The 144,179-nt window shown below is 38.1% G+C and overlaps 2 protein-coding genes across 4 annotated transcripts in view; both read right to left on the bottom strand.

Moving 5' to 3' along the window:
• The window catches only part of Fbxo30 (F-box protein 30), a 14,697-nt gene extending 2,621 nt beyond the window's left edge, over positions 1 to 12,076 (bottom strand). Inside the window, exons 1-2 of the mRNA XM_076926854.1 lie at positions 11,836 to 12,076; positions 2,618 to 4,670 (exon numbers count right to left, since the gene is read on the bottom strand). Coding sequence (XP_076782969.1) covers positions 2,618 to 4,654 — 2,037 coding nt within the window. The 5' untranslated portion in view covers positions 4,655 to 4,670; positions 11,836 to 12,076. The remainder of the gene's footprint in view (positions 1 to 2,617; positions 4,671 to 11,835) is intronic.
• A 52,946-nt stretch (positions 12,077 to 65,022) lies between these two features.
• Shprh (SNF2 histone linker PHD RING helicase) lies at positions 65,023 to 135,516 on the bottom strand. Of its 3 annotated transcripts, none has more exons than XM_076926851.1 (30): positions 135,355 to 135,478; positions 132,496 to 133,148; positions 129,663 to 129,792; positions 127,322 to 127,540; positions 124,949 to 125,027; positions 123,851 to 124,001; positions 122,373 to 122,481; positions 121,555 to 121,808; positions 119,498 to 120,151; positions 117,948 to 118,199; positions 116,890 to 116,968; positions 114,775 to 114,938; positions 114,415 to 114,671; positions 112,874 to 112,995; positions 105,039 to 105,127; positions 102,396 to 102,488; positions 100,511 to 100,618; positions 99,155 to 99,297; positions 97,486 to 97,659; positions 97,131 to 97,193; positions 95,935 to 96,160; positions 94,286 to 94,429; positions 92,978 to 93,079; positions 91,508 to 91,579; positions 89,148 to 89,336; positions 74,889 to 74,981; positions 74,148 to 74,234; positions 73,242 to 73,420; positions 67,930 to 68,010; positions 65,023 to 66,871 (listed from the first exon to the last, which is right to left on the bottom strand). In XM_076926851.1, exons 2-30 carry the CDS (start codon positions 133,108 to 133,110, stop codon positions 66,775 to 66,777), a joined length of 5,025 nt encoding a protein of 1,674 aa, XP_076782966.1. In that variant the 5' UTR covers positions 133,111 to 133,148; positions 135,355 to 135,478; the 3' UTR covers positions 65,023 to 66,774. The 3 variants fall into 3 exon arrangements, with proteins under 3 accessions (XP_076782966.1, XP_076782967.1, XP_076782968.1); XM_076926852.1 differs by having other exon boundaries at positions 66,620 to 66,871; positions 135,345 to 135,516; XM_076926853.1 differs by lacking the exons at positions 65,023 to 66,871; positions 67,930 to 68,010; positions 73,242 to 73,420; positions 74,148 to 74,234; positions 74,889 to 74,981 and adding an exon at positions 75,636 to 75,791.
• Between the last annotated feature and the right edge of the window lie 8,663 nt (positions 135,517 to 144,179).

Raw genomic sequence — 144,179 nt, 5'->3', positions numbered from 1 at the left:
TGGTTCAATAATGCTGTGGCCTCTCCTCATTTTTATACCTAATACTTCCTGGACGTAAGAGGATAAACATGAATGCAGAGTAAGAGAAAAGTACATAAAAAGCATGTTTGAAGCAGGAGCTATTGAAGCATTCTACTGTATACAAATATCTAATTAATTAAAGAACACTGTAAATACTCCTTTGATATCCATGGGAGTTGGTTCTGGGACCTTCACAAATATCAAAAATCTGTGATGCTCAAGTCCATTATATAAAATGGTATATCCATTTCCTCTTATAAACTTTACACCATGTCTAGGCTACTTATATCTAATACAATGTAAGTGATGTATAGTTACGGTACATTGTTTAGAGAACAATGGAATAAGGAAAGTCTGTGCATGGTCAGTACATTTTTTTTCCCAAAGTATTTTTTTATCTGCAGTTAGTTTAATCTATATGACAGGAAAGCTACGAGGGCAGAAGGCCAGCTCCACATGCTACGGTGGAGCACTAGGGTGACGACAGCATTCACAACTATTTCACAAAAAAAAGTACGGTAATAAGGGCTTCCAAAGTAGCCAGATGCCTTAAAATTCTGTGAGAACAGAACAATTTTTCAGCTGACAACAACCCTCATTGCTGCCAAGCCTGGTAGCACAGGTCTATAATTCCAACCATCTAGGGGGTGAGGCAGGAGGATTACAAATTCAAGTCCTGTCTAGATTCCTGGGCCTTGTTAATTTAGTGCACTTCTCCATTAGAGTACAAAGGAAAGAGAGAGTTGGGAATCAGCTAAGGAAGGGTATTTGCATAGCACAAGGAACCCCCCAGGCTCAACCTCCACTATTACAAGAAATCACTATGTGACAGGTTACTGTTGCTGCTTTTGCAAAGTGGAGGCAGTACTAGGTTAATGAAAGTAATGTAGAAATGCTGACCTAGCACACTGCAGGCACTGAAGGGTGGAGATCAGGGAAACATATCCAAAAGCTTTAAGGCAAGACATGAAACATCAAAACTCTAAGTTAATGTAACTATAGTATGAAGTCACAGGAGGAAACTGAAGAGGTAAAGATAAGATTACAAGACATTTTAAATGTTCATTAAGGGGTTGGCCTCTGTCTCTGAGGCAATGGATACATATTAAGATTTAAGCATATACTTAAAGTATATATATACTTGTACCTTTTATTCCAAGTCTATATTGGAGAAGAACCTAAATGAAGTAGAAACTAAAGGAAACTGTGGTAGCAATCCAGAAAGAAGCAGAGGGGAAATGGTGAGGGGGGCCTGAGGGGTATGAAAGGATCAACCAACTAGAATTTGGGAATAAAGAGGACACAAGAAAGCCAACCCTAACTCCCAAATCTTATTTAATTAGACAGGTTAATAAACAAAGATGCTACTTCCTGAGATTAGGTGGATGGACGGGAGGAGTAAGCTGGACATGTTGAGCTTGAGGAAACTGTGGATAATTCAGCAGAGATGCTCAGCGGATGCTTGTGTATTACGGTTTAGGCTCAAGAGAGAAAACATGAGCATACTGATATGGACTCTGTATAAATTATACTAATTTCATCTTCAAGACCAGGTCTCTGTAGAAATTTACACTACCAGAAAATAATTCATTCCTTATATAAATACTAGTGACTAAGGACAAAAGCAATTACGCTATCTTATTCCAAAGGACAAGAGACACATCCAATCATCTAAAAAATTAAAATACTTACATATACCTAGATGAAGAAACTGTCACCAGAATTCATTCTTGGGGGAAAAAAATTGATCAAAGTCTCAAGAAAACAGAAAAGCAGACACTGATTTTTTTTTTTTTTTTAAAGACTGGAGCCCTGATTAAGACAAAACCTATGGGCCAAAAATAAAGTTCCATGATCCTGAGTGCTGTGCAGCCAAATATTGTTTATGTAAGTTGTTATATAAAGATTAGTATGATGGGTCTTTAGTCCCAGATACCTGTGATGTCTTGGATAGTGCTTCAAATAGAAGAAACTAAGCAAAGCAGAATGTAGTTAAGATTTAAGTCTGCTTAAATTTCCCTATCAATTTTCTAAATAATATGCATGCTTCTTTTGCCATTAAACCAGAGTCCCCATAAACAGTAACAAAGTCTCTAAGCTGTTCATCTCTCACTTCAGCCTTACCCACAAAGTTTGTTGGTTACTTATTTACTAGGGTGACTGTGATAAGTTACATTTTTTTTTCTTCATCCTGAAAAAGACAACATTAAAAAATAGAGACAACTATTTTAAGGCCCAAGAAAATCCTTTTCTAGGTCCCTCAACTGTCTTATGCTGAAAATGTATCAGTCAAAGTTAGAAGAAAGGTAGTGACAGGGTCACAAAGTTGTTAGGGAAGAATGGAAGGAAAACTGCTCATTTGAAGACACAGAAATAAAAACAGAATTTAGATTCAAGAAGCCTATAAATACCAACGACTGTGACTAAGAATTCTAATAACTTTAGTGTCTTATCACTTTTAAAGTATGTCATCATAATGACTTAGTACACTCTAGGATACATCACTGCCAAAACTTATTAGATATGTTATATCATAGCATTAGTAAGTGCCTACTTTACGTTAAGAAAGAGGTTTATAAGTCAAAATTAAACTGACCTTTTCTTTTATTTGCCATGATGAATTTCCTTCTGGATACTTCTTTTTCCCCCACTGCAATATTACCATTCCACGAGACTGAAGTAAACTGCCACAAACGTCCCTCATTAGCCGGGATACACATGCAAGCTGGCATAAACTGAAGCCATCAAGGAAGCCTGCAATATGCTGGAGTACCTCAAAAGGGAGACTACTTAGATGGTCACTTCGTAATGCCAACCCACAGTTTCTAGAAGGCTCCTCTAACACTGTGGATACACACGGTTGAACTCCAAATGACCTTAAGTGGCGATCATGTATGATCTTTGCTCCCTGTGTTGATGGGCAAAATCTGCGCTGAGAATAGGTACAGCCATAATAAGCTAAAGGACACCTCTGCTCCATCCATCCATTGAGTCCAGCATGAATGTCACCATGCACATTCTTAAAATGGGAAGAAAATTCTTTCCTTCTAAATAACTGTCCGCATACAAACGTAAACATTGAACGCTGCTTAGGCTGGTACCTAGCAACACATTCCAAAACTAAGTCTAGCCCAAGTGTCTGAAAAGGGCTTGGATTTGAAAGCTGTGGATTGGCATGATCACAAGCTGAAGCCGAAGCTATTTCTCCAACCATTGTATTTGTGGCTAATATTGCAGATGGAAGTGAAAAAGTCTGCGTGCCAAAGTCAACATGATAAACATCAACCATGCGGCTATCAGATATTCCCCTCCCGCCTGGGGAATCTCCCAGACAAAACAGTAATGCTGCTGTAATCAGGTCTATTCCTTGGAGGCCCATGGGATCTTCTGCAACTTCTAAATCTGATGTATCAATTGCTTTGTCTTCTTTTGGTATATACCAGGAATTAGAAAGAAACTTGAATGCAGGTGCATGACTGAAAGGTGAGCCATTAACATCCTTCAAGTCCCCTAAGTCTACTTTTTTCCAGCACAAATTGTCCTTATCATCTTCATCGGGCATGAGGATACGTTGAAATGTACTATCTGGCAAAGCATTGAAAGGACTTATTTCCCTAAGTTGTCCTACTACTGAAAGTGAACCAGAAGGTTCTGAAGTACCATCTGCTTCCACACATTCTCCATTTGTTATGTTACTTTCTGTAGAATCACCGTGAAACTTTTGATCCTGGTCTTCGATCTGTATACACATCTTTTCCGAAGGAAAGCCATTACAAAGGGCAGAAGTACCGTAAGAACTTGTATTTAAATCACATAATAAATCACTTGAGCCATTTTGTTCAGCCTGAGCATTCTGACTTGTGCCATTATAATCAACTCCACCTACTGCCCCAATCTCACCCTCATCAAGGTGGTCCTGGTCTTTCAAGTTTCTGTCCTGGGGGCTTTCTCTGTTAATCTCCTCCTCCATTTCATTTGTGGTAGCATGGAGACTTGTATTTAACATGCCAATGTCTTTTGTGGCAGAATTTAGGATATCTAAAGCAGCAGCCAAACTTCTGGTGGTTTCTACAGTAGCTTGATAGAGTGCACCATATGATTCTTCATCAACGGATACCAACCCGTTAGTACGTGGTATTTCCTGAACACTTGATTTCACCGAAATTTGTTCTCTAGGTTCAGGTATTTTATCAGTTGCTTTTGACATCATGGTGGCTACTTTGAGAGATTCCAAAAGCATTCTTTGATCTTGAAGAGCCAACGCCATGTCTAATTGTGCCACTTCATCAACATCTCTGCTTAGACTTTCATATGATTTCCGGTCTGAATAACTAACAGGCCATCGGTTCCATTCCATAGTACAGCACACCACACTTGCAGGACACATTTCTAGATGTTCAGCAACTTTATTTCGTGCCAGGGTAAACGGACATCCAAAGTTACTATTTAAGCAAGGTACTCGTTCAAAGGGACACAAGAGTCGATGCTCATCAGTTTTACAAGAATGGAAAACTGCTCCACAAACCAATGGGCAACCAATCAAGTCACAGGAAACCCCAGGCTCTGGTCTGGTCATACACCTTCTACTGACACAATTCACACAGTGTGAGTGCTGCTGTACCTCTTCCTCCATAATGGCCAGTCCAGCTCTAGTTTTTGAAACAGAAAAAGGTAAAGATATTAGTCAAATAGATAAAATTAAAAACTGCATAATAAATCAAAACACTGATATACTTTATTATTATTGAGAATGAAATGTACAAAGTATATAAAACATTTAATTGGTTAATTTGACATGAGTAAAGGAACTTAAGCACTTAGAATACTCAAAATATAGTAAGTACTCTATGCTAAATAAATTAATTCTAACAACAGTGCTATTTTTAGCTCCTGGCTTTCAGAGAATACTAGACTTTGGCTTTTCAATTTCAATGAGCCTGACTTCGGTACGCCTCATTGCAGGCCCCTCATCGTGTTGCTGAGAACAGTCTGCATTTCATTATTATATTTAGCCAAAATTTTATCAGTTTCTTTCCTCCCTCTAAACATATGAATTCATGTTTATCTGCTGACCTCTTCTATATGGTCATACAAATTCTACTAATCATCCAAGGATTAACTAAAATATAAAGCAACTTTATTAGGAAAATACTGGATCATGTCATATTATGGGATCAATACAATAGAAGGAAAGTGGTAGCAAAGAGAAGATAATTCACATAGGAAAGGGCTAGGACAGGTAAATTAGGGGAGAAAGAGAGCGAGAGATAGAGAGAGATTGATTTAGTTTGATTCATTCATTTCTAAAGTAACAGCATATGAATTGACAAAACATGTTCAAAATTCCTAATATTAAGAGATTGTGATGAAAAGTTATAAAGTTCTGAGAAACGAGGACAAATGGGAATTGGTCCAATCATGAGTGGTATGTGCTCATCAATGAAATTCAATCATTTAGAAAATTTAGGAAGTGAACATCACTGATAACTTTAAGGGTAGAGAAGCAGTATCTATCAAATAAGAAGACGGATTACAGACACACTCTCATCTTAAAACTGATTAACATTTCATCAAGCAAAGTTTATACCAAAAATAAGAGAAAGCAAAACCAAAATATGCAAATTTAATTATAACTGGACATTTCCCCCTTAAATCTTTAACTGCTTTCTTTGTTTCTATTAGCTGTGAGAAGTTAAATAATCTCTGTCTTTCACAGGTATCACCAAAATGGCTGTTGTACTCTTTCCTCCTCCTCGCCTTTGCTGTGTCGTTAGAATTACTGACTCCTGTGGGACTGTTAGTCCTTTCCTGTCTTCCATGTTATCACACTTAAACAATTTCCCTTCTACCTCTCTTCATAGTCTTTTCTTTAAATAGTACTTTTCTTCAGCATTTCATGTCATTTCTTGTTCACACTATGCATTCTTTCTTGGTATGTCAGGTTTTTCCAACTCTCATTTACCATCTATAAGGTAAAAACTCATCTATACATCTTGCCTAAAAATCTTCCAACCTCCAGACCTCTAGCGCTACTTCCAGATGCAGAACGCTCGAGTTTCAAAATAAATAGCCTTTTCCACTGTAGACTGAAAAGGCAATACAACTCAGTGTTTTTCAAACTTAGATGGTAGTATATAATACTCTAAATTTAAAAATTGTAACCTATTTTCTTCATTGGGTGCATATGGCTGCTAAATCTCTGGCATGTATTTGATAAATTCTAGCTTGGTTTCAGGTAATCATTCCACAAATTGTTACAACTTTTTTCTCTGGTTGAAGACTAACATTCCTCAAATAAGAAGAATAAAACCTAAGCTGTTATTAACAGAGCTCTTCTTTATTAGTAGAAAAGTCTTGAATTGCTAATGAGATGTTTGTTCAATGATGCCATGGAAAATGGTACATACATTCAACATCAATTTAGGTTTAATTGTGCTTATAAGCAACAATGAGTTGAATACTTTTAATGTTATTTTCTCACGAAATCCATAGGCAAGTGTTTACTCTAAATTTAAACTGGTTATACTAAAAGAACCACAAAAGGAAATAATAGATTAATTATAACAAATATTTATAATTGAAGCAGTGAAAATGCTTAGTAGGAATGAAGACAAACCTTACTGAGACCGGATTAGAGTGTGAAAACAGCTGGAGCTTTCTTATTTTGCAGCAAGGCTGAATTTATCTCACATGCAAGAGGTTACTGTTACTAAGAGATAAATCTAAACACACAGCAGTATTTTGGATGTGGTGGGGACACTTTATGTTATTATCTATGCAATCACACCAGGCAGAGCTTGATAATATTATTTAATTCAAAGGTGTTTAAAATAATAACCACTGCAGTTCTGACTCACATGCAAACGGCTCATGAGTTTCAAAATAAATAGCCTCTTCCACATTACTCCCATCTCAATAAAAATGTTAGAAAAATGTAGCCATAGCAACATGGCTATAGTACTTTATTGCTTTTTGAAGTAGACTTAGAAAAAGGATTAATATCAAATGCACATCTTTTCATCCTTAATAAATACCAAGTCAATTTCTTACAACTCAGAGAAAAGCTGTGTTCAATAGTAGTAAGTGGCTGCTCAAAGTCATGTATCTAGTAAAGTGACAGAGGTGGGGATTTAAATGTACATCTTATCACTATTTATGTGGACCAGCAGACATGTTTACTTATAAAAATTTAAGAACATGAGCTAGTTCTTCAACAACTGATGATTCAATTCTAAGATGTTCTTTGACAAATGAAGATTACACAATTTTGCTTGTAGTTTATTCTAACACTTAATCACCCTGTGATTAGAGCTAGTAAGAGCTAAACTCTTTTAGCTCTTTATAATTATTAAATCACATTACATTGCTTTGACCATATGTTTTAAATATGAATACATGAATTTAACCATTCTCAACATATCTATACAAAGTAGGAATCTAGGTCAAGTCCATTTTATAGTTAAATATACAAAGAAATAAGAAAGTTAGTAATGGGCTGGAGAGATGGTTGTTAGAACTATGGCTTCAACTTTGAAATGAGCTTCATTACACTCAATAGCGGGTTTTAAACCCAAATCATTTCTATTAAGCTACACTTAAAATTACTAAAAAAGTTATTGGACAAAAAATTATTTGTATATGATGGAATTTCTTACAAACATTTCAATTTTCTCTAAGAGAAGTTGGTTGCCAACTTACACTCTGTGGCTGGCTAGCAATCCTTAGTCATGGCATTTTCCCATACCATTAAACAACAGCTTCTTCTCATTTAAGGCACAAAGACAATGCCTGCTAATAGTTCTCAAAATTGACTAAATGTTGATTTAATCGTAAGCTAGCACAATTTTAAAATATGCTAAGAAAAGCAGTTGTTTAATACAACTGACGGTGTTTCTAATGTCTACCTGTCTCAAGACACACACACACAGATACATATCTCTCCCTCATCATATGCCATGTATGTCAACTCCAGCTTCATCTTGTACCCTTCCCCTAGATCCCAAGGCAAGGCATGGATCCCTTACAAAACACATGCTATCATGTCTTATACTTTCTATGTACTAGGAACAACTAAAAATAAATCTTTTTTTGTTTTGTTTTGTTTTTTAATAACCAGCTCAATAGGGAAACTGTAATCTCCAAGAACACCCAAACTACGCCTGCCCATACACTCCTAAGTTCCCTGAGTTCACAACTGTGCTTCCATTTCATATGTACTTGTGTAAATACACAAATGAAAGGATACAAGAAAATAAATTCCCAGACTCTCTTGATTTCATGGAAAATACATTATGACATGATTAAAAAACATACATATTTAGCATTAGAAAATTAGTTTAAACAAAATACTTCAATTAGCCATACAGAGTTAATGGTGGTTAAACACTAAGCATTCAGTTAACATGTCCCAGACATCTTATATAAAGTTAAAATCTAACATTTTATAAAAGTAAATCAAAGAAAAAGGTAAATCAAACAGTAACTTCAATTTTGACCTAAAAAAAAAAAAAAAAAAAAAAACCTTAAAAAACTGACTATATATAGAAAAGCTCTAGTTTAAAAAGAAAGGTATTGGTTGTTGCCTGTAAATGTACAGGTGCCTGAGCAGGGTTGAAGAAAAACAACCTCAAAATCAGCGTGGCCTTGACGCAGCCTACTGCTTAGCAGGACATTCTATTTTCTTAGAGGAAATAATTCCACTAAACATGTTCTAATGGAAGACTGATGTGGGACCAGTCTTGTCTAATTCATTAATTATGACAAGGACATTTATTACCAAAAGTCAACAATTTATCAGTTATGTGTCTCTAGGAGAATCTTATCTTTTGTATAGGCAGAGGTACTAGTCTGTAATAAACAGAAATACTTGCTGACTCACTAATCAAATAGCTCCATTTAGTTTTGAAGTTAACAAATCTCTATCTCAGTCATTTTATGTGCTTTTGAAGAAAGGATGGTGGTGGTGGCCAGCTAGGGAGCTCAGCAGTAGAGCACTAGCCTACCAGATGCAAGGGCTTGGGTTCTGTTTTGACCACAGTAAAAACATAACACAACCAAGAAACAGTCAAAGCAGTGGTGGTGGAGGTGGTGGTCATGGCTCCATATGATGAAAATTAAGATTCGCACTAAATTCCCAACTCATAGCACATATAGTATCTCCAATCCACTGATTTTCTAGTTTCATTATACTGCTGAGGTAACACATAAAACACCCGGACCAAAAGCAACTACAAGGAGCAAAAGGTTTGTTTCAGCTAATACTGCCAAGTCACAGATTATCCAGGGAAGTCAGGGTAGGAACTCAAGCAGAAGCCATGATGGAATGCTGCTTTTTTTGCTTGCTCACTGTCTGATGTTTAGCTAGCTTTCGTATATATAATCCAAGATCATCTACCTAGGGATGGTAATGTCCACAGAGGGCTAGGTCCTCTTACATCAATTAAAGACAGTCCAGCACCGACAGCCTCACAGGCCAGTGACCTAGGTAATTCTTCAATTGAGGCTGCTTCTCTCAGACTCAAGGTTTTGTCAGGTTGACAACTGAGACTAGCCAGGGCAAATGGCTAAATGAGTTATACTTTAATTAATTTATTAAACTTGGTTTCTGGTTTTATAGAAAATGAGCTAATGATATGGAAATTTATTTTCATGTTCTTATCCCTCCAGATATAATCAAAACATACAACTGTCATTTCTAAACCTGTTCATGGCTAAAGTTTTTAAAATAAAAGTTCTAACTACTCACAATTTTCTCCCCTAAATACACAAATGAAAAAAAAAATCATGAACTTGGATCAGAAATTTAATTTGATACTCTGATGAGAACTTGTTTAAGTCTACTCAAGGGGCAGAAGGGCTCAGTCTACGATGGCGAGAAGGCTTCTAGGAAGCCTCAGCTTTGGACCTTAAGACAATTATTGTACCTTGAGAGCAATCCTGAACTTCTGAAAAGCTGACTACTGTTACTTCTGTGTCCAATAGTATATAGTTACTCACAAATGGAATTACTCTGCTTGACACAATAGTCAGATTTATATACAACTACATTTATATACAAATGTTACTTAAATTTATAAAGTTTACTAAACACAGTTATGAGAAACCACTCTACCCAGTGCTAACATTAACCTGCTGTAAAAAAAGAAAAAAAAAAAAAAGACACCTTTTTGTTTAAAAAACAAAACAAAAGCAGGTTTTAATTTAGGTATATCCAGATGTATATTCAAGTACTTCAAGTTGAATGTCACCTATCTCATCACAATTAATATGAAATGTTTATATTTACTCAGTCTTTTTAACTTAAAATTTTTATCATTGAATATAATGCATAAATGCAATGATATTCTCCAAGAAAAGGCCCAGCAAGAATAAGTCCTTTTATTAAATAAATAGCAGTCTTAAAAACGTATTTAGAAGATTATCCAACAGTTATATTTCAGAAACATGCTATATCAAATAGTAAACACATAACTAAAACCTGTTTGTCTGACCTTAAAGCACCTCTCCAACCATATGGGAAGTGTTAGCAATTATTTTATGCAACATTACTTTTTAAAGTATATTTTATTTAAGTACTTTATATTTTAAAACAAAAAATATACAAAAAAAAAAACCCTCTTAGGCCTAAATCTAAACATTCAGTAACATTGGATTGAAATTAAACACATGGAATACAGAGGTTTCAGTTTCTTATATCATTCATAAAATACCTACTATTTCTAGAAACACACACACACACACACACACACACACACACACACAAAGCTTATGTCCCTATGTTAAGTATCAGGTACAAACTAGTGATCTAAGAAGTTAGCAAAACATGTTGTCCCCAACTAAACTCCTACAGCAAGAAACAGTGACTAAGCATAAAGAAGAGTGATTCAACGAAACTGTATGCTTTAGAAAACTCGAACAGAGATAATCATGGAATCCTTTGTCTCCTGGTCAGTCAACATTAGATTGTTTGGGAAAACTAACATAAAATAGTGCAAAACATGCTCATGTAACTTATTATGCCTGAAATTTAGCAGGGAGCAAATAAAAAAAAAAAAAAACCCTCAGAAACTTTTGGAGACTTCGTTTTAAAAACGTTAACCCTCTTTGATACCAGAATACCCATAAATAACTTCATCTTGGACCACAGTCAACAGAGCAATCATGGAAGAAAAAGGTCAATTCCTTCCCAAGCATCTTTTTATCCGGGATTTACCACGGGGCTCAAAGAAGGGAGAGGGGAGCAGGGGCACCACGGTAAACACAGGCCTCCGTCGAGTGACTTTGAATCCGCCGTGCGTTCCTTGTCCTGCTTCCAATCCGGGACTCCACGAGCCGGACCCAGTAACTCGGAGGGTGATTCCTAAGTCTCCCTTTAACAAGGGCCACGGCTAAGCCTCCGCGCCTCTCACTTCCAAGAATGGAAAAGTTACCAACTTCGCTTATCCCGCGGAGACACTTGGAGATGCCTCGCGGTCCTTTAACCCGTTTGCGCCCAAACTACTCAAGTCCCTATGAGCCCCAGAGGGTGCGAGCCACGCTTTCCGCGGTCCCCCGGGGCTCCTCCGCGCTCATAGTGCGGGTGGGGGGGTCTCACCCGGGTCGGCGTCCCCGGGGGTCGGGGCGCCATTTGCCGGGATCCTCAAGGGCGGGCCACACAGGCGGTCGGGTGCGATCCGCGGCCGGGGCGAGCCGGACCGGAGCTTCGGAACTGAGCCGACTCCACCCGGCCCCGCCGGCCCCCTGGGCCCGCGCCGTCCCGGTCGCTGACCGCCCGCGTCCCCGCGCCAAGCCTCCCCGCGGCCTCGCCACACTCACCGGCCCGCGCGGGCCGAAGCGCCGCTCAAACCCTGGCTGCTCTAGCCGTCGCGCTCGGCGGCTCCGCAGCGTCCCCGCACCGCACCGCACCGCACCGCACCGGACCGGGCCGGACCGCACACGGAGCCCGTCCCGTCCCAATCCTCAAGCGCCTCTGCCCGGGCCAGACCGCCGCCTTTTCTCCTCGGCCTCCAACCGCCACCGCCCTCCTCGCGCGCCCCGCCCCGCCCCGCTGCGCCCCGCCCCCCGGCCCGGCCGCGGGCACGCGGGCACGCGCACGTACGGCCGGCGAGGATGCGCACGTTGCCCTCTGCCCGTGAGGCCGGCCTCGGCCGACTCGTGGGGCGTCCCTGCTGGCGCGTCCCAGCGTCTCCCTGCGGTGCTTCCGCTAGGCTCCCACTGTGCCCCCAGCCCGGTTCGGCTTTCGAACGTTTGCTTTTTTTTTTTTTTGTTTGTTTGTTTGTTTGTTTTGTTTCCTTTTTGGAAGGACTCCCAGGGCCCCGGTGGCACTGTGGAGGACACAGGCCTCAGGGGCGCGACCCGTCCTCCTAGCTCGCCCGCAGCTCGCACCCGCAGGAAATAGGTCAGCCCCGGTTGTCTGTGGTAACTGCCGCCGCCTCACGTGCCCGAGCCCTGTGACTCGGTGACCGCGCTGCTCTGTGACCCGTTTCCCCTTGTAAGGGCTCGTCAGCCCGCGGACGGCGGCTTCGCTGGGGCGACCCGCGCGGCCTGCAGAGGGCGCGGCGCGGCCTCTGGGAAAATGTCTTAGGGCCCGAGCGTTGCCGCAGCCGCCCAGGGCTACGCACACCGCGTGTAGGCGGCCCCGTTACTCCCGCCAGGCCCGGGTGTGAGGCTGAGGGACGCTGATGTCACCGACGCCCACCCTGTGTGGAGGGGCAGAGGTGAGAAACCCCCCTTGGGTGGCCCGTCCGGTGACTGCATTTTTATCCCCAGCCGTTGGAAACGGTGCCTCACGGGATTCACGGTCTTGAAGGGACTGAGTCTCTCGGACTTTTTTTCACCTTAAAGACCAGGACATTCAAACAACAGCTACACCAAACCCTGAGGAACTTAGGACGGAGCACACTGTATAGGTCCGAGTTTTCGTTCTGGTTGGTTGGTTGGTTTGGTTTGGTTTAATGAAGACATCCGGATTTTGAAATATTCGGTGGGTGTGTGTGGACTGCATAGGAAACTGTGTATTATTATTATTATTATTATTATTGTTATTATTATTATTTTTGGCCTGCTTTGGCTGTAGGAGGTAGGCTCTTGTCCTCAGCTCAGAGTGTGAGAATCAAAGGGGCCAGAAAAGTGAAGCAGACAGATGAGATGGTGGGAGACTTGCGTGTACTCTACAGGTGGTTGTGACTGGGTCACACATCCTTCCATTCCATCCCCTTCAATGAAATAAGGGGACAGCAGCAGGTAATCTCAAAGGCTCTCTGCACCTTCAACATTCCCATTGATTGTATTTGGGGGCTTTCTGCTTTTCTAAATCACCTAGTTGACGCTAGGGCATCTCCCACCGCAAGCTGAGTGGAGTCAGTGCAAACCAGAAACCTCTGCCCTTCCATAAATGACAACCAGAGACGACCAGAAATCAAATTTCTTCAAGTATGTCCTCAGAAGTGTATGTGGACTTTGGTCTAGACTTGTGGAACAAAGCTACCATTTATGTGGCTTAGCCACCCAGAAAAGCAACAGGTACTTTGGCTGTTAAAACAAACAAATAAGCAGTAGCAGGTTTGACCTGTCTACTCTCGTTAAAGAGAGGAGCATCTCCCCGACCTCCCCCACACACCTGTTCTTAAATTACTCCTGCATCGACTTAGGAGAAGTACATTCCCCCCCCCCCCCCCAAGAGGTCAATTTCATGGTGAGATGCTATAAGAACTATGGGAAGGTAACTCCGTTGGTAAAGTTTTTGCTGAGCAAGCAAGAGAACCTGATTTCATCCCCAGCACCTATGTAAAAAGCCAGGTGTAGTGGTGGCATGAGTATTTAATCCCAGGGCTGGGGAGGCAGACCCATCTAGTCTCAGGAAGAGGCCCTTTCTCAAAAAGTAGGGTAGATGGATCCTGAGGAATGGCACCTAGGGTTGGTCCTTGGCGCTACATACATACCCAAAAACTAGTTAAAATAAGACCACAGTCATAAAGCCTGCAGGCAAGGCTGGATCATAAGAGATAGGCGTTTTCAGAGAAAATTGAATTGGCTAAAGAAATCCTGACAAATAGTTCTTCCATTTGTTCAGTGTCAAGGCGAACAGCAGCTTTAATTTAAACAAAGTTTTCTTGCCCTATTAGACCACCAGCCTGTATTTGGATAGCCTAAGGCCAAAGCAATCAAAAACTCAAGACTAAAATTTAAGTCATGTGCTAATTATGAAAACATCATTGACCAGAGACAAGTGTGAAGGCAGATTTGCAGCTGTGAAGCCATGAGACAATTGGAATTACTAACTGGGAAAGTAATACTAACAGGGATTAGTATTAGATACTAATACCCAGTATCTAATATTTACCAGCTGTAATTATATTTCTAATGCACATTCATTTGAAGTACAAAAAATATGATAGAATCAAATTGCAATTTAGAAGAAACCTCCCACAGACAAACTTTATAGCCCCAAGTCAACCGTGTAGTTTTAAATAAGTAATCAAAGGAATTTGAATCCTTTGGAAAATAGAAGATCCAGGTTTTGTCCATATGTACCACAGACCTCTTAAACCGTATTGTAAAAAAGAATGTGTAGATCAATGCTCCATGTTTTGAGTTAATAAGATTAAACTTCTCTATACAGTGTCTAGCATACAGAATATGTATTCACTCAGTAAGTGAATGATTCTGCTCTGCCCCCACTCCCAAGCTAAGCCTGCAAAGTACTGCATGTCAGGTGACTAGCATTTGATGGTCTTCATGTATGGGGTTGAGGATATAAACAGGTAGACTTGGGTGGAAAAGATAGTCATTCTTGCTCTCATCTGTCTAAAAATAATGTGTAACTTTATGCTAACTGTGCTTAGTAGGGAGGTAGTAAATTTTTCATTCAGAAACAAATTAATATACATTAAACAGGAGAAACCAATTTTAACAGCCCATAAATGAAAATTCCATTTTCATCCTTACTGTACTCTGCTGGAGTGGTATCGAAGGAAATGCCATAGTATAACAAGTAGACTCGGAGGGAGCTATCGACAGCAGAAGGTCCTAGTCAACCTCTGTTGCACATGGCAGTAAGGGAAATAGTAGCTCCATATCATCTGGGATTTCTCTTATTATTAGAGCTTCTGAAAATCCAGCTAGTTACATGAACACCATATGATGTTTTTGAATTTTCAAAAGCCCCATGTGTGCATAGCTGGGGCTGGGAGGGAATCAAGCACCACAACAAAGCTGCATCTTTTTAGTGAGTCATGCAAAAGATGATAAAATAGAAGTTTGTGCTTATTTCTAGGAATAGCCTGGTTTTTAAACTATTAGAGTGTCACTTTCCTCTTGGATATCTGTGCTGAATGGCTGACTTGTTAATTAGTGCTCAGCTCCTTGAGAAATTCCCTTCAGTATGACAGACTCTAAGACTGCTGTGACCCATGCCTCCTAGTAGCCACATTAAGGATGAAATGTGTAACATCACCTTGGCATTCATATAGAGAAATACTATAAACAACACGTGGCCCCATTTCTTCTCTTCCTTAATGAAGTCATACATCTTTTTTTCTTTTGAAAAATAAAACACACTGAGGCCTTTGCACTAGTATAAGTTCAGTTTCTCTCCATGTACCAACAGAGGGAAAGTCCTAGGCATTGCCTTGGAGCTCTGAAGCCTGGGAGCGATGGAAGTATCTGCAATACCTTTCCAGCCTCAACCTCCTGCTTTAGGAGTCACACGCACACTGAGCCAGGAAAGCTATATTTGGACCACAAAGCAGGTTTCTGTTGCTCACTGTCTGAGTCTGATCTCTGCCTTTGAGTTCTGGTATGGACATTTTTCTTTTTCTTTGCTGTTTTCATGAGAAAACAAGTTGTTTGCCAAAAGAGTCATATGAATTCATCTGGATAAGTAGTTAGATAGCTCAGATATTTAGAGAGTGTTTTAGGGTTTTACTGCTTTGGTAGACACTATGACTAAGATAACTCTTATAAAGATAACATTTATTTGGGGGAGGCTTACAGATTCAGAAGTTTAGTCCATTATCAAGGCAGGAGCATGGCAGCTTCTAGGCAGGCGTGGTGCTGGAAGAGCTGAGCATCTACATCTTGTTCTGAAGTCAAACAGAATATTGGCATCCCAGCAGCTAGGAGGAGGGTCTCAAAGCCCACTTCCACATGACACATTTCCTCCTATATGGCAACACCTACTCCAACAAGGCCACACCTCCATGGTGCTACTCCCTGGGCCAAACATATTCAAGTCACTACAGAGGGAGGAGCCCTGAGAAAGAGCCAGACAGATAAGGGAGGGACACACACACAGAGTCATGCACACACACTGGGGTTCAGGCCCAGGCCCAGGCCCATGTACATACTGGGAAAATACCATTGAACTAAACCTATCCCAAGAATCCATTAAAGTTTTTAATATGTTTAAAATTATGTTAAAGTTTATATAACCATATATAACCAAATTAGAACATGTCATGAACTTTGTACATCAATTATTTTCATTTCACATTCAAGCAAGTAGAGAGAAATAGGATATTGAGATCTTGTGATTCTATGTGCATTCTTTCCAGAAAGACCTCAGTTTTCAAGAAAAAAAAAAAATTCTAGCAAATAAGTTGGACCTTAGAGATGATTAGCCCCACCAGACATTCTACAAAGGCAGACAAGGCATGTCTATTCAAGTCCTAATGTTAATCACTGGCTGCCACAGAACAGCTAAGACGTAGTTACCTGTGCTTTGACACAGAACCTTTTTCTCAAAGGTATGAACCACTAGATAGCTGATAACTCTGTTTTCAGTGTTTATAGTATTTTCCTTCAGGAACTCTGTAGATTACAACCTAAGTCTTTATAGGATCTACTTCTGTAATTGTTCCACTTGATATGGAGGCTGGTAAAAGATCAACCTTAACCTTCTCAAGACGCCAATTTTCTTTATTGCTTTCAAGGCTTCATTTTTAATGTAATTTATTCTTTGAGGATTTTATACAATGTATCTTGACAATATTCATTCCCCATTCTCCTTTCCAAAGTGTCTCATATCCATCCTACCCACTTATGTTCACCTAACAACTTGTTCTTTTTTTTTTTTTTTTTTTTTTTTACCCGAGACAGGGTTTCTCTGTGTAGCCCTGGCTGTCCTGGAACTCACTCTGTAGACCAGGCTGGCCTCGAACTCAGAAATCCGCCTGCCTCTGCCTCCCAAGTGCTGGGATTAAAGGCGTGCGCCACCACCGGCTCTTTTTTTTTTTTTTTTAACAACAACAACAAAAAAGTTTAACTACATCTGTATGTATGGAAAGAAGAAGGGGGATGCATAATTAAAGGAGAGCTTGGTAATGAAAAGATTAAATATTTGATTCAGAATCCATCTACTGGCATATGGGATTTGTGGGCCAAGGACAAGAAGTTCTGTAGAATAGGAGAGACACCACTGATGACAGTGGGGACAAATAGATCCTATATGAGGAAAACAAAAAACAGAGACACTTTCTTCACAGTGGTGCAGATGGGTGAAATAAGAAGACAGTTTTTAATGTTACTAATAATTACCTCTGAAAGTCATCTATTGGTCCAGAGAGATGGTTAAGCTGTTGAGAGCCCTTCCTGCACTCTAGGAAGACCTGAGTTCAGGTCTCAGTACTCACATTGGGTAGCTCTTTATCCCCAATTCTAGGAATTGTAGGATTGTCTTTTGGCTTCTTCTTGCACTTCATTTACATGCACAACCCCAGCCCCACCACACAGATACACACCTATACACATAATTAAGAATATAGTCTTAGTTAACAATTATCTGTATTCTGATAGTATTTTGCTGTATTTGTGATTTAGGGAATATTAACTTTATTTGTTCCATCTTATACACAAATTCTTTTTAATAACCATGCTATAGTAGTAGGGTTCTACAATAAACCTCATAAGAAGAAAATTATTTTCCACCACAGGAAGTCCTTGAGAATATTTTTGAAGAAACCATTTAAGATTTACATTTTTCCTTGTTTCCTATAAAAGTCAGTCAGTATATATTTACTGATAAAATACCCAAATTTCCTTTAATGAGTATTCATTACCTCTTTATTAATATTAATTAAATATTATACACCTACTGATGAGGCAAAAGGCTATGGATTATACTGTAACTCAGAATTACTGGGGAATGAAAATTTAGTGCAGTCAGGATCAGCCACTGGAATACAAGTAGGTTGAGAGTGTACTGTCACAAGGGTTGACACAGTTTTGTGCTGCCTGGAGAGTCCACACATTACTCTAACCCCCCTCAACCTGTTTGCCTCTGGCTGTGTGACCCATGTTCTTGGCATAGCTCCCTTTGGCATGACTACTGCTGGCCTCCTGCAGTGGTCCGAGCTGCTCTCTTCTTCTTCGTTACTTTTGATCCTTTGTCCAACAGCCCTGCTCTTATTCAGCCTCTTGTCCTTCCTGTCTGTTGTCACTGAAGAAGAGAGGTGGCGTGTTGAAAGACTGCATCTGGTGGCTCATGCTTGTAATTCTAATATTCCAAAAGCAGAAGTACTGTTGGGTCTCTAAAGCTAGTCTGCATTACAAAATGAATTCTAGTATGTCTCTAGCACACCTCAAACTAATAATTAAAAGAAACATATTTGGAGAATTTAAAAGGTTAAGTGGAACATAAAATTGAGATATCAAATGAAAAGATCTTACATACATATATACTGGTTTCCCCTTTGAATACAATTGTATTTTCAAAATTTTGAACCAAGAGTGCATAAAATAAAATTCATATACTAGAAGCTGGAAAGATGGATCAGGAGTTAAGACTACTTGCTGCTTTCCTGCATGACAACAGTAATTACAGTTCCAGGCATCTGTTACCCTCTTTTGGCCTCCATAAGCATCAGGCACATACATTGTGCAAATTCAGAAACTCAGACAAAATATACACAAAAGAGTTACTGAAAAAATACTAGATATTATAATATCAAATATAAGGGGAAAGAAATGAAAGAGATGATATCTCATATCAAAGTTTATACCAACCTACATTTTTAAGGTTGGCATTGGATTCTTCAGTGAACTTCAGTTAGTAATAATTCAGTTTCTCAGGATCCAATACTACCAGGCTAGAAGCTGCTTAGTGGTCAGATGTCTTGATGAATTCCCAACCAAGCTGCCCACAAATGGACTCACCTCCTTTTGTGCTATGAATATCCATATTTACCTTCTCTACCTTGTCATAGATATTCTTCTTTGTACTTTTAAAATTTTTTATAGAGTAAATGAAAGAAGTCCATTTTTAAAACATACGTGTGTGTGTGTGTGTGTGTGTGTGTGTGTGTGTGTTTATGTGAGGCCAGATGTCAACTCTGTTCATTCTTCAGGCACTGACAATTGCCCTCTCCCCTCTTTTCTGAGACAAAAGTCTCTCATTGGCCTGGAACTTGCCATGTGGGCTAGGCTGGCTGCTTTCTGAACCACAGGGATCATGTCTCTGCCTCCCTATCACTTTGATTACAAAGCCTCAAACCTGGCTCTCTATTTATTTTTTAATTAATTAATTTTTAAACCATGGAATCTGGAGATTAAATTCAGGTCTTCATTCTCCACTTACATTGCTTAGAAGCCGAATCCAAGCATGGTGTTATTTTCTCATGTATATCTAAAAGTTGACTTTTGGTTTGTTTCCATATCACAGTATTTTTTTTTATAATAATGGATCATACAAATCATCAGGTCAGTATTTACATATTCCAAATTTTCTATGTAATATTCACCATTTTGAAAAAGCAGAAACAAAATTAAACCCCTGTGTTATAAGTAGTTGATTTGTGCACCAATATTTTTAAAATGTGGAACTATAATTTTCATAGAGCTACACCTACCATTTAAACATCTTAAGTTTCAAGCAAGACATATGTTCTCGCATTTACCATCACAATCAAGACAATATTTCTGTCACCCCTAAATTCTTGCACCTCTTGTTGTTAGTCCTCCGCATCCTCAAGCTCTGGCAAGCACTAAACTCTTGTTACCACTGTAGTTTTGCTTTTTCCTGTCAAGCCAATAAAGCCATACCACAGAGTTCCTTTGAGTTACAGGAAACTAGCACAAAGGAGCTTGCTCTGTGCATTAGTGATTTCTTCCTTTCTATTGCTAGGTAGTGCTACATTGTATGGATGTGCACTCACTTGTCTCATCAACCTTTTGAAACTTTTGATGGCTTTATTTTTGGGAAGTTATGTGTAATGGCTCTTCCAAGGATCCATGTATAAATTTTCATTAACTTAGGGAAATTAAGGATATGACTTCTGGATTATATGGTAAGTATGTATTTAACATTAGCAGAAGTAACTAAAGTGTCATTCTACAGTGTAATATTTTGTGTTCTCACAGAAACATTAAAGTATCAGTAGTTTTCCACTGCCAGGATATTTTCATATTGTCAATATCAGATATTGTCAGATGTTTCCTCTTTTAACAGTAAACATTATAAAAGATAGGTAAAGCTATCTCAACTTTAAGTTAAATTATTTTAGTAAGTAATGATGATTTATTTCATTAATTATTTGGTCTTTTTTTTTTTTTTTTTTTTTGGTTGAGTCTATTTGCTTGCCCATGTTTTGTGGGAGAGTTTTGAGAATTCATATATTCTGAATAAAATTTATTACATGTTTTGAAATTTTACTTCTGTCCAGTCTATAATGCCTTTCATTCTCTTAATAATGACTTTTGAGAAGCAAAAGTCTTTAGTTTTGATGAAGTTAAATTTAATCTATAGGTTTTCTTTGAAAATAATTACTTAAAATATATTTGCTGGAGAAACAAAATTGCATAGCACACACTGCAATTGGTTGATGTATCTCTCAAGTTTCTAGAACCTCGCAGATTGCACTTCTCTGTTCCTTTAAGAATGGTTATTAAAATAACTAGACGAGCTGTGGTGGTTGCCTACCTAGTAAAGATCTTGCTGCATAAGCATGAAGACCTAAGTCTCAGTCTCAGCCCTATCGTCCATGTAAAAAGATAATTTTGGAGGCACATACTTGTAATCCCAGAACTGGGGAGACAGAGAGAAGGAGATCCTTGAATTCAGTAGCCAGTCAGCTGAGCTTAATCATTGAGCCCCAAGTCTTATTGCTTGGAAAACAAACATCAGTACCTTAGACCAAACCCTAGTATCCATATAGAGAAGATGCAAGAGTACATGTCTGTGATTACAGTACTCATATGGAAAGCTGGGAGGTGAGACAGGAAAATCCCTGGAAGCTCATGGACCAGCTAAATCAATACACATAGGGGAGAACAGGCATCAAGGTAGAAATAGAAGAGCAGTGAGAAGCCATAATGTATGATAATTAGACTTTGGAGAATATTTGCAGCCATTGAGGACAATGGCTATTAAGATTTTAAATTAAGGGGGGGGGATGGGGAAAGGGGATGGCATCTGAAGTGTAAATAAAATATGTAATAAAAAAGATTTTAAATTAAGCAACATTCTATAGTCAAATATTATTAATTCTTGACATCTTAATTTATTATGTTTTAAATGATCACCTAAACACCATATTAGGCAGAGTAGTCTTATCTCTATTTTTCTGTTTTTCTCATGAAGTCACTAAAGTTCTGAGATAGGATATGACTTATTTAAAGTCATAAGCAGTCAAGAAGTGAAGGACTTGTATAATGTTGAATCTCTTGTCCTTTACATTAGGAAATGGTGCATCCCTACCAACTATGGTCATAAATAGAATAATTTGAAAAAGTTATAATTGGTAAAAATGACATTGTTCTTAAATGTACAAGTTTACAGCACAGAACAATGGGCATGAAGGACATAATAATATAAGCATGTAGGAATCACTACCTATAATAAATGCTCTCTTATTTTGTTTTATATAAACACTTTATAACATTTTATGAAATACTCAAATTTATTTAGCTTAGTTCTCTATCTTTCCATCACCATTTCATGAGACTTAGACTGGCACAAAATTGAATAAATCTTCCATCCTTTGAAACACATTCCCCAACACATATATAACCACTATTTAACACTGAGAAAAATGCAGAATATCATTAAATATATTTATTGCTAGAATTATTACTAGTCTTCTGTATGTACCCATTCTTTATTTCAAAGAACTGAGTTTATCCTTAAAACTTAACTAGTCAGAATATATCAACATCCCAGAAATCAGAAAAGAATGAAAATATATGTTTGATAAGTAGCTGAAGTGTGGAACAGTGCTCAAAGCACATATACATATTTTTTTCCAAAAAAGGGTACAGTTGAAGTACTTAAAACCTACATTCTCTTGCTTTATACATAGTACTTTTGAATGTAGCTTCTAATATCTTAACCAACTACAGGTGAGCCTAGACATTGATAACAGAATTGAAATAAGACCATACACCAAAGGAAGGGAGAAGTAACTGTCTGATGGAAGAGGAACCAGTTGGATATTTTCAACAGAAATTCTGAAAACTACAACTATTAGGTATCTGTATGATTTTGTTGTTCCTGGTAGAAGTGCTATCTTGGATGTTTACAACACTGCAGTTTGAAGAGAAGGTTATATGATTAGTACAGTCTGTTAGATAAGAAGCATGCACACTTAATGAAAATTGTATTCAAAACCATTGGAATTGTTCAGTGTTTAAAATCACTGTCTCGTAAGCCTAACGACTTGAGTTAGACCCTGGAATTGACATAAAGGTAGAAGGAGGGAATAAAAGTTGTCTCTGACCATGGCATGTGCACAAACACATACCATATATACATATTAATAAATAAAATGAAATAAAATTTTGAGTGGGAAAGATAATTCAGTGGTTAAGAGCACTTGCTGCTCTTCCAGAAGAACTGAGTTCAATTCTCAGCACTAATGTCAGGCAGATTCTAACTTCCTGTCATTTCAGCTTTAGGGAATCTGACACACTTTTCTGGTCTCCTTGAGCACCCAATACAACTGGTGCCTATGCAGCCACATACACACATAAAAATAATTTTTTAAAAATAAGGAGGAACAGGGACAATTGTCCCAATTAAAAGAACAAAACTTTAATTTTCAGAGATTTTTGTATAGCCAAGTTTTTATTAGAAACTTACAATTGAATCAACAATAATTCTCAGAGTCCCAATTAATCCATTTCTATTGACATAGATCCTTATGAACTCTCAATTCAAAGTAGTAATCACCTTTGATGACTCATTATTTCTCCAACAAGGGTATAGAATATGGAGTATCTATTTACAGGCAGGGAGGGAGTCCTTCACTCTCCTACTGAGTAGTCCATTTAAGAGCTGTTGACTGAGTCACTACTACTGTAATCCAGACAATGGCTCCATCCTTTTATAAGAAATAGGTTAGCATTAAATAAAACTAGCTTACTTCTGGATTCTTTTTTTTATTCTCTCTCATACATCTCAATAACAAATAAGAGGGTAAAAACATGAAGAATATTTACATAATTGTTAATCTCTTGCTATTTTTGATTTAATAAGGATATATGGCCCAAAGTAAATTATCTCAATATAAATAATAAGCTTCCTATGTGAATTGAGACACTTCAGTCACAAAAATACCAACAGACATAAAAATGTATTGGAAATAGTAAACTAATTTCCATTCTTAAGTGAAATCAGTAAATTATTAGTAAAAAGTATAGTAATTATACTATTTATATACATGATGCCTTGACATAACAATCAGTAAGGGAAGCATCTTTCTTATAGAATAGGTTAAATTATTGACTTACGACTAAGCTAATAGTAATATCTCTTGATCAATACCAATAATCCTCAAATTCAAATTCATTTTGATGCACAATCAATGCCATAGAGCTTTAGTTTGATGAATGAATTATTTTAAAATAAAAACATAGGCTCTAGGCATTTCTTTTGGGACTTATTGGCCATTGCTTATTGGACGCAGGCTTCTCCAAAGTAAGCTATGATAAATTAAGATGAGCTTGTGTTTATATGTGTCCACTAGTATATTTTCTTTGTTAAGTATCTCTTCACATCATTTGTATAACATGAACTAGATTGTTCTTGGGCTTTTCTTTTTGTCATTTAGTTTGAGGCTTTCTATCTCCAGGGTTGTCTCCTTTTGTGATTTCTTTATTGTTTCTATTTTCATTTTTAGATCCTGAATGGTTTTGTTCAATTCCTTCACCAGTTTGGTGGTGTTTTCATGAAATTCTTTTAAGGGATTTTTGTGTTTCCTCTTTAAGAGCTTCTATCTGTTTACCTGTGTTCTCCTGCATTTCTTTAAGGGAGTTATTTATGTCCTCCTTAAAATCCTCTATCCTCATCATGACTTACTGTAGTGGAAGAACTGGGTTCTGATGATGCCAAGTAGCCTTGGTTTCTGTTGCTTATGTTCTTCTGATTGCCTCTTGCCATCTGGTTATCTCTAGTGCTACCTGCCCTTGCTGTCTCTGACTTGAGCCATTCCCTCCTGTGATCCTGGTTGTGTCAGAACTCCTCAGAGTCCAGCTGTCTCTGGGATCCTGGGATTCTGGGATTCTGGGATCCTGGGTGTGTCAGAGCTTGTGGGAGTCAAGCTACCTTTGGGATCTTGGAATCCTGGTGTGACTAAGCTGAGATACTGTTGTCAGATCTCCAGGTAGTCAAGCTTTCTCTGGGTGTTCCAGGAGTAGGTGGGGAGACAGAGGCCTGGCTCTGCCCTGGGCACAGGTGCAAGCTGGAAGGAACCCATGTCTATGGCTGGGCAGGGGTTTGTGTTTCCCTGGTTCCTGTGGGGGTCCCTTTTTATATATTCTTTTTATATATTCTACGATGTCTACCCCTTCTCTTAAGGTCACAATAATGAACTGAAACAAGATTTCACCAAAGTTTACTCTGGGGATCCAATACCTTTATTGGGCTTACATACAAAGCACAGGTAAGGGATTACTTACAGGCATATGAGTCATCTCCCACGAAAAACCACACAGGAAAATTTTTACACAGAAGGGACCATGGCTTTCTCATAGATGTATATATGAATACCACCACCCAACATTCCCTGAACTCTAATCTAATCTAATCTAATCTCTCCCTGAGGGCATATGAAATTAAGGAAGAATTACATGCAACAAGTAGTATGGAATGGCTGGATGTTCTTGTGAGGGTTCTATGATCCTTCATGCCTCTCCTTCTATGAGGAAGTGTCAGCAGTCAAGAAGTGCAGTTAGGATATAGGGCACAGCTGAACTCACAAAGATGGCTGTTTGGTCTGGAACATGGTCATGTGCAAAAACAGGAAAAATGGATTTCTGGCAATAACTTACATAAATATGCATTAAATAATTTTATCATATTGTAGCATCTTAACTAAATTTGTTACATTAATTATTAACTTCCCTTGAATTAATAATTCTGTTGGGCCCCATTTTAGCCCTTGAGGACAAACCTGAGCCTGGCTACAGTTTTGAGACCTGTCTTAGTCACTTCCGTATCAGGGTGACTCAGCAAGACCTGTTTGGCCCTGCCTCTGCCCCACCATTGCTGATGTAAAGCTTTGCCATTGGCCCTGTCAGTCACCCCATATCCTCTGTCACCCTTCCCCACCTTGTCTCTCATCTTACCCCACTAAAAGTCCTCCTCCCTATGCTCCAAACTTATATAAGCAAGAGGCTGATGCAATAAAGTTGAGTTCCTGCTTTGACAAGACTCTCAGCTCTGTATAGTTGACACTCACCATCCTGCTCAGCCCCAGAGAGAGACAACGAGACCTAGTGGGGCTTGGGCTTCTTTCCTCACAGCTACCTGCCAGCAAAGAGCCAACAAAATTCAAAATCAAAATTCAGTGTGTTATGTCACCTTGTTCACTGATACTGATGTGTATATGAAAAATAGCTTCTTTTGATGGAGGCTGGGTGTTCTTGTGTATTTGGGGAAACATTTCTCTGTTGATACAGGCATTCAGGCACATTGCCTTGTAATATTTTATCAACTGAAATTATTGATAGTTTTTTAATATGAAAATATCGAGGGCTTTTTGGCCATTATGTTTTAAGGATGGAAACTCTTTCACTCATTTCTACATGGGAGTAGAATGGTTCCATTCTTTGCATTTCACATAGTATTCTATTCCTAGCACTTCTCTAAAAGAGTCATATAATTATTTCCTTAGTGGGCATAGTAGGTAGTTGCTTACCAGTGAGTACATTCTTAACTTCTTTGTCATTTAAATATGTCATTAAGCTTATATGATGACTAGCTTTCTGCTCTCCTATGCATCATCCTATGGATTTCACATCCCTGTGATGCGATATGAAATATGTTCTATGAAATATAACAACTTTAATGAAATATGTCACCCTTTTTCTTTTGATGCTAGTTTAAATAGAATTATTTGAAATGCTGGTTTGTTTTTATTTTTATGGATACCATGAATTGTGTTACCCACATTGCAGTGTCACAGAGAAAAATATAATACAAGCTATGATATGATCTTGCAGTTTCCATTTTAGCTCATTTCTATGTTTAGTTTTTACCATGTGTTTTGTTTCTCTGCTTTCCTATGAGGTAATCTATAGTTAAAGTTCTGTTGGTACTTTTCTGGTAGCTTGTTGGTATGTTTTATAAATCCCTTTAATTATCTTTAAAGGTCTCTTTCAATCAGATGTTAATAAGTAAATATTTTAATTAATCAATGTGGTGATTTCAATATGCTTGGCCAAGGGAATGGCACTATTAGGTGGTGTGGCCTTGTTGGAGTAATTGTGGCTTTATTGGAGGAAGCATGTCACTGTAGAGATAGGCTTTGAAACCTTCTTCCTAGCTGATTGGAGGTAATTGTCTCCTGTTTGCCTTTGGAACAAGATATAGAACTCTCAGCTCCTCTAGTGCTATTCCTGCCCGAATACTGCCATGCTTCCCACCATGATGATCATGAACTGAACCTCAGAATCAATAAGCCAGCCCCAACTAAATATTGTCTTTTATAAGTGTTGCCTTGGTCATGGTGTATCTTCACAGCAATGTGAACCCTAACTAAAACAGTCAGTTAGCAAAATGTTCAATCCATTGTGTATAGAATTTAACTGTTGTCATTTCTGCTTTTGAAAGACACTGAACCAAAACAATGTTGTGGAGAATTAGTTACTGGTTGTTCTTCCAACTAGTTATTTTTTTATTCTGAAGAAAGAAATTTTTTTCATGGAGACTGTTCCTTTATCCATGTATTGTCTATCTCTGGAACATATGGAGTACTGCAGGGATGAACAACCAAACCCAGGTGTTCTGATCACTGTTCCTGGAGGCACTGCTTGAGTTGTGCCTTGGTTTGAGAAGGGCATAGTGGAGGGTAGTCCTCCTATGATGGAACTGAGAACGATCTGCCTGTGGTCATATTTCTGCCACATGGAAAGAGTCTGGCTCAGGGACAGAAAAAGCTGGCACAGAGCAGAAACAGCATGGAAGGAAGAAAAAACAATGAGAAAGAGACCTGGCATTACTCAAGTTCCTGGGGATAGTTTATGCAATACTTTGCCTGCCTGTGTTTTGACTCTGCTCAATCACATGAAATAAGGTGTGAAATTTTCTACTTATGGAATCGTGTCACACTGGAAAGTTTCAAGTTTGGAGAATTTTAGTGTTGGAAGTTAGAGACACTCAGACCAAACAAAGTCACACACCATTCCTAGTTAGTTCTTTGCTTGTGGTTCAAAAAGTGAACTTTTACTTTCTGCTCTTGCTTCCATGCCTTCACTCTGTCGTTATGTGTAATGACAATTTTGGAATTTTGATTTTTTAAAAGTATTATAAGAATATATTTTCATTTTAATCCCAGGTGTGGGCTATAGGGATGCTTCAGATTATCCACAACATCTGACTGTGATTTGCCCCGTGCTCAGGTGGACAGTGTGATTTTGCGAGCTGCAGATAGCTCCTGTAGTTGTATGATATTTGGAATTCTGGGGACTTTTCAGAGGGTATATAAATGCTAGGGCCCTGAGTGGTGGCAGTGGTGGGGCAAGTATTCAAATTTATGAGACATATGAAGACAGCTCATGAAAATCACCACAATGTCTGTATCAAATAAACAAAAACACCCTGAGTGTGTGGAGTGAAAAAAAAAAAAAAACAACATAATTTTAAGCCTAGCAGCTTCAAATCCTCTTGGTTTATAACTGGACCAAGTTCCTCCATCTCTTTCAGTTCTACCCTAGGTATCTTGTAACAACAGTAGCATCCACTTCACAGTGCTGCTGTAGAAAATATGTGTAAAGCCTGAGGCAGTGGTCTGAGTGTCTCTAACTTCCAACACCAAAATGCTCCAAACTTTTAACTTTCCAGTGTGACATGATTCCAGAAGTGGAAAATTTCACACCTTCATATGATTGAGCAGAGTAAAACACAGGCAAGCTAAAAGTATTGCATAAAGTTATCCTCAGGCTGTGCTTGATAGCACACACTATAATCTTAGCACTTGGGATGCAAGGGCAGGAAAAATAGTAAGAAATTGAAGGAACTTGGTTTATGTAGAAATTTAAACCCCAATCAGGGCTACATACCAAGATGGTCTCTCAGAAACCAAAAATCAAACAAATACCTTAGGCCATTTATACAAGGTATAGATGAAACTCATCATGTTTAAATTTGGGTTTCATTCTCAGGATATATTACTATATATGTGTAAATATTCCAAGATCTGAAAAATAATAATAAATACAAACACTTGTGGGCTTAAATAAAGAAAACTCAACATGTCATAACTGGGAGCCATTGTTACTATGTGGCTCCATATGAAAGACCATTACAAAAAATCAGAAAATTGCTTTTAGCTTTTGTTCAGATTCCATATTCCCTCAAAATATGCATACACATGAGCTGTATCTATGTCTTTTGTATAGCCATTGATTAGTTCATCACTCTAAAAAAATACCCTTACAATATATTCTTTGGGATTTGTTCAAGAGGAAGAATAAAAAAAGATATTTCTGGATTGTTTTTCAATCTAATGTAAACTCATCTTGTTCCCTGTGCTGTCTCTTCCTCACTCTGATTTCCTTCTCTTCCCTTCTTCCTTTTCTGCTTTCTCTCTATTTAAGTCTTTGATCATTAGTGGAAATAGAATTATGCATCTATGTTAATTATTTACTCAGTGCTTACCTATTCTTTCAGTGGTTGTTGTACATGTAGAATTAAGAAATCATTCCCAAAATTATTTCTAAGTATGCAGTAGGGTGTGAGTAATACCTACAATTAAATGTCAGCACCATTTCATAAACTGTCAAATGAAGAATGCTTGATCCAGAGGCACAGGGTGCCACTTCCTTAGTCTAATAGTTTTGAGACAGTCTGCTACAGTTTTATGGAAACACCTTTCAGTGATTCTAGGTCAACTACAAGCAAATGTTTGAGAAAAAATAAAGTTAAAAAAGGATGGGCTTATTTTAGCTCACAGTTTAGAGGGATATAGTCCACCATAGTAGCAGGAGTGGCTCTTGGTCTGTTGGTCAATAGGCCTTCTCTTTTTTTGCTGCCCTGTTTTCACATCTGGTTAGGCTTGTGAGAAGAACCATGTCTTTCATATCCCACAGTTCATACTATAAATAACAAAGAACAACAATGGCATATTCCTTTAGTTTTATTCAAGGTATCTAATGCAAAGAACAAGTAAGTAGGCAGAGGAAGGCCATTCCTGTGGCTGGGTGCATGGTACAATTTAGAAAACTTACATCTCCTTCCTCTCTCTGAAGAAAGCTTTCCACTTTCCACTCTGTTATTATTCTTTTATTTACCCAATACCTGTATTTCTTGTTTACCCATCAATCTGAGTTAATATGTAATGCAGAATATCACAAAAGGGGTAATTTGCTAAAAAGAGATGAACTCATCATAGTCTAGAGGCTGGAAAACTTTAGATCAAGGCATCAGCAGGATTGATGGTGAGGGCTGGTAAGAGCTGCTCTCTGCTGCTGAGGCAATGCCTTGTTACAATGCTGTCTAGAAGGCTGTATGTTTACATGGTGGAACCGATAGAATAGGTACAAGAAACAAATTTCCTCGATGAAGCTCATTTATATGCCCACCAATGTGGGAGGACAGAGGCCTGGTGACTCAGCCATCACCTTCAGAACTCTTTAAAAATTAACGGATTAAGTTTCCACTTGAGTTTAAAGGTAGAAAAAACAGCACTATCCTCTTCCCCAGCTAGGACAGAAAGTCATTGAATTAGAAGCTCTGTCTTCCTCCTCTTAGACTCTGCAGTGTATCTTACAAAGTGTACATAGTTTTCAGTGTATTGAAGGAATAAAAAAAAAATCACTGGTTCTTATTTAGAGAACATTTTTCAGGATAGCAAGATGAAATGATCATTAAGTAATTGTACAATGCCTTTTAATGATGTAAAGGTTAACAGACAAAACAAATAGACATAATTATTTGCTCCCAGGAATGAGATACAAATAGAAATAATTTATCACAATAGTATGTTGTTCTCAGTTCTAGAAACCAGAGTTAATTCTTTTGTAAAGAATGTTCAGTCTCCATGCAAAGTATTGCAATTAAAAACGTACATAATGTATATCATTTTTTGCATAGTAAATAAATGTCCTGACAAACCTCAAAATGCCTTTGGAAGAGAAATCTGGGAAGGTTTTCTGTGGCAGTAGGTTTTAATTTGCCCTACAAAATATTCTGTTAGCTTGTCAGACTATATGTCAGAGCAAGAGTTTCTATTTGGGGTTAAGATATGCCAGCTTCCAGAGATTCTCCTCATATGATTGCTATCTGGTATCTATCACACACTCAGGCTACCTTCTGAGTTGTATACTGTAATGTCACTGGTCATTGGGCACTCTGTACAAAAATGAAAAGGTGATTATAAAGGTGATACATATTTATGAAAGTAAGATTTTCAAAGAAGTTACATTTCAGATTGCAATGACTACTTTCTGAAACAAACCACCTGTTTTCTTATTTAAGTCATAATCTGCAAGTTTGAGTTAGTTTGTGGAATCTTTGCCTACATTATGTTTCCACCTTATCATTTTAAGTCTTTTTGTTTTGTTTTATTGGATATTTTCTTTATTTACACTTCAAATGTTATCCCCTTTCCCAGTTTACCCCCAGGAAACCCCCATCACATCTCCCCGCCCCCTGCTTCTATGAGGGTATCTACCCACACACCCGCCCACCCACTCCCTCCTCCCCACCCTCGAATTCCCCTACACTGGGACATTGAGCCTTCACAGGACCAAGGGCCTCCCCTCCCATTGGTGCCCGACAAGGCCATCCTCTGCTACATATGCAGCTGGGTCCCCATTTTAAATCTTACTGACAAGGAGTGGGCATGCAGTGCTGTTCTCAACAGCATAAGTCAGGGAAATAATGAGAAAAAGTAAGAAAATAATGAGAAATTAATTTACAGCAATTAATTACTTCCTGTTATTTTAGGATAGAGCCCTTCAGACTTCAGATAACACTTCTAAGATGTTTTGCTTTGAAATACGTTACAAATGTATTTTTCTAACTTCAAGTATTTCATGGTTTCTCAGTATTTTAATTGAGTTTCAAAGGTAGAAACAAGAATAAAGTAACATTATACTGTGTACTTGATATGTGTTCAACATGGAGGATGGAAGAGAAAAGGAGACACTGTCATTACATGATATAAGCACTAAAAGGAAAAAAATAAACATTAAAGTGTTCTTGTCAGTCCCTTTTAGAGCAAGAGTCAGTTTCTGAGGGTAGAGTCTTTTTTGGACTAATCATCTTCCCAGGACTCAAACTCAACACTATCACATTGACAGTTAAGTTTCAGCATGAATTTTAGAAGTAAAACATATATTTCCAAACCATTGCATCCAGGAATTATTTTCATTTATGTCTAAAATAGGGCATCTCTTGTGTCCAAGGAAATTCACCTACACCCCTGTACTGCAGTTACTGATCTGCTCCAAGAAGAGCAGAAGTAGATGGAAAACTGATCCTGCATCATTGATGTGATGTCAGGACTACACATTTTAGATACCAGAAAGCCATACAAACACTTAACTTCCCCTCCCACTTGGGAGGGATCTGGCGAAGCAGGCAGTAGAGTCTGCAAAGAGGGTTTCTGATTTTCTTTTACCTCTTTGCCAGCCATGAACTGGCATTCATAACTATTTACATGTACAAAAAGCCGAGTTCCTTCCTAGAAGCTGATATTTTTTCAATCCTCTGGTTGGTATAAACCATTGCTAAAAAGACAATGGTTCATCAATTAATTAATAGTTTTCAGGCATTTGATGAGTTGCCATTCTGTTGATCCCTTCTTTTCTATATATGCAATGGTACCTGCAGAAATACAGGTTATTTGTAGAATGAGCAGATATTTTATCATTTATACCAGTACAACAAGGGAAAAGAGACACAATAATTAACATATTGGCCCTGTGTACAGATACCTACCTAGTCATTAGGCATGTCTTCCTCTACTGTTGGCCTAGTTTCTCCTTAGTGGTCCTATGAGTAAGAAGGTCCTGTGCTGTTTCACATCTAAGTATCTGTCTTTTGTTCAGAATCAAGAATGTAATAATGCCATGCCTACATATACAGCACGCTCTAAGGAGGAAGGAGTGAAATGCACAGGCCAGTCTGTATTTCTGATCCAGGAGGCAGACTTCAGTTAATTAAATTCAAATAGAAGAAACTAATACTTCAACAAAATTATGTCTACATCGGGGAGGGGTGGTGGGGAAACCCACCATACAGGAGTTGGCTTTTCTCCAAGCATCTGTCTAACATCCAGCCCCATGAAATTACTTTCTGTAAAGAGATAGCCCAGTACAGAAATGAAGTCAAAGGGGGCACCATGGTATGTTTAAAAAAGAAAACAAATTACTTTAATTTCCTCAGAAATTAATGGTATATTATGCTTCCAAAAGTAATGGGGCCAATAGAGGAGAGGATTCTGGGAGATGCTGGGAGTCTTTGTCATCAGTGGAGGAACAAGGGGAAGAAAAAGGACTGTTCCCTTTTTCAATCTTTGCTCTCCTTCATGAAGACTGGGGGGTGGGGATAGGGTTATTTAACTTGCAAGCTGCCCTTTATACAATCTGCTTGGAAACAGTTTTGTTTATAACCTGTAACTGTGCCAGCTTCCATGAATTCCTTTCCTTTCCTTTCCTTTCCTTTCCTTTCCTTTCCTTTCCTTTCCTTTCCTTTCCTTTCCTTTCCTTTTTCTTTCCTTTCCTTTTTCTTTCCCTTCCCCTTTCCCTTTTTCCCTTTCCCTTTTTCCCTTTCCCCCTTTCCCTTTCCTTTTTCCCTTTTCCCCCTTTTTCCCCTTTTTCCCTTTTTTTTCTCTTTTTTCCCCTTTTTTCCCTTTTCCTTTTTCCCCTTTTTTCCCTTTCCCTCCCTCCCTCCCTCCCTCCCTCCCTCCCTCCCTCCCTCCCTCCCTTCTTTCTTTCTTTCTTTCTTTCTTTCTTTCTTTTTCTTTATTTTTTAAAGGCCTGACATGAAATACTGTCTGTTCCTCATCTCAATAGCCTCTGCTCACTCCTCCAACTTCTGCTTTTTCCTGGCTTAGATTCTCACAGTCAACTACAAGTAAAACAGATCAAACATCTGTTTGTATAACAGTAATGAGATAAAGCTCTTATCCTCTGTATTGGGTATAAGGACAAGTTTTTTCAGCACTTTGTTAAAAATATCTGTTGAGCAGAAAGTTCTGAAAGATTCTGGGAATTTTGAGCAATAAACTCCAGAGTTTGGGGTAATATGATTTTTATTACAAAATAGGAATCTGCTACTTAATTTAATTAGTTCTCAATGTTAGTCTTTCTCTTACTGATTATTATTGTCTTTGTGAGCTGTGTCAGTCAACTAAGCTGAGTAGATGCTTTTGTTCCTACAGCTAATATGTGTATCCATAGTCCTTTGTGTTTAGAGCAACTTCACTAAAAATGTATTTTAATTCTTATGGTTGTAAGGAAAATCTTTTGTGATTGTAAAAATGAAACAGATAAGCCATCTCCTTCTAATAGGATCAGAACACATTCCAGAAATATGTTAAAAGTATTAAAAACTTTTTTAGTATTCAATTTTTTGAGAATTTTATACATATTTTTCCTGTATTTACATAATTTCTATTCTTCCCAACTATCCTTATTTATGACCCCTTTTGCATAATTATTATTATTACCTATACACATATATGCATGTATTCATACATACACACATACACACACAGAATCCACTAAGTCCATTTAGTGTTTGTATATACATGGTTTTAGAGCTGAATACTTGGGTTTAAAAAACTGTTCTGTCTCTCTCTCTCTGTCTCTCTGTCTCTCTCTGTCTCTGTCTCTCTGTCTCTGTCTCTCTCTGTCTCTCTCTCTCTCTGTGTGTGTGTGTGTGTGTGTTTGCTTGCTTGCTTGCCTTCCTGTTCATGCTCACATCTGGGAATGTGCATGTAGACTGTGCCAGAGGTTAAGAATGAATGTCTTCATTATTGCCTTCCACCTTATTTTATCATCTTGTCTTTTAAATTTAAATTTACTTTTTGGTGTTTTTAGTTGAAGTAGAATTACATTATTTCTTCCTTCTTTCCTTTCTTCTTCCCAACTACTTCCTGTTACCTTCCATCAAACCCCTCAATGTCTCAAGTTGATAGCCTCTTAAAAAATATTTAGACTTTCAAAAAGGACTTTCTTTAGACAAATATGGTATGTACGTACTTATAAGTGGATATTAGCCGTAAAGTACAGGATAACCATGCTACAGTCCACAGACCCAAAGAAGCTAAGTAACAATAACAAGGAAGGCCCAAAGGAGGATTTGTGAATTACACTCAAAGGGGGAAATAAAAAATAGACATGGGGCTGGAGAGATGGCTCAGCTGTTAAGAGCACTGGGTGTTCTTTCTAGAGGTCCTGCGTTCAATTCCCAGCACCCACATGGTGGATCACAACCATCTGTAATGGGATCAGTTGCCCTTTTCTGGTATGTCTGAAGACAGCTACAGTGTACTCATATACATAAAAAGAATAAATCTTTTTAAAAAAAAATAGACTTGGCGGTTAGAGGGAGGGAGGGAACTGCATAAGAGAGTGAAGTGGAAACTTAAGGGTTTTTTGGAAAGTCAGTTGTGTTAGATGATGTTTTGCTGGGGCAAACACAGGAAGAATGTTCTAATGAGGCAGACACGGGTGAAAGACTAAGACAGACTCATGAAAGAATGTTTCATTTCACTGAAGCAGACATAGATGAAAGGATGTTCTGCTAAAGCAAGCATGTGAAAGGACACATGCTGGAGGATTCTTTGCTAAGGATACACATGTTTTGATCTGCTTTATATTTTGTAGTTGAGCTCCATTTGTTGGGATTCCATAGAGAGATATGCACCAAAAATCTTCTGGTGGTGTGCTGGGGCTTTTCTCTTCTACAGACTCAGGCTGACAGAGTGATGTTAACTGAGACCAACACACATGCTGAGACAAGACATGTGACCATTGGAGGAGTATAAAAAGGGCTCATGAACAGCAATGGACAGCAATGGGAGATTAGGTGGCTTGCTTGTATAGCTAAGCTCTTCTTGGTCTCAAGTCTTTGCTGATCTTCACTTCGCCAAGAGAGACTCTGGTGTTCTTGTTGGGCCTGGTCCCTCCTGTTGACTCAGGGTGATTGAGGTTAAGTCGTGACTGTTTCTGGTAGGTTGTACCACTGCTACTACTACCCCAACACTCCTGAACTGTGTGCTATGTGTTTATAAGTGTTTACAAATAGATCCAGCTGCCACTGCTGACCTGCTGATTTCCTGAAAATACAGATGGGATTTGCTCCAAAGAACCATTTCTAAGCAGGTCCACTTCCCCAGGATCCTTTCCTTTCCATTACCTCTGGTGGGTGATGGGCTAGAAGGGAAATTAAAACATTTAAGAACCATCATTAAAAATAGGTTTTTTAAAAAATAAGTTATAGGAGAGAGGAGGGAAGGGAAACAGGAGGGATCAAGTGTGGGCAGGACAGGGAGGGAGGGAGGGAGGGAGGGAGGAAGGGAGGGAGGGAGGACTAGAATTGGTGGTGGTGGTCATCTCTGGGAAAAGCTAGGAATTTAGGACAATGGAAACTCCCAGGAATCTCTAAGAGTGATCCTAAGACTTCTAGCAATAGGGGATATGGAACCTGAAATGGTCACCTCTTGTAACCAGGCAAGGCTTCCCATGAAGAGAGAGGGACATGACCATAACCACAAAACTTTCAACCCACAATTTTCCTGCCTACAAGATGTACAGGATAAAGAGGAAGAAGTTGAGGGAATGGCCAGTCAATGACTAACCCAACTTGAGACCCATCCCATGAGAGAACCCAACCTTGATACCATTAATGATCGTCTGTTATGTTTGTAGACAGGATCCTAGCATAACTGTCATCTGAGAGGCTTTACCCAGCACAGCTCATAGAAACAGATGCAGAGACCCAGAGCCAAACATTAGGTGGGTCTTGGAGAGTCTTGTGAAATAGGGGGAGGAAGAACTGAAGGAGCCAGAAAGGTCAAGGAAAACCTACAGAATCAACTAACTTGGGCCCATAGGGGCTCACTGAAACTGAACCACCAACCACAACACATGTATGGGCTAGACCAAGGTCCCTTACTCATCTGTAACAGATATGAAGCTTGGTCCTCATGTGGGATCCCTCACAGCAGGAGCAGGGGCTGTCTCTGATTCTGTTGCCTGCCTCTGAATCCCTTTCCCTTAACTGAGCTGCCTAGTTTGGCCTCAGTAGAAGATGCACCTAATTCTTCTGCATCTTGATATGCCAAGGCAAGCTGATATCCATGGGAAGCCTCCCCTTCTCTGAGGAGAAAGGGAGTAGTATGGAAGAAGTGGAGGGGAGTGGGGGACTGGGAAGATACCATGGAGGGAAAGCTTCGATCAGGGTGCAAAGTAAATAAATACATTAATGAAAATAAATTTCTTTTTTTATTTTTCTGTAAAGATGTTATCTTTAATTGATTAGCTATCAATTCAATAAAACTCATGATTACTTGATTACCTTTTTCTTTTGGAATATCACATCACTTTTTTTCCACAGGTCAACCAAGTTCAGGATAATTTTATCCTCTGCCTTATGCTAACTTGAGTAACAAAATACTCATGAGAGCAAATATGAAGACAAAGCATGAGACAGAAACTGAAAGAGGGGTTGTCTGGAGACAGTTCCACCTGGGTATCCATCCCATGCAGTCATCAAAGGTAGACGCTGATGTGGATGCGAGGAAGTGCATGCTGACAGGAGCCTGATATAGCTGTCTCCTTAGAGGTCTGCCAGAGTCTGACATATACAGAGGTGGATGCTCAGAGCTAACCATTGAACTGATCAGAGGGTTCCCAATGGAGGAGTGAGAGAGAAGACTGAAGGAGCTGAAAGGGTTTGCAGCCCCATGTGGATAGCAACAATACCAACCAACCAGAGCTCCCAGGGTCTAAACCACCAGCCTGGGAGCACATAGGGAGGGACCCATGGCTCCAGCTGTAGATGTAGGGGAGGATGGCCTTGTCAGGCATAGGTGTGAGAAGAGATCCTTGGTCCCATGAAGGCTGGACACTGAGTGTGAGGGAATTCGAGGGTTGGGAGGTGGGAGTGGGGGAATAGGTGGGGGCACATCCTCATAGAAGCAGGAGGAGGGGGAATGGGATAGGAGGTTCCTGGGTGGGAAAGAAATGGGGAAAGAGGATCACATCTGAAATGTAAATAAAATATCCAATAAAAATATTATTAAAGCAAAAAGAGACAGAGACAGAGAACAAGCAAGCAGGTTGAGCAAGTGATGGAGACTAAGGCAGAAACCAGCATTGCTCCATGGCCTCTCTATCAGCTCCTGCCTCTAGCTTCCTGATCTGCTTAACTCCCTTCACTCACGGCTATTATTTGGAAGTGTGAGTGAAATAAGTCCTTTCTTCTCCAAGTTGTTTTTTGCCATGGTGTTTGTTCATGGCCATAGTGACTAAGACAACCTCTAAGGCAGACAGATACCTTTGGGGGAATTTTTTTTATACTAAATACCACAGAGTACCCTTTCCTTTTTCTAGCCAAAAATGTGTGATGGAAGCATTTCTGTGTACTCTGCCTTCTACATCAACCTTTCAATCCTATACTCCCATCATCTTGAACTCAACATACCCAAAAGTGCCTGTCATCTTTCTCTTAAAAACTACAACCTTGAGTTGAGCATGCTCAGAGATGACTGAGCATGCTCAGGGATGTCCCCACCCCTGAAATAGTTTCCTATATATGTGTAGGCTGCCAGAATCAGCACCCATGCTTTCTTTGCTTAATGAGGATATTGTTTGGAAACATCTTCTGTGCTTTCCTAACCTGTCTGTGTTTATTTAGGCTTTGCTGGCACCAAGATGCAAGCCCATTATGTTTGGTTACAGTGGGTGTGTATATTATGTCAGGTGAGTTGAAAGAAGTCTTACTTTTCTACCAGAGTGATCAAAGATGGGCAACAGTTTAAGCCAAGTTGTTGAATATCATTCAGATCTATTTGCTTTTACTAAAATCTGCAACTAGAAGATGCTGGAGCTTTGAGAAATATATCATGAACAAGCAAAGGCAAACAGACCTGGACATAGAGACAAGAGCGTAATGACAGTGCATGCTGTCCTCCATCCATTCCTAGCTGACCGTCAACACACTAGGTATTTAAGATGATGCACTCATTTACATTTGCTTGCTTAAGGTGATTTAAAAGACTTTTAGATACACTTTGAGAAAGTTCTAAAATGTTTATTCCTCTTGCACTGAAATGTATTGCCACAGTCTTATTTTTCCTAAGGTAGAATCTGATTCCATTTCCTTTTGCACCCCAACCTCAACTTTATGCCTAAATAGAAAGCTTACCAATTGGTATACATTTGAACCACACTGTGGAGTTCTGATCACTACAGAAAGTCAACAATGGCTGAATACTGTGTTTGTTTTGTAGATTTTTTTTTCCTCCCTCATTTTTTCTGTAGAACTTTCTCAACATAAAGGCAATGTCTTAGGGTTTCATTGCTGTGAAGAAACACTATGACCAAGGCAACTCTTATAAAGGCAAACATTTCATTGGTTCTGGCTTACAGTTTTAGTCCATTGTCATCATGGCAGGAAGCATGGCAGCAGACATGGTAGTGGAGGAATCAAAAGTTCAACATCTTGATCTGAAGGTAGCCGTAGCCAGGAAACTGTTGAGTCGGCAGCTGGGAGGAGGCTCTGATTCCACACTATGTAGAGCTTGAGCTAAAGAATGACACACTTCCTCCACGGCCAGACCTACTCCAATAAAGCAGAACCTCCTAATCGTGTCACCTATGGCCCAGCATTGAAACACTTAAATCTATGGGGGCCAAACCTATTCAAACCACCACAGGCAACAAGAAAAACTTTTGAAGACCTAAAATCATTGGCTGTATTTGATTAAAAAAAAAAAAAAATGGATAGACTCCCACTGTCTCTGCATGCTGGCTTTCAGTGTCTAAGACACAGTTTTATCTATCTGCAACAAGGCTCCCTTGAAAAAGGATCAAATTACAATGTGGATTTGTGCTTCTTAAAATCTTTAACTTGGAGATAGCCTGGCACATGCCGTATTGCATGATCAGTCTTTACATGGAGAGGATTGCTAGGTCACTAACCCTACTCAACTGTTACACACACTTTGCACCTAACCTAACCAAGCTTTTGTGCAATTTATACTCCAGAGAAACTGTGGTTTGGCATTCTTACTGTGTTAACTTACCCAGAAGTTTGTCATTAATAACTTAAATACTCTGGATCTAATATCATTAAAAATAGAAGCAAAAATCCCAGGATGCTAATTCTGTCAAATGAGTCACTTCTTATTTTTGCCAGCGACCCCTGAGGAACAAGGCTAAGGCTTATATCCTATAAGAGCCAGGGTTGAATTTCCTAGTGGGTTATGCAGAAGGGTGTGGAAATCTGTGGCTTAGGAGCAGCTTGTGAGGGGTTTCTTGCTGTGGCCATTCCCCGCCAACCATCAAAGCATTTCAGTCATAACAAGACAGTCTTAAGAGCACAGTTAAGAAATACTAGCAAATCCCTTTATCTTATGCCTCTGTTCCCTTTTCACAAAAATGACAATATGCTTCTAAGCATGTTTTTATAACTTATAAATTCATTCTTTGATGGTGTCACACATTGTCTTAGGGTTTCATTGCTGTGAAGGGACAACATGACCGAGGCAACACTTATAAAGGCAAACATTTAATTGGGACTGGCTTATAGTTTCACAGGTTCAGTCCATTATCATCATGGCAGGAAGCATAGCAACGTGCAGACAGACATAGTGCTAAAGGAGCCAAGAGTTCTACTTCTTGATTCACAGGAAACAGAAGGGGACTGTCTTCCTCAGCCAGGAGGAGGCTATCTTTCCTACTGGGAGGAACCTGAACATAGGAGACCTCAAAGTCCACCTACACAGTGACACACCTCCTCCAATAAGGCCACATCTCCTAATAATGCTACTCCCCATGGGCTAACATTCAAACACATGAGTGTATAGAGGCCAAACCTACTCAAGCCACCACATACATGTATGTAATCCATTGTGATTACTCTCATCTCCACAACATCTCTGATCTCCCTTAAACCTCTATCAATTTCTCTTCCCCTACAAGCCCATTTCCTATCCATGTCTTTTTGCTTGGTTCTTGTGACCCACTGAGTTTACCCAGAGGCATCTAGTGACTATGGGGTTTGAGTGCAACCTGGTGAGCTCATACAACTGAAGACAACAACTGCTCTAGCCCCAGGATCTACCAGTTACCAGTAGTTCAGGTGAGTGGTAGGTCCATGGGATACCCTCCATTTATGGTTGACTGCTCTCAGATCATCTTGTGCAGGCTTGATTCAGACAACCACACCTGTTGTGAGATCATGACTGCAATGGCTGTGTCATGCCCAGGAAATGCTTTTTTGAAGTTCCCTTTTCTATCTTTCGACCCCCTTTCCTTCAGTGTTCCATGAGCCTTAGAAGTACTGATATGAATGTTCTGTTTAGGACTGAGTACTTAGCTGTATTTATTGTCATCACCATAAACAGCTCTGATTCTCTACCGTCACCACAGTTCAATGTAAAAATGAGCTTCTCTAATTAAGGCTGAGATTATCAGCTCTCTATGGACACATATCTGTCTTGGTTAGAATTACTATACCATCACCAAAAGAAAGTTGGGGAGGGACAGATTTACTTGTTTTTGGCTTCCACATCACTGTTCATCATCGAAGGAAGTCAGGACAGGAGCTTAAAACAGGGCAGAACCAGGAGGCAGAAGCCGAGGCAGAGGCCATAGAGGGGTGTTGCATACTGCCTTGCTCATCATAGCCTGCTCAACCTGCTTTCTTATAGAACCCAGAACCTTGAGCCCAGGGATGCCTCTCCCGACAATAGGCTTGGCCTTCCCCTCATCAATCAGTAATTTTAAAAATGCCATACAGGCTTGCATACAGCCTGATCTTATGGAAGTGGTTTCTCAATTGAGTCTCTTTCCTTTCTGAAGACACTAGTTTGTGTCAAATTGACATAAAACCAGCTAGTTTAGTATCTATGGAGGTAAAATCAAGATTTGGAATATAAATGAACAGAGTTTGGAAATTAAGGTTCAGTGAATACATCTTTACCTCATGCCGTGGTCCCACTTACCTGTCAACTTATGCCTTTTTCTGTAATCTGTTCTCATTCACCCAAACTTTATACGTAACCTTAATACTATCTGTTTTATTTTTGTATTTGTTTTTGCCTCAGAGCTTTTCGAAGGCTCTTTCCTCAGACTCAGTTTCCCCTTTCTTCCACATCTGGCTAATTCCTGCTCTTTGTCGGGTTCCAGTTCATAGTCTGCTGTCTTAATCACCTGTAACTAGATGTGGTACTTCTGGCTTTACAGACATTCATATGCTATGTTGCCTGGCTGTTCTTACTGCTTCCTCTCACTAGTGTGACTTAACAGCCCATTCATTCTGGCATCATGAAAAAAAAAAATGACATAACACTTGCTGGATTGGGTTATTTTAGGCAGCAAATTGGAGTACAATGAAAAACTTATATTGGTTCTCTTATAAAATTAACATTCTATATCACCATAATTTTATATCTTCACCTCTTTCATGTGTTATGACTTGAGTAGAGATTTATCTTCAAAATTAGGAAAATACACAAGCAGATGCCATCAATCATAACCAATACATGTTTTCCAGATTAAATGGAGAACACTAGATTATATGATCCCAGAGTTTAAAACTTTCTATCTTATGTGTTTAAAATAATGGTTCCAAAAAGAGAAGTTCTGATAAGTCAGATAAATTAAATATATTTGGACAACATGTGTAAAAGTATAATGGATATACTAAGAATATAGTAATATATAGTAATAGTAAGAATATTCTTACTAAAGCCTATTGTAACCCTCAAGCCTTCAGTGACTCTTTGGTGGAATCTCTGTAGCCCGGATGCTCAGGGTAAAGTTAAAGATTGAGAAGGCATAACACCCTGATTTGTTCAGCTCCTTTCTCCCATGGACTATAGCACACGGCCACAATAAAAGTTCTGTGCCTTCTCCTTGTGGTTTCTCTTTACTTGGCCACTCTACACCTCTGAAGGATTCACCACCGTCCCTAGCTCTAAGGGAAGTAGTTCTGCCAATTCAGGAGAGATCTGTAGACACCTTAAAGGCCTTTTCTCTCACAATAGAGGTAGACAAAATGAGCTCCAGAGAGGTAAAGAACTCCTCTGAGGTAGCAGTGGTGCATGTAGTACACAGGTCCTGGTACCTTTCCTCCACCCATCATTTTTGCCTTTGGTCTCTTGTTACTTGATCTGGGTCACTTGCAATGCCCTGTGCTTTCCTTCTTGGTCTCTGAGTTACTTTTGCCTAGCTCAGCATCAACAAGGCTTGTAACTGGGAAGTACTTTCCTATGGCTTTTCAGTGGGGAAAAAGATAACCATGACTGATAACTGTTTTTAGAACAGGAATTTTACTTTTAGAAAATGGAATATAATTTGGAGTTAACTTTTGGTAGTTTTGGTAGTATTTTTTCCAATAAATGACAAGGAATAACTTGAAAATAATAAAATCAGTATTGATAGTGCCTTAGTAACACTCTCTAAATAGACAAAAGAGGTCTAACAAGGTAGACAAATTTCTTATGTATATTTTTTAACTTTGACCACCTAACAAAACCCGAATACTAGACATGAGAAACCATCTTTTGAGTTGTTCGTGAGGGCTGTCCAAGGGACTCCCCAAACATTCAGCTTATTGTTGTTGCCCTTAGCTGCCCCCCTCCAGAGGTAGAAGGTAAGTCCCTGTTGCTGAAGACACCGTATACTGGTGTCTTCACAGGGCCCAAAGATCCCTAAGCTGTATGTAAATGCCTACTCTCGAGGAGTAGTTTTCATTATACTAGAAGGCACCATCCAAACTTCCAAAGGAGGGAGACGATCAACAGACCTACTCAGCTACGATTTCTATGAACCACATCAATGATCAACAAGACATATTAACCTTAAGGGAGCAATAATAGCATGCTTACCTTGGTCCAAACCAACAACTTCTCTAATTGGACTTAAGACCAGTTCAGCAAGAGGTAACAATGCTTGGTTCGGGAAACTTTCTTAACTATTCATTGCTAGTGAAGTCTTACTTACGTTAACACATGAAAAGAATCATGTTCAGCTTTATATATTTTATAATGCCTTCAGGTGGTTATGGTTTAATACTAACACAAAATATAATTCAAGCTTCCATGGGTTGATTAGATCTAACTGAAGTAAAAATGTAAGTATTGGAATATTTGGGTTGTATACACTAGCAAAAGAATTTTAGGGAAAACTGCACTGGAAGATGAATTTAGATTTATTCTTATGTTGAGCTTAAGCATAATTCACATAGCTTTCTTCCAAAAGACCAATTCCAGAATAGTTTTCTCCATCCAAACCTGCATTGGGTTAAGTGAAAGCATGTTATAAGACAGAGTTACAAATATTTCCCAGATTTATGTGGATTTCTCTTTATTTTTCCTATTGTTGTAACACAAAAGCTCTGGTTATCCTCATCAACACAAACTATGCAGTCCTACTTTGCTGGTTGTCATAATAAAGCATGACCTAGCATGTATCTTATTTTTTTTGGTGCCAGCGGGGTCAGGGAGAATAATTGGCAGTAACTGAATTTGCCTCTGTTTCTAGAAAATAGTTACATGTAAAACAAATGTTTTTAGTGAAAATAAATGAAAACTAGCAGACAAAATACATTTATATTTAGTAGACTATTTCAGTCTAACGGTTAATGGAAACTGTGGAGATAAGGCCTATGCTTACATGGGCCTGAGTCCTGTTTCTAAATTTGTATATAATTTCATCAGTTCAGGTACTCCAAGGAAAAGGCACCACAATATAATACGAAGTATATTAGGACTAATGTCAATGATTGATAGAAAAGAAAAATCAAACCAAGTTAACAAAGTAATAGAAATAAATGAGAATCGGGAGAGGCTCAGCCTGTGATTCAGGTCTGCCCCCTGTGAAAGAAGACTAGAAAGGGTTAGGTGGGACCAGCCCCAGAGGAATCTGAGTATAGATAGATTCGCTCAACCAGAAGGAGGATGTGGTACAAAGAGCGACCAAAGAGCAGGCCTGCATTAGGAAGAGATGAGCATTAGCAGGCTAGGCTTCAGATGGGCATGGTCTGGACTTCTGAAGGCCCTGAAGCTTGAGACTGTCAGCTAACTACCACATGATAAGTAGCTGTCAAGTAGATTTTTGTGTAACCAGTGTTAATTTCTAAATAATAATCATCCTTTTATGGAAATTTAGATTCTATGTGACTATAGTAACCTATTCTGCTGAAACAGAAATTTATGATTACCATACTAAAAGTGTACTTCTTAATGCTAGTATTAGACTCAATTTAAAAAGGTAAAAACTAAGGGCAAGGATATCCACTTCTATTGAACATGGTATGAGAAGTACTGCCTATGATGGTTAGGAAAGAAACATGACTAAATGACATGCAAATTGAAAAAGATTAAGTAAAACCATCTTTCCTTACATTATTGTAATATCTAAACGTTAGGTGCATTTCTAGACACCAACAATGACCTACTACAAAAAAAGATTAAGAACCTTTCACTTATTTTTTTGTTTTGTTGTGTTTTGAAACAGGGACTTTCTGGGTAACCCTCACTGTTTCCAAAGTCACAGAGATCCCCTAAATCTTCCTCCTAAGTACTGGGAATAAAGGTGTGCACTACCCTATCTGGCTTGAAAATTCCACTTATAATAGCATCAGAAAGACTGAAGTACTTAAGAATAAAGTACTGATAAAAATTTTTCAAAGATGAAGTAAATAAAATGATACCCCATGTTCATCTGTTATAAAAGCTAATATTATTCAAATATTCATACCTCCCAAAGAAACTTACTGATTCAGAGAAATACCTATCAAAATCCCAATGACATTTTACAAGTATAGAAAAAATATAAAATGTATTGGGAACTACAAAGAATCTAAATACCAGTGTGATTATGAGCAAAGAGAGAAATGCTTGAGAAAGCACACTTCATGATTTCAAGACACTAATCCAAATAATACAATGCTATCATAAGGCTAGCACAGACCAATGGCATAGGAGAGAAAGCCTGAAAGTAAAGCTACGTGGTCAATTTATGTTTAGCAAGAGTGCCTAGAACACACTATGGGGGAGGGGAGATACATCTATTTTAATAACTGATACTAGGAAAATGAAATATCCACATACAAAAGAATGAAATTAGGTCACTATTTTATACTATATACAATTAATCAGTTCAAATTCTAGTAAAGACTTAAGTATGAGCAACTGTAAAATGGCTAGAAGAAAATATGTAGAACGGTCATAACACTGGTATGGTCAGTAATTTCTTAGCCATGACACCAAAAGTATGGGCAACCACTCCCCCACTGTAAAATGAAACAAAAAATATATATATTAGACTGATTAAAACAGACACATGACATGGACAGGCATTTCTTTACAGTCTTAAAACTACTTAACATATTACTGGTTATTGGGGAAATACAAATCAAAATTATACTGAGTTATTTCTTCAATTATGATCAGTACTGTAAAAATGACAGTGGACACTGAGTGTTAGCAAGGATACACTCTGCTGGTGGGAATATGAAAGATGAAGCCACTTGGGCAAGCAATGTGAAGTTTCCTTAAAAACTAAAAGCAAAATTATGTTTTGGCCTAACAATACTACTTCTAGGTATATAGGCAGAGAGCCTTAAGTGTATTGAAGAGAGATTTGTAGTCTTGGGCTCAGTGTAGATATGAAAATAATCTAAGTGTCTCTTCTCCTGGATGAACTGATAGTGGAGATTATTTATATAATGGGAGATCACACAACTATTTGTATGCAACAAATCTTATCATTGGTAAAAATATGCAAGAATCTGGAGGCTACCACATTAACAAATTATCGCACTCTCTGTTTCCAAGGTTCAGGGATCATTGAGAAGAGGGAGCAGAAAGACATTGAGAGCCAGAGATGTTGGGTGACTCTAAGGAAAGAGTTTTCTGAACACAGCAAGGCAGTTGCACATGTAAACTCATGACACTTATGCCAGCATCCAGAAGACCTGTGCAAGCTTAGGCTAGAAAAAAAATCATCATGGTGAGGGGTGGCGGGAATGAAGTCCCACCCCTAGCTGAGGAGCAATTGACCAATGAGAACTGCTAGGAAAGTGAGAGTTAACTTCCCATTAATAGCCCCTGGTGGATTGAGCCAGTGACAGTGGATGACCACACTCCCAAGAATATATGGGAAGCAAAACTTGGACTTGATGAGCTTTAAAAAATAAAGAGGGCACAATGTTTGGAGAGTAGGGAAGGGAGTGGCAAGACTGGGTGAGAAGTGCATATGATCAAAGCATTGTTGTCTAAAAAACCCACCAACAGATGCGCTAAAGGTCTCAACTATAGGTAATTACAGGCAATTAGGGGTGCTGAGAACAGGAGAAATACTTTTCACCAGGGAAGAAGACACTAAATGGTTATCCAATATCAGACGGTCAGCAGTGAAAGTATATATACATACATACAACATTATTACAGACTGAGCAGGTTGTAGTTATATAGTTAGGAATATATGTTCAATTAAAGAAACAAAGGCCTAGACTTTTAATAAGAATAGAGGGACACATGGGAGAGTTTGAAGGGAAGAAAAGGGAGAGGAATGTAATTATAATTTCAAAAAATATATTTAAAAATCACATTGAATGAAATTCTCCAAGACTAATAAAAATGAGATAAATTAAAAACAAGCAACAAAAAGACAGTAGCTTTGGAAGAATGAACTGGATAATTTTATCAAGTGATGATGTGATGATGCTTTACTGGGTATATACTGCACACACACACACACACACACACACACTAAAAATATGTGTGCTTTGCTGGAAAGTGGTGGCACATGCCTTTAATCCCAGCACTCATGAGGCAGAGGCAGGAGGATCTCTGTAAGTCTGAGGTCACCTTGGTCTACATAATGAGTTCTAGGACAGCCAGGGCTACACAGAGAAACCATGTCTTGAAAAATGAAAACAAAAACAAAAAAAATTATGTGTACTTAAGGGTAACTACTTTGCCAGCCACATAGTAGTGGCGACCATTTAGCTTTGTCCTCAGTCATGAAGTTGCGTTATGAACTTGAGGAGCTTCCTTCTCCAAAACAATGTTGCCCTGTAAAAGTGAGGTTATCTTTATAAGACAATTGCTAATATTTTCGTATTAAATTATAAAGTCTTATGAAACACGACAGGTAACATCAAGTTATAAGATTGATTCTTTTCCCTAGATCTCATCGCTAGGCAGATAATGCAGTTTTAGTGTCTGTTGTCCTAAAGCCTGGCCTACAGTAAGGGTCTACATAATGTTAGAAGAAAAAATAACTGAATGTGTAACAGCAGGCTCCCCTGTAACACAGTCTCACTGAATTGCAGTTTGGATACTGAACAACAATCTATGATGCTTTATGTTAGTTCTGAGCTATTAAGATGAAAATCTTTATCTTGAAAGCGCTAGAACTTTATCGGTGCTGTAATCAATGGATAATGATTATGGGAAAAAAACAGGTAGAGAGACAAGGTGTTATTTGTGTTGAGACTTAAAAATGTTCTTTTTGTGTTTTTCTCTATGTGCACAAGTCATTCCTTTATGTTGTTGACAAACTAGGACACCTCTCCAATGGTTTGGGTTAACTGTCAACTTGATATGATGTATAACCACTGGGGGATGGGATGCTGGGCATGCCTGTGGGAATTAACTTGTAACTTGACCTGGGAAGATCCATCTTAATTGTGAGTGGGTCATTTCCCTGGGCGGGACTTTGTTGAACTGTATAAATGGAGAGAGGGGACTATATAGTGTGCATGAATCTGCTCTTTGTTTTGGACTGAATGCAGTAGGACCAGCTTCTTCAGGCTCTTGTTGCCCCCATTGCTTTGCCATGGTAGGTGTACCTTAAACTGTGAGCTAAAACATATCCTTTCTCTCTTAGGTTGCTTTTGTCAGAAATAATTGTTTTGTATAGTCCAAAACAATCTCATTTCCTTCTCCTGGGTGCTAACACTCTAGGTAAGTCCTGTAGGATTACCATTTGTAGTCTCATCTCATTTCCTTCCTTTATTTGATTTAGGCCTTTATTTTGGGATCTTCACATTCATCCTTTAGGGACATTTGTTATCTAATAAGTTCCACTTATATTTGGGCCAAACAAGAAAAAACGATTCTGAATTAAAAATGCATTTTCCTTCTTGGTGACTAGTGCAAAAAAGAGAGTGTCTTTGTAAGTCATCCAGTTTAAGAATAATATACAGCTAACTGACATGATTTGAAAATATTTCAAGAATTATGACAGAATTTAACAACCCCCAACACACACACACACACACACACACACAGTATTCTTCCTAAGTAAAAAGCCCAAGGGGACCAAGGCTGGATGATGCCCTAGATTTTTGGGACAGCCTACACTGAAACAATTATTTCTTTGAGCTGCCACATTTGTAGGTCATTAATACTAGACACATTTGTTAATGTTACAAAGTATTAATGTCTTTTGTTCAGCCTAATAAATCTAGCCTATCAAATAGCACTTAAAATATGGATAATGTGAGGCTAGTATCTTTATTTCTAATGCTGAATATTCAGGGCCATGGATTGTCACAGGTTTATAAACTGTAATAGTTTACAACAGTGTTCTGGGTTGCTGTGGAATGATTGATGTCTCTTTACAATTCACACATTGGAGCCTTCTGTTCACAGTAAGATGGTCATTGAACACAGGATTCCTTGGGAAACAGGTTTTGAACAGGTGGTGAAGATAGAGCTCTTGGGGTAGGTTCAGTGCCTCAGAAGAGATGTGAAGAGTTTTCATTTCCTCCTCCCCATGAGGGGCCATGTGAGAAGGTCAAAGAGTAGTAGTTTTCTCCAGACCTCAGCTCTGCTGGACTCTGATCTTGGACTTGCAGCCTCTAGAGCTATGACAAATAAATTCCTATAAATAAAGCCTTCCTGTCTGAGATAACGTGCTGTGACAGCCTGAGCTAAGTGCCATTGCGATGAGCTAAGTGTTAATGCAATTCCTGTAAAACCGGAGGGTTATCCTAATCCAAATGGCCATTCCAAGAGCAGGGTGAAGCCAGATGCACCAGAACAAGGTCTAAGGCTAGGTAATTTTAGGAGCTGAACTCCAGCATGAGCATTGGTATGTGAAGTGGTTTCAGAGATGAACTCAGCTCAACCATTTTTGATCAGCCTCAGTGCACATTTCAAGACAAGGCAAAAAGCAGGTCTTTCTTTGAGTAGCTGAACACTTGTTTTCTGTTTTGCTTTTACTGGTAGTACTATTTGATATAATAAAATCTATATGTTTGATAACTCACTGATATAATCAAGGAGATAAGAGAGTACTTAGAAATTGGGTCACTGATAAAGTTGGACAAACTCTAAATAGGGTGCCAGATTGTATTGCTTATGCATCCTTCCTCAGGTTATTTCATTGCCTGGCAGCTGGATTATAGCTGTAAATTGTACTGACCAGTTCAAGATAAGCTCTCTCTGCTGTAGGTTCTTTGACTTCCTCCAACCCTATGGGAAATTACTTCCACTTGCTACTAACTTCAACATTCCTTTACAGCATGTACATTTGAGCATCTTTACTCCTCCCTTGAAGTCTATTTCCCTTGAAACAAAATCATGTGTTTAATTTTAAATGCCATGTTTTTTGTACTTTTTATGAATGTTATCTTTATCACTTAAGTTCCCCAGTCAGACACTGGGATAACAATAATTCCCTCATCTTATTCCATCCTTCTATTTTTAAGACTGCATGAGTCACAGTCAACAGGGCTGCTCCTTAAGGACTGTCTTACTTACTTTTGTGTTCTTAATGCATTGAAAGAAGAATTGTCTTCAAGGTCTTTGTATTATAAAATATTAGACTACTTACAGTTATTCCTATTACTACCAAACATTACTAACAACACAGGAATCACAATCTGTGAGATCACTTCAAAATGGCCAAAGAGTTCACTTTAGGTAGCATTTGAAGAGTCCAAGGTGCAGAAGTCACATGCTGTGAAAATGGGGACATGAGCACTCCGCCTTGGTTTCTGATTCCAGGGAGGACAGAAAGGCTAAAGGAGACTCTAGAAGTTGCCTATTTCTTTCTAGGCCCTGTGCCACCAGGGATTTAGGAGTCAAAAGTGCTTTCTCTACACAAACATTAGCTTGTCTAAAACACAATCAACTTGCCACTTGTCCTGGCCTTTGTGCTGGCTAAGGTAAGAAGACAGTAAGAAGATAGAGGCAGTAAGAGAACAGCATTTCTAGGATATAAAATCTTACAGAGAATATAAAGGCTTGTAAAACAAGATTCAATTCCCTACTGATTGGCTAAACATGTGCTCTACTCTTTATGATCAAACACTTACGTTTCCAAATACAAAACCAGACTTTAAAAAACAGGAAGCTAAAATTCCAAATTGAGGTCACTGTTAATCTTTCCCTGTATACCCTTCATCTTTCCCTGCTGCTAAATGAGCAGTAATAAAACATTACTAACAAGGTGTATCAGAAGCCAAACTGAATTCATTCACCCCTCACAGTGTGATGGTAATAACCCCAAAGATGTCAGTTCAGTGTTATAACTTGCATATGAAATGTATTCCCTCAGGCTCAAATGTTTGAATACTTGGTCTTCAGGTTAGGGCTGGAAACACAGTTTTTTGGGTGATCATAGAACCTTCGGAGTTGAAGGTATTGCTTGCCTTGAGGTATGTCACCGAGGAAGAGCATTAGAGGGTTTTAATCTGACTCTGCTTTGGGACTGGCTCTATGATCTTGTTTGGTATCATTCCAAAGCTGCTGCTATAAGTTCCTGCTGGTCTGGGCCCACCCACTCCAGTAGCCATGCCTTCTCTGCCATGGTGGAATACTCCCTCTAAATGGATAGCCATATTATATTTGCCTTCTCTTAAATTGTTTCTTTCAGTTTTCTTTTCAGTGCTAAAAAAAAATAATACAAACAGATTTCCATGATTATAACAAACATTAGAGATAAATCAACCTATAAGTTGGGAAAAAGGCTTATTTCAGTTCACAACTTTGGAGCCTTCAGTCCATGGTAGGCCTGTTACTTTGTGGCTGTAGTAAAGAATCATATGTTGGGATTCTGGTACAGCAAAAATATTCAACTCATGGGTCTCAAGCAATTACAGAAAGAGGAGAAAATACATTTTACTAGAGGCGTCAAGTGCAAAATCCTAGTGACCCAAGACACCCTACTAGATCAAAAGTTTTACTACTGTCCAATAGAACCAAGCTCAAAATTTAGCCTTTAGTCATGGAACTTCTAATCATTATATATGGAGAGTCATATGAGAGTAAGTCAAAGACTTGAGATGAGAGAGTATCTGTGATGAATTTGGCAGGCCCTGACCCGAATATGCACACAAATGCCATTGTGATAGGGCAACAGAGAGAGATCAGACATAAATAGGAAAAAGACACTGTGAAAACAGACACTGGTTGGTGTCATATAGCCCAAAGATAAGCATTTCAGTAGTATCTGAAGATGGAGGGAGACAGAGGAAGCCACTTTCCCACAGGGCATATTGGAGAATTGGAGATCTGTTAGCATCTTGATTTGACCCAAGTGAAACATTCCACAGTTCTAGCTTTGAGAACATGATACAGTTCTTGAAGCCAACTCCTCTCATTGTTGTTACAGCAGACAACAATCAAATATATAGGTCCTTCCATAGAAGTTTGCTTCTGTTTTCTAAAAAGAAGAAGATAACTTTGCTAAATGTGTATGGCTACCTGTGTTGCCATTATGGGGTACTGCAAACTGCATGGTTAAACCACAGAACTGACTTATATATTGGAGGCTGGTAGCTCTCTATCAAGGTCAGCCTCATCGGTTATTCTTGTGGCCTCTCTAGTTTATAGATGGCTATCCTTTCCCTGAGCCTTCTTCCCTCTACCTGTCTGTGTCCTGACTTCTTTCCCTAAGCACAGCCATTTTGTTGCTTCAGGTCCATGTGAGGTTATACCTAAATGGCTTCTTTTCACTATCTTTAAAACATTGGGTTGTGAGACAATTTGAATTACGCTCTAGACTAACCCAGATTTCTCAGGGAAATTTGCCTGTATCATTGATATTACTCCCCTTTATTATGCCCCGTTAGAAGGTTTAGTTCTTGAACACTTTGAAGCTGTATTTATTTTGATGGCAATGAAAGATGAATGTATTAATCCTTTAAAGTGCTTGGCAAACAAATAAAACTTTTGTGAGTATTCACCATCATATAACCTCACTGATTACGAGAATGTGGACATGTCACATTTCTGGCCTACCTCAGGCATTACAACTAAGAGTAAACAAACCATTATAGAACGTTTTATTTTTAGAACAGGAATTCTCAGTGTGTCCCTCTGGGAGCTGGAATGTTTCAGTTAGTTAAAAGTGCTTCTTGCCACACATACATGAGGACCTGAAGTCAGATCCTCAGCACTCAAGAAAAATATGATGGTACAAATCAGAGATTCAGTTCTTGGAAGATAAGACAGGAGGATGAGTCAGCTAGATATCAGTCCTTAGAAGTCTGATGCAAGGGAGTACAAGAAAAAGGCAACAGTGCAGACATTTGCATTTCTTTTCATCTTGGTTAACTTCTTGCCTTCTTTTCAGACTCAAAATCTATGACTGATAAGTTCTTTCAGAGGAAAAGAGGTTTAAATAGACAGGGGGAATGAAAAGACTAACTTGTAGGAGCAGCAGTTTTAGAAAAAGTTCCTGGAGGTAGGAAATAATGTACTATAGAACATTACAAAGGGAAAGATTGAATGAGACCATCAGACCTGCTTTTCAGAAAAGTGTTAGTTTAATCAGATGTGGAGGGTCCCTTCAGGGTTTACAGCTGGCAGGGAAATGATCCATAAAAAGACAAAAATGAAACTCAGTTCAGATTTTTAGGTAGCAGTGTTGGGCCAAGACTTTTAAAGTCTGACATCACCTCATATATTTTTGTCATATTTAAGCATCTCACAATTTTAGGAAAAATGTTTTCAGGTAACAACTCAGCCTCATGAGTACATTAAAGCTCAAGATATGTTTACACTGAAGCTGTTTATAAAGTAAATATGGCTTTGTCTGTATTTTTTGTTGTTGACTTTGAAACAATGTTTGAGATCTTAAGGGGTCTAGGTAAATACAATGCCTGTGGGAGTCAGGATTTGGCTGGTCCTAAGATAACCTAACACTTGGGAGATTATAAAGTACAAATGACATCTCTCACAAGGATGAATTTTTATGGCTTAGAAGTAATGTTGAATAAAAGTTTTAGGGGGAAAGGGTCTGGACAAGTAAAGCATAAATTCTGGAAGATATGGGCAGCGTCTGGCTCATCAGAGAGCAAAGGATCATCAGGTTTTAAACTTTATCTCTGGCCAGCATTCCAGGAGAACAGACTAAACATCTTTTTCCTTTCATGGATATCTGTGAGTTTTACTTTCCTGGCTTTTCCAGTGCTTATCTGTGTGTACAACAAGCACTTTTTACCTTCTACATAATGACACACTATTAGTTACATAATCAGATGCTCAAGACTTAGACAAGCCACAATTAGTAAACATTTAAGAGCTATAAAATATTTATTGAACTATACAGAATTATTTGCTATGTCAAAACTCACTGCTTCCTCTTGGGATAGTAAAAATAATGCTCTTGGAAAAGCTGTATATGCAGTTTTAATGTACAGTACCATAAATTTCAAAAGTAAAAAAAAATACCCCAAATATATGGAAAAACAAATGGAATAGTTACCAATTATACCCAAGGTTCAGGGAGGAAGAACGTAGAAGGGTCTTCTTGTTGTAGTAATTATTTTAAAAAAGCAGCCACCGGTTAAGCCAACTGGCTATGCTGCAGCGGCTCTGCCTAGCTCAACCACGTGGCCTGAGGTCACATGTGCACCGCAGCTAGAAACTGGCCAGCCAGAAACACCAGCCCTGCTACCCACAAGACACCAGCACGGGAGATGGCTCTGCCAATCTTCCACGCTGTCTGCAAGGCTGAGCATTGCCCAGACCATCCTGCCAACCATGCAGGCCCAGTAAAAAAAATGAGACTCTATTGCTTAAAGATTAATCAAAGGCTTATATATTTGGTAATGATCAATAACAAGATGCCCTTATAATCAGAGGTGTAACCCAATACCCAATCTAGATATACCATCTACCTTTGACTGCTACAGACAAGCAAACATCAACCTCCATGTCCTCCTCTCTCATTCTCTGTCTCACTCTTAGCTCCTCCTCTTCCTTCTCCTCCTCCTCCCTTTATTCCTCCTCTTCCTCTCCTTACTCCTCCCACTTTAGCTCCTCCTATTTAAATGATATAAAGTTATATTGCCTCACAGGAGACTCAGGTTCTGTCTATCGTGGGCCCCATGGGAATTCTGGGTTCATTTCCTGCTTGGCAAAATAGGGTGATTTTCAGTTTTGTAGTTTTCCACTAAGAAAGAGGTCAAGATAAAGGTTTTTCTGGTTACTGGCTCAAGGATATTCTGTTTAGGGGAAAAGATTTTGTCTGTGTGATTTCAGAAGAGACGATTAAGATATTTCTGCCTTCCAGAATTATATGGATTAGACATGATAGAGGCAGGCCGCCAGAAGACTACATTCCAGATTTCAAACAAAAAATTTTCTTGATACTAAAATTTGTTTTGAGAATTGTATATTGCAGAATACACAGCCTTGGTGAATCTACTCATCAAGCAAGCTGAGCAGACCTGCTCGAACCTCTGATGTCCTGGAATTTCAGCTGGATGATATGAAGACACAGACATCAGAACTTATCAATTTACCCTTCCCTTGCCCCTCTTCTAATATCTCAATGCCCTTAATCAGCTTGAAGAAGTTAATGAAGAGTCAGCACCCGTTTTCCCTGGGCTTGGGGACTGAGGTGGTTACTATTGGGCTGTCTTTCTAGGGAAAAGTAGTAGTTTTGTTGGAATAGGGAGGAATAGCTAGGATTTGTTGCGTAGCCATAACCTACTGGTAGAGATATGTATAATTATTATCAAGATGAAGTTATAATTTCTTAAATGGTACAAAATTTACTTTGATTTCAAATTTAAGGTTTTCATTGGTATGAGCTTCTTATTAAAAGTGAGATTAATATTGTTACTCTCATAGGCATTGTGCCTGTATAACACATTTAGGAATACAAGGCTTAGACCCAGTCCTTCTTTAACCTTTTTAACTGATTTGAGATGGTTAGCCTGTGAGTTAAAGGCCTATAGCAAATTCATGGCTTTGAGTTTATTGTTAGGGTGTTTTCTAGATTTTAATTAGAAATAGCTGAGAGGAGTTAACAGACAACAGTCCAGATTGCCTATATAGATAGTTGGTTTTCAAAATGTCAGAAGTCCACAGAATTGGCATTACAAACATTTCTGTATTAATGTTCATTTTGATTAGAGACCTGTCTGCTCCTGACAGCTTCCCTGTCTTGGATTCCAAGAAGACTTATAGTCTCACAGCCAACCCAGGCTCTTTACTTTAAGAGGATGGTTTTCAGATGAAATTCATTCTAAAGACAGGACATAAGCCAGGTTCAGAACTAAGTCTTTTAGGTAGGAGAGATGACAGAGGCTCTGTTTAGTCAACAAAATGATGGACTGGGTTTTAGGTCTATCTTGTACTTTACTGTTACAAATTGGTATAGTTATGCTCTAATTGTATTTTGAAAGAAAGTTTTTTTTTTTTTTATTTTAACAGGAAGGGTGATATGTAGGAGGAGCTAAGGTGGAAGGAGTAAGGAGAGGAAGAGGAGGAATAAAGGGAGGAGGAGAAGAAGGAAGAGGAGGAGCTAAGAGTGAGACAGAGAATGAGGGGGACATGGAGGCTGATGTTTGCTTGTCTGTAGCAGTCAAAGGCAGTTGGTATATCTAGGTTAGGTATTGGGTTACACCTGATTTTAAGGGCATCTTGTTATTGATCATTACCAAATATATAAGCCTTTGATTAATCTTTAAGCAATAGAGTCTCATTTTTTTTTTTAACTGGGCCTGCATGGTTGGCAGGATGGTCTGGGCAATGCTCAGCCTTGCAGAGACAGCGTGGAAGATTGGCAGAGCCATCTCCCGTGCTGGTGTCTTGTGGGTGGCAGGGCTGGTATTTCTGGCTGGCCAGTTTCTAGCTGCGGTGCACATGTGACCTCTGGCCACATGGTTGAGCTAGGCAGAGCCGCTGCAGCATAGCCAGTTGGCTTAACCGGTGGCCACCTTTTAAAAATAATTGCTACAACATCTTCTGACCTCCCTTTTATTCAAGCTTCCGGTTTTTTATAAACCTGATTACTTCTCATTCCTTAAATTCTATTGCCGGGCAGTGGTGGCTCACGCCTTTAATCCCAGCACTTGGGGGGCAGAGGCAGGCGATTTCTGAGTTCAAGGCCAGCCTGGTCTACAGAGTGAGTTCCAGGACAGCCGGTGCTACACAGAGAAACCCTGTCTCAAAAAAAAAATTTTTTTTTCTATTAATTGCATGTATGTCTCTTGAAAAATTACTTAAATTCAAATCTTCCTTCTTTCTCATTTTAGCTTCTTTAATTATTCTGAAGGTCTGTTCAGAGTATGGAAAAGGCTTTAGTTAGTTCTTGTCTAATTTGAACTCTTTTTTCACAAATGATGAAGTATGCTAATAGTTTTTGGAGTTGCTCATATAGCCCAATGCTTATTTTACAATAGGAGGTCCAGAGACAAACTGACCTATTCAACAAGATCCAGATGGCTAATAAACTTAGAACTAGTTGTGCTGGATATATTCAAATGAATTAAAAATTAAGGTCTAAGTTAGGGACAAGAGAAGTAAGGCGTAGAAATGACATTGAGATATAAGTCAAAAGTAGAAATTGAAGTCTTGATTATACGAAACCTTAATTAGAAACAACTTGCATAGATAATTGGGCTTAACAGGTGCATAAAATGTATCTCCCATTTTGTTTTATAGGAAAATGAGATATATGTTGTAACATAAGGATATTTGAGTAGTTGATTAAAAGTCTTTGGAACATTAGTAATCCTTTCTCCAACCATAACACTGTCCAGCATCTCTTGAGCCTCCAATGTGTACTGTGTAATGCATTACAACTGAGGACAAAATTATAGCTTTCAGAGTTTAATTTCTGCAGGAAGCTGGGAAAGATTTACAAAGTGAATATATCAGAATGCAATAGAATAAAACAAAGAGGCTTTAGGGAGACAGGAAGAGGATCAAAGGTTCAGTTTTGTGCAGTATGACTGAAATGGCCTCATGGATAAGCTGATGTTGGGCAAAAACTAAAAAGGTAGGCAGAAAGCACAACATGTGTCTGGAGAGTTATAGGCGCAATGGACATTCAGTTAAAAGGCCTTGTAGAAGTGTGCTTGGTCATGTTTGAGGCATAGTAACATACATTCTGAGGATGGAGTGTACAAATGGGTATGTGGGAAAAGACAAGTAGAATCAGATAGTGGAAGGCTGGATCATGTAGAGCCTTCTAGCCCTTATAAGGATTTAGGATTCTCTTTACTGAGTGGATTTTATATTGAGGTATGACATGATCTGATTATCTGCCATGTGTCTTAAAACTGATGACTATTTGGAAAAAGATTGTGGAGGCTGCCACAATCCAATGAGCAATTAGGATGTCTGGAACAAAGTGGTAGGGGTACAAATGTATATTGAGGGCTAACTCATGTGAGGAATGAGAGAACAACAACTCCAGACAATTCCAGAGTTATGGGCTTGAGTAACAGAAGAATGTGGTGATGTTTAGTAAGATACAGCATATAGACAGGTGCTTTATCCTAATACTAGTAATTAAAACTCTGATAAAGATCATTTTATTTTTCTGAAGTTCAGAGAAAGCTTTAGTGCTTATGATGTTATACTCCTTCATAATGGCATCTCTAGTGAATTATGTGAACATAAACTCTGGGGAAGATTCTTGGTAAAGCTTTTTGTTCCTCGTTCTAGAAAAGGCTACCATGCCATACTCTTTGGCGGCATGTTTTGATGAGTGTGTGTCTGAGAGACGTCAGCTTCACTGACTCAATGCTAACAAGAGAGGGAATTGAGAAAGAAAACTGACCCAGAATTGTTCCTGTCTAGAAGAACTGCAGGAACAAAACTGGAGAATAGACTGAGGGAAAGGAGGTCCAGTGACAGGCCCAAACTGGGATCCATCTCAAGGGGAGGCTCCAAGGCCTGGCACTATTACTGATGCTATGGTGTGCTTATGGACAGGAGCTAGCATAGCTGTCCTCTGAGAGGCCTAACAAGCAGCTGAGTCAGATGCAGATACTTACACCTAACCAATGGACTAAAATCGGAAACTCCTGTGGTTGGATTAGGGAAAAACTAGAAGAAACTGAGGAGGGTGACCCCATAGGAAGACCAGTAATCTCAACTAACCTGGACCCCTGAGATCTTAGATGCTGAGCCACCAACCAGGCAGCATTCACTAGCTGATACGAGGCCCCTGACACATATACAGCAGAGGAATGCCTGGTCTGGCCTCAGTGACAGAAGCACCTAACTCTTGAGACTTGAGGTCCCAGGGAGTGGGGTGGCCTGGTTGGGTGCGTGTGGAGGTTGGGGACAGCCTCTTGAAAACGGGGGGAGGTGGTGGTGGAGAATCAAATGAGGAACAGGTGGACTGGAAGGGGGATAACGACTGAACTATAAAAAAAGATTAAAGATAATTTTCAAAAAGTTAGATAGTACAAACTTAAAAAGCGAAAAAAAAAAAAAAAAAAAAAAAAAAAAAAAAAAAAAAAATTTAACCCTAGCCTTAAGGCAGAGATGTGAGGTCTACTTTGGTCCTCTTGATGAAGGTGGAAGCCTTTCAGTGCCACAATATTAATGTGTAAAGGCATATTTTAGTCTTTCCACAATTGTGCTTATAGACATCATCTTCCCCAGTTTCAGAATGCAATAAATTCACATGCAGAGCCCACGAAGTACACAGGGACACAACTTTTTGAGTTTCATTTTTAGGGGACTTGGCTGATAGGCTACAGAACAGGATTTTGTCATGGTGAGTGGTGCCTTTTTTTTGTTTGTTTTTGTTTTTGTTTTTTTTTTGTTTTTCGAGACAGGGTTTCTCTGTATAGCCTTGGCTGTCCTGGAACTCACTCTGTAGACCAGGCTGGCCTCGAACTCAGAAATCCGCCTGCCTCTGCCTCCCAAGTGCTGGGATTAAAGGCGTGCGCCACCACTGCCCGGCATGAGTGGTGCCTTTAATCAGAACGTTTCTGAAAACTATACTTGAAAACTTTTAGTGTCCAGTACCAAAATGTGGAGTCGTGGTACTTGGACAGCTGTAGAGGTACACAGAATGAGCACAGGAGTTTGTGATTAGTCTGGGCAATAGTGAGGCCCTGAGACCCCCTACCTGTCAATGGAGAGCAAATCTTACACATACCATATTCCCTTCCACACACACAGCACACACACCTGATAATTGGTATCTAAAAACTGTGGATTTCAGATGTTCAGGATAATAGTTTGATACACATACACATTACGCAATAATTTCACAATCAACACATACATCACTTCATAGTTTAAGCAAATCTTTTACATTGGCAAAACTGATTGTAATTTCATGCTTTTATCCTTTTGAGTTTTCCATTTACAAATGAAGAGTGGAAATTAAAATATAATACCATCAACTCACTGTGTCTACAGCTTCAACTGCAATTTCATTTATTGGGTACAAACTTTAAAGCCAAATATAAGACTTTCCAAATGGTCATTCCCGAGGGCCAGCCCCGGTGTTGGGGGAGAGATCTTGTCGGTTCTTTTTGAGGCAGCAGACGGGGAAGAGCATTGGCGGGAGTAAGACTTTGGTCTTATGAGATATTTAGAGTTGCTGTATAATAAAAGTTTACTTACTATGCTGCTGTAGCTGATCTGCCCTCTGTGATCCTCTGAGGCAAGAAACTGTAGTTTCTGGCTCTTAGCACCTCATCCCCCAGACAGCAAAGGATTAAGTAAATAACCTATGTAGTATCTTAGCAGGAACTGCTGGGCTCTAATTTATGCCTGCCAGTCTGAGGTTACAGGGAGAAAAGACACTTAGAGAAGTTATTATATAGTTTATTACTAAGTGTAAAAAGTTTCCTATAGTCAGGCAGTGGTGGCGCACGCCTTTAATCCCAGCACTTGGGGGGCAGAGGCAGGCGGATTTCTAAGTTCGAGGCCAGCCTGGTCTACAGAGTGAGTTCCAGGACAGCCAGTGCTACACAGAGAAACCCTGTCTCGAAAAACAAAAACAAACAAAAAAAGTTTCCTATAAAAGCTAAGGGGAAAAGTGGAAAGGTCCTAAGTGGGGAAAACTTCTATCTGGGAAAAGGGAAAAATTCTATTCTATATACTACTCTAAGTGGGGAAAGGCAAAAAATTCTATCTCTCCACTGTATCTGCCTCTCATCTCTTTGTCCTCAGTACTTATACATCCTTCAGAATACATGATCACATTACAAAGTTCATCACAAGTTCACAGTAAAAATCAAATCATAAATTGAAATAGAAGTTTACAACAGAGAATGTTTACATGCATATCCATTAGGAGTAATTATCTGGCTAAACATCCATCACCTGTCTAGCTCCACAGGTTCACTGAAAGTTTAAAACTGTAAGTTATTAATGAAGTTTTATATAGATAAACCCAGGAGATATTTTATCTTTTGTCCTAGCACCTATAATAAATCGTTAGTTCTTTTAATGACCTTTGGTTAATTGTTTACAACCTCTTGGAATGTGCTCTGAGTAGGAGAAAGTCTGGTTACTAAGAGCAATTAACTGATGACACTTGGGAGACTGGCAGAGATCTGATTGCAGTTTTGACTATCAGAAAAGGACCTAATAGCAGTCCTGTTATAAAAGAGCTTAATAATCATTGATGTAATTTTAGAAATTCTTATAGGATCATCATTAAGACTAAAGAAGTCATCTATTTGTCTATATAGCATCACCACAAGACAGTACATCTTAGTGGATCTGCAGAGATCTGCTCCAAAGGGGTGTGCTATTGCTTAGTGATTGTTACATTATGTTTAATAATAATAGGAAAAGCATATTAATAGCAGGAATTGTTCCTAAAATAAGTCCCTTACAGCCTTGCTGAGTAAGGGCTCAGTTGTTGCAGATTATATAATAATCCAAGGCAAGCATTTCAGGATGATCACCTGCTAGTGTTTGGTAATTTTCTATTTGCTGTGACCAGATAAGGGAATCCAAGGGATGATGGCTCAGAGTACACAGTCAATCACGACCAGAAGCAGGTATCACTTTCAAAAGTCTTCCCTCAGTGATCTATTTGTGATACTTGGGATTCTACAATGTCCCCCAAACATTGCTACCATCTGTTTAAACCAATGAGCTGGAAGTTGGGGGCAGTTTATACTCATCCTAAGTTACTTAAACTAGCTATAATCAATTAAACTGCTTTTTACAGTTATATTCTGAATATTTCATATCAGTGATGAAAAAAGTGACTCTCAATCCTACCTGCCCCTGCCATAAAGATATTAGTAAACATTTTTATTTGGTGTAAATTGGGGGTGGTAACTTATAAGTAAAATCTAGTTGGGAAATGTTGTGGGCACTGCTCAACATTTTTTAATGTATAACAAAAATTATCTAACCCCAAATCAACCTCAAACTGAGGTTGAGACTGACTTATGCCCATTCCACAATATGTTCTATGAGAACCTTACTGACAGTTTGTCAAGTCAGTATCAGAGTGCTGAAGAAAAATCAGCACTACTGGCCTGTATTTCTGGGATAGGACAATGTCCCTCTGGGGATGGATGCTTTGATGTTCACCACTGGAGGAGTTGGAAGGCTGTTTGTTTCTTTAGAAGCTGGCAAGTGCCGGATATCTAGAGTACTAAACTAATGAGAGTGCTTACAAGTTAATTGTCAGATTTGCTTCATGCCAAAGAACTTTATCTGAGCATTGCTTGGTCATTTTAACTATAAGATAAGCTAGTTCAGTTGGGTGTGACTATTAGCAATTTCAGACATAACAGCCTTGAATCTGTGGCTGCTAGTTATCAATTGAGAGGCTTCAGGTACAGTATTTTCTACAACATGGGCATCATATTTTGATGACCATCTGTCTTATTTTCTTCTCCAACTAGCTAGTGGTGTTAAGCCAAGAATGATTATCAAACAACTATTCCTACATCTATTTGTGTAATACATAAAACATTAACAGAAAAAAAAGAAGACAAAATGAGTTTCTAAAAATATATTTATTGCCGGATCCTCTATCTTAAAAGAATCATCCTGAGAAGATTACCATAAACACTATTCTGGAATAAATCATCCATAATTAGGAATAAATTAGTTATGTTAAGCACTTCTGGAAATGAACTTATCATTTAATAATACAGGGTAGAAATATATTATTCAGCATGATTTGTCCACATTTTTCCTGTACAACTTTGATCCAAGAGGGCAAGTTATAAGATTAAAACAGAAAACCAAACTTGAATAATTCCAACCACAACTGACACCCCAACATAAATAGGGGAAATCTTACAGGGCTCCACTCCCTGATGAAGAGCTACAAACAGTTCACAACTGCTGAGAACTGGTCTTCCAGAGAGATGAGCCCCCAAATGGTTATCCATTACCAAGTAGTATTGGATATTGCATAACCAGCCCTAGAAACATATACACAAGGGCAAGCAAGCAACACTGAATTAGACTCAGCAGGATATGTTTATGTTTGTTCATTTATATGTATCAACAATGAATGGTTAAAGGGGAGGCAAATTTGGAGTGTATTTAAACATGGATGAGGACAGAGGTGAGGGAGGAGAAATAATAGATTTTAATTAAATTTAAAAAAATAAACAAGGCTGACAATCACAGGGTTCACAGAAGGAACAAAGAGAATTACTTTTCTTATTCGGTAGCATGCACAGCATCTTCCATGACCACGAGGAAGAAGCTTCCAGGTCAGTGCCAGTTTGATTTCTCCATGTTTATGACTCAGGTATCCAGTGTCTTCAGCAATTGGTTTTTACAGTCAAGTTCTATAGCATAAACAGGGATTTTGGCAATAAACTGTAACATCAGGATGTATGTGTAGGATCTCTAAGGCCAACAACTGCAAAAGACGTAACCAGGTCCTGTTACGGGGCTTTTTGTTAGTCTGTGGTGTCTCATAGAATTGTCACCTAGGAAAAAAACCTACTACCATTATTCTACTACATGGCTGTAATATTAAACTTACTCTTATACTCACTAATTAATGTATCTGAATCCTCATCAGAGAACATCTTTATGCAGTAGATGATTAACAGAGAGACTCACAACTGGTTTAGGTACAGATAATAACAGACTGCAGAATACTCATCCTCAAATAGGACATTTGTCACACACACCCACCTCCAATGTTCAAGGATCCAGGAAAAGGGGATGAAAAAACTGTAAGAGCCAGAGGCAATAAACGACTACAAGGAAATTACCTGGACACAGCAAAGTTACTGCATATATAAAATGGCATATTATGGTGGGAATTCCGATTATACACTACAAAAACTGAGTATGTCTTATATTCACTTTAAGTAGAATTGTAGTCATTCGTTAACACAGGTGTTTTTCACATTTCCAAGAAGGTATCTGCAAGTTTAATACACAGCTCAATCATACTGATTTTGGAAAGGGTTAGCAAATGAGAGAAGCGATGAAAGACATTTTTGCTTTTGTCTCTTGGAAGACGTTTTTAGCTGATAGTCACAAACCTGTTAGATATTTATAAGCAGTTGCTTTTGTTATGAACTAGTATTGCTTGTTAAGTGTTGGTTCCATGTTGAGATTATTAATGTTATTAAAGATGTGAAAGGGATTTTTTTTTGGAGGGGTCTGAAATCCAGAGATTTGTGCATACTAAGCATATAAAAAGACTGAGTTATACTTCCCAAAAGGACCAGTTTCTAAAAATGGTCCTTTTCCTTAAGATCACATAGAGAAATATTGATGCTGCAATAAACACAGTAAAGTTACTTGGATTTTAGGCCAAGTTTGTAGAATGTTTGTGATTTACATAGATAAATCTTCAGTCCTAAGTAAATTCATCTGGAGTTACTTGAAAAACAATTCCCTAAATATAAATACATATAATCTGTAAGGACTGGGCATTTCACTTATGCTCAGTGGTTTGCTAGCACAGTGCCCATACTGTGATATTTCAGAGAGTATAAAATGATTAAGAAGGGAAACCAAAATTTCTTTTGTTTGCAGCCAAGATGTGGGGATTATATATTTGTACTCATTAGTTCTGAAGTAAGAGAATTATCATAATTGTTTTAGAAGAAATAACAAATATAAATAACATATGGAATAGTGTAGAATTGGCAATTTGATACTATCTGTTGAGTCAATAAAAATGAAAGTTCAGATGATCCAAACCTTAGAAATTAAACAATCCACAATTTTATTTTCCATTAAAATATTTAATTGAGGTATCTTACTGCAATAAATAAGAGTAGTTTCCCTCTAATACTTATACAGATATCTATCTATATGTTATTTTTTAAATTGAAGCATATCAAATTGTTTTTCCTAGAACAAAGCACATGAAATATTAGGAAACAAAAATAAGTACATCAACAATCTCATTCTTAAATTACCAACACAAGGCTTCTGAACCCCAGCATGGTATGTATCTGACTTAGTAGAAGAACAGTAAATATGAAGCCGGGGGCCTGGACTACTTTGTCTATTTGCTACATATCATAGGAAAGGTTCCTCCTGAGCATTAGTTCTTTACCTTCAAAATAGGAATGACATTAATTATATCCACTTCACAGGACTGTTGTGAATATTAACTACATGAATACACAGAAAAGCTCTTTGTGAATGTAGAACAGCTATAAAAATGTTATGTTTAATTTCATATAAAAGAATCAATGCATACCTCCCTTCAACTAAAGAATAAGCACCCAAAATGTGCCTTCTTCAGCTAAACTGTCACCTATAAACCTGGATAGGAAAATGCACCTTAGCTTAAGCACCAGAGTTCACTGGATGAAGGAGACCCAGGGACTATTTCTAGTACAGTTTTCTGGACAGTTAGGTAGGCGCTAATGAATCTTGAGGGTCACTTAAAACTTCAACAGCTAAAGGAAAGAAAGAACATTTATATTACAACACAAGGCTAGGATACAATAAGCAACTCGTTATTTTGTGATTTCAAAGTCATCTATGAATTCTTCACAGAAGAGACAGTTCAACCACTTATAGTTCTATGCATGTGTGAACACAGCAGTAAGATGAAACACTAGTTCCTAAGGAGAGAGTAACTGAAATGAATAAACTCTACTGTAAATTTAGATAACTAGTGGCTAAAATGACTAGTTACAGGAATACTGGAAAAGAATTCAGTACACTGATGATTTTTTAAAAAGTCATATTTACAGATACATCATCTTAAAACACACAAAAAAATCTTACCAAAAAGATTAAAGAGCTCACTGTAGGTAAATGTTAATACACTTAAAAACACTAACAATGATACCGCTTAAACATAATAGAAAAATGAGTTTTTCAGTATTTTAACATTTAGTAATAAAACACAAAATAACCACCTAACGATTATTATTAGAAGCTGTACTACTCACTGTAAAGTTCCAATGACAGTGTTACAGTTTAAACTCATGCAAATAACTAGTCATTATAGCTTAGCATTTTCTTAAAACATTACCGAAAAGTTAATAGTGAATCATGTGCTAAAGATGCTGAAGGCCCTTTTAAAAATGTCATTTGCACTGGCTGTATGTATCAGGTCAGACAAAACTAGACTACGTTACCTTCTTTCTTATGTACTCTGTCTTGTTAGTTATATCTACTAATGAAAAATTATTCAATACCTTCTTTTCTTAATTCCTCTGCCTTATCAGTTATAGATATACATGTGGAACATAAAGTAAACGTTTCAGTAGGAGTGTAAAATTAAAATTCCTTGTAAATGTGTGAAATCAGTATACCGAAAAGGAACTAGTTGTCAATTATTACTAGGCTATTGTATAATAAAATAAATTTATTCAACCTAAAATACTATTTCCTAATATTTACTTTTTTTTTTGTCTTCAATGTGTAACTTTGCTTTCCATCTATGAAAGCTCAGTCCTATCTTAAAGTGTGTGGACTGATTTGACGGCATTCATTCAAGGTCCTCATTGTCTCTGGTGAACAGGTCTGCCAGGTCAGCCACAGTCAGCACAGAGGCTTCAGCATGCTTCCCGGATGAGCTTGGGTGGCTGCAACATTTCCAGAGGCACAGTGAGAAGGCATGGCCAGGAGTTAGTGACTGTATGCATGACAATAAACTGACTGCTAAATGTAGTCATCACTGAGTCACAAGTAGACAGTAATTGTTATAGCTTGTCAAAATCAGTGAAAATGCGTAAATAATTCTGAAGTTTTGTCAAAAAATGCTTTCTATGAACAATTAATAAAAAATCAAAACAAATTAAAAAAAAAAAAAAAAACCAGAAAATAAGACAGCTGACAACTGTTGCCAAGCAGGTTCTAAACTCACTATTTACCTGAAATTTACAAAGAAGTTCAGTATTATTTTAAGTAATTGAAATAAAAATCACTGATGTCTGCAGCACTTGACAAGAGAACAAAACTCTTCAGGTTTAGATGAAAAGCCTTTGGGATGGCATCTTTCCTGTTACATCAGAGTATGGAATTTCTGGTTTGAGAAAGTTTCTGTTACAAAGTACCCTAGAGATGCCATCCCTTTGAAAGAGCTATCATATCATCTGTCTTTGGGAGACTTCCAATCCATCCATCTCATGGGGAGGGGGAAAGGCACTAGTTTACTTCAAGATGACTTTAAAGGAAAATTACCGTGCAAACGTTAGAAGTTTAGTGACTGCAAGGCCAAGTCCTAAACAGTTCAGACTGTTCATCATCCTACTACTCTGACGCCTACGTATTTGACACAAATCACCAGCCAAGACATACCTACTGACCTGTGACTGGTAAGCATAAACTGTAAAACATTAATGCATGTTTAGTTTTATACATAATCAGACAAAAGTTTAGGTAAGATAGAACAATACATTTCATTTAAAAAGTAATCAAATGCAGCAAAGATAAGCCAGCTAACTTTGCATATTATAATCTATTAAATTATCTTAAGCCAAACATAGGATGTCCAAAGCATTAACTGGAACATTCTTTAGATAAAATGCTTTTCTTTGGTTTTGGAAAAAAGTATGTGTTTACATCATTTGTTGTCATCCAGGAGAAGATGATCTAAAACTTTCCAATGATGGGGAATCCCCATTTGTAAATTATTACCTACCTCCTCTCAGCAGTTTTTAGCATTGCCTGCATCCGTTCTTCTATTGTTGCTTTAATTAAGAATCTATGTACAATAGTAGGTCTAGAAGGCAAATAAAAATTGTAAGTTAAAGACCACCTGAAGACAAATGGGTAGAAAATGACCTTACATACACATGCTACATCCATTAGTCCACTAGTGCCCACTTGTAGCAGGTCTTTATGAATGTGCTCAGGGACAGGTCAACAGTGCATACTTCACGTGATCTTCATGAAAAAACTCTCATGAGGGAGACAAATAATAAACACATGAGAAAATCAGTTGCATGCATAAATTATGTATGACGAGTTCAATTGAGAGAAGGGAATTAGGTACTAAGAAGGGAATTAGGAGGAGCAGGAAGAGCATGCAGACAGAAAACAAATGTTCATATATACTACTGGGATGAGTACAGCTTGGGAAAAGCTAAAAATGTTTCCGAGGCCAACATCAGGCTAGCATGGCACAAGTGTGTTATAAATGCAACAGGTCAACATGAGGTTAGAGGTGGGCAGGGTTCAGATCATAAATGGTAGTCCTGAAGGATTTGATCAGGAACTGAATTTTGTAGTTATAAAGGAACGTGGTCCAGTAGTTATGCAGATTTTGATTTACACTAGACTGCACTTTGGAAATGCCTTGGCTGCTGTGGAGGAAGAGAAGAGATATAATTTCAAGTTACCATGGCAAGAGGAGGAGATGGATTGTGTTTTTTGTCAGTGGGATAAGAAGTAGTCAAAAGATGATGAATATCTTTGAGATACAAGAATCAAGACTAAAATAATTTGAATATAAGACATACCGAAAAGTCCTAGATTTCCTGTCTGAGCAAGTATAGATGATAAAAGTCACATTAAAATATGAGGAAAGCTTGGACTGGCTGAGAGTAGCACAAACGTAGTTTTGCTTTACCTGTGCCAAATTTGAGATATCTAGTCAATATCCCGGGGGAAATATAAAGTTCCTAGATACATGTACAGATAACAACTAGATATATAAAGATGGTAATTTTAAGGTTCAGGGATACACCTGTGAAGGTTGTCCACCTACGCATACTACTTACTGCCACGGCCCTGGGTGAACTAACAGTTAGGGAGAGTAGTTAAAAAGAACCACTGGATCACTGCAAGAAGTAGGCCACCAGTTAAACTCTAAGCCTCATTTCAGTGGTATTACACTCAGGGGTAGCTACCAAAATAGAAAGGCTGACAGACTAGGAGATCAAGAGGGTGTATGTATACTGTAAAGGATTGCCACTTTAAAAATGATTAACACTCAGACATATTCATGTGATGTATTTCAAGATGAAGGCTCTTGAGAATGAGAAGAGGTGAGATTTAGGACAAATGAGATGTAAAAAGGGACACTTCTTCCACTGTAACAAAGGGACAAACACTGTGCCCTCCTAACCATTACCAGAGCCACGCTCTTGCCTGAAAACAATCAGTGTTAGGTCCTATATCCTCTTGCCCAAACATGGAAAATGTTCACCATACTCTTCTGTCTTTTCCTACTTTTTCTATTTCTAAATGAATCATCCTCGAATTAATTTTTTATTTAAAACAAAAAGAAAATAATTTTTAATTTTATTCTCTTCTTTTACTCTGCAACAACATCTCCCAAAATCCTATTCCTATGGGCTGCACAGTAAGCGTGCGGAGCCATGGTTAGAGCACGGACAGGGAGGAACAGGGGTGCACCTGCCACTTTTTACCTAACTGTGACACTGTGTAATCCTATTTGTGTTTGCTGAACTAGAGTTCAACAAAAAATCCTTATAAGTAGCTGCCTATACTGCTCCATTTAAACTGCTTTTCATCATGATGCTAAATAAAACTAATGGTCAAAACTCCAATAATAAGATTTCTACTTTGACATTTTGCATCAGGTGACAGTTGAGCATGTGTCTTTCCTTTTCCCAGAGCCTTGTAATTTACATGTGCCAGGATTTATTTAGTTCTTGGCCCATCACTATTCTTTCTCTCCTTTAACAATCCCATTCATGCTCATAGCTCAAAAATAACATCACACACTACTAATATCCAAGTGTGTGCCTCTAGTCCTGGCTTCTTACCCAGGCTCTGAACATACATATCTTGGATAGCTAATAAAATCTCAAACATATCAAAAGTAGACTTTTGTTCTTACCACTGAATCTGTTCTATCTCGCAGTCTTCTATTCAGCCAAAGGCTTTCTATCCTCCCAGGAGTTTAGGCCAAAGCCCACAGTGTTGCTCACACCCACTAAGCACTATGACCACAAACACTGTCAGTTCTACTCTGGGATAAACTGAGAGCCTGGACACTACTCACTCAGTGCACTGCCACTTCCATGCAAGCTACCTCCTACTGTCATCAAGACTACATGGTCTGCCTGCTCCCCTTACTCCCTGGCCTGCACATCATACTCAGAATGATTGTTTCAAAGCTGAAGTTAGATGTGTCCTCCTTCTGCTTGAAGCTTTCCAATTAGGGCCCAATATGATCCCCAAGCACCACTGCGTTCCTTTCCTACCTGTTTCAGTCTAGCAACTGTGGCTCCTTGCTATTTTTTTTTTTTTTTTTTAAACCAGGAACACTCTTGACTTACAGATATCATACTGATTTTTACTGTCTGCTTAATCATTCATAAAATATTAGTATAGTTATATTTCCAATCTCTTTCATGCTTTGCTCAGATGTTACCTTCTCAGTAAGGCTGGCTTCCAAGTCATCTGTGCTCTTTATTGTCCCACCTGGCTCGAGGTTTGTAGGCCCTAACACAATGTACCGTTTACTTAATCTACTGCATACTAACTGTTGATAGACCAACCTGCTTACAAGTAGATTATAGGTTGCATAACATTAGCTCAACGGCTTAAAACTATAGAAGTGCTCAGCAAAAGTGCTCTGAAAGAAGCATGTAGAGACTGATGGAATACCAACTTAAGCGATAACTGAATGATAAGACACTCAGCTGTGAGGCTAGACTGACACTGGGGAGAAGGAGGACACAAAGACTAAGGTAGTCTCTTGAAGAAGAAAAGAAAGGCTATTTACTGGGAAGCAATAGCCTTAATGGCTTTAGGCTTCTAAATCTGAGACAAGGCCATCCACATAGGTTTTAGGAAAATGCTGGTATAACACGAGGTCAGTGTTCAGGGCTGGCAGGATGGCTCAACTAGTAAAAGGACTTGATAAACTTAAACCAACAACCTGAGTTGGGTCCTTAGAACCCACATTTTTACGTTTTGTTTGTTTACTTATGTATGACTGCTGCTGCATGTACACCTGTATGCCAGAAGAGGGCATCAGAACCCTTTATAGATGGTTGTGAGCCACCATGTGGTTGCTGGGAATTGAACTCAGGACCTCTGAAAGAGCAACCAGTGCTCTTAACCACTGAGCTAACTCTCCAGCCTAGCACTCATATTTTAAAAAAAAGTCAGATGCAGTGTATCAGAGGCCAGTTAACCTTGAGTATGCAAACCACCAGAAAAGCAAGATTGCCTCTACAAAATGGAAGGCAAGAACTGACTTCTGAAAGTTGTCCTTTGACCTCCAAATGCACCACTGGCGTGTATACACCTACATTTACATATAACTAAATTTAACTGCATGCTAAATGACATTGGACAGACTTTAGAACTGTGTATTGATTATAGTTATGCTACTTTGCCATATTTAGGCCATATTTAGGTTTTTGGAAGAGTGCAAAGGCTTATCTTGATCATCAATCTGATGAGATTTAGAATTACCATAGAAACACAACTGTCAGTACATCTATATGGGTATTTCCACAAAGGTTTAAGATGTATGTGCAGAAGGAGACACACCTGGTTGTGGACAGCTGAGGTAAAAAATGGATGAGGACAAAGTAAACTAAGAATCAGCATTCATCTGTCAGTGTTTCCTCACTGCGGCTTATATGACTATCTACTTCCTGTTTCTGCCACCCTGAATTTCCCACTATACTCTCAAAACCATGAGCCCAAATAAACCCTTCCTTTCTTAGCTTCTTTTGTTTAATGTTTGCCACAGCAATGAGAAAAGTAATTTAAATATAGAATCTGTCTCTTTTCTACTTAAAATTAAAGGTGTATTTGGTTCACAAGCTGAAGTTTATGTAGCAATCCACACTTCTGACTCTGGCATGCAAAACTTCATTTACTACTTCTCATGTTTGGCCTCAGCAGTTCCAGACTGTTCACAATCCTAGGAAGTGTCACCTTAACTGCCCTGTATTTGTACATATGCAACTCTTCCACAACTGTTTTCTAGCCGAACTTTAAAATAATCATTCCTTCAGTCTTTCTTCAGGACACAAAGCATATCGTTCATAAAACTTTAAATCATCTTGTACTTGTGCTACACAGTGGCCTTTTATGTATGTTTCTAGATGGGAATAAATTAGGTCTTATATGATTGGAGTCTTTAGTATGCAAAGTTTAGATGCTCAGTAATACTAAATAAGTTATCGTGTGTGTCTGTATGTCTTCAAACATTCAAGACCTCTAATACTCACAGGTAATATAACTAGGAAGCTGAGTTACAGACACTCACAATCTGGTATTTGAATAAAGGAAGTGCATATCACATAAAAATGACTATTGGTTCATATACTCCACTAAATCAAACTATTTTAACTACATTGACTTATTGGTTCATTATTTTGTTTGTGTGTGTGTGGGTGGGTGTGTGCATCCAAGCGCTACAGAGCATGCAGACATGTAACAAAGTGGAAATGTCCGTATCTGACTTCATGTGATGGGTTGTAGTTAAAATATATACTAAAAATAATGTATAAAATTGTTTTTAGACTATGTATGAGGTGAAAGAAACATAAATCAATCTTATGTTTAAATATATACCCTTTCCTCAAACAGTCCAAGATGAAAAAAAAAAACTACAAAAAAACAAAACAAACAAACAAAAAAGCAAAAACCCTAAACAATTTCTGGTACCAAACATTTCAGGTGTGGGAGATAGAATGTGTACTTAAGAAACAGGCAGGGAGCCGGGCAGTGGTGGCACACGCCTTTAATCCCAGCACTTGGGGGGCAGAGGCAGGTGGATTTCTGAGTTCGAGGCCAGCCTGGTCTACAGAGTGAGTTCCAGGACAGCCAGGGCTACACAGAGAAACCCTGTCTCAAAAAAACAAAAACAAAAAAGCAAACCCAAAAACCAAAACCAAAAAACAACAACAAAAAAGAAAGAAACAGGCAGGGTATGATAAACATAAATAAGGAATTTAAATGTTGAATTAGTTTCTGATAACATGAAGCAAGGTAATAAAAGCCTAGTTTAGTCCTTACTTTGTCTGTCCAATTCGGTGCACTCTCCCAATGGCCTGAAGCTCATGGGCAGGGTTCAGTATGGGCTCCACCAGGAGAACATGAGTGGCTTCAATGATAGTTAATCCATTAGAGCCTGTGTGCAGGGGCAGCAGCAAAATATTGATTTGGGGATCATACTTAAACGCTGAAAGGTTCTCCTAAAAGAAGACAGGTACATTTTAATTTAGGCTGGATGGATTAAAATAAGAGCAGTTATGTTATAGCTCAAAATAAACATAATGTGAAGATGACAATGCTAATGCACCGATTTTAGGAACTGGAATGTTGTTTTTCTTGATTTTGAAGAGAATCATACAAACCCTTTTGCTTTCATAGCATGTGGAAACTACATCATAGACATATGTGATACATAAAAACTGAACTGTATGAGTGTACAGGAAAATGAGGGAAAGGAAAACTATGTAAAGTTACTGTGAGGTAAGATAGGCGTCTACTAGGGTTTCAGTTGTTCTTGTGTGTGGTGTGTCTCAGATTATACATGTGACTATACTCAATTTGCTATAAACAAAATCTTAACCACATGTACTTTTTTCTGACAGAAAGAGAGAGAGAGAGAGAGAGAGAGAGAGAGAGAGAGAAAGAGAGAAAGTACAAAGACCCCTTCAAAAGAAACACTGCAAGGCTATTTCTTCCTACATTAAAGAAAAAGATATTAAGACAAAAACTTTTTTTTTTAAAAAAGATTGCCTAGATCAAAAGTATCTATAGTTTTATTATTTTGTTAAAAATGTTAATTTCATTGATAATTAAGAACTTAAAACATTCCTATAGGGCTCGGGATAGAAGATAAATGAAGTCAGCTAGAAAGCAGCAGTTTTAGTTTGTAACTGATCTGTTAAAAACATGAGCAAAATTATGACACACCTGGAATGTCTTAATGCGACTGATTTGTGTAAATTCCATGTTGTTGTCGGTGAGAGCTTTTGAAATAATATCTAATACATCTTGCCACTAGAATATAAAAGTGAGAAAAAAGTGTTTATATACAGCTTTTGGCCAAATAGACTTGAGAAGAGAATAAATAATTAAACCACAGTAACTTTTATACATCAGTTAAATGAACAAAACCAAACCCAAACCCTCAGATGGAGAACCAACAACACTAGCTCGGTTGGGAAACGACATTTTCTTTTCCCATCAAATATTGGTTGAATGGTAATATAATAAAATACAAATATCACTGAAAATAATTAAAATATAAGTAGAAAACAATGGTGTATTTAATGTATATAGTTTATCTTTCTAAATGTAAGACTAGGATTTTACTATATTTATAAATAATACTTTATTTATAGTACATTACTTTTTCTTAAATAGGCCATTTCATTTGTGAATGAATCTTTGAAGGTTACAGATTCTAATTTTTCAAATATCTAAAATATCTCTAAATGACATCAATATAAAATCTAATTCATAATGATAGGAACTGCCTTTATAAAGTATTATCACATTTTTCTATATACATAAACATAAGGACACAGGGGGAAAATGACAGTAATTCTGAATCTTAGCTCTCTTTCAGTAATTATTCTTAAGTAGTTATCTGGTAGACACTAAATAAAGGCAGAAGAACAGCTAGACTGAAGCAGAAAGTCTTGATTATACCGTTGAGAAAACGAGTGCTTTGGCCCCTGGATCTCTAAGTTGTATTTTCATCAGAGTTCTGACCACAGCTTCCACTTTTGTAGAATGACTACCCTTTGAACACAAGAGGAAAATATATTAGTACCAAACAAGACCTAGTTAAGGAAGGAAAGAAAATTGGTATAAATCATTTCATTCAAACTATATATAATAGAGCATGCATATATATATATATTAGCAAATATATATATATGTGCTTAGTCTTTTTATTTTTGTGTTTGCTGGGAATTTTTTTGTAAGTGTCTAATTGCAGAAATGAATGTTTATCACCAAGGTGTTTAATAGACAGCTCAGTGGGTAAGCAGCATCCTTGGCATGAGCCTGATGACCTGAATTTCATTTCCTAGAGCCCACAGAATAGAAACAGTCATTATCTACATGCCATCCCTTGACTCTGCACACATGCCATATCATGCACTTTCTCCCCTGTCCCCCAAATCTAAGAATAAGGATTTCCTAATAGAATTTACATCCAGTTAATTGAACATAAATGAGTTCTAGAAAGTCATACAGGTATTGATACCAAACACTTGTAGTTAGGTTTTACAGTTACTAAATTCTGTTACAATAAAGAAGCAGAATGTATATTAAAAAACCTTCCTCACTACTCCATTTCAGATATTTTAAGACTAGAAATGTAAGAATACAAAGAATGAAAACTCAAGGCACCTTGAAAACTGAAGGATTCAACCAATGAATACAATTTCCTTGCAATGGCATGACCATGGACAATGACAGATACATAAGATGTCGACTAACAAACAGGCAGATAGAGTCACTTTATAAGAATTCTTTTCTCTCTTTTTTTCATCTTTCAAAACTGTTCCATCATAGGAATATGGAAATAGAAAAGTGGTTTAAAACCTGAGGAATAAACAAATGATGAACCCATCATCAGTGTGTTTAACCCAACCCTAGTAAATAAACAGTAACAGCTTTTCAGACCTTAGGCATGAACATTTGCATGACCTCAATCGAGGTGTGGGAAGTGGACAAACCAAATGCAAACGGGTTTCCACAGCAGCATTCATCCTTTCCTCAATGCTCTCAATACACTTATTTTTACATGAAAAAAATACAGGAAAAAAAAAAAAAACCCAGGTAAACAAGGAAGAAAGTTATCCTAATGGGAAGACAAGATTTTGAAAAAAAAAAAAAAAAGTAAGGCTAAAAGTCTGCATGCTAAAATAAAGATCTTATATTTACTTTTTTAGACATACAGCCTTTCAATTATACATATAAGGTTTAAAAAAATGTAAAGTGGACCATACTATCTCATACTACTGACTTAAAATAATATTAAAGAGAAAACAGGAAAAGAATACAAAGTGATAATTCAGCCCTTCAGATAGAACCACTCACATATCCTGTAACCTTGGAAAGCTTCTTACTTCTGATATGGCTCAGTGGGTAAGGCACTTGCTGACAAGCCTGATGAACCTGAGTTCTATCCTTCTAACCTACAAGGTAGGAGAGAACCAACTCCCACAAGCTGTCCTCTTACCACCACATGCAGATTTGGGCCAACACATACAAAAAATATATGTTAAGTGAAGTATCAGATAAACACAAGTACTTTACTGAGCTGTTTCTTACTAAAGATTCAAGAGAAAGCAGAAAGAAAATTTTCATAAGCAACATTCCAAGTGGAACATTAACTCCATGTAAGGAAAGATCAGCTCATTCTCCTGTTATCAAAATTAGATGGGTCAATGGTTCTAAAAAAAAAACCCATCCCCATAAGTTCTGAGCCATTTCACTGAATCGTAGTTCAATTATTAAGAATAATTGTATCTAGAAACCAAAAGCTGCATCTTCCCAGGAACTACAGAGGGGGAAAAAGGCTATTGGAAAAGACTGCCTGGAGACCATCTCTATGGCCCCTGTTTTGAGTCTGCATGGCCTTCACAGATTTGAAAACAGAACAAGCATATAGTGTCAGAACTGTATTTAGGCACCTCTATCTCTCCATATGAAACTGCAGCCAAGACCTCACCATGTGGCCCAGGCTGACCTTGATTTCAATCAATTTCCTGCTTCATACTCTCAATGGATGAAATTACTACTAGGTCTGAGCTACTATGCTTGGCTAAGAGAAAGCATTTCAAACTTTAGACTATTTTTAGACATTTAAATTATCAATTATTACAAATGATACTCTAATGGGCATATGCTTTCCATTTTCTTGCCTATATAATGAAGAATGAAATCTTTGGGTCTACAGTAACCGCTGCTTTCATAGTACTGCCAGGGACTAAACCAAGACTGTGCGAAGCTGGCCACTCCACATACATGCCATACTGCAATCCTTTGCCTTGTAAGGTGCTATGTTGAAAGTTCATTGCCTCTGAGAACCTATCTTGATTAAAAACTCGTAATTTGTTAAGTCAAAAGAAGATGCTCTAGACAACAAAGGATTACTAAAGTAAAAAAGGAGGCACAGAAATAGTAACACATGCTCTCTGCAAGTGTGTACGCTCATCCCAGTCAGATCAAGCTCACTGATAAAGCTAGCTCTGCTAGCCAACCTGCTCAGGGGATCCCTTCTCCACCCTCCAAGGCTGCAATTAGAGGCAAGCTGCCATGCCCATCTGGCATGTGTGTTGGTTCTGGGGATCTGAGCTTGGCTTTCATGTGTGGTATGCACTGTAACCATTGAGCCATCTTCCTAGAAATGGATACCGTATTTTCTTAATCCAGTCATGAGTTTGTGGACATTTGGGTTGATTCTATGTCTTGGCTGCTGTGAATGAATAATGCTTCAATAAACTGGAAAGAGAGACAAAGGTTTTAATATGCTCATAGCTACTGCTTCTGTTTTTCCACTTGAGAGATGATGTCAGCAGGCAAAATAGTAAAATAGTTATTAATAAAGAAATGACCTCAAACCTTTCTATTAAGTATAATAGAGAATTAACTAGATTTCTGGATAAGTAAACATATAAAAATTAACAAAACTATATCAGCACCAAAGTCCAACAAAGGGAATTTCCTACGAAATCTGGCCTAGATATCATGTAGCAGCACAACTCAAAATCAGAAATGCCAGGCAGATTTTCATTCTAATAGCTGTGACTAACTAACTTTAATCAGATTAGAATAGTCATATGTTTTTGCTGCAAAACTCTTAAGAATTTAAATTCTGAGTTAAAATTTTCACTGTTCTGAAAGGATTGAAAGAACAGTGTTTACTGCTGCTTATTTAGTGGACTAGTAGAATTATAACAATAGAGCAGTCAGGGAATGTCTGGCTTAGAAGTTAGGCTATCTTTGCCCATTTAGAATAAAAGTGCTGTACAATGCAATTCTGGGATAAGGTGCTCTGTGGAGAGAAGAGTGCAAGGATAGTAAAAAAAAAAAAATCTTTATGCATTGTCTTAGTTTGCTCTGTAGATTGACCTTGAACTCAGGGATCTTCATGGCTTTGTCTCCTAAGATTAGAGGTGTGTAGCACCAAGCCTGGACCTAAACTTAGCTGGGTGGGATCTTGCCAAGGTCACCACTCCCTTAATTCAATTTAATATCCTTGAACACAAGATTCAGCTGTGTTCACTTCCTGATTCCTTTAATACTGGAACCATATTATTTTATATTTTTCCTTTCTATAATTGCTATGCTTATTTAAAACACTCTTCATGAGATTTAACCAGAGAACACAGTCTGAGACTTCCTTTGTCAACCGCAATTAATCTGAGTCTCTTTACCTTAGCTTCAGGCAGACTTTACAGACAAGGGCAAAAGGCAGTCTTGTTCTTCACCAAAATACCACAAAAACAGCCTCTAGGCCACATACTGAAGATCTCCATTGAAACCCCTTGGGCCAGGTCTGCACAGTCAAATCACTTACAACAACAAAGTCTTCCATATTCCTATTAGGATGGCTCATTAAGCCCCACGTTAAAACATTTCATGCTTTCCAAATCAAAAGTCCCCAAATCCACATTCTTCCAAACAAAACCAAAGTCAGCCCTATCACAGCAATACCCCAGTCCCTGATACGAACTTTTGTCTTAGTTAGATTTTTACTGCTGTGAACAGACACCATGACCAAGGTAACTCTTATAAAAACAACATTTAATTTGGGCTGGCTTATAGGTTCAGAGGCTCAGTCTAGTATCACCAAGGAGGGAGCATGGCAGCATCCAGGCAGGCATGGTGCAGCAGGAGCTGAGACTTCTGTATCTTTATCCAAAGACAAAGAGAAAAAGATTAGCTTCCAGGGAGCTAGGAAGAGGGTCTTAAAGCCCACACCCACAATGATGCACTTACTCCAAGACTACCAACTCCCTGGGCCAAACATATTCAAATGACTACATGCATGAAATGGAAAGACACATTATAGTTGATTTAACTCTGGTTCCTTCATATCTGCTCCTATCTGCTGAGATTCTTTAATAAAAGAGAGGCAAAGAAGATATTCAGGATCTCCTTGCTACAGTATCAGTAGACTACTTGACTTGATTGAATAAATAAAATTACTCAAGTAGAAAAATATCATTGCTTTGTATTTTTAATAACTTCTTAATAAAAGTAAATGTGGGGGGGGGGCTCACAGTTGGAAGTAGGGCATGCCAATTCATGATGCTAAACAGTGATCTCACTGTATCCAGCCTTTCTGTTTACAACACCAGGGTGGGGTTAAGAGAGTGGGGTGGGGGAGGTAGGTAGGGAATAGGAAAGGGAGAAAGAGTCAGAGAGAGACAAGATAATGATAGAGAGAGGGGGTGAAGGGAAAAGGGGAGAGAGGGAGGGAGGGAGGGAGGGAGGGAGGGAGGGAGAGAGAGAGAGAGAGAGAGAGAGAGAGAGAGAGAGAGAGAGAGAGAGAGAGAGAGAGAGAACGAACGAGAATATGTGTATGAGTTCGAGGTCTAGTCACATCCTCTGCGGCCACCCGGATTCTAATGACTCTGCTAATTACACTTGTAGAATTATAGGTTAAAAGTCCTAAAGAACACCAGAGAAAGCCAACATGATTTGTCAACAAACAGAAAAAATGACAATGTGTTTAGACTACCTCAATAAATAAGGAAGCAAGATTTTATATTTATTATGTATTAATAGATATTTTATGCATGTAAAATAAATATACAGTGTAGTATATCAGAAATGCATCTAGTCAAGTTCTATTGTAGTGGAAATATCACTTTAAAGGCAAATTTAATTCATGATGAAAAGCTAAGAATTCTAAAACTGGTCATTCATATTTTTTTAGCAAATTTCTTGAAGCTGTCTAACATAGAGAATGAAGAATGTTAATAATGATTTCATTGATAAATAAATACTGAATAAAGTTGCCTTAGAAAACAGAAAGGTAATTAGAAAGAAAATTAGATTTGGGTGCTTAGAAAATTCTGTGAAGGGGATGAGTAGGAATGGGACAAGGACAAGAGAGAACTGGGGTTGAGTATGATCAAATACGTTATACACGGCTATAAAACCATGTTAGAAAACGCTCATGACACACTTAATATACTGAACACCTATCTAAAGGCAAAGCTCAGCGGCAGAAGACTAGGAAGATGCTCTTTGATATGTAACTTCATTCTTGATTCTATGATGAAAAAATTAACATTATAATACTGCACATGCTACTATTCTTTTTTTCTGGATATAGATATATCTATAATTACATAATAAAACATGGCTATCATGCATATTATATTAAGAGCACTGACTGTTCTTCCCAAAGTCCTGATTTCAATTTCCAGCAACCACATGGTGGCTCACAACCATCTGGAATGGGATCCGATGCTCTCTTCTGGTGTGTCTGAAGATAGCTTACAGTGTACTCACATACATAAGTCTTAAATATATATATATGTGTATATATACACATGTATATGTGTATATACACACACATATATATACACACACATACATACTTACACACACATATTTAAAAATTAAACATACTAAACAGGAAGGAGGGAGAAGAATACTTATACTAATTTCTTCATATTTTAAAAAGAAAAGCCAGTGGATTCTGACTACTGCTAGTACTCAAAAAAACCCTGTGTGTACTGCAGGCCACCCAGGCGCTCCCTGGAAGTGTCCACAGTAACAGAGCAGGAAGGAGGTAAATGTAAACACCAGTTTTCACTTTATGACATTTTCAAGATACTTATTTTTCCATTATTTTATTATTTCTACTAAACATGTAAGAACCATTTTCCTGTATTTTTTATCAACTATAAATTGGGTTTTAGGAGAAGAAGTGTGAAGTCCATAATTAAAAGTTGTTACTCCAGTGATATAATCAGGTGTCCTTTTACCAGAGTGAGCTGCTTCTGCACCAACACCTACTATAGGCCACTGTACATACAGTGTACATACAGTGTACATACTTCTTACTGCCCATGGATGTCCAATCTGTACCTACCACAGAAGATATATTCACCTTTACCAGATGTGGGGCATTCACATTTGACATAGCATAGTAACATTTTATTCTTGTGGTCATTACTTGGAGTAATTCTTGAAATCTTATATACATACTATGAGAATTAAAGGTCCTAAGAGTACTGCTTTTGAAAATTTCCTCTGAGAAATGACATTTCAGTGATGACATATTCACACAGCTTAGTTTCCTCTATTTTCCATTAAGGCAAAGGTTGATCTCTAGTCAGTAAACTGAACAACTGCGATGGTACTGGATGGTAATATATTTTTCTATAGCTTTCTTCAGGGGTTTGTAACGTGGACAGGAATGCTCAAAAGCTCCTGTTGATTGTTCAGGAGAAAGTCAGTTGCTATTTTGGTATTTTCTGACTTTCACCCTGTACTTTCCATTTGGTATAAAGCTAAGCTCTTTCCTGGTGTCAAGGTGTCACATCTTTTCTGTTCACACCTGTTCACCAAGGTAAAACTCACGCGGCTGTGAAAAACACGGCAGTCAAGTTTTAAAGCTGGTCTGACTGACCTCTGGAAGCAGGAGTGCTTCTCAAGCATACGCCAGGAATGACTGCTGGCTTCTTCACCCATTTGTATTACTTTACAAAGCACAGTGAAACTTTCTCCAGGCTGTGTGCAATCTTATATATATTAGGCCTTAAAATCATTATACAGTTTTAAAAACAGTCTGCAGAATTATTTCAGACATAAATTACTATTTCTGGATCAAAGAGGTATTTAATAACCATCCAGGTATATATTTACTGAGTGCCTATTGCATGCCAGGTGTCATGCTTAGGATATAGTAGAGAATCTCAAGAAAAATGTCTCTTTATATTCTAATAGTGTTAACAGTCCATAAAAGGACTGTGGTACTTGAATATGCTTGGCCCATGAAAAGTGCTATTATTAGGAGGTGCAGCCTTGTTGGAAGAAGTGTGTCACTGTGTAGGTGGCCTTTGAGGGCTCCTGGTGCTAAATTTCTGCCCAGTGAGGAAGAGTGAATTTACTGCTGGCTGCCTTCCCATCAAGACGCAGAACTCTCAGCTCCTTCTCCAGTACCATTCATTTCTGCCTGGACGCTGACATGCTGCTTGCCATGATGATAACAGATTGAACCTCTGAAAATGTAAGCCAGCTCCAATTAAATGTTCTTTATAAGAGTAGACTTGGTCATGGTATCTCTTCACAGCAATAAAACCTCAACTAAGACAGAAGTAGGACTATGTTTTTCAAAGAGATAAGTAAATGAAATAATTTGTACTTTACATCTTCAGACTCTATTTTGTATCCAATTTGTTGTATGGCATGGTCACCTTTCAGTATAACTAAGAGAACTACAGACTGACTATTCAGTACTATAACTGTTAACTGGGTCATTAAATAGAAACTTTCTGTTCTCTTTTGTCAATTAGAATTTTATCGACATATACTCACTTAAACAAAAACATTAATACCATTTTCAATTTACCAGTTAACATGGATGTATAACATGTATGATATCTTATATAGGGATATTTAGATGTACACATTTAAATACAGTTACGTATAGATTTGATTTATAAAATTATTGTATAATTAAGCAAGCTCACAATTTTATTAGCTTTTTTTCTACCCAGATATTTAATTACATGTTGGAAAGTATGAACAAGCCAACTTTTGATAACTTGAGGGAAGGGGAAAGGAAAGAAAACATTCTGGGTATTTTGCTATACTCAGAATTCTATACATCTTAATGCTGTACTGATTGTCTTAGAATTAGAATATAAATACAATATTTTCTCTATAAAGTTGCATTAGACTTTTCTAAAGTTAGTAGATAAGAAACCAAAGATACCAAATCACATCTGCAATGAGTCCAATCTTATTGAGACAGAGTCTGAAAAACCTATTTTTAAAAGCGCACTGGCTGATTATGAGGCACTCAGAATGTATGATACATTCACATATGTAATAGTACATACGTGGCGGGTGGCTGGAAAGGGAGCTGTTTTGCTGTGTCTGTCTACGCATAATATTTTGAGTTGAGTAGAAACTTATGAACTAAGAATCCTGTTCAGTATCGGGGCTGGGTTTACACCAACAAAAGTGCTTTGTATGAAATCTTGCCAAACACAGGACACATGGAACAAGCCGTGTGGCACTATGTTCTGCCAGGAGGCCTACTTCACCACATCCAAAATGCCTTGCAGTTGTCAGAACTTGCAAGGGGAATTTTGTTTACTTTGTAACATGCCCAGTAGGTTCCAAGGTCACTTGGGAATACTGTCACTGTTGCTATGGATGATACAATTTTTATTTAAGTGCATACACCAAAGAGATACTGGTGATCTCCATATCTTATTTCTATGTTTAATCCACAGGATGCCTTATACTGTGAAATCTTCAATTTCCAAAAAATGTGTATCATTAGAAACAAAATACCAAAGACTATTTATTACTATTTTTGCACTCTCTGAATATCTTTTATATGATCTCAAATTATATGGTTAACCACTATGTATGCTGTCATACTGTCTGCTATGTACAAAAGTCTTGTTATGAATACTTAAGAGTGAAATAAAAAAATTTAAGGTTATAGAAACTTATGCATTCATATTGTTAATTAAGTACCAAAATTTGACAATAAAAGCACCTTCAGGTTTAGACGTTGTAGGGACCAAGTCAGAGGAGTAGGGTAGACTCTGAAAACATATTCAGCAGATGTTTGAAAGAGCAAGTGACAGACAGTAGCGTATAAGTGTGACAGAGTCAAAGAAGTGACAGGTAACAACATGCAGAAATGGCAGACACAAATGGTGACAGAAAAAACACAAATGTGGTAAGAATTAAAGTGAGAAAGTGGAAGAGAACGAGACTGGCTTATATAATATGTAAAATATTTAGTCATGTTTGATAAGAAATGCAAGCATGTTTGTGGTCAATGGTAGAAAAAAAAACTATCTTTACTAAAGTCTCTAATCTTTTAGTTTTCTAAGTAAGACAGTAAATACATGTGTTCAGACAGCCATGAAAGACGCAGCAGCAAGAGTACTTAGCAGTATTTCAACACTGACATCTCTTTCCCAACGGAGCTGCAAATGTAACTGTCCTGGGTATAGGAAAGCTGCCACACATGAACAGGTGTTTGGGTCTGCTGGTTCAGTGACTCAGTGGCACAGCTGCGCAGTTTACTGGCAGCTAGACCACCCTCCTAAACCTCTCAGCACAAGGCATGACAGCAGCTCTGACTCTTGTTGGCTCCTGGTGCTGTCCTTACTGTCTTCACTGTGTACGGGTGAGCTGCCTCATCTTAGCGACTAGCACTACTTGTGGCTGTTGGCATACCTGCAGCTGAAAGCAGAAAGAGAAAACAGCATCTTTAGAAGAGAGAGAGAGAAATACAAAAGCGTGGAGACAGTGGGAGGGACCAAGAATGACAATTCTAGAAATAGAGCACTGACCACAAATCCTCAAGGCTGGCCTCTGGGTTGCTCCAACCACACACTTCACTTTGCAACTTCTTAACACATGTTTTTAAAACACATTCATCCAAGGAATTCAGAGACAGAATACATTATCCTTAGGTCACGATCCTCTCCTCACTGACCCTTCCCAAACTGTACTATAATTCACACTTGTGTATTCACTCTCATTAACATCCTTTCAGTCTTGGGTGTTTTACTGGGGTAGTAAGTGCTTTAACACCACCATCATCATCATCACCACACATCCGTAGATACATTACTTTTTTAAACTTGTGGAAACATTGTTCTTTTTCACTGTTATTAGAGCCTAGCTGTCCTTTGAACACACTACTTTCTTGGGAGCCCTTTTAAATAGAAGATGTTTACATTCCTTTGTGTTCTGCATTTGAGCATCAACATTACTTCTCCTGAACACAAATAAATTTGCATTCTCGCTCTCCTCAGGATATCAACTCCCCTATAACTCTTTGTTGGTGTCATTTAGTAACACTATTTTTCATTTGTTCAACACTTGGGTCCCTCATGTAAAATCGTTGTATCCCTCAGACTGAGACATCCATCATACGCTGTCTACATATACATTCAAGTCGCATCTAGCACTATTTTTCTTTACCTCACTTAAACTATCCCATTCCAGATAAAGACACACATATCCTTACAGTTTGTTTGCTCAATAGTCCAAACTATAACTATTTGAATTCAATGAGATCTCTACTTTTTAAGAGTCTAATACTACAGATTATTTTTATCTCCTATATTTTCAGGTTACCCTTTTATTTTTCTGAGTGTGTACATGTGTGTGTACACGCATGCCACAATGCGCATATGGTCAGAGAACAACTTGGGGAATCTTTCTCTCCTCCCACTGTGTAGGTCTCAGGAAAGAACTCAGGTTGTTAGGCTAGGCAGCAAGTGCCTTTACCTGTTGGGTCCTCCGACTCCTGTCTTTTCTCTTATTGGAGCTTAAATATGCTTTAGAATCTTTTATCTTGAATACAACTAAACACCAGAGAACTTACTTTCTACGCTTGCCTCTTGGTTACAAGTCTTGGTTATCCACAGTCTGATTTTTCACATCAGAATCCCGGGTATCTCCCATGCTATCCTGGCAATGCTCCATTATATTAGTGTCCCTGGAGCACACCCACCTCTTTCTGACTCTACTGTCACCAACCTAAAGCTTCCGGACAACTGTGTGGCCTCCTAAATATATCTACATTTTTTGCACTTTTGTTCTTTATCCCTGCTAACTGATTTTCTAGACTGTAGCAAGGAAGATCTTGGCAAGATTTAGAGCCTGAGCCCCTGCCTCACCTGTCCTTCCATTTTATTTTCAGTTTGGCCTTCTGTTCTGCAGCCACTCACTTCTGGGCAAGGCTTGTCTGTCTCGGGCTGTTCACATACTGTGATGTCTTTTTCAGTCTGGGAACTTCCTATAGGTAAGAAAGGTCTACCCTCTTCCCATGTTGGCCAATCCACTCATTGTTTACATCCTGTTGCTTAACAGTCATTCCCTCAGAAAAGCTCAGGTTGGCTTTAATTTTGTAGTATTTATCATAATTATAAAAGTAATCATTGTTTAACGTCTTTACTTTGTGCTGTAATTCAAACTCCTCTACATTCCTACCACCAAACTGTAACATCAATAAGAACAGCAACCACATCCTGACTGTGTATTGCACCTGCAAGGCCTAGAACACTGCCTGGGGCACAGGATGCACCCAATAAGTATGCATGCAAAGAACGAAACAGCAATGTGATTGATACCTTAACGTTTATTCAAAAAGCACCGGCTCTTTTAACCGTAACTGTTGGTTTCTTAGGAGGAAGAACAAACACCTCTAACACCTACCTGTCAGAAATTTCAACTTGCCCTCACATCTACTCAGAAAATACATTCTTAAAATATAAAAATGTCAAGAACCCAGAAGGAGGAATCAGTGAGGAAGAGTCCACTTCCTGCTTAAGCATTAGTACTGCCACTGTCTACTCTGTGCAGCTGGCTTCCAGTGCCTATGACATTTACATATAATTTACCTTTTGACCAAGTCTGATTAGAAAAAAAAAAAAAACACTAAAAGCATATATAAGAAAAATAAGGAACAAACACACCTAGTATGCCTTTGTACATAAATGAACACATTTGGGGTAGAAAGTCAAGTGGATCCTATTTGTACCTTGAATTAGTAATTTTTGATTCTGAATAAAACATGAAAAAGTTAAGAATATAAATTCAAGTTTACCTTTATTCTGAAATGTTAGTCCACAGGGTTTTAAAGCATATTGTGGCATCCCTGTGCCAATCAGCCAATACTAGGAACCCATCTATTTTTTCTTGGTTTAGATTAAATAAGTAAAAAGCTTAGGGAAAACAACAACAACAAAACCCAAAAAAGATCAAGAATTGACAAATGAGACCTCGTAAAATTGCAAAGCTTCTATAAGACACTGTCACTAGGACAAAACAGCAACCAACAGATTGTGAAAAGATCTTTACCAATCCTACATCTGATAGAGGGCTAATATCCAAGATATACAAAGAACTCAAGAAATTATACTCTAGACAACCATATAACCCTATTAAAAATGGGGTAAAGAGCTAAACAGAGTGAATTCTCAACTGAGGAAACTCGAATGGCCGAGAAGCACCTAAAGAAGTGTTCAACATCCTTAGTCACCAGGGAAATGCAAATCAAAACAACCCTGAGATTCCACCTCACACCAATCAGAATGGCTAAGATCAAAAACTCAGGTGACAGTGGATGCTGGCGAGGATGTGGAGAAAGAAGAACAGTCTTCCATTGTTGGTGGGGTTGCAAGCTGGTACAACCACTCTGGAAATCAGTATGGTGGCTCCTCAGAAAATTGGACATAGATCTACTTGAAGACTCAGCAAAACCACTCCTGGGCATATAACCAGAAGATGCTCCAACATATAACAAGGTCACATGCTACACCATGTTCCTTGCAGCCTTATTTATAATAGCCAGAAACTTCAAAGAACTCAGATGTCAGGAATGGATACAGAAAATGTGGTACACTTATACAATGGAATATTACTCAGCTATTAAAAACAATGAATTCATGAAATTCTTACGCAAATGGATGGAACTAGAAAATATCATCCTGAGTGAGGTAACCCAATCACAAAAGAACACACATGGTATACACTCACTGATAAGTAGATATTAACCCAAAAGCTCGCAATACCCAAGATACAACTCACAGACCACATGAAGCTCATGAAGAAGGAAGATCAAAATGTAGGTGCTTCGGTCCTTCTTAGAAGGAGTAACAAAATACTCATGGGAGCAAATATGGAGACAAAGCGTGGGACAGAAACTGAAAGAGGGGTTGTCTGGAGACTGTTCCACCTGGGTATCCATCCCATGTGCAGTCACCAAAGGCAGACATTAATGTGGATTCCAGGAAGTGCATCCTGACAGGAGCCTCATATAGCTGTCTCCTTAGAGGTTTGCCAGAGCCTGACATATACAGAGGTGGATGCTCAGAGCTAACCATTGAACTGATCACAGGGTTCCCAATGGAGGAGTGAGAAAGACTGAAGGAGCTGAAAGGGTTTGCAGCCCCACGGGGAGAGCAACAATACCAACCAATCAGAGCTCCCAGGGTCTAAAGCACCAGCCTGGGAGCACACAGAGAGGGACCCATGGCTCCAGCTGTAGATGTAGGGGAGCAGGACCTTGTTGGGCATAGGTGGGAGAGGAGATCCTTGGTCCAGTGAAGGCTGGATGGCCCAATGTGGGGGAATTTGAAAGTGGGGAGGTGGGAGTGGGCGGTGGGTAGGGGTACATCCTCATAGAAGCAGGAGGAGGGGGGATGGGATACGGGTTTCCTGGGTGGGGGGGGATAGGATCACATCTGAAATGTAAATAAAATATACAATAAAAGAAATTAACAAACAAACCAAAAAAAAAAAAACAAAAACAAAAACAAAAACAAAAAAAAAAACCCTTAACAATAACTATATATTTGGATTAAAAAAAATCCTTTTTCAATGTTAGAGAGTAGACCGAGTATCTTGGGCATGGTAACCAAGTATTCTAGCACTGAGGTATATTCCCAGTCTGACACTGACTATAATCAAGAGAAACAGCATACACGGCAGGGAAACACAGTTCTTTACTCTTAGTGGGTATAGCTGCAGCTAACTGTATTAGTTAGTATGTGTTGAGCTCTCTCCCTCAAGGAAGCAATGATAAAGCTGAAGTTGCCAGCTAGCATGGACACACTGAACAGTAGTTTCTACACTCCCTGTGCCAACCTTCTTTAATGCTTTACTTGGTTAGACACTAATCACTGTGGGATTGCTTTGACTGTGTATGTTCTTGACTTATGATACCTTCACAGGGATATCATCCTCTTGGTTTGCTTTCTCCGAGGTGAAGACATAGGAGACTTCTTTGTGTGATGTGGTCTGGCGGCAGATAGCACACTTGATGGAGCTTCGATGAGATCCCACACTATACTGTTCAATTATAATTGAAGTGCATTCATTACAGAAGCAGTGTCCACAGGTCAGCACTGCCCACTGGAAATAAACAGACATGGCAAGCCTTGGTGAAAACGGGTCACTGAAACCTTCCTATCCATAAACACAAACAGGGAGATATGACTTACAACTGCAATTCCTAAGTATCTCATGGCAAGATAGGCTTTCAAATTATTTTTAGTCTAAGAGAAATACATTTTCATAATTTTCAGCTTCATTTTCCTTAATAGTCAACTATCATTATTTTACAAGAAGCTAGCGTTCTCATTTCAGATTTAAAGAAAACATCAGACTACTATAATAAAGAACTGTGAACATCAATGTGGAGACAATATACTCATTGTTACTTAATTTATTAACGTATTTCCAGTTTCAGTTGCTAACACATTTTTTCAGAAAATAAGATGATATTTCAGATTTGTTTGGAGATTTTTTTTGTGGACCCTTTTGTGAGACCATTTGTCTTAGTTTGCTGCTCTGTGGCAATGGGTCTTAGGCTCTCAGCCTCTTTTTCCTGGATTTGGACCCATCTGTATTTGCACTGAAAGGGACAGACAGAACTCTAAAATGGATTCAGGAATCTCCTTAGAAAACAATTCAGACGAGGGCCAGAAGAAATTGAGTGTGGCTTTAGAACAGTTTCTGAAAAAAAGCAGTTCACTTTGTTTCAGTTGGGGAACACGTTTCTTGCTGCTCCCTATCTCCATCTATACAATCAAAGACTTAATCCAGATTCTTCAGAACTGCCCCGTACAAGTTTGCTCTACACAGCAGCACTACTGAGTAGCTTAGGGAACTCAACAAGCAATGGAAGTGTGCTTTATACTCTATATGACGTACAGGACTTTTGTGACTCACAGAAATTCAATTCATAATACGCACAGCAAGACCGTGCCACGCTTTTTCACAACAAGAAGAATGATTGAGCTACGTGAGCAGCAGGAAAAACAGTCATTCAGTAAGTCGGCTCTGAGAACAAATGGCAGTATCTCTAACAGTATCAGCAGAAAGGTAGGACACAGAGCCCCTGCAGCACAAACTTTACAAAAGCAGTTTCATCATTATTTTTGTAATCCAATTTTAAGTTCAGAAAACACTGGTAATACTAATATATATGAAGAAAATTTCAAAACTGTAGTAAGACAAAATAAAATTTCAGAGATAAGTGAATGAATCTCACTAAAGCTAAAATTTAAGAAGACGTGTTATTCTGACCCAAACTAAGTCCACCTTTCTGGTGCTTCTGGTGCTAATGCTTGGGCTGAGGGCTAACCGCATGCTAGGTACACACAACAACCCTAAGGCCCAATCCCTTCCTCAACAATGCTGTTTTTGTTTAAATCAGACATTATTATTATAATACACTATTATATACTTCTATTCTGCTGCTCAATGGTTTATGTAGCAGTTTTCCTTTTAAGATTAATGGTCTCTTTTGAGAATATCTTTCTCTGTAAATGTTAAATTAAAAGGCCCTTTATTCCCAATTATTGCTAATCAGAACATAGAAATGATATATTTAACGCTGCACTTAATTCCACAGGGAAAATAAATCCACTGTAAAATAGGCCAATTTTCAAATGTGGAAAAGCAACTCAAATTCTGATATTGTTTATGCTGATTTAGCACAAAAAGCAGGAATAAATTAACAGACAGAATAAAAATTCTCAATGAACTAAAATTGTGCCATCATGTTTACAGGCATTTTATACTAATACACACAAGTTACTGCTTATTTCCTCCAATCTCCAAAACAGGAAAATTCACATTTAATTCTGTTAGGAGAAGTTATCTGTTCTTCACAGCTGGGATTTGAGGCCTCACTGTTATTAGCAGCTACATCACTGTGCCTCTATACTACTAAACTTGTGTTATGTTATACTTTGTTCAATTACCAAATATGTTAATGTGGCAAAATTAATGTCTTGTCTAGAAATGTTTACAACTACACATCTTTAATGAAAAAGATATAGTTGTTCCAGGGTTAAGCTTTTAGGAAAAAGACGACTCGTGTATTTGTAACCTTAAGAATGTCAATTCAACTAGGGCCTGACCCTACCTCTAAGATGAGAACTAAACTCTCATTTCACAGTTATGAGAAAGTGCTTATTTGTATACATGCACAAGACACAGACAAAGACTAGCTAGATGTAAAAGCCTCATACATTGTAAGGTGTTTTACGAATTCATGATGCTTATCATCACCTCACCTGTTTTCCCAGTTGTCGAGCACAGATTGGACAAGGCTCTGGATTGATACCTCCTGATGTTTTGTCTTGAGACTATAGAAAAAAAGAATCCCAAAACATGTTAGCTATGTTTTTATATTTAGAACTTGATGCATGCTCTGAAATTCACTTGTAGAGGTATATGCTGGTAATTTCAATTATCTAACTATCATCAATGACATCACCTAATACTTTAAATATTACCCAACACTACTACTAGTATGTCTTAAATTAACTCAGGACACAACTAATGAAAGGAAACCCCTTTTTTTTTTTTTAAACCATAGCTTACAGTATTATGCTACATACTTATGATTACAATAGAAAGCAAATTTAAAATCAAAATACGAAGAGCTAAATTTTTAAAATTTATTCTCAGACTATATTTTATTGTAAAGACATAACGGTTATAATGACACACAACTGTAATCCTAGCGCTTGGGAGACAGAAGCAAATAAACCAGGAGGTTGGAGGTAATCTTGAGGGAGCTCTGACTACATGAGACACCTGTATTTCTCTTTTTCTTGCTGGAAAAAAAAAGAATTACTTAAAAACACTTTAAGTTTAGAACTTTGAAACAAACAGCTTCTTAGCTATTACAGTACAAGTGTGCACTTATGCACACGCAGCCCGAGAACAGGCATGGGAATGGGCTGTTACCTAGCACAGGGACAGACGTGGGAAAGGGCTGTGACTCAGCACAGCTGTGTATTAACAGTGTTGCCTCTCAGCATCTCTGGTTCAATCTCACTAAAAAAACAAACAAACTGGAAAGCAGATAAATAACTAATTTGAGACTGCTGTGTCTAGAAACTGCATCAAACTGTAATACATTTTCAAACACCTCCTTAAAGTTCTTATAACATTTTAAAGAGTTTGATAGTCAGCAAGGTAGACAGGCCTTAAAATTGAAGACAACTAAAGATTTTTTTTTCTGATTTCACTAACCAAATATTCTAACATTAAAGAAAATCTTTAACTTCTAAGTAATGATTAAAAAAAAAAAAAGACCCAGAAATTAGCTTATATAGTCATGTAAAAGAGTTGAATAAATTTCATCATAGTACTGATCTGTCTCAGATCACACAAAGCAAATCACATATAACATTGTGGTTAAAAATAATTAATCATATATTTTTCACAATTTTGCAGGTCATGCAGGTACTTTCCTGGATGGGCGGGGCTAAGGGATAAGATGGTTTTGGAGGTACAATGGTTCAAGATCATGGCAGTTGGTAGGGTATCTACCTAGTCAGGGAGGCGCAGAGGCTGAACCGAGGGTTTAGCAGAGAGGGTCTAAATAATTATTGTAGGCAAAAGTAGTCTGGATTCATCTAACACAAACAAAAAGTCTGTCCTATTCATTATAAGACTGATATTTTCAGTGGAAAATATCACTAAAGTGTTTCTTAAAATACAGTATAGGGAAAACAGCATTTTAAAAGTTATACCTTCTCCAAATTAGTCAGGTAAAGAAGCTGTCCAAGTTTCTTCTGAAGCTGTGATGTAGCAACAGCTTTATCATTCACCAGTTTTATACGATTCTGTTCAACCTAGAAACAAACAAACTCTTTATTCCCTCTCAAAAAAATATTAAACATACATAATTTTTCTAAATAATCAAATTCACATCCCATCCCACAAAATACCATTTATACATTAAAAGTTAACTTTACAAGATTAATATCGCCAGTTCCAGCCCCATAGCCAGCCTTCCCCTCCCCACAGAAATAGCCTTTTTACTCTTTCTGATCTTTTCAATATTGTGTTTATTTTCAACACTGGTTTTAATAAATTGTTAGTGTTTGTTTTAAAAAACAAACAAACAAGATAAATACTGAAAACACAGTTTGAAAGGACTTTTTTTTTTTTTTTTTAACAGAAGTCAGACTTCCATAACATTCTTTTAAAAAGCAGCATCATGATATATAGGAAATTGGGTATCAATCTGAATTCTATTTCTGTGCCACTTTTCAATAATATATGCATAGGATGAAGACAATGACACAATACACCGCTTGGTGTGTGTGGTTTATAAAATGCAGAAATTCTATCCCTGACTGTTCTTCCTCTTCTGCAGTATATCAGAAAGAAAAGAGAATTAGATGAGAGGGAATTTCCTTCTTATTACTTCTTACATTTGTAGTGCTGTAAACTTAGACTAAAACATACATTTGAAGAAAAACATCACTACCAATTCATATTTAAGATAGTATATAACAAAAATATCTTAAACTTTATCTAAGTCATAGTCTAAATTCCTTACAAAAAGAAATCAGTTTAAAGTGTTAATATCCATAAAGGTTAAACATAAATAACACAGGAAATATGTTTGTTATGACATAGAAAAGACTGGTAGAATTCTGACTAAATCCTGACACAAATGGAGATTATTACAGTACACATTGTAAATATCTACTCTTAGCAAGAGAAAAAAAAAAAACGTGCAAAAATAAAAGCTGTTATTTACTTTTAAGAAATATGTTTTTCAAATTCTGTTAAAACTGAGGCTATAAAATCCTTCTAAAAGTGTCCAAGAATATTTATTTGATTTGATGCATACAAAGTATTCAAAAATAGAAGAATGTGCAAAAAAATGTAGCTAAACAGTGGACACACTAAGCATATATCACATATGAATGAAACTCCTCATTTGTATGACAGTAACTATTACTAAGAGACATTGCTGCTTTGGCTTTATGTCTTCAGTACATTTTGGATTTCTGCTGGGGCCTTTCTTGTGATCGATTCTTAACTACCTCATGTGGTTCAATGATGTGATGGACAGGTGGGTTTGGCTTTGGCTCTTTGGGATGGCGCACTCTTAGTCGCTCTGTAGCCATTGCAAGTTCATCAACAGCAGATACACGATTTCTCAGAGTCATCCAGTATTCATGAAGTAACTGATGGGGAAACATAAAGACAGTAGCAAGAAACAAGATTAAAATTGTCCAAAATCACCAAGATGTACTTTGAGCAAAAGGCTTCAAGGAGGCCTACATGTTGTCATTAACCTTCAAGGAAAAGCAATTACTTAGGCTAATTTAGAATGAGAGTGTATGAGAAAACTACCTTGTAGCGCAATGCTGCTGCAGCTCTTAGGAACAGAATACCTAAATATTTCATGGCGAGACAAAATCTACATAAACCAATACTAGATTTATGTGATTAACACATTATTTTTGTCTTAAAACATTTTTATATTATATTCACATATTCAAAATAATTTGCAAATGTGAGATTTCTGAAGTAACTGACCATAAACTATCCAATTCAAGAGATATTCAAAATAATTTGCAAATATGAGATTTCTGAAATAACTGACTATAGACTATCCAATTAAGAGTCTTAATGAGACAAATTTCTTAGAAAGCCATACTATTATTTTCTCCTTATTCTTCCTCCTTCAAAGACAAGCAGGCAATTACTTTTAATCCCACTTTTCACTGGGAAAATACTATAAGCAGTTACATAAGTCTTTTAAAACTTTTAAAAATGTTACCAATCACTATATTTTGATAAGCTGTCTTCACTTTCGGATTTTAAAGTAGATACTAGTTGATACATCTACTCACTGGTTTTCCATTTCTTGTATAAAGGTATAAAGGAAAAATGCACAAAGGTGGAGAGAGGCATGATAAGCACTCACCTAAGCCCAGAGCACATGGCAAGAGTAGGCTACAGAAAACAATACAGGAATGGCAAGGTATTGTACAGAACACTGTCTTCCTTCATGGTATGCTATAAAGAACTGTGTTTATGTGCATGACCTTTATAGCAATTATGATGAACTAATAATTTCACCTTTATAAAGGCATCATTTCTCAATTTATCAAATGTTTGAACTGGCATTTCATCTAGATAAAATATCTTCTCAACACAAAACCTTTTGTTTAAAAAAAATTACAAAAATAGCAACATGCAAATGTGACATTACAATGTAAAGGTATTGTGTCTCCCATACCCATCTCACATGCAAAGATCAAAATACAACAAAAATGAAAACTGATTTAATGAAAAAAATACTAGATGCCCATCTCACACATTAGAATGCAACGGAGTCATTGAAGTAGAAAACGAAAGGCCACCTTATGCTGTGTCCCCTGTGATGCTTTCCAGATTCCCAACTGGGGAGACAGTTACTATGCTTCCCAATATCCAAAGTCGATACTGATATCTGGTTATTATTCCCCATTACAAAAACAAAATAAAATCAAATGCTAGCTTCATAAAACAGCTATTAAGATGCAGCTTACAATTAAAACACACAACTACATATTTTTACATATTAACTGCACATGTCAGCTTTTGTTTACTAATGTAATGAAGAAAATGACATAGTTTACAAAGTAGATTTTCAAGTTAATGTAAAAAGGTTTTTAATTTTGCAAGTTTAAAAACAGTGTACCTTATATTCCTTCTTCCATGCCTCGAAGAGATCCATTGAAACACTTCCTTCATCTACATATTCAACATCAAACCTATGTGATCTTGCAAATGATAGTATTGCTTTCATAGATCGCTCTGTCTCACTGACGGCCCACAGGCCTCTGGTAGTGGTCGGTGCTCTATCATCCACAAGGCCTTCTTCATCTTCTATCATTTCTTCAAAGATTGCAGTCTGGCCTTTGACTCTGAAGCGATATCAGAACCAAGTAATTCTAGCTGTCACCAATGAGTAACTAGCACTGCAGATGAGCAAGGCCAGCAGGACACACAGAGAAGCCAGCTCAATACTCTACAGTAATTTTCACATTAGTAAGAGCAATTGTAGGTCCTTGAAAAAATAGTAATCCTAAAAATTGTCTTGTGCTTCATTTTTTGTTTTATATTTTTGGAACAGGGTCTCACGTAGTTCAGAGTAGCCTCCTAGTTACTATGTAGCAGAGGCTGGCCTTGAACGCCTTACTGTCCTACCTCCAACTTTCAAAGGTTCAAATTACACATGTGTGTTTTTGCTTTAGGAGCTCAATCCCTGATAACAACAACAAAAACAAAACCCTTTAAATCTCATTCTGCAAATTACATTCTAAGAATCCTGAGCCACCACCATTACCAGGCATTAAAAACCCAAGACAAGACACAGTGGCAACAGAGCAAAGGCCACAATTGGTATACAGACATGCCAAGAACAACAATCCCAACAAAGCCTAAGTTTTTTGATGACAAAAATAATAAGCACTACAATTGTTTTAATTGGGTACTTAGTATGTACTAGCATTCTGCTAATTATATATATTTTCTTATTTAATACTTAATTGTAGATTAAGTTGTTACCTTAACTTCATGAGGGTCAAAGAGGTAATTTGCTCTTGACAGTGGTCAGGGATTTGAGTTCAAATTCATCATAGTATTGAGTCTAGGATCTTACTACTACTCTTAATTGCTCCTCAATTACAATAATTATAGACTGTCTCTTATAAATACTTAGGTATAGCTTCCATGGAGAAAAAAATGGGCATGTTAAATGTCAAAGGATTACTAAATTGATTTAATACAGGAAAGATATACCAAATGTCGTAACAGAAAATACAGTTGCATAATAAAGACTTTAATCCTTTGAAATGTTTACTTTTTCTCATGAGTAATAATCAGTGAACTTACGTGTTAGAAAATAGCTTTGATTCATACTCTGTGAACAATTCATCAGCTTTACAAAAGACACAGCTGAAAGAGATTATCAGAGAAATATTTACAAATATGATGAGCAATAATATAATTTCTAAAAAAAAAAAAAAGCCAGCATTTTGTATTTTATTTCTCTAACAAGTAGAGCACTTAAGAAAAAAATGATATGGTTTTCAAGTACACAATCCTTGATTTGCTTTAGTTTAAAACATGTATCTCTACACCTGTCTGAATTAAGGTAAAATGGTTCAATTTAGGAACAACCATGTCTTAGATCAAATGTGTCTTCCTGGAAGATTCTGGACCCTGTATAACTTCCCCAGACACCTACCAGTTGAGAGGGAGTCTAGCTGGCCGCAGGTGGCAGACTGTTGCAGACTCAATCACATCACGGGACGGAGGCTTCTCCAGCTTCTTCACAGCCTCCCTCACTAGCTTCTGGAACTTATGGAGCTCTTCCATCTGTGTTGTAAGTAAGAACTGAAGTCCTCTGCAGTCACGAAACCTTATTCCCATCAGCAGCACAGCAAATAACACAAAGGAAGTAAGTCAGTTTCCTCAGAAAATGTTTGTCAATCATGGTGTTAATGAAACTGTCAAATTTACGCACTCTGCTGAGACTTCCCTTCAGAGTGTACCCACTGGTACCTACCAGTACTCAAGGTTTAATAAAATGCAATGCCTGTTACAAAAAGATGCCAAAGAGTTTGATAATTCTATTCTTGGGACCTAAAAGAAAAGATATAGTACCTTTCAAAAATCAGGACTAATACAGTCTAGCTTTCTAAGGCTAGATGACTACACACAGTCTTCTGACATTCTTTTTGAATTTAAGGAGAGAATACTATACAGTCTAAAACAAAATTGAGAAGAAAAAAATGAGTAAGAGTACTATTTCTTGTTATAAAAATGTAATTAAGTAGTGGTACAAGCCTTTAATCCCAGCACAGGGCAGCAGAGGCATGCGGCAGGTGGATCTGCGAGTTGAAGAACATCCTGGTCTACATAATGAGTTCAGAATAGGGCTACTTAGAGAGACCCTATCTCAAGCCAATAAGTATAGGTATGAAACAACAACAGGAACAAAGAACAGACCCTCAAGGCTCTAAAAGGAGAACATGTCAAAAGGCTAACAGAAAAAAAAAATCCCTGTTTTAGACTTAATAACAAATACTTTTGTTTTAAATGCTTAATTAAGATGTAAGCCCTAGATGTTCCTAAGTATATGTTGGGACACTGAACTGCATGTGTTGGGGGCCGACTTTTAGCAGAAAGCGGCTAACAGCTTTGCAGCCATCTTGAGCCATATACCCTGACATGTGACTTGGATTACAATAGCCTACAACAGCTGAGCACATTCCGATAATCTTGGTTTAGATACCTTTTGAGATTAAAGGTGCATGAGATTAAAGGTGTGTGACTTAAGAGTATGACTTAGAAGTGTAGAGATCAGATTTAGAGACAAGACCTAAGGGCATGATTAAAGGTGTAACTTAGAGGCGTGGCTTAGAAGTTAGACACATAAAAGGCAGAGGCAGACAGTAGAGAATCAGACATTAGGGAGACACAGAGGAGAGAACCAGACACAGCAGAGAGAAGACAGGTAGCAGGCACTTGGAAGAGAACTTGGAAGAAGTAACTTGGAACTTGGAGGGACTAGGAGCTAGGGACTAGGCACTAGGAACTCAAGACTTAGGACTTAGACTAAAGAATAAACGGGATTATATTACACTCTGTCTGGTCTGCATTCTTCGAGTCCGTCCTCACTCTCGCTCTTGTTGAACCCCAACCTGCAGACTGGAGCGGCAGCTTGGGCCGGGATACAGTGGCCATCCAAATGTGGGTCAGCCCGGGCCTTAACATTTTACTTGGGCCGCGACATTTTTTGGCCGCCCCAACGTGGGGCTAGTGTGGACCCCAACATGCATACACCTCCTTATACTAAATGATCTGAACACTTGTATTGAACACAGTGGTTCAATTTTGTATTATTGTCTTACTTCTCTGACATAGAGAGCTTGTCAGTTTGTTGCTTGTAGTTGCTGCTTATTTCATTTCGCACCCGCTGAACAAGTTCTTCATCAACAGAAAATTCCATTGCTCTATGGATTACATTCAGCCACCAAGGAGAATTAGAATGAATCTGGAAAAAAGGCCAAAAGTAATCAATTACTGTATATATTTAGCATTCACTGGGAAAGGAGATAGGACAATGAAAAAATGTTGATAACTTCTGTTCTCAAAGGATTATAACTGATAAAACTATATTTATATATCTATTTTACACAGAAAGACACCCAAACTGTGTATATTAGGCAAATACTTCTTTTGTATTCATACCAAGAGAGCTAGTCTTTGGAATACTCTAGACAAATGATATTTTATGTAAAATTTGTGTATCAAAGCTGTTTTAAAAAGATTTTACCGAAATAAAAACTAAGGGTAAAAGGCAACACATTAAAGAAAGGTTAGATCTAACCAATGACTACTGAACTAGATTCCACCAATACATAACAAAATTACAACTAGAAACTAAGTAATTAATGAATTAGGAATCATAACATGGGAAATAATGGATAAAAAATTTGAAGTAAAAGTCTATGTATTTGTGTTGTTTCCTGGTAGATTTTGCTCTGGTGTAAAAAAAAGTAACTCAGAAAGGACAAGTATCTAGTCTGCAAGAATAATACCTGCGATCCTGAATGTGGATCATACACTGCTAAAATCAAAGAGAGATTACAGAAATCTTCATGCTTTCTTTAAAAAAAATAAACTATTATTTATCCAACATAAAAGGAATCCACCATAATTTAAAAGAAAACAGAATTTCAACACAGCAGACTCATCAACATACTGGTCCACTCCAGGGAATAGACACCATTAACCGTAAATATACTTATTGTGGTAGTTTGAGTGAGAATGGCCCACACAAGCTATTACGTTTAAATTCTAGGTTCCAAGTTGGTAGAAGTATTTGGCAAGGATTGGGAGATATGGCTCAAAGGAGGTGTGTCACGCAGGTGGGCTTTGTGGTTTCAAAAGACTCCCTCCATTCCCAGGATACTTTCTTTCTCTGCCTCACACACATGGATCAAGACATGAGCTCTTAGCTGTTTCAGTCTCTGGCCTTTGTTCTGCCACCTAACCTCTGAAACCATTAGCCCAATTAAAGAATTCAGTTTTTTTCCTAAATTGTCTTGGTCAAGATGTTTTGTGAAAGCAAGAGAAAAGTAACTAAGATATCTGTGTTATAAGCACTCAAATAGGTGCTACGAATTTGAAGGGAAACAAAAAGTTCAAACAAAACCCAAACAAACAGATCCAAAATGCTATCGGGTGACAAGGGTGACAAGTACCTTCCGCTGGAGCTCCCTGATGGACTGCTGCACAGGCTGCAGAGCTTGCTGGGCTTCGGCGACTTCTGTGTTACACTTACTCATATAGTGTTCTCGGAGCTGCTTGGCCTGTGTTGAAATATAGTCAATATAAACGTTCACTCGAGATCTTGATCATAATTTAGTATTATGTTTCAGGAACAATGAATGTGGTCACTCCATATATTTAAAGTTCTTGGATTTAAACATAAAATTTCATATTATAAGAAACATTGTAGAAATTCCTAAACAGACAATGAAAAGAACAAAACTGATATGCTAAAGCCACAAGATATTAAAAAGCCTAAAGATTTATTCCTTACAGGATAAAAAGACAATTAATATTTCACAAGTAAGCTGAGATCTTACAGAATTACTTGTCTGATTTAGTTGTTGTAGTACTTTTAAGAACTGCCATCATTTAAAAATAACTCTTGAGTTACACAGTAACAATGGTGTTAGAACTGAACCTGTTCCTACAAGACTTGTACAGACATCCTACCCTCAGTGTGACTGCACCTGAAGAAAAGGCCTGTAAGCTAACCAAGGATAAAGAAGGCCACATGAGTAATGCCCTAGTGCAATCCTTATAAGAAAAGAAATACTGGGAATGTACAGGCGTGAATGAAAGGCAACAAGAAAACAGTGGTATCTAAATCAAAGAGAGGAGCTGCAAGAGAAATTAAATCCATGGTTTGAGGACATATACTTCACTTCTGGACTTCAACTTCTACAACTGTAAGAAGTATTTATTCTTTAAGCCTCCCAGCCTAGTATTCTGTTATGGCATTCCTAGTGGACTAATACTTCCAGGAATAAAAAATTATTACCATTCTTTCACCCTTTTAAAAGAATAGTGAACAAATAATTCATAAAAAAATATGGTGTACAGAGGTAGGGAGATAGCTCAGTGCTTACAGTGCATGCCCAACAGGTAAGACCAGAGCTCAGATCTCCAGAACCCACTCACATACATGCCAGGGAGTGTGAGAGCTTGCCTTATATCTAGCCTTGGAAGATGGGGAGGAAGGATTCCCTGAACAAGATGACTAGCATGACTATCTCCATCACTGAGCTATGTATTTGATTCAGAGAAACTGCCTCAAAGAATGAAACAGAAGAGCCTTCCAGGACAATTCCTGACTTCAATCTTGGGCCTCCATATTTATGCACACACATTTACCAACAAATGAGAGCCTGCATACACATATGCATGACACATACATACGGAGTTGAAAAAAAAGTGATAAAACACACACACACACACACACACACACACCCCACATACAATGGCATACCCTTCAGCTTTCAAAAAAGAAAAATCTTCTGTTATTTCTAATACCAGAGATAAAGATATTATATTATACTAAATAAAACAACTGGATATTATACTAAATAAAACAAGGATATTATACTAAATAAAACAACTGAAACATTGAAAGATAAATCTGCATGACTTCAGTTAGAACTAATACGAATAGAGAATGGTGGTTGCTAGGGACTGCAGATACAGGGGAATACTTGTCAAAGGATTATATTACAGTGACTATAGTTACAGTATAGTTACCCAAAGTAGATGTGGAATATTTTTACTATAAAAATCAAGCTCATAAGGTAATGGGGAAAAATAATTTATGCTGTTAGTCACACCACTCCACAGTATCTGTATGCATCTATAAATGTATATAATTTTGTCAATAAAAATTACTCATTTTAACAAATACAAAGGGTTAAATATACTTTAAAATCACAGGAAAGCATGGCTGGCTACATTTATTTATGTTATGCACTAGAAGTATCAACTAGATGAAGTATAAAATTTGAAAATGTAAACTTTTATAACAAGAATGAAAAGAATAACAATTACCTCTTCTTCAAGTCTGCCATCTCTCAAAGTGGGAGGTATCCCTGGGTGTTTGGCTACCAACAACTCCATTAAGTTATGCGTGGCATGAAGTCTCTACAAACACAAAAAAGGTGAAGCTATGATGCAAGGCAGCAGACATCAGAGAATCTACAGTATGGCACACAGAGAATGAATTCAAAGTTTATATTGTCAAATAGTTTTCTTCTGACTAAAGCCCTCGTCCTCTACCCCCCACCCCACCCGGCCAGAGAAAAAAGAACAGCAAATGTCTTAATAATAATGACATCAATTTTTTTAAATTAAAAATACACCTTTTTTTTTTTTTTTTTTTTTTTTCTCTGAAGCATGGCTATGTGTTGGAGGCTGTTCTGGTGCTGCTATGTATTCAAATACTAAATACTGCCCCCAGGGTCTATTTGCACTCCAATGAGCAGATTCTCACAAACACCAAATGATGTTGTATAAACTTTGCTCGCCAATCTTATATTAAATCTGATTAAAATTGGCTACAGCCAACTACTGGGGAGATAAAAGTAGGTAGGCAGGGTTTTGGTTACCAGGCTGGGAGTCTCAGGTAGGGAGCACAGGAGAGGGAGAAGAAAGCAGATGAGAGAACAAAAGGTTTCCATTAGATGCGATGGGCCAGAAGCATGTGGCCATGAGAAATATGTCCCAAGGACAGACTGAAGGAGCAGAAATAACCCTGGCAAGACTTGAACCAGCAAGTAACTTGGGGAGCACAGGTGGGAAATAGCCAGTCTAGTATAAAGAAGTTGTTTAGGGGTTATTGCCCAGTAATTATGCTAAAGCTGATTAAATAAATCAATAGGACTGTGTTTCTATTATTGGGGAGGAGGGGCTGGCTGGGTCATATTAAGAACTAGCAGAGTTAATTAATAGCATTAACTGGTGCCCAACATGAGGCCAAAAGAAGTACCCCCTGAAGACAGACTGATGACAAAAAAGGAGCCCGGTGAGACTCAAATAGCAAGTAACTTGGAGAGTACGTGCAGCTGGGAAACAGTCAATTTAGCATAGAAAAACAGAGCAGGGATAACCATCCAAGAGCTGCGCTAAGATGATTAAATAAAGCGGTAAGATTACTGAGGGGCTGCCTAGGTCATGTTAATAATAGTTAATTATTAGCATTTACAACAACAGCTATGTATTCGGGAGCAAACAGAGTATATAGGTATACTTGAATACAACAAGCTTAAAGGATGAAAAGGGGGAAAGTTGGAGTTGAAGAGATTAGAGGAAGAAGGAGAAAACTGAAGAGATTAGTGGAAGAAGGAAAAAGCTCTGTATTTCTGTGTTAATGCATAGATCTACTTCTTGCCCTGATACTGAGTCAGCAACTTGCTAAAGGTTAGAAGCAATGAACAGAACTGAAATGAAATCACAGTAGTTTCATTCTTAAATTTATATTTTACCTGGGAAGATAGCTAGTGCCGCCAGATTATTAGGAGAGAATTTTGGTCCAATATGATTTGGTGCCAAAATATGATTCGAGACTCTCAGGGTTCATTCTATCTGGGCATAAATCACCAGCTATAGTGTAAGTTTCTGTGGAGTCTACATTACTTCAAATGTCTTAACTATTTTCAACACGGCTTCTTAAATCACACAGTGCACAGTACTAATAGATTTAACAGTAAAAATCTGCAAATGATACTAGGGGTGTGTGTTTCATCTTCTCTGTGTGTACTTGTGGAAGATGAGATATCCGTTTTGTACAGGTAATTAGAGGGGAAGATATGTGCAGCATTTTATCCCAGAAGAGCACTGCTGAGCTGACTGGACCAAGTAAGGATTCAGTGAGCAACACTGCTTGTCAGCAGAGGGGATCTAATCAAAACCAAGCACCAAGCTGATCACTCATCTTTGGATATTGAACTCAAAGCATTGGAACTCAAACTGTCTCTTTGCCCCTCTTGCATCTTTATTTATCTTTTTCAAGAGCAGGACATATTTCCCATTAGGTAGGTACTCACATGTGTTTAAGGTCCATTTCGTGTCTTGCTGTTCAGCTAACCTTTGCTCAGACCCTGTCCTTCTTATACTCCTTTCCAAATGTCCGCTGTATCACATGAATATTTAAGTTCTAAAGCCTGAAAAGTCAACTTCCCTAACTATGAAGCCCAGGCCCGCCAAGGTCAATACATGTGTCTTTACTTCCCGCTTAGCTACTACCTACAGTATGCTGGAAAAACAGTTACTGGTATAATTCATACATCTCCTCCTAAAAGGCTAGCTTAGAAGATCAAAGGGGTCACGTTTATTTAGTGTGTTTATTTACATAGTCAGTTTACTTTGTTTAGCTAATTTTTTTTCATTTTGATGAAAACTATTTAACAAATACGTTGATGTTATATGGAAAAATTATAAAATTAGCCTACTCTCTAAATTACAAATAATTCAAACTATCTCCCAGTGTAGGCTATAGGCCAACATAGAAAGAATGTTGATTTTCAAACTTTATTACATACACAAATCATTCAAGATATTAAAAAGGAATCCCAGCTTTTACTCTAGTAATTCTGACTCAATTCATTGTTACCCTTTACTTTAACATTAACATTTTGAAAAACTGTTGTTTAAACAATTTGAATATATACTTGGTAACGTTCAGGCTGCACTTACTTGAAGTGAATCGGTTTTGAGTTTTCCTTTGTGCTCCTCAGATGAACGTAGTACCTCTCTGTAGAGCTCCGCTGCCAAGGCGTATTCACCTGCAAAGAAAGCACACAAGTCACAGCACTCCCAGTGTTACCCACACAAGAACAGCAACTGTAACTCTTCCTATGGCTACTATTACTGATTCTTCAGTGCTGGGGATGAACTTGGGGGTTTGCACACGCAGGACAGCAGACCGACCACCATATTAGGATAATTCCAGGTTTTTTTTTTTTAAGGTGAATATGGTTCCTTTATTTCACAGGATATTTTATTGTTTCAACTTATAGACATACATTTGGAATAAAGTATACTTATAATGACTTAAAATCATACTGAAAAAATAAACTTAGAGAATAATCTTCCTCTTATTAGACATAAAGTTGTCAATTAGCACTCATTATGACTTAAAGGTAAGGACGGATTTCAGTCATCAATACTGATAAAGTATTCATGACACTCTGATCAATCTAAATCTAATTTTCAATAATAAACTTTTATTGACATATTTTTGTTCCTGGTATAAGGCATAAATAATTTTCAATTAAAAACACATAAGATAACCAAGAACAACAGTAATAGGCCAAACTGGGCAGAAAGAAATACTAGGAAGCTTCATCCCCACACAAAGAACTAGAGCAACTAAGCATTGCTGGGTGGAGAAATGGTCTTCCCTGGGGAAGAGTTAGTTCATCAATTGGTTATCTAATACCAATACGAAGCCCTGAGAACAAATATACAAGTAACAGTACACATTCTGAGAACATTATATTTAAGCATATATTTGTGTAAGCATATACATATATGCATGTAACAACAATTTTTTTCTCTTTTCTTTCTTGGATATGTTTTTATTTACATTTCAAATGCTATATCCTCTCCAGGTCTCTCATCCAGAAAATTCCTATCCCATCCCCCCTCCTCTTGCCTCTATGAGGGTGCTCCCCCACCAACACACCCACCCACTCCCACCTTCCTGCCCTGGCATTCCCCTACACTGGGGGATCAAACCCCCACAGGACCAAGGGTTGCTCCTTCCCCTGATGTCCAACAAGACCCCATCCTCTGCCACATACACAGCTGAAGCCATGGGTCCCTCCATGCGTACTCTTTGGTTGGTGGGCCAGTCCCTGGGAGCTCCAGGGGGTCTGGCCTGTGGACACTGGTGCTCCCCCAACAGGGCTGTAAACCCCCTTGGCTCCTTCAGTCCCTTCTCCAACTCTGCCATCATAACCCTGTGCTCAGTCCAATGGTTGGCTGCGAGCATCCGCCTCTGTATTTGCCAGGCTCTGGCAGAGCCTCTCAACAGCCAGCCATATCAGGCTCTGATCAGCAAGCACTTCCTGACATCTACAATAGCATCCAGGTTTGGTGATTGTATATGGGATGTACACCCAGGTGGGGCAGTCCCTGGATGGCCTTTCCTTCAGTTTCTGCTCCACACTTTGTCTCCATATTTGCTCCAGTTAGTATTTTGTTCCCCCTTCTAAGAAGCACTGAAGCATCCACACTCTGGTCTTCCTTCTTTTTGAGCTTCATATGGTCTGTATCTTGGGTATTCCATGCTTTTGGGCTACTTAGCCACTTATCAGTGAGTGCATACCATGTGTGTTCTTTTGTGACTGGGTTACTTCACTCAGGATGATCTTTTCAAGTTCCATCCATTTGCCTAAGAATTTCATGAATTCATTGTTTTTAATAGCTGAGTAGTACTCCATTGTGTAAATGTATCACATGTTCTGTATCCACTCCTCTGTTGAGGAGCATCTGGGTTGTTTCCAGCTTCTGGTTATAAATAAGGCTGCTATGAACATAGTGGAACATGTGTCCTTGTTACATGTTGGATCATCTTCTGTTTATATGCCCAGGAGTGGTATAGTTGGGTCTTCAGGTAGATCTATGTCCAATTTTCTGAGGAACCGCCAGACTGATTTCCAGAGTGGTTGCACCATCCTGCAATCCCACCAACAGTGGAGGACTGTCCCTCTTTCTCCACATCCTCACCAGCATCTGCTGTAACCTGAGTTTTTGATCTTAGCCATTCTGACTGGTGTGAGGTGGAATTTCAGGATCGTTTTGATTTGCATTTCCCTGATGACTAAGGATGCTGAACATTTCTTTAGGTGCGTCTTGGCCATTCAATATTCCTCAGTTGAGAATTCTGTTTAGCTCTGTTCCCCATTTGGTTCTCTGGAGTCTAACTTCTTGAGTTCCTAGTATATATTTATACATTTGTATATATTGGATATATTGGATATTAGCCTTCTATTAGATGTAGGACTGGTAAAGATCTTTTCCCAATCTGTTGGTTGCCATTTTGTCCTATTGACAGTGTCCTCTGCCTTACAGAAGCTTTGCAATTTTATGAGGTCCCATTTGTTAATTCTTGATCTTAGAGTACAAGCCATTGGTGTTCTGTTCAGGAACTTCTCCCTTGTGCCCATGTGTCCAAGTAGATCAAGGACCACGACAGAAAACCAGATACGGTGAATGTAACAGAACACATGGGCATGTAACAACAATTAATGAACAATGAAGCAATGGTTTTTGACTGTGAGCGAGGAGAAGTATACAGAAGGGTTTAGAGGGAGGAGGGAAATGGTGTAATTGTTATAATCTCAAAATGATAGAACTCATTTTTAAAAACAACACTTCAAAAGCTAAGAGCTGTCTGTATAGTACTATGAGGGACAAGGACTGGGTCTTTGAGGACAGCCTGCACTACACAGCAAGCTACAGGCTATCTGGACTAGAGTAAATCCCTATCTCAAGAACAAAACTAGAAAAACATATGCAGAAAACAGGCACAAATCTTAGCAGTCTTTCCACTTCTGATCACACACATCACAATCAAGTCATGCTTATGCTGTCTTCTGTTTGTACTTAGCAGAGTACTCACAGGAAGCATTTCAAAAAGTATCTAGTAAAGCACAGACTGCCAAACAGTGGCCTGTGGTTCATATCTGACCTAGATTTTTATATAATTTCTCAGTTTAGAATGGTTTTATATTTTTATTCTTTGAATGCTAGGGATTAAATTCAGGTTCCCTGTAAGCCAAACAGGTAAACAAACTGCTACTGAGCTACATAGCAAGGCTAGCTTTACATTTTTTAACAGTGGAAAAAAAACATGTTTTATGACATGAGAAATTTGGCAACCATAGTTTTATTGGAGCCCAGCTCTGCTAACTCCTGTGCTGGCCACAGCTGCTTCTGCATTATACAAGTAGTACTGAGTGGATGCTGGGGAACCCATGGCTCACAAAGCTGCAGGGTCTTGTCTGCTTATTAGAGATGGGTGGTGACGCTGATGGGAAGGAGAGAGAAGTCATGGTTAGTGGCTAAAATAAAGCATCTACTTTTATTTGCTATCTGAGGAAAATCTGAAAACTAGTACATTGCAAATTAAACTTAAAACTGTCAGAAAAGCTATGAAATACAAAAAGGTGCAGAGATGTTGCTGTTTCTCTGCCAAGAAGGTATGATATTCTTTCCTTAAAATAAAAACTTTAAAGTAATTTTAGTAATATTTATTATTATATTTATAACCAAAATCAGTTTTCTATATAGATATGTACACTTCTGTAAATTTTGAGTTGCCTCTCTTTTATACTTCTAAGCTCACATAAATGCACATGTATGTATGTACATACATATATTCCCATATAAATACACGTAATACATTCTAAAATACATACTTTCACAATACTGAGAACTCAGCTAATTTCTATTTGGTTCTATAAGGGAGAAAATTATTTTCATAAAAATAAGTCACCTAATATAATGTGGAGTAATATTCAATTATCTTCATGCAGTGAATTTTTTGGTTTTTTTTTTTTGAAACAGGATCTCCCTATTTAACCTCAATTAACCTTGAATTCCCATTTTCATGCTCTAACCTTTGTAGTGCTTAGACTGAAATGCCATTCAAACATATGGACATGATTAGTATCTATTTAAAAAACAATCATTTAATAAATTCCCATTTAAAGGGAGCACTGTGGCTTAGAGCATAATGTAAGCAACTGATCAGGAATGAATGATTCATTATAGCATCTGGTTCATGTTTACAGAAATACATTGTCTGACAATGTATACAATACAAATGTATTTTGAAAATTCAAAATATGTATATGCAACAAGCAGCCACTTGATGGCACTAGCATTTCCAAGTTACTGTACTAGATTGGAGAATTCCAAACTCAATTTATTTCCAAAGAGTATCTGTAGAAAGTATGGTGTTTAAACTCATAATACCATGTGTTTAAAATACCAGTCACTAAGGATCTGAAAGTATTCATTATATATCACACGTTCCATAATATAAGAAAGTGTTTCTAGAATTTGAAAATGTAGATTTCTTTTAAAAGTTCAGTTTTTACTGACTGATCCATATATAAGCAGAGTCTAAACAGCATTAACTACTGTAATTCTACCTACAGACAAAAAACTAGAGTAGGAATGGATTGAAAGCACCGGCAAAGAGTAGCACTGCAGCTTGTTGGGCAGCAGCATGGGACTGCTTTGCAGAAGCCTACACATTCATCCTGCCAAAGCCTGACCACTTACGAGTGAGTAAACAAGATGTTCTACCTCAATCCTAACATCGGAGCAGGGAAAGGAAACAAACAATCTGAGAGGGAGACAAGATAAAAGCCAAGGGACAGAGATCCACTTATTGTTGTTACTACAACATAAAATGAAAAGAGGCAGGTGGGATGGGACACGTCTGAAACCCAGCACTAAAACACACAAAATCTGTGGCAGATATTCTGAATTCCATGTGCTGGGATAACAGGTGTATGCACCATGTCAGGCATTAGAGGTGTTGAGAAAGCATCTAAGCCATGTGAATATTTCATTAAGCAAAATGGAATAATATCTCAATCACCAAGCAATTATGTAAAAAGAATAGTGTAGTTATGAAACTCCTATGCATAATATAAAATGCATATAGAAAAAGATCACTTCTAGATGAATGCAAACGTGACTCAGGAGGCTGAGGAAAGAATACAAGTTTGAGTTAAACCAAGGCCACACAGCCAAGTTCAAGGCCTGCTTAGATTATAAATAGAGACCTACTTTAGAGTTGAAGGTATTTCTCAGACAGGATGCTAGAGTTTAATGACCACAAAGTATTTTGATTACATTCATTATTTACACATTTATAAAGGTAAGCATGCTTATTTTTTTATTTGTAGTAGTCAAGTAATCTACAAACTCTAATAACAGTTACTCTATTCAATAAAGTTGACACTATAAAAAGCTGGCATTAGATATAATAAATATTTTCCCAATTTTTGCTTAATTCTGTCCAAGTTGGTATGAAATCAAGTTCAACTGTACAATTCTTTACCAGAGTTGCCTGTTATTCATTCTTTCTTTAATAGACAAGAAGGCCCAGATAATTTGGAGTTTAGATTGATCCCTGGACTGCTACTACTGAGCACACTTATGAAAATGGATAAAAACATAGGAAATACTATTTGTAAATACTATTATTTGAAAGAGCCTATCCAAAAAACAAACTTTTCTCAAAGTTGTAGGTGCCATATTTGGATAACTTATTAGACCTACTCTAAACCCATATTTTTGTCCTGTTAACTATTGCTAATAAAACTTACACTGTGAACAAGATTAAATTACTATCTGAGATCTTTTCGTATTATAAGCCGTGACATGAGGAAGATCTGGTTTCCAAATTTTCAGTGTTTCCCTGTTTCATACTAAGAATGAAACATTTTGGGGGAAGCAAAGCAAGGGCTTCTCTGTACTATGTTCTAAAGAACAGACATAGATGTGCTGTTTGTCAGAGGCCAGCTCAATCATGACAGTAGAGAAGCCAAGCATCTTTCTGCCCTATTAGGGGTGCTTCTACCCAGTTTGAATGGCTCACTCTAGTTCTCAAGCATCTTGGAAAGGAAGAGATACTCTCCAGGATGGTTCTGCCATGCCAAGGAACAGATAACAAAGGCTACTTGGAGGCTTAGAATGCTTATTTTGTATTCTACAGAAAGTACATATTTCTCTGAACAAGTAACTTTATTGTTGTTGTACATGAGCGTGCAGGTACGTGTGTATGTGTATGTGTGATGTACATGGATTCGTATACAAATGTGTATGGAGCCCCAATGACAATGTCGAATGTCGGGTGGCTGCTTTTGCTCAGGTACAGGTACAGGGTCTTTTCACTGGCCTTATATTCTCCAGAACCTAGGCTGGATGGCCTATCTGCCTTCTCAATGCTGGATTACACATCAGACTGGTTCTTTTAAGCATGTTCTAGGGGAATCAAACTCAGATCTTCATGCTTGCAAGGCAAGGAGCTTTTCCACTCCAGGCCCTTCAAATGATGTTGTAAGTTGTTACCTAAACGAGAACAGCTATAAAATGCCCCATGACAGCACATCAAAGTAGACTAATATATTAGTAACTGTCACGGTGCCTGACAGTACAGAAGAGGGTTCCATGTAGGGGACTGAAGGAAATGCTATTTATCTAACACACTGTGAAGCACATCTCCTCTTAGTAGCAAGGGCTGTAAACAAAGACACCACTAGTAAACATAAATGCTTGACAGTGTACGGTGCTAAGCCCAATGCATAGTTTCTTATGCACATAATCCTATGGTAAAATTTAATTTATAAATTAATGTAATAGATGTAACAAAACAACTATTAACACATTTTAAAAAATATTTTCTGCTTCAAATTTCCCTTAATTATTTATATGCAGGATCTCACATCTTTATTTTGTTCTCATTCACTTCTAAATACTTCTTAGCTTCTCTTTTTGAATTACCCTTTATACTGTGTTACTCCCTTCCCCAAATATGTGAAGTACTTCTAGTTACTTTTAATTGGTATCTATTTTTCAAATTACATTTATTCATTGATAGGGCAAGAGGGGATGCATGCCACAGAGCACATATGAGGATAACGTGGGGGTTCTCTCCATCCAAAGGGTGGGTACCAGGCACTGAACTCACATCATAAGTTTGGCAGGAATCCCCTTACCAGCCTGATAGCTAGTTCAATTCCACTGTGGTAATAAAACAAGTACTGGAACACTTGAATCCTTGTATTTATTGACTTGTTTCATATTTTAGATGTGTACTTGAAAGGAGCACACATTCCTCTGACTCTGGGCAGTGATCAGTAAGTGCTGACTAGTTAGTTCACTTTCACACAAGTCTTTGTTACACTGGTTAAGCGTTGACAACAGTATCTGCTTTTTCTGCAGTTGGGTTAGGGATATCAATACCTGCTACTACAATTACACATTTGCCAATTCTCATAATATGTCTATCAATTACTGTGATTATTTGGAAACTGTGGTTTTAGTTGTATATATAAGATGAGATTTTACTTTGCATTTTCTTTCTAGACCATTCTTGGCATACACTATGATATGAAAAAACTGAATGTACAATATCAATTTTAAAATCAATTTACAATATGTCCAAGAATGTGTTACAATTTAATCATTTAATTCTATTTCTAAGTTTTCTGGTTGTTTTTAATTTTTCACTATAGAAAACTAACATAAATATGGGGAAATCTTTGTTCATGTCTTAACTTCCTAAAATTTTCCAATTTACTAATCTTGCTAAGGTAAAACTGTTTGCTTAAGGTGCATGTACACTGATTGATCTCGACATACTCTGCATAAGTGCTTGCTATGTAGCTATGTAGTGGAACCCATTAAATTCATATCAGAAGTGTGTGAGAGCATCACTCTGTAATTAACCTTCCTCAAAAAGTACTGGAAGAATCAAATATAATAAAGCAATCACCTTCTACCTTTAATAATGTGAATGCCTGCTAAGCCGTTAAGGGCACAAACAAGTTGCCGGTGGGCCTCTTCACATTCCGTTCCACATTTCTTCTGCAAAGATGTCAGCAACTCTTCCATTGTCATGGTGCTAAAAGAAGAGACAACTTTCAAAACCAGTAGTGAAACCTCCAACCATTATCTCAGCAAGAAAGTCAGTGTGCTGGAGAAAGGGTACAGTGCTCTTCAGTATTTGCACCTCACCTTCCTTCGGCAGCTTTCATCTCCACTTCTAAGAATTTATTTATGAGTACTTGTCTGAGTATGGGGTGTGTGTGTGTCTATGTGTGTGTGTGAAAGAGGGGTTCGGGGAGGAGAGAATACGGGCACACACATGTATACTGAGGCCAGAAGATACCCCCTGGAACTGGAGTTACAGGGTGTTAAGCCACCTGACATTGTACAGGGAACTGCATTCAGTCCTTTGGAAGAGTAGCAAGAGGTTGTTGAACTGTTGAACCCATCTCCAGTCCCTTCACTTTCAGTTTTACAGTTATGGCTTATACTTAATTGTTACTAATCCAGCCAAGTATTCTCCTCCTTGATCTGCTTTCTTTCACATTTTGCTCTTTTTTCAAAATGAACAATATGATATATTTGAAATAGTACAAGGATCACAATATAAGACTGGGTCTAAATGAATTACATCACTACAAATTAATTAGAATTATGCTTTACTGTAAATTTAAATTTTAGTTTATAAAGTAAAAACTGAGATGTTCTAATAGTCAAGTCAGATGTCATTTCCACTAGAGAGATGTCTTAAACTATTTTTTAAATAGAAAGTGTTTCCATAGCAATCTATAATCTGTAAAACTTTTATCACGTTCAGTTTATATTATATGAATTTATCATCTTTGCTATTTCTGTCTACTCAATCTACTCAAGTAAGCCCCAAATATAATCATCGTTACAACTCTTTGACAGCTAAGAGAGTTTCTTATAATACCAGGTACTAAACACAGGACCCTTTTAAGGTATAGTCCAATTCACAAGAAGAATTATGAAACAGGACGACACATATAGTTAGCACACTCTTCATGTGAGAAACTCGAAGTATTAAGAGCCAAAATTTTCACCAGGTGTGGGGGTGCCTGCCTTTAACCCGAGAGGCAGACAGAGACGAGCCTGGTCTACAGAGTACTAGGGCAGCCAGGGCTACAGAGAGAAATCCTGTCTTGAAAGCAATTTAAAAAACAAACAAACAAACCAAAAAAAAACAAAACAAACAAACAAAAAAAAAACAAGACAGAAATCCTCTCTAAACCAAAAATACAACCACAAAAACCTGTTACAATAGTTTAAATTTTTAAAAGAAATGAAAGCAATTTTTATGACTCTTTCACAAATGAGGCTCCATAGACACAAAACCATGAAACAAACTAACTAACTATATATATAACTGCTGCCTAGCCAGAAGTCCCTGAATAAAACTAGGAGTCAAAAGTGCCTAAATACTGTCTACTACTGCAACATAAATCCCACAAGAGAAGTGAGTTGATGGTAAAACCTCTTCTGGAGTGGCAAGAACTCCCCACGAACAGCCTGTGGATGGCAGCAGGCCTGCCGGAGCCGCAGCAGTGGATACAGGATGGAGGAGACAGTCCTTCTGTCCAAGCTGCTCAGTTTCAGGGCCCAGTCAGAGATCTTCCTGAGCTTTACTACGGCATCCTGGCAGCACACCTCATGCTGCCGGTGATAGAAATGTCTCTCCACAGGGGAAAAATGGAGCCAGTGCATTTCTTCAGTCTGAGGTGGAATCTGGATCTGAAATGGAAAGTTGCAAACAATTTAGCCTGATATTTTAGCTTTAATCCCAGCTCCCCCCCCCCAATAACATTTGTAGCCAGTAAAAGTTTGGCATACTGACTTGGTCAATGACATCTTTCTTTGCAGACCTCCACATTATCTTGGCAATAAAACTGTACAGGTGCTGAGGATTCTTCTTGCAGTATGGATGATAAAGAAGTCGAATCCACCAGTGTTTGACACAATAAGGTTCAATCCCAAGAAAGACCACCAGCCCAAAAAGATCTGTAAAGGAAAAGCCACAGGACAAAGGATAATTGATTCTGGATTTATTTTGTTTCTGCATAAACTCACTCACAAACCCACAAAGCATACAAAGAACTCACCATGAAATAGAATGCATCTTGTAGCCTCTTGAATATGAACATTTTATCCCAGATCAATTTACATTTTTGAGAACCTACCGTGCTCTAGGTCCTGCTTTAACTTTTGGGATACTTAAGATGTAAGAACTACTACAAAAGCTTCTACTTTACTCAACAGCCTGATGCTACTATCAGTGAAACTTCAGTAGATTTGCTTAATTAAGACACATGCATTAAAGCAAGACTTGTTAAATGAGAAAAACATGAAAAAATAAAAGTAGGAGCTAATCTCATGTGATGCAGAGAATACGCATAGAATAACTAACATCCCTAACGATGTTTTATCTACTAACTTCATTTCTAGGAAACTAACGTAAGACAATAATGAAATTCACACAAAACTTACTTAGTGAATCACCACTCTTACCCACTGTGCCATTTCTCTATGCCTGAGTGTAATTTTCTTTATGGTTTTATGTATATTAGTTGAAAAAATATAATATATGTTCTCTTCAAAAGGAGTACAAATCATTTTTAAAAATGCCGTGATTCCCAACCAGAGAAAATCCCTTCATGGAGAAGGGGGTTGGGAACACAATCCCATACTATGCCCTGTAGCCACTGGCCATCATTACCTTATGGGGGTCTTGTTGAGTCAACTACTCTCTAGTGTAAGACCACATACCCCAAAATATTTGGGAGCACAAACTTGTCTTGAAGGATTAAAACCTGGGTGGGTGAGTGAACTGGGGAAGAAATAAGAGAGGCAGGTGAATATGATCAGAATAGACTGTATGACTCTAAAGGAACAACAAAAATGTGAGACAAATAAACAAACTACCTATTACACCATTTGAGGATGGCCAACAAACATTTTAGGTTGAAATTACTTTTTAGACAGGGCCTCGTTAAGTAGCTGAATCAAGTGATTCTGATAGCACATAAAAATTATATGTTTATCTAGCACATAAGGAATTACATATGTTTACTGCAGAAATCAGAGATTTATAGTTCAGATCACATCAGTCCAATTGTTTATGTACTACTTAACTGAGGTCCTCTAATTATATCTGTTGGAAACAAATTAACAATCTTATTTCCTAAAGATGCTTTTCTTCTAGCATAATTTACAGACATGTACGACTTAGAAATTTATCAGCATACCACACCTTGTTCATTTTCCTCATCCACTTTGTTTCTCTAAGACAACTCTAGTCTAGACCCTAGCATTGCCTGCCTCCATCAACTGCTGCGGCCAAACAGCTGATATCCTAGTGACATACTCTGCTCTCTGACAACCATGCTCTGTTACAATAACAGTCATCTTTTGAAAAATAAAATCATCTGCAAGATGATGAATTTACTGTATTGTGTCTAAATCCAATCGTTCCCAATTTTTCAAAAATTTCCCAAATTTTCAAAATTCAAAATCTATTTTTCAAAAAAAAAAAAAAAAAAGAGCAGTACTTTATTACGTTGTAATAGTTCCGTCTTGGTTTCCGCTGTATCTACCCATTCAGTCTCTGCATGCCTGACTGCCCTAGCCCTTTGTTCATTAGCCACACTGACACTTGTTTAAGGTCTCCTGCAGCCATACTACCTTCATCTCTTATCACTTAACAGTGCTGCAGATCTCAACTCAGCTGTCATGTTCTTCAGTACTCAATGGGAGTCCCCACTATGTATCATGAATACAAACTGAAACATCACCCAAGTTCCATTTACAAATTAATTGCTTTAAACTATAAAAAGCAAACTCTAGGTAAAAGTACACTTAAATAAAGAATACAACAAAAATTAAGCATAGCAGTACTTTTCCCCCATCAGTAAGCAGCTCTTCAAGTATGATGATTGTGGAAAGCCTGTATTACCTTCCAATCCTCTCTGCACTGGAGTGCCACTGATGCACCACCGATTAATCCCGGTCAGACGCTGGGCCATTTCTGCAGCCTAATGAAAAAAAAATATATAAATTGAAACAAAATGCAGAAATCAGCTATGTGTTTCCTCATGAAAACTGCCCACTCTACAGCCCATTTCAGATAAGATACATCTGCTTTAATTTATGACTTTTCACACTTGCTGTTGAATGTCATACTCAATAAACCATTAACCAACATAGTGGTTCTCATTAGTAGGAGCTCAGCATGAGCTACAGAGATGCAGGGGTAGTTCAAGCAAGTAGAGAAGGAAAAATATCCTGAATGAATACACTCCCTTCACCACTCTGTACTACAGAGGTGAGCATCTGTGCTATGAAACATGATTCATCAATTCAGTTCAGGTTACAGACTGGTCACTGGAGACAGAATAAAGATAAATAATGGGACTTGGGAGACCCTCAGTCAGTAAGGTACTTGCTACATAATACTAGGACCTGACGTTGAATCCTCAGCACCAAAGTAAAAAGAAACATGCACAGTGGTTAAATCCTAGCACTGGGAAACAATGGCAGGGGGATCACTGAGTCTGGCAAGCCAGCCAGTCTAGCTAGCTCAGTAAGTTTTAGGTCTAATGAGAGACCATCTTAAACAACAGGGTGGAGAGTCACAGGAATGCCTGACTTATACACACACACAGAGATAGCTATAATAAAAATCAATACATAAGGATCATTTTCTTTAGCCATTTGCTACAGGGTCCTGGAGAACACACGACAAGCCTTCAAGTTAGGTGAAATGATTTATAAGTCCCTAAGCATAGTTTGCTTTGAACTGTGTCGTACACACACTGATACCTAAGTATTCCATACAAAAGTATCATTCAGAGAATTAGAATAATTTCAAAGGATTATGTAGTAGGTAATACAAGAGTGTTTAGCAACCAATGTTCCAACTCTATCAGTACTGTGGGTTAAGTGAACTCCAACTACTGAACCATTCATGTCCTTCCCTTCCTCTGCACTCAAAGATGTTGCAGAGACTCTTACTTTTACTGTAGGACATTCGACCATCTGAGCTTCATCAAGACAGATCCTCCACCATTCGACTGCTACCAAAGGGCTGGGAATGGCCATATAACGCTTCTGGTTCCTCAGGCGACGCCCATCTTCACTATTGCTATGTGGGATATCGACATAGTTTAGTTCTGAACGAAGAACATCATAGGTAATGATAACTATATCTTGTTCTGCCAAAAAATGAGGCTGTAAGAAGCCATCTTTCTTCACTCCTTGATATACCTGGGAAATAAACAGCACCAAGAGTTATTACAGAAAACTTTGGTGGAGGCCAAAGAAATACTCATTTATTTATAATCCTACTGAGCTGAGCCCTTTCAAATTTGCTTTTGGCCACACATACTATAGACAGATTCCAAAAGTGTCTGGAGAAAGGTTATGTTTTAGTCTGGGAGCCAACTGACATAAACAATGCAAATAGAAATATCATAGAGCAATTGTGACAGCACTGGTGGAATGACCAGTCATGCAACTGATAGTTAACTCAGAGGAACTACTGTTTCAGTTAAGTTTTGAAACAAGTGCTTAGGGCTCCTTCACCTGGAAAAAAGGGAATGTGAACAGGTTGGTAGATGGACTCAGCAGGGGTGTGAAAATCCAGTGGTGTGGGGAAGCACAGCAATCACAGCTACCATTCATGAGGTATCCATCCTATCTCAGATACCGACCTACTCAAAACTGAAGGAGCTAAGACTGAAAAGCCTATCCACATAGAAAAGAGCTGCTCAATGGCAAAAACTGTGTGTTATTTATTGTTACTGTCTTCAGGTCCATGTCAGTGGCCATCCATGGAAGCTACACTGATTACATGGGAGGAAGAAGGAAGGCAGCCAACAATAACAACCAATGACCTGGGGCCAGCACTTGACCACCTAATGTAACGTACACAGCAAGCCTATGAGAGGCTGCTTGTAGAATTGAACATAGCTCCTAGAAAATGTCAAGGATCAAATAAAGATCTGAATTATTCTAATGAGGTAATTGAGGCTCCAGAAGACAGTAAGATGACAGGTTAAGTGACATCTGCAATTATACTATGCCACCCTGGGACTGTATCTTTCTCTGAAATCACAAATGCTTCTACCAATACATTTTCATCTTGATGATTAAGAATCTTTAAAAAGCCTTAACACAATATACTCTCAACTTCTGAAATCTGGAAGTCAAAATATATATAGTTTATTGTTTTCAATATTCTCTTCACACTCTGGTATAATCAGTAGCATAACAAATAATTTTAGTAATATACAAACAGAGGATGATGGCAATATGGCACAGTGCTAAGTGCTTGCCTGACATGCACAAGCCCTTGAATTCAATTTATTGAAAAAAAATATGAAAACATTAACAAAGACCTTTGGGGGGGGGAAAGCATAAAGAAAAGTAAAATCACACATCATCAAAAGGAGAGGCAGGAAGATATCCTGGGCTACATGAGACCTTGTCCAACCACAATGAAAACTATCACAAAAAAGCAAAAATATACATGTCTTAATCCCTCTTCAGCTGCAGTGCCTTACCAAAACTCGAAGAGATGATGATCTCACATGCCGGTTGATTTCATCCACCCACTGGTGGCAAATGGAGCTTGGAGAGATGATAAGAGTTGCTCTTGTTGACACTGGCTCCATGGCAACAAGGCAGTGGGGGCAATAAAAAGGCTTAACCTTCAGATTCTTCTCCTCATAATTCACACACTTCGCATGCTGCCACAGGTGACACTTCAGACACTGAACTCTTGGCTTGCGGCCAATCTGGTCAAATTCACCACATATACACTCAAAACGGTAATCAGGCATCTCACAAGGACTTGCAGTGTTAGACTGTGCCAACTCCTTGGCAGCAGGGTTTGGAGACTCAGCATGGTCTTTTGCTTCTTGGGTTTGCCCATCTTCAGAGACGCATGTGCTTTCTGACACCTGAGCATCATCAGTACTTGCAGAGTCTCCAGCAGCTGGAGCATCAACTTGGGAATCCAGATTAACAGGCTGACCCTCTTCCTTTTTAGTGAGTAAAACAGGCTTCTTCAACTTACTACGGCTTTTTCTTGTCTTACAGTAATAGTAATAAGGATCATCATCATCAGAAGTGTTTGATGGCAGGTATTCAGAATCTGTATCCTTGTTCACTGATTTCCTTAATTCTTTCTCAATTTTTCGTGGACTCCCTACTGTCTGTAAAAAGTATTATTTAATTACCATGTGCCAATAACATTATAACTGTGAAATTAAACTCTAAAATTTACATTTATATATGTACATGTGTGTATATACATGTATACATATATACAAACATGTATACATGTATATATATATGCTTTACGAACAAATCCAACAGTCTTTACCACCCCTTTACCCAAGGAGACTTGTTCCTGATAAACATATTCTAATTTATCCTCTGAAAGATCCCTTTCAGTAATCTTCAAAGAAGCAAAGGTTCTACTTGATCCCTGTATAGTACTGATGAGAAAGATAAAGGTAAGCTTTGTTATTCATGTTTTATGATTTAAAGTCTGCTTAAATCAATCAAAAACAGAAATTTAGAGTGCATACAATTCCAAATCATCACGTACAAATAAAATGAAGGTTGATTACTATTTACTGCCATCAGTACAGACTTTTCTCTTTGCCTTTCTATGTGTGTTTCTTGTTATTTTGGTTTGAATGTCAGTTTTGGGCCAGGCATTGTCTCTGAATAGTAAGTAAAAGCACACTATAGAAGTGCCTACAAAATGCATGTAATACAGTCAGGGTGTGACAAACAGGTGACAGGAACAGCTCCCTGAAAATAGGAGCAGAACTAGGCACACACAGAACCAGGATATTAATACAGAACAATGGCACTGATTAGACATCCCAGCTTCTGGTGGCAGCAGGGCTGCAAAAGCACATCTCATTGCTGTGCTTGCTTGAGCACAAGCTGGATGCTCTCTACTCTAAGAGATGAAGTATGTCTATTTATTTTCTCTATTATCTCTTACAGTGGCCAAGTGAAAGCAAGCAAAAGGCTTTCTTTCATACTCTGATTTGTCGTCAGCATTCTTTCCTTAATGATGTTTACAAGCACTGTGTCTACTTTTCTAAAAGCAAATTGAAATTACTTGCCAAATGAAAACAGTTTTATAGAAAATATTGAAGTCATTTTAATGATGATGTCATTGGGAACATGGTAACTTTATATAAAAGACTTGAAGCATTTATATACAGGTATATGCAATGTGAGGCATTAACATTTCTAAAGTTGGAAGCAAAGTTTGTAAATGCAGACAGCATCTTAACAATAGACAAGTTACCTTAAACCAATATGAAACCAACTCATTTTAGAGTTCACTCCATTGGGTACTTTTACTGTTCCAACCATACTTCTCTGGGTTCAATGGTAACTACAATTGTTGTTACTTTTGTGATACTTACATTCAGAAAGTAGAAACGTTAAGTCACTTACTGCCACAGTACTTCTTCTCATTTCTGGTTTTTGTCTCTAAACTCTGAAAGCTTTAGTGTTAAGGTAGACCTATGCATTTATTCTGTAAGGCGTTGTATATATACGAGTACATGTACTTAATAAATGATGTTACCTGCTTTTTTGTTTTATCAAATACATCTTCTTTGTAATTCTTCCCCAATGTAAAAGTCCCAGAGAAGCCATGGCCTTTGATCTGTTTGACAAGACCTTCAAAGATTAAACATTTCAACATCCTCTTCAGAAGACTCCGGTTCCGCTGAACATCATATCTGAATATAGAGCTGACATACTTATAGATAGAAAGAATAGAAACTCCTTTCTTCCCATTCATTTCTTTCACAGCTGTCAGGATCATCACACGTGTAGCTAAATGTACAGTGGATAGACAAAAGGATACCATAATTACTCAAAATAATTGATATGAAATTCAATCTTCATCTTTATTAAGTACTGGGTACAAATAAAAGACTTAAATACAATCTAGTATTCTAAAAAATATGTAATAAAAATGTACCTTGAATTAAGAAAAATTACTGTAGCAGAAATAATTTAACAAAAAATTATTTAGGCTAATATGTTAATTTGGTGACACAACAATCATTCAAATTATAAAATACAATCTTTTGAATGTCCTAGTATATGTTATGCTACAATTTCTAAGAAAATTCTCCTGCTAATAAAAATTATTAAAGCTACACTTGAAATTAAACAAAACTGAAGAAACTGAAATATAATAAGCAAAGCTAGTAGTACTCTTTATTTTTGATGTAACTTGTAACCATGTTCTTATGTTAAATACCAACTAAAAAACAAACACAAAACAAAAACCCAAATAAACAAAACCTACTGCTTACAATTAAGATCTTTAAAGAATAACATAAACTACAGTCAAAATCACTGTAAGAAGTCACGTGAAGAGACCACACTTACGAGGACAGTGAACTTTCTCTTTTGGTTCATACTCTGTATCCTGGATTTCTCTATTTTTCACTTTTCCTCTAGGACAATGAGTTGGGATGAAATAATTTACCACTTTTCCCTGAAATACACAATTTTGGTAGTTGAAATAGTTTTGTTCAACTAAACTGAGTATTGAGTTATTATAATTATCCCTTCTATTAAGGAAATAGAAAATACCCATAAACAACTAGGAGATAAGTAAATATCATTTATTATATATCAATTTTTCACTTTGGAGCTTATAACTAGCCATCATTTTTTAATTTGTATACTTTAAATTACCTAAGTGTAGGGAATTTCTGAAAGTAACTTTTAAAGGCAGTTAAAAATAGAATTGATACATTAAATTTGAATAATGAAATTTTAATAATTAAGTTCAGAAATACATACTGAGCTTAATTAAAAATCTATGAAAGATGTTATTAATACTTTAAGTCATATACAGTGTATTTTTAAAAATAAGATTTATTTTTTGTTTTATGTGTAAGGGAATGTTGTCTGCATGTATGTGTGTACATCTCATGCATGCAGTGCCCACAGAGGCCAGAAGAGGGAGCGGCATCAACTAGCTCTAGAGTTACAGATGGTTAGTTACCGCGTGGATGGGTGTTGGAAATGCAACCTGGGTCCTCTAAAAGAGCAGCCAGAGCTCAGAGCTCCGAACTGTTGACTCTTTTCTCCAACGTCCTCCACCATAGCTATATATTTACATAAATTTATAAAAGTGTATTTATATGAACTTATGTAAGTATAACCACACATACAAAGATATATAAAGATTTTTCTTTTCTATTTACAATTGAAATCAGTAAGGTTTATTATGTATACATGAAATTATCAATAGATTACATAAATATTAAAATTGTGGGCCTGGTGGTTTCTGGAGATTCTTAACTAGTTCTACCTGTGATTAGTGGGCTAAATTCAGTTGGATTTAATGTGCTGGCTTCAGGTTTTACTACTGGGAAATATAAGAAATTATATTTTGTGAACTCTAAAATTCATATATTTATACAAAAACTTTTTCATCTAGCAATCTATTAATACTATCAGTCAATCGGTAAGTTCTACTTAACAGAATCTGAAGTTTGTAATTAAACAGACAGTTCTTCATTCAGTGACAATATAGACCTTTTAGTGTTGACAAGATATGTGAAACACCAACAGGATTTGTTGTAAAAGTCCTGGTAATTAGTTGGAAGATTGCTAACTCACTGCTGTATATTCTCTTACTAGTTGGTCTACATCACTTAAGAAAAACCTCCCGGGCAACCACAGTCCCATTATCTGCAGTAACTTGAAGGTAACCAATCACGAATATAAGCCATTTTCACACAATGCACAGTAGGGGTTGACTCAATGGCCAAGCAAATGCTCAATGTTCACTATAAGGTCTCTTGACATCCTTTGTCCCCCATCCTCTAAAGCATTGAAGTATTTCTCTGTACCTCAGGAAGGGTGAGAGCATCCTGTTTGACATCTTGTCGGGTATGTGTCAGAATCAGAGCCAGAACTTCCACTGTCTTTCCAAGACCCATCTCATCTGCTAAGATTCCACCAAGCAACTGTGGCCCAGCATGTGGGAAATCTCGAATGATGCTAAGAGAAAATACAACCCAAGGATTTAAAGAAAATACTGTCTTTTATTAGTATTCCCAAAGAGAACTGAAGAAATGAATGAAACTTTAAGTTTACTGAAACTTCATTTAGGAGGAAAAAGTCAAAGTTCCAAATCATACATAACAGGAATAAAATAATAACAATAACTGAGCAGACAACTAAGTCTGTAGAAGTAAGAATGGTGCTAGTACATACTCAGCACATTATCTCATCTATAATTAAAGAGAAATGTTATGCAGTCCAGCAAGATGGCTAAGCAGACAAAAGTGACTGCCACCAGGCCTTATGACAAGCATGATGAAAGTTGAAAAGATAAGTTATCCTCTGCCTTCACAGGTATACCATGCCACCCCTCCATCCTTGGCCACAGAATAAACATATATTATGTTTTAGAAGGCAGTATATTCCCTTTATGGTCTCCATAAATCTGTGATTAAAAATATAAGACAATAAATCCTGACTCACTAATTATGCTCAAAGATCCTCACATTTCTTAAATCTATAAATTGATAATTAAACATATAAAAGTTGGCCTTTATAAAAAAAAATGGCATGACTTGAGATATAAATCTAATCTCTCCTTCTCTCCATCTCTGTGGTAGCATTGTACTACATGGTCCTTGCTGGCCTAGAACTCTCTACGTAGACCAAACTGGCGTTCAACTCAGAGCTCCCTAGTGCTGGGATTAAAGGCATGCCTCATCATACCAGCTATCTCTCTCAGTCTTGACAGTTCAGCAGCTTCAGTCTATAATGATAAACATATTCACTGAGAAATGACAAGTGCTTTTTAATTCTGAGTCTATCTTAACTGTAGAAATATAGAATAAAACTTTAGTATTCCTGAACACTGAGCATGTGTTAAATTCTCATGGTTTTTTACTGAATATATTTATAACAATCAGACATAGAAGATTTTGCCTTACCAGCCTGTATATGGATTATAGTATAGTTTCAAGCCATCAGGTGTAACAATTTCTCGCCACAAGAAGTGCAGGGAGTTATCTAAAGAGAAGTATAAGAGGTTTTGTTTTGATTTTTTCTCTGTCACATAGTAATACTAAAACAGACAAAATGGCATGGGATACTGCTTCAGGAGACCCATGGCCTTGAGAAGACCCACTCAGGAAAGGCCACATAAGGGCCTCTCACAATATTCCTCTAATACCATTTGTTAGCTTCCGTTGCTTTTGCACGAACACAGAAGAGCAAAGTGCAACAAACAGCTAAGGGGGAAAACTATTATGTAGCACCAATTCTAACCTGACAAGGGTTTTCTGCATTTGTGAAGTGCAAATGTGTGTCTCTGTGTCTTAATGTGTTTACTATAATGTGAGGACTTTTCTGAAAACTAGTAGAAAGTGGAAATTGTACCCAAGTAAAAGGAGTTGGTCCTGACTGGATCTGGCCATGGGGACTGGATGGAATCCTGGTCCCTTCTTAACATGTTCTGTGTTTCCAGGATACAATGAGAGGAAGAGCCCCTCAGCTGCCTGTCTTTGCCACAATGTAAACATTGTGAGGACACTTAATATGCTCAATGACTAAGACTACACTGAATAATCCATAAATTGTTTTCGGTACAAAACCAGTGTGCAATTATGTACTTACATTATACCATTACAACTCATAATTACATAAGCAAGTACTGATATCTAAGGTTGATGTTATCCTTCCCAAGCACTGGCAGCTAAAGTGTGCTCTACCACAGCTAGGTAAAAGTCTTATAATTTTAAAAAATTGAAGATGTATTTGATAGCATTCCTCTACTTCTGAAACAAGGTATTTCTTTCCTCTAAATACCTAATCTCTCCTCGAGTTCAAAGCAATAGCAATCAGGCTAGCCATTTTTGCACTGAACCATGTCACTCGGTGACTCTCTGGAAATGACGTTCTCAGATCTCTGTCACTGTGGTGGAAGCCTGACAAGACTGGTTGTTGACTCCAAGTTTACAGATTTGTTAAAATGCATCAAATGTTATCTTTAAGATCAAAACATTTTGTTGTATGTAAGTATTCCTTATGGAAATTATGTGTCTAAAAATTATTTTAGAGAAAAAAATAATATGGCCTATGTTGGGCTTTACAGAACTAATAATTTCTCAAACAAATAATGAGGAAAGACTGAATGTGAGCTGGGCAGTGAAACACAGATTATGAAACTTTACCAAGAGCATCCAACTCCAGAGTTAGATGATGGTTTCAGGACAGGGGAAGAAAATGAGGAAGAATTTAAATGAATGAGAACGTAGGAGGACAGGGAAATAGAGATGAGGAAGGTAATTTGGAAAGAAGACAAATGTACTGATATTTGTCTTGATATAATAGGATAAGGAGTAAGAAGAAATAATACTGCCTATCAATTTATAGTTCCTAAAAGGGAAACTTAAAAACAAATTAGGTTGCTAGAATACTTGGGAGAAATACGTAATAATCATCTCTAGTTAAATGAAGTAAATCTATACAGGAAGAATCAGAACTAGTTAATAACTCAGTGCATCGAGTCTCAAAATTTGTCCACTCATTTAAAGACAGCGCTGGCCCACTGATGCACACACACTTTTATGCCCAGCGCTTAGCAGGCAGAAACATGAATTCAAAGTAGAGCTTGAGGTCAGCCTGGTCTACATAGTGACTGAGTTCTAGGACAGTCAAAGAGTTACACCAAGACCCTGCCTCAAAAACAAACAAAACTTATTATTAAAGTACACCCCTGTAATGAATCTCCTGGTTTTATTTATTTTGTGGTACAAGCAAAAAATATAAACTAGGAAAATTAGTCATATTTGTAAATCTGCTGTCTGTTGATAATATTTATTGTCAAGTTAGGAAGTTTCTTACACATAACTAATAAAGTTCTAAAGCAATTCTTTATAAACAAGTCATGATTTTTCCTCTTCTCTTCCCTATTTTTTTCTCTCCCTCTCTCTTTCTCCCTCTCTTTTTTGAGACAGCAAGGCACGTAGCCGAGACAGGCTGGCCTGGAAACCACATCATGGCCTGGGATGACTTGAATCCCTCATCTTCCTGCTACTACCTTCCAAAATGATATTACAAGTAGGGACCATGATTTAAACTTATTTCTTACTTTCATATATTACTATTAAGGCTGAAGAAAGAACAAGTTTAAAAGGAAATTCACATATTAATTTTTCTAGATATTTATTTTGAAAGACATCTTAGAAAATGATTCTCCTTTCAGTATGATTACATGCCATCACCCCAATACATGCCCCACTATTAACTGTCTCCAAGACTGTGCCTCCCGAGGAGCCCTTCTTTAAGCATCTTATACTTGCCCCCAACAGGAGTGCTTCTGAATTGCTCTTGCTGTAACATCCAGTTGACTGCCTCTCTCTGGTAAGGTCTCAGCACTGGAATCAGTGCAGGGTGCTGGACATCCACGTGGACTGACTGTGTTTCTTGCTGGTGTGTTTGCTTCACAAAGTGATAGAGCTCATCAATGTCTTGGCTCTCTGGCTCACTCTCTGAATCCTCCTCCTCTTCTTCCAGCACAGCTGTATATCCAAGACACGCACCCATAACAGATCTGCATGTAAGCCACAAGCACTTTTTCTTTTTAATCCCTTCCCTTCCCATTCTGTGTGTTTCGTAGACACTTTGCAATGCTCTCTGGCTTGGTCTCACACCCAAGAGCTTCACTGCTCAGTTTTCTTCTAGGGGCTAGGACTGTAGACGTATGTGCTACACAAGGCTTGCTGACCACTAGTCCTTGTTGCAGGAAATCCACACAGCCATCCAGCTACACAGTCCTGTTCTGTATAGTCCATGGTGGAAAATCCCCCCTCAAAAAATATCTACCTACGCATTTTTTAAAAGCGTTCAAATGCTGCAATGCTGCATGGCATCTATTTCCTGCTCAGTGCTCATGCTCTATTTTATACTTTGGCTGTACTGTATCTGCTTTTTCAATCACCTATGTGTACTTGTCATAGATCCTCAGAGATACTGACATGTTCTGTTCTCATAAGTATTTAATAAGTATGAGAAACTGAGTATGAATTTCACCTGTAATTTATAAACTATTTTTTCACTTTCACATCTTAACATAAAAAATTCTTAGTTTTCATGCTTACTAAGATAATGGTTCATTAATTTTTTAGGCTGAGAAGAAAGGGCAGGCCTTGGGTAGCAGCAGGAGTTAGTGAGGAGACATGCTAAAAGACTTATTAATGTACACATGTCAGGCTAACTATCACATTTCACTAGATGAACACAAGTGCCCTGTACAAGACTCACGGTAACTTGAACAAAATAAAAAATCCACATACACTTAAATTAGTCTTTCAATGGGAAGAAATGAACCATTTTTATTTCTAAACTGTTCTCAGCACATTATAAAACTACATGGTTTTATAGAATTCATCTAATACATTCAATGACTAAGAGTGTATTGAACAATCTATAATATTTTTAATATAAAATATCACACAGGATTATCACAACCACACAGTGTAATTATACACTTATTTCATATCACTGCAACAACATAATTAATGTAACCAAGCATTGATAGCTAAGCTTGAAGTTTTCCTCCGGACACTGGCAGTTAGGGTGTGTTCCAACATAGCTGGCTAAAATTCTTATAACTAAAAAAATATTCTAGATGTACTTGATAGCACTTCTAATTATGAAACAAGATATTTTCTTTCCTGTAAATCTTTAACGTGCAAAATCAGTATTATTAGCATTGTGAAGTTCTGAAAGAATGAGCTATGGCATCAATGTACCCACTATGTTCAAAAACAGATTTTCAAAACACTCTAACATGAAAATTTATAGGGCTGAAGCTATAGTTCAGAAGTGCAGCACTTGCCTAGCATGCGTGCAGTTCTGGGTTTGACATCTAACAAATAAGGAAAAAGGAAAAAAGAAAAAAAACCAAAGCAAAACAAAAGAAAGGAATGGGAGAAGAGAATATTCTACAAATTACACCTAAAAATACAAGCACATTAAATTCTCCACTGTAATTCGTAGACTCAAGCTGTTTCTCCAGCAGCATAGCTGGGCACCCCCTCAGCCACTCCCCATGTCTATCTGTGGCAGACAGTGCTGAACCAATAGTGGCTTTTGTTTGTCTTATCTCTACCACTGAGCTACGTTTACTAACATTCACATGGAATTCACCAAGAATTCCATGTCCTGCCAACAAACAACAAAGTCATCTGTTCTTTATAGGAATGTAACTCTTGAGATTCTTTATCAGATTGCAAGGGAAAATAGATTAAAAGCCAGCAACAATCTCTGGTTATTAAAAATTTTTGCAGCATAGCTAAGAAAATCAATCAACTAGCTTCAAAAACATTTTTTTGTAGAATAGCTAAGAAATAAATACATAAATAAATAGAAATCTAACTAGTTTAGATGTGTTTTGAGTGCCTTTTGACTTTGTATATTGATTCTGCAAACATTTCCTGAATGCTGGGCATAACACTAAGCAATTACACTAAAAAAGCAAATTGGATCAGTAAGGGCATTTCAGATTTTGTCACACAGTACTGTATAAAGAAGACTCAAGTTTCTTCATTTTATTACTTGTTTTTCAGGTTGTTATATGTACAAGTTGAGGAGAAACTGACAATCCCAAAATGCAATTTTAAATCTTACTTTGGTAATTACCTGGAATAATAAAATTATGTAACTTTTCCATCACTCTCTTCATGAGCTGATTCAACTTTTTCATTCTGGAACCTGCATCACTCATGAAGTCTAGTTTTGTTAGGCCAGCTTCCAAGATGTAAATTCCAACCTACAAAGAATTAACACACCTAAGTTTTACTAGTAGGATACTATTCTTTATGAGGATACAAGAAAAGCCTTTTCAGAGTCACTATTTCTTTTTAAAAAATTTGAATTATTTTTTATGTATATGGTGTTTGTGTCTGCATGTATGTCTGTGTATCACATATGTGCAGTAACTATGGAGGCCAAACAAGGACAGTAGTAACCCAGGGACAGGAGTTACAGATGATTGTTAGATGACATGTGGGTGCTGGGAATTGAACTCAGGTCCTCTGCAAGAGCAGCCAGTGGTCTTAACCACTCTGCCAGTTCTCCAGTCCCCAGATTCACCATTTTAAAGGTTTTAACAATGTTTGCTCCACAGGCAGGAGATACACTTTTATTTTCATAAATTCACTCTATAAATGTCTATGATGAATTATTTATTAGAAAAATGAAAACAAAAAGACTTCCTTAAATGAGACCAAAACACAAAAATACGATGAAAACCTCAATTCTACCCACCAAGACACTGGTGTCTAAACCTAATGGGCATCTGAATAATCAGTGAAGCACGGTACAAGGAAACATTTCCTAGCTCAGTCTTCTAAGGTTATATTTGCAAATCCTTATCAATGGATCGATCCAGGAATATGAAATAAAAAGTGGAAAAAAAACAGACCCTGACTATGTTAAGTATCTTATAAAACAATGCAGCTATTGAATTGTAAGAGTTGAAATATTCAAATTTAAGACTGATATTTAGGAGTAAAAGAAATTTAGAAAACATAACTTTTGATTAGACTCAACTGTTCTCATTTTTAAATGGAAAGTCTATGAGGTAGCCTAAATACTTTAATTTTTGAGATTTCTAATGGCAAACGATGCATTTTCTTCATTCCTCCAGCTATCCTGGGCCTAATTCCCTAATGACTGAAATCCTTCATTTCTTCTGCTGAAAATTTAAGAATCCAGCAACATTACCCTGTAACAAATGGCAAAGATTACATTTCAGAATGTTTGCCTTCAGTACATTTGCCTCTGTCCACCTGGAGATGGATGGCTTAAATATTTACATACTTAGCCCAATCAGGGTCAGGGAAAATGGAAGAGATTATGATATGATTTTAGGGATAAAATACAGACACATAGGCTATGATTTCTTACATTCCTGCTATCTGCAAAACTCTGGTCCTCAAAATCAGTATATAGGGAATTGCATGGTTGAATTCCACTGTCTAGGGAAAAATTAATTGCTGTATAATGCTTTTATTAAGTGTTTCTCTATTCTTTAAATCTATGGGCATTCCACCCTAAATACAACAGATCTCCTCAGAAATATCAATTAGCCTATTGATATAATTTCTTTTGAGAAATAAGGAAAACATTTCAGTGACACAAAGATGAAACAACTTCTTAGGATTTTTCTTTCAGCCTTTAGCGTGAAGGCTTACACATCTACTTATCTCACTTCATCTTAGCAAAATCTATCATAAAAGAATGGGTATTGTTTATAGTTCATAAAAAGTTGATATTAGAACATTTGATCTGCACATATTTACACAACTTATTGAATGCAGATCTTGAAATAAATTACAAATTTACTGATACTGTTAGGTACCAGGCACTTTAATCGGCACTGAAGATAAAAGACTTCACAGTTTAGCAAACAGGAAGGATGTCAAATGTAAGTGTGTTTCAAGCAGTGTCTTAGTTAGGGTTTTACTGCTGTGAACAGACACATGACCAAGGCAACTCTTAAAAGGGCAACATTTAATTGAGGCTGGCTTACAGGTTCAGAGGTTCAATTCATTATCATCAAGGCGGGAACATGGCAGCATCCAGGCAGGCATGGTGCAGGAGGAGCTGAGAGTTCTACATCTTGTTCCAAAGGCAAACATGAGAAGACTTGCTTCCAGGCAGCTAGGACTAGGGTCTTAAAGCCCACAGTGACACACTTACTCCACCAAAGCCACACCTCCTTTTTTTTTTCTTTTTTGGTTTTGGGAGACAGGGTTTTCCTGTGTAGCCCTGGTAGACCACACCTCCTAATAATGCCACTCCCTGAACCAAGCATATACAAACCATCTCAAGCAGCCAAAAGAAAAGAGAAAAAAGAAAATAGATACACTGGGCAAGGGCATGTAGCTCCATGCCTAGGACTTAAGAAAACGTCTCTATGTATTCATGCATTAGATTCCTCCTGAACAGACTGTCAGAGAAGGGAAAGAGGAAACCAAGAAAAGCACAGACAGAAAGACAGAATATGTTTGGGAAACAAATTTTGAAATTTCAGGAGCTAGATAAAAAAACCAGTGACAAAGGGTAAAGTTCAATGACATATGATAGGAAGTTGTTAAGTCAATAAAGCAACGTTACACTTAAGTTTTACAATCAGGAAATTAAGTCATATTTCAGATAGACCATTTCTGAAACAAAATAGACAAAAGATTTGAAAACACAAGCTATTATAATGCAAGATGATGAGGACCAAAGCAGGTAACTGAGCATAAAGGCAGAAGAGAAAATCAGGAGAATCTCCTGAGGAAAGTACAGCCTGGCTAGTTGTGATTGGCAGGAAGACACAGTCTTACAGTTATTTAAAGCCCCATATGAAGTTATTCTTTGAAACTTAATAATGAGGGCTTATTGCTGTGTTTTTGAGACTTTCTAAGTTAAAGTCAATGAATTACCAGTGTAGAACCTTACACAACACCACAGACCCCAGTACCTTGATTGTATGACTTCCTTCTGGTCTCTGGTAGAGTTTTATTCCTCTTCTCTTCTGTAGCCAGGCCAAATCCTGTAACATGTCACTACTGAAGGAGGATTCCACTCGAATAGCCTTGCCACAAACACTGGCTGATCCTTTAAGTAAATTTTCTTGTTTCTCTACATTTTTACATTCTGAATGAACATAGATCAGAAACTGACTGCTTGACTCTGAACTCATCAATGTAAAAGTCCTTTCAGAAAAATGTTCAACTAAACTCTCGTTGCGGAGAAGCTGAAGAGCAAAATCTCCCAGAAATGCTTTCCAACAATGATCCACACAATAGGGCGAAATTGTAACATTCAATGTCACAGACAAAGGGGGCTCTTTTTCAATGGATTCTAAGATGCTCACAGTCTCTGAACATCTCCTTTTATCTCTGTGAACTGCACTTTCAGGAGGGTCATCATCAATGATGATGCAATCAGAAGAGTCTGCATCTGAGCAGGCCTGCTCCTCAGCAGTCAAGGTGAGTGGCTCATTCCTCAGGTCCTCATGCATGTTCCAGTGAAGCTGCTGCTGCCTTTCCTCATCCACCTTCATCGGGGGAGCACGCTTCCTTCGGCTGCTCATCTTCACCCTTTCACTTTCTTGGTTAGTAAATGTGAATTCTAAATGACAAATGAAACAGTTGACATGAGGCAGGATAAAAACAGGAAAATTACAAGAATACACCCTATACACTAAGTCTGGTTAAAGCCTCTGGCCAGTTGCAAATCCAGACCCCAGAACAATTAATAACATACATTTGCTGTGAAGGCTACCAATGTAGCGATAATGTATCTTTTATGAGGAAATATTTTCAAATAAAAACATTAACATTGCAATATTACAGCCCAAATGTGCACAAACCTAGGCTGGGCTTCACTCCTCTACTGGATATTTTCTAGGACTCTCCAACACAAGACTATTTCCATTCACAGTGAAAATATCCTCATTTCCCAAATCATATTCTAATCCAGTTATTTACCTTAACAACAACCCTGTAATATTAGGAACATTCCTTAGCAGCCCTTACACAAAACTTGAAGTCTGTTATTGTAATGTGAACTCTTCAAAATGGGTAAATTGATAAGAAGACTTAAGTCAAATAATAGCTGTTGTGATTTGGCCATCAAAACTCCTGACAGATTACATGTCAGAACTGATCCCTGATGGTTTTCAGAGGTTCTGGAAACTTGAGATGGGCCTAGGTGTAGGGAGTTCAATGCTAGTTGCTGAGCCTGCAGGATCAGCCTTGTTTCCTATCCTGTCTGTTTTCTAACCTACCCAGGTGTGAGCAAGCATCCTCACCAAGCTGCTGCAACAAGAAGCATTCTCTCCCCACTGTGTCTTCCCCATCCAATGGATTGTTTCCTCAACTCCCTGTAGTTGCTTATTGTCTAGTAATTGGTCACCTCAAGAAGAAAACTAACAGGTAAGAAACACATTAACCATGATCTCATGTATCAAATGTTGCAACAGTTTCACTCATGTTTAGTAGAAAATTTTAGTTAAGAGACAACCCCATTAAAGAACACAAATTATAATATTACACTTGATGGCCAACAACTAGGAAGACAAACCTCTCACAAAGTCAGAAACAAATGCCTGTCTCGCATGTGAGTTGTATTTAAACCCACATCACTGCTGCTTAATTCCAATGAGCTTTACAACCCCAGAACATTAACAAAACTTTGCTTGATCCTTATACAGTTGAAAATCCCTTAGAAGTAGCTTCTTTTTCAAAGAGAAAAAAAAAGGGGGAGGGGGAACAAAATACACACACACACACACACAAAATGGTTTTGTGGATTAAGAGATAAAGAGAGTGTGATGGTTTGTATATGCTCGACCCAGTGAGTGGCATTATTCAAAGCTTTTGGGCCTGTTGGAATAGGTATGGCCTTGCTGCAGTAAGTGTGTCACTGGGCATGGTCTTTAAGTCCCACATTCTAGCTGCCTGGAAGCCAGTGTTCTGCTAGCAGTCTTCAGTCTCTCAGCTCCTCCTGCACCATGCCTGCCTGGATGCTGCCACTGATGATAATGCTCCTGCCTTGATGTTAATGGACTGAACCTGTAAGCCAGCCCCAATTAAATGTTGCCCTTTATAAGACTTGCCTTGGTCATGGTGTCTGTTCATAGCAGTAAAACCCTAAGACAAAGAGTAAAGCGGTGATAACCATCATGGGACCTGGGCAAATGCAGGAGCAAAGACAAACACGTAGGAGACAAACAAAGACTCCCCAAGATAAATTCAAGCCATGTGGATTAAAAGGCACCACGTTGAAATGGCAAGTCTTTAACAAAACTGGACCCCCGACAAAGTCCCTTAACCATAAACCAACATCTTCATCCATCAACCTAGCGCCACTGGCAGCGTCCAAGTGCACACAACGCCAGGAGCCAGGGCGGTCCTGAAGGCGGCTGTAGTTCATGAGTCTCCGAAGGGAGCTGAGAAGTCGCCAGCCTAACTTGGCGGCCTCTGCATCCCTCTCAGCTCTACCTGCAGTCCCACCAGCCCGGCCCCGCGGGGCACGTCGAAGGCACAGGAGGGCCGCCTAAGTTATCCTCGAGAAAGGAGCCGGCTGCCAGCGCCCGGGGTGGGGTGGGGGACAGCTCGTGACAGGGCCTCGGCACGCGAGCGTGGGCAGCAAGCACCTGTCCCACGCGAGAAGGGCTCGGCCCACGCCCGGGCTGGGGCCCCGCCGCGGGGCCTCTCAGGGCAGCTCGCTCCCGACCCTGGAGCTCCGCAGGAGCCCTCGGAGTTCCCCTGAGGCGCAGAGCCAGTGTCCCTCCGCGATCTCCCACCCAGACCCCGCGCTCACCCTGACCGACCTCAACCGCTATCCGAGAACCGGTCGTCAGGGCCGGCCCCTCTCGTCCGCTGCAGAGCGCTGGCCGACAGTCGCCACACACACCTGCCGGAGTTGCGCACGCGCGCTGCACGCTGGGTGGAGCTGGCCGCCGGGGCCGGAAGCCGCGGCACCAGCTACGAGCGCCCGCTTCACGCGAACGCGCAGGACGCAGAAGGGACGCCCCGCCCTCTCTCTCCCGCGCTGGCTTCAAAAAGCTCTTTTGCGCATGTCCGGTCCCTGTTTTTGGGGGGGGCCCCTACCCCCACCCCAGTGAGAAGACCGTTGAAGTCTCGCGGTGGTTGCGCATCTCTCTTTTCCCCGCCTCCCTTGGTATTAGCAAATACAGGATGGGCGGGGCCGAAAGAGGGGGCGGTTCTCTTTGCCGGAGAGGGCGGGACTCTTCGCCACAGTGGTGGGGATGATGGTGAGCTGTGGTTTTAATAAAAAGGCAGAAACTTACATGAAATGGAATTCACGGTGCCGAGCAATTATGATACTCAAAAAATTATATACAATTAATCCACTAAATCAAAAGAATTCCATTTAGCAAGGAAAAAAAAAATGCAGAGAAAATGTCTCCAAAAGGAGCTCAGAGAAATGAGATCAGAGAGAAATGTATTCTTGCCAAGAAAAATACTAAGGCTTTAAATGTTTAAACGTTTTAAGAGAAAGAAGTTATACAGCTATGCTCAAGCTGGCTTCCCAGTATCTTTTCTGAAGGGAGAAGTCTATCTTCAGTAGACATAAACAAAATCTTCTCGTCTGAGGATTTCAATAGTGTGTTTACCAAGAGCTTTGTGTATCCTTCAAAACTTTTCTCTGTGGACTAATGTTTTGTTTTTTAATTTTGTAATCACCAGAGCTAATACCAGGGGAAGGAAAAGGTTCCCTTGTTATTTGGCTTTCTGGAAATCCCCTGTTATGAGACACCTGTTCATAAAACTGAGTCTTGCCGCCTAGTAGATGGTAAATAATCTAATAACAATACTCACTAGAGAATCAACTTATTAGACACACCCAGATCTTACAAGTGCATCCCCGGTTTTCATATAACTCAACTGCCCTGTTTTGTAACAAGGTGTGTTATATCATGTCTAAGCTAGGGTTGGATCTAGTCCATAACGATAAAGTAAATATTTCAATAAAGAAAATCTTGAAAATTTTCTGGTTTCCCAAAATACATAAAAAGTTATTGTTTACTTTGTGCTGTGGTCCGGTAAGTATACAACATATCTAAATAGAGTATAAATATCAAAATGTTTAAATATTTTGCTACTAAAAATGGTAATGAGTGAACTGTCAGCTCATTAACTTTTCTCCTGATACAGGATTTGCTTTGAAGCTGATGGCTGCTGAGTCAAGTTCGTGACTGGCAGAGGGGGAGGCACCTATAGAAACTTGTTAAAATTAGAAACAAGTTCTGGTTTGCAAAGAAGGAGACCACCACTCTATCTGACGAACACGACATGGGTGCTCATAACTGAACTCAAGTCTGCAAGAGAAGTGATCTCTTAACCTCTGAGCTATCTCTCCCACACCCTAAGATGTATTTCTTAAATAATAATATTTAAAAGCCAAAATGACTCCTTTCTCCATGGGCTGAAAGTCTGATGGTGTGTTGGCTGGTATGGAAAGAGTATCAGTCTCATCAGACATCTGCACTGAAGTTCTGGGGGTAACTAGGTACATTAAAAATGAGAAGCAATAGTTTGAAAATCATATGTTTTTTTTTTTAAATATTTTGAGCTGTGTGTGTCAACAATGATCTTAAAATAGTCAGTGAAAACATTATAAGCAGACGATCTGCCATGTGGTTGGGGGTTAATACACTTCTTAAGAGCCACAGAACATTTAGAGCAATGTGTTAGTATTTAACTTCAACCTAAAGTCACCAGCTAAATTATTCTCCCCAAAGAAAGTCATCCTGTGATTAAAGTTTGAAGCCACTCACCGATTTCCCTTTAGCTATGAAAGTCCTATGTGGAATGTTCTTCCGAAAGAGGCCTACTTAGTCTGTACTGCTGATTCTCCCAATAAAGCTTTACAGTTTCTTCTCCATCACTTACTGTTTCAGTTTACACTTTTATAAGAATGCCTTCCCCCCGACCCCCCTTAAGCAGCATGAACAAGGCCTCTGTGAGCTTCACATTCTGTCTCTCAGCCTTTACATAATAGAGGTGAGATGGGACTTTGCTTTGCATTAGGTGTACCCTTCCCCCCACCATGAGCAGGCCTGAGAGACCTTGTTTACCACAACAAGGTCAAGTGTTAGGATCTAGGTGGAGTTACCCACCTTGGCTGCCCAGAACACAGAAGCAGAACTGCCCCTGGGCTTGCCTTGAAACATCTCCCGGTCGTGACCTGGAACAGACTATGGATTATCCCACCCATCTGAAACCAGGAGGGGTTGTGGGTTGGATCTTCCCCTTTAAATTGAGAGCTGAACATTAAAGCTTGGAGCCTTGATCAGAGAACTTTGTCTTGGCCTCATCTCTTCTCGCCCTCCTTCCCCCTTTCAGGTGGACCCAGTTGACTTGTGGCCATGGGCGGCTACAATTAGGCTTTGGCGTATGAAAATGTAATTGGTTTGATTTTCTATCTAATTTCGGTAGCAGCAATGAAGCTACTTCTCTCTATTATAGTTCTTGTGTTTACTGAAATAATTTTTTTGGCAGTTTTTGTGATCAAAGAACCCACTTACTTTCCTTCAAGAATTTTTTTATACTAATAGTTTGTTGCAAAAGGCCTGGTTTTCGTCCTATCACGAGTTAAACTTAAGTATTTCTAGCTTTAAATTGGAAACGAGAGACCCTTGACATAATTTCTTGATATCTTAATCTCAAGGTTGTTGCTTCAAATTATGAAGTGGCTCAAGGAGAGGGGGAGAGATGGGGAAGCATCTGGTTGTTGACATAGTCAGATCACATACTTTTATAAAAGTCACTATTATGGTATCTCAGTGCAATTACCACATTCAAATAAAAGATCCCCAAACATAGAGCATCATAACAAATGGCAGTGATACAGTTTGAAATAGCATGAGAATGACCAGTGTTTGGATTTGACGCAGATACAAAGTGCCCATTTGCTGTTGAGGAAAATGGCAGCAATAGACTTGCTAAATGCAAAGCTGACACAGAGGAACTTCCTTCCACTCATGAACTCATACCACAGTTGTGCGGTGAGATCCGCGAGGCACGTAAATGCGAAGGCAGTCACACTGCTTGTTCCCGTATGTCTTCTCAATGGCTAAAGTAATGACAAGTCCATTTCCTTTTCAGGACACTACGATGTTTTCATTCTTATGGTAGGCCTAACTCTGGACTTACTTTTTTTCCAAATGAATGATTTACATTGTTCTCAAAGAGAAAGCGTCAATCTTTGAGAGTAAGACTCTTTAAAAGGAAGTTATGTAAGGGAACAGAGTTTTATCTCCCTTTGGGCCAGGAATACAATAGCCTCAGGTATCTGTACAGCTTTTGATTTTGCAGAAGTTGATTTTTCTGTGAAGTTCCCAGTAACATGAACTACTGTTCAATTTGTACTACACTGAAGAACCTTGTAAGAGTTAAAGTAATCGGTTGGTTTATCTAGAGCAGTGGCTCTCAACGATCCTAATGCCGTGACCCTTTAATACAGTTCCTCATGCTGTGCCACCCATCCTAAAGTTATTTCATTGCTACTTCATAACTGTAGTCTTGCTACTCTCGCGAGTAGTAATTTAAATACCTGATATGCAAAGTAATGCTGGACCACTTGAAAGAATGTTAGCAAAATGTATCCCAGGTTCTCTCCTTTACTTATGCTCTGGTCTTGTAGTAGGTGGATGCCAGACATGATTGACAATTGCTGACGATGGCTCCTTGTTGACAGGTCTCCTTCTAACTACTTGTCTTAAAATTGCTTTTTGTTCTTCAGATAAAATGAAAGGTTTTTTTAGGGTCAATGTTACTGTATCAGAGTGAATTATGATTTCCAAGTCCACTGAAAAATTGTAGATAGTATTAACAGAGTGTGATGAGGAAATCTGCTCATAAAATTGATGCCTGCAGGGGTCATGGGCTCTGTCAAAAAGACTGGTATCAGGTCAATTACAGAATAAAAATGGTATCAAGGGTCACCTATACTTCTAATATGATCAAGATGTATGTGAACTAAATCTTCATGTTCAAAATTTCAGGTTTTCCTCAGGATAAGCCTACATAGGTTTAAATTTTAACTGTTGAGTTTATTTTTTTTTTTTCTTGATGATCTGTAAGTCACATTTATTTCAAAGTCCACATTTTTGGTTTTTTTTTTCCCCCTCATATCTCCTGCTGCAAGCACAACCAGAAAACTGAGATTTAAGCTGTGTGCTCCTTCTACTTGTTGGTACAACATTTTTTTTTCCTAAAGATATACTTATTTTATGTATGTGAGTACACTGTGGCTGTCTTCAGACACACCAGAAGAGGGCATCAGATCTCATTACAGATGGTTGTGAGCCACCATGTGGCTGCTGGGATTTGAACTCAGGACCTCTGGAAGTGCAGTCAGTGCTCTTAACCACTGAGCCATCTCTTCAGTCCGGTACAACAATTTTTATAATATGTACATAAAATGCTGCATTTGTATGTGAACTCATGGCACATAAATAATCTATTGTTGATCTTATTAGTTTGGAGTGTGAAAAGCAATGCTTTAAATTAGGTAAAAGGAAAGAGAAGGTTGAAGGGGAGTTTGTTGTGTAAGAAAAGAGTATAAGGAAAAGGAGATTATATTCAGTGCTTATCGGTGAGATAAAATGAATTATGCACCTCCCACCCATTCACATTTTTCAAACTCTTCAAATCCAACCATTTTTGATGCCACCATGGGGGTTTGAATATGATTGGCCTATGGGAAATGCTACCATTAAGAGGGGCGTCTTGTTGGAGGAAGACCCATCATGGTGGGGGGGGGGATTGAGGGCTCTTAGGTGCTCAAACGTCACCTTCCTACGGTCCACAGTCTCTAGTGGCTGCCTTCCAATTATGATGTAGAACTTTCAGCTCCTTCTCCAGCACCATGCCTGTCTGCACACTGCCATGCTTTCCACTATGATGATAATGGACTGAATGTCTGAAACTGTACGCCAGCCCCAATTAAATGTTTATCTTATAAGTATTGTCTTAGTCATGTTGTCTGTCCACAGGAATGGAAACCCCAACTAAGACACCCGCTAAGGCATCCCAACTACCTCAGAACCTGAAGCAATGGGAGTGTTGCAGATGACTTTTTGACGCCTGTGCATGAATAATATTGATGATGCCAATGTGATAACTACAACTAAAATATTTTTAATCTTCTCTGAAGGTCTCAAGCATGACATTTATAATTATAAAAATAATGGTACAACATTTTCAGAGTCAATGTAGTACTCCAAAAAGTTTTGTAGCATTGGTGCTTGGCAGGGAAGGAAGAGCCTTTCCAAAGCCACTACTCAGCAGGATAACAGTGCATGCTGACTCTAGCACCAGTGTGTTAAGTCAGTTCCCTGCGGCAATAGAAAAATTAAATATTAGCTCTGTTTCTTTTAAGCCCTGCCAAGTTTCTGAGCTCCACAGTAGGTTCTTAAATGAGATTAAATACCTAATAGCCTGAAATATTGCACAACAGTAGTATTTGATTATACCAATCATATCTGCATACCATAACACCTCATCTTGGATCTAAACTCCTGGGAGTTGAATTGAAAACTATGACCCTACTAGAAGAAAACAAGGGGGAAATACTTCTGTACACTAAAATTGGCAAGGTGGTTTTTTTTTTTTGCCTAAGCAAGACCCCCAAAACATAAGAAATAAAAGCACAAATTTTGTCTCACTATATAAGGATTTATACCAATGAAATCCTTAAGCCTACAAGGATATACAAAATTTTGTACCAATGTAAGAAAATATAACCTTATTGTTGTATCAATATATAAAATTCTGTACCAATATAAAAGTGTGTCTATAAAATATTTTTGTTTCAAGAGTAGATGAAATAATCTACCCCTATTTGTCTAATTTCTTATAATATTTCTATATCTTCTCTTTTTTCAACCCCCTTTCATTTACCTAGGAAAGAAAGAAAGATAGAAATGCCTGAGTCTAAGCTTCCAAACACAAACAAACAAACAAACAAATAAAAATGGGCCATTCAAAATACTGGGCCTGAACAGAAAGAGTTCTCAACAGAATTTATACAACAACAACAAAAGTGACTAAGAAATTTCTGAAAAAAATGTTTGTCATCACTAGCAATTAAAGATATGCTAATAAAAAACACCTCTTGAGTTTTTGTTACTTCTGTTAAAAAGGCCTAGGTCAACAAACAACTGGCAAGGATGTGAAGAAGGAGAGAATCCTCATTCACAGTTGGGATTGAGGACTGGTTCAGCCACTTTGGAAATCACTATAGGGAACACTCAAGAAGCTAACAATAAATCCCTGTATGACCCAGCATATGACCTTGGCATATGCCCCAAAGAATCAACATCTTACTCTACAGATAATTACTTGTAAAGCCGTGTTCATCCCCACTGTAGTCTCAGTAGCTAGGAAATGGAAGGACCACAATGTCCTTCAACTGATGAGTGGATAATGATAATGTAGTACAGATATATTATGGAATATTGCTTAGCTGTAAAGAAAACCTTAAGATGAACTTTGAAGGTGACTGAATGGAACTAGAAAATATACAGAATGAGGTAACTGAAACCTAGAAAGATAAACACCACATGTTCTGTCTCACCAGAGGCTCCTAGCTCTAAATCTTCAGATTTGTGTACATATACTAGAATAACTGCAGAAACCAGGAAAGTAAAAGTAGACTGTTTAAGGTTTGGGGAGCAATAGAGAAAGGGATAGCAGGGTGCATGTGATCTGAAAAGAGAGATGGGGAAGGGAGGGATGTAATTATGGAGAATGTGTTTTGGGGGGATACATAGAGAAGAAGAAGAGAAGAGGGTGGAATAATAGTAAGGGTGTCTGAAAAGGCCACAAGGAATCATACTATTAGCTATCTATCTAAAGAATACCTATAATACATACATATATATATATATATATATATATATATATATATATATATATATGTAGTTTAAATGAAACTTTCTCATCTGGGCTAACATTACTCACTCTAAGACCCAAAGACCATCTAACAAAACCAGGCATGAGAAGTCCTCTTTTGAGTTGTTGGTCAAAGTTGTCCAGAAGACTCTCAAAACCTTGTAGGCTATTGCTGTCACTGTTGGTTGCCCCAAGAGGTGGAAGGAAGGTTGCCATTGTTAAAGACACTATGCACTTCAGACAGAGTATCCCAAAGCCCCTGAGCTGGAACTGACCCAAGAGCTTCCTCCCTGAGAAACCTTCTTAGTACCAGAAGATGCCATACAGAATTTCAAAGGAGGGAAGCAACCAACAGTCCTATCAGCTATGTCACCTATGAATCACAATTATAATCAGCATAGCACAATACCCCTAGGGGTAGGATAGTGGCACACATACATTGGTGGTAATCAATAACTATGTAATTGGACTTAAGATACCACCACCCCCTTTCACAACAAGAGGGAAATCACACCTGGTTCTGGAAAACTATTCAACTATCCAGGGCTAATGAAGTCGTGGATCTTGGAAGTCATGGAAGGAGAGACTGTAAGTCCCACTTTACTAAACCAATATAATCCTAACTACATTCTAAATATTTGTCCTTACCATAACAGATAAGTGTGGCTCTATTCCTCATCAAGGAAATTTCCTATTGCAAAAGACAGAGACCATCACAGAGAACCATAACCAACCAAAATACAGAGTTGTAGATCCCACTCCTGAGTGATACACCTAAAACTGTTTCTAAGGCTCAGTGACCATATTAGAAGAGGGAGCCAAAAGATTGCAAAAATCAGAGAGTTTGCTGCGCGATTGTGTTTCCGAGAAATATTAGACGCTACATTTATAAAATCTCAATAACATGACTGCCTAAACCTGAGCTAAACAAGAATAACACCAACTGACATACTAATGTGGATGAGGGAAAGTTCATGAACTATGTAAAGGACAACAGGTAATGTTAAAAGGAGGAGAAGGAGTCTTCCCCTGGGAAGAGCACACCACCTAGTGACGTAATACCAAATGGTTAGCCCTTTAAAAAGTTCATACAGACGACTTTATAAAGACGGAGCAGGTTATTTTAAGAATATGTGTGTGTGTATGAAAAATTAATGAACAAAGACGTCATCAGCTTGAGAGAAAGGAGAAGGAGAAAGGAAGGGTATATGGGAGGGGTTGGAGAGAGGGAACGAAAGGGGTTAATGATATGATTTCAAAGAATAAAAAAATTATTCTGAAAGACTCCACCCAAATTCAGGAGATATCTGAAAAATTGAACAGTAGAGTTACCTGTTAAAACCAGATGATGACTTTGTAAAGGAGTTTCAGTATGGCCTATCCTTGCTCTCCCACTGCTCCCCTACCAAAACCAAATATTACAGCATATTAAATAACAACAACAACAATGCACTAGGGGCTAGAGAAATGACTCAGGAGTTAAAAGCATGAACTGCTCTTTCAGAGGACACCTTGTTCCTTTCCCAGTACCCACACTGAGCGGCTCACAACTGCCTATAACTCTAGCATGGAGGACCTGATACTTCTGGGTTCTGGGCACTTCACTTATATACACACTCAGACAAACATGCATACAAAACATTGAAAATTAAAGACAACAACGGATTGTTCCGCGCCCCTTCCGAGTCCCCTTGCCCGCAAGAGAGACACGGGAGGCAGTGTTCGGGTAGTT

Source organism: Arvicanthis niloticus, chromosome 28 (genome assembly GCF_011762505.2).
Source record: "Arvicanthis niloticus isolate mArvNil1 chromosome 28, mArvNil1.pat.X, whole genome shotgun sequence".
Taxonomy (NCBI): Eukaryota; Metazoa; Chordata; class Mammalia; order Rodentia; family Muridae; genus Arvicanthis; species Arvicanthis niloticus.
The sequence above is the reverse complement of the archived record's forward strand: the minus strand, read 5'-3'. Positions and strand labels throughout refer to the sequence as shown.

Coding starts and splice junctions, on each gene's coding strand:
- Shprh (XM_076926852.1), bottom strand. CDS start 133,110: ATGAGCAGCCGAAGGAAGCGTGCTCCCCCGATGAAGGTGGATGAGGAA. Junction 114,672..114,774: donor AGAAAGATGTCATTGACCAA/GTCAGTATGCCA, acceptor TTTCCATTTCAG/ATCCAGATTCCACCTCAGAC. Junction 102,489..105,038: donor TCAAAACCGATTCACTTCAA/GTAAGTGCAGCC, acceptor TTGTGTTTGTAG/AGACTTCATGCCACGCATAA.